At 46.3% G+C, this 128,280-nt stretch overlaps 4 protein-coding genes across 5 annotated transcripts; 1 reads left to right on the top strand and 3 right to left on the bottom strand.

Annotated features, from left to right (window-relative positions):
- The first annotated feature begins 1,902 nt into the window (after positions 1 to 1,902).
- Positions 1,903 to 8,824, top strand: SMDT1 (single-pass membrane protein with aspartate rich tail 1). Its single transcript, XM_006120511.5, has 3 exons — positions 1,903 to 2,155; positions 5,101 to 5,240; positions 8,531 to 8,824. Exons 1-2 carry the CDS (start codon positions 2,000 to 2,002, stop codon positions 5,236 to 5,238), a joined length of 294 nt encoding a protein of 97 aa, XP_006120573.3. The 5' UTR covers positions 1,903 to 1,999; the 3' UTR covers positions 5,239 to 5,240; positions 8,531 to 8,824.
- Positions 8,825 to 11,877: 3,053 nt separating this feature from the next.
- NDUFA6 (NADH:ubiquinone oxidoreductase subunit A6) lies at positions 11,878 to 15,945 on the bottom strand. The gene is made up of 3 exons (XM_075935882.2): positions 15,764 to 15,945; positions 13,138 to 13,253; positions 11,878 to 12,136 (listed from the first exon to the last, which is right to left on the bottom strand). The coding sequence occupies exons 1-3, from the start codon at positions 15,900 to 15,902 to the stop codon at positions 12,005 to 12,007; spliced, it is 387 nt and encodes a 128-aa protein (XP_075791997.1). The 5' UTR covers positions 15,903 to 15,945; the 3' UTR covers positions 11,878 to 12,004.
- Positions 15,946 to 53,015: 37,070 nt separating this feature from the next.
- Positions 53,016 to 86,808, bottom strand: LOC102462423 (cytochrome P450 2D15-like). Of its 2 annotated transcripts, XM_075935760.2 has the most exons (10): positions 78,223 to 86,808; positions 76,633 to 76,804; positions 75,111 to 75,263; positions 74,349 to 74,509; positions 71,034 to 71,207; positions 65,638 to 65,779; positions 61,391 to 61,513; positions 57,574 to 57,761; positions 56,729 to 56,870; positions 53,016 to 54,227 (listed from the first exon to the last, which is right to left on the bottom strand). In XM_075935760.2, the coding sequence occupies exons 1-10, from the start codon at positions 78,430 to 78,432 to the stop codon at positions 54,049 to 54,051; spliced, it is 1,644 nt and encodes a 547-aa protein (XP_075791875.2). In that variant the 5' UTR covers positions 78,433 to 86,808; the 3' UTR covers positions 53,016 to 54,048. The 2 variants fall into 2 exon arrangements, with proteins under 2 accessions (XP_075791875.2, XP_006120572.3); XM_006120510.5 differs by lacking the exon at positions 61,391 to 61,513 and having other exon boundaries at positions 78,223 to 86,786.
- A 537-nt stretch (positions 86,809 to 87,345) lies between these two features.
- On the bottom strand, positions 87,346 to 108,877 carry CYP2D6 (cytochrome P450 family 2 subfamily D member 6). Its single transcript, XM_006120509.5, has 9 exons — positions 108,515 to 108,877; positions 99,950 to 100,121; positions 98,382 to 98,534; positions 97,008 to 97,168; positions 96,709 to 96,882; positions 94,937 to 95,078; positions 93,378 to 93,565; positions 92,190 to 92,331; positions 87,346 to 90,313 (listed from the first exon to the last, which is right to left on the bottom strand). Exons 1-9 carry the CDS (start codon positions 108,725 to 108,727, stop codon positions 90,135 to 90,137), a joined length of 1,524 nt encoding a protein of 507 aa, XP_006120571.3. The 5' UTR covers positions 108,728 to 108,877; the 3' UTR covers positions 87,346 to 90,134.
- Between the last annotated feature and the right edge of the window lie 19,403 nt (positions 108,878 to 128,280).

The raw sequence follows: 128,280 nt of genomic DNA, 5'->3' as shown, positions 1-128,280 counted from the left end.
CAAGCAATAAGGGCCTTAGTTTTATCTGAAAGGTGGCAACACAGCATCCTTTCACAAGAGGCTGGGGTACTGATACAGTGCTGACTCAGAGAAGCATGCCCTGTGATGCTTCAACACTTCCTGCTGCACACAGGTTCCTGTTTAAAGGTCTTCCCTCCAAACTCTGACCTAGGCTAGTCTATGTCATCTGATGAGAGTGCCACAGCCATGGAGAAACAGCCTGTCTGGTCAGGCTTTTTCTGTTCATTAAAGAATCCCTAGTCCATCTTGCTGTGTCAGCGGTTGCCTCTTCAGGAGTGTGGCTCAGGAGATGTGACAGAAATTCCAGCAGAAGCATAGGGTCCTTACAGAGCCCACTGTGACTCAAGAATTCCTTAATGCCCACTGGGTCATAGGAATGTCCAGACATTGGTGCGTGCATTCTTATTCACCAAAGAATGTTGTGTGAAGTTTCAAGTGAAAGCTGGATTCCCACTGGTCATTAATATAGTTGCAAACATGTTTATATGCTCAAACTAAGTTTGTAGATTCTGGTAGAGAAACAGGTTTTCTGTTAGACAAGAGATGATTATTCACCAGTTTCTCAGGACACAGAGATCTGCACTAACATCTCTGGATATGGATGCAGATATCCACAGCTCATTTGTGTGGATATGGATGTGAATACAAATAATGTATCTAGACTAGAACCCTGCAGATGTCCAACGGATATCCACTTTATATCCATGGATGTTAATGCAGCTATCTATGGCTCATTTTTGTGGATAAAAAATTTGTAACCACATAGGGCTCTATCCATTTATATATGAAGTCAACAGATAAATGTGAAGTAAGCAACAGTACCCAGAAAAATTAAGCCATGGGTGGTTACCCTATAGCTTAACTGAGTAAACTTTGATATAAGTAGAAGGCAAAGACAGCACACCCTTTGTTCTGCACCTTGGAAATAAATGAGCAGTGTATTTACATAAATTTAAATGGATCTCAGCCAACTGTGGCTCAAATGCTGGTGAGGACTTTGAGGTTGGGAGACACTTCTTTAGCGAAGCAGATAACTTGTTAGTCTCTAAAAAGAATGTTACATCTATTGGGCTGTGTCTACATTGGCAAGATTTTGCTCAAAAGCAGCTGCTTTTGCACAAAATCTTGCCGCCTGTGTCCTCTGGCTGCTAGTATTTGTGCAAGAACACTGATGTTATACTGTATAAAATCTGTGCTTCTTGCGCAAATTCTCTGATGCTCCTGCTCAGGGATAAGTCAGTGTAGACAGGAAACATCAATTTCTTGCGCAAGAAAGCCCGATGGCTAAAATGGCCATTGGCGCTTTCTTGCACAAGAGAGTGTCTACACTGGCATGGATGCTTTTGCACAAAGGCACATGCCAATATAGATGCTCTCTTGTGCAAATACTTTTAACGGAAAAACTTTTCCATTAAAAGTATTTGCGCAAAATCATGCCAGTGTAGATGCAGCCTTGTTGTATAGTTTGTGTAACTTTCACTTGGCTTTTGAATGGATAATCTGATTCCTGATTTTACTACAGGCTAGCTGAATGCTGTGCAGTTAAGTAAAGTGCTGACCCTGAGTTAAATCATACAAGTTCCTATCCCCAGTGTTTCCCCCGGAGGGCAGCAGCGTTGGTATCCCGGGAGCGTTGAGAGAGGGAAGGAGCTGGACGCTGTGCAGGGCTGTGGCGAAGGGACCGGCGCCCCCAGTGTTACACGGAGAGGCAGTAACAGCAGGCACAGCGCTGGGGTGGGGCAGCGCCCCCAGTGACTGACTGGGAGGGGGGCACTGACACAGCCGCTGGAGGCGGGGTGCAGGTGACTCACAGTGCAGCAGCCCCTCCCTAGCCGTCATGCCCTCCGCATGCGCACTGCAGCCAGCACCCGCCTCAGCCCGCCGCCTCCCCCGTCCTCGCGAGATTTGAGGAGGCACCGCCGCTCTGGGCGCGTCGCTATAGTGCCGCCGGCGGGGCAGGGCGGCCGAAGACAGGAAGATGGCGGGTTTGGCAGGACGCTTGTTGGCGGCAGCGGCCGGTTCCCGGGGGCGGGCGGGGCCCGGCGGGCTCCGCAGCGGCCCCGCGGTGACCGTTGTACCCTGGCGGAGCGAGATCGCCACCCGTAGCGGCGCCATTTTGCCCAAGCCGGTCAAAGTGAGTGAGGGGCGCGGGGCGTGGTCAGGCGCGCTGGGTGCGTGTGTGGGTGGGTGGATGGAGAGAACAGCCAATCACAGATCGTGGTCAACCGCCGGTTAGTGTGAGTGACAGGAATGTTGGCCAATCGGGACACAAGCCGCTGTCTTGTGGGCGGGATTAAAGTTGAGGGTTATACCCAATGGGAATGGCCCTGCAGAGGTGCTTGGAATGCGGAGCCGCTCTCAGGATGACAGCGCCTCCTCGCGGGGCCGGGGCCAGGGCTGGGCCACAGCGCAGCCGCCGTTGGGGCGGGGAAAGAGCCAGGAACCGGGGGCGGGGCTGGGTGCTGGGGGCGAGTCCCTCGGCCCGTGGCGGGGCCCTGTTGCGGGGGGTCACCCTGTTCCCGGCCTCAGACCTCGCGTGAGAAAGTCTTTGCTGAGCCCTAGCCGGTCCCTAGAAGAGACGCGGGGCTGGTGGGGCCGGGGAACGAGGGTGCCAGATTGCACCGGGCCAGTTCAGCCCTGTGAGCTCAGGCTGAGACCCAGCCACCTCTCCTACACCGACTAGAGCGGGGCTGGGATCACTACTCGCCTAAGACACGGCCTAGGTGGCAATGCTGGAAATGGTATCGCCGATCACTTAGGTGTTCACCTGCCCAGTATGGTACTGGGGGCACGGAGGTGCAGTTGTTCAGCTACGCTATAAACCTAAACCCCTGATGCCTCTTAGCTGCAAATGCTAATTGTGAGAATAAGACTATTAAAGCCAACTTCAAACTCTGTGTCAAGTAGTAAATCAGCCATCCTAAAACTTCTTACAGTTTATAATACAGAAGGCCTTCACTTTCCTATTTTTGATGCAACAGAACTCTCCTTTTCTAGATGCAGTTCAGTGGTCCCTGTGTATTTAATCCATAAAATATCTTAGAATCCTGTAGGATGAAGGCTGCTGTAGACTAATCAAGTTGTTTCATATAACAAAACTCAGTGGATGAACATTAATTATGTCAACATTCTGTTGAACAGAATTCAATGTTGTTTTTAAATGACTACTTATTGGGTTTAATATCACCATTTCCTTAGGACAGGGGTTCCCAAACTTTTTGACACGGGGACCAGTACATTCATTCATGAGTTTTTGGAGGACTGATAACATTCATTTGCATATTTGCATATTCATTAAGCAAATGATGAATATTCAAATAAGTTGTTTCTGGTCCTCCCAAAGTCCCCAGTGCCAGTGTTAGCAAAGCTTTGGATACAGTCACCCACAATATTCTTGCCAACAAGTTAAGGGAATACGGATTGGATAAATGGACTCTAAGATGGATTGAAAGCTGGCTAGACCAGGGTTTCCCAAACTTTTTACTTTAGTTGGAACCCATTTCTTTTCAGTACTGTTTTTTGCAGCCCAAAAATATAAACGCATATACCAAAAAAAAAAAAAGAATAAATTTTCAGTGTTTCACCCCCTGCCCTGCACCAATCTCCCCCGGTCAGCCCTGCTCCTCTGACAATCCCTCTGACCAGCCCCACTGCCCCCCGTCCAGCCCTGCTTCCGGCAGCTGATTCTCCCGTCCTCCTCCTCCTGATCTCCCCCAGCCAGCCCCCCCGGCTCCTGTCCAGCACTGGTTCCGCCGCCTGCCCTCCCCGATCTCCGCCGGACAGCCCCACTACCTCCAACCCTGCTTCTGCCGGCCGCCCGCCCAGATCTCCACGGGACAGCCCCACTGCTCGGTTCTCCGCGGAACAGTCTCGCTGCCCCCCAGCCCTGCTTTCGCCGGCCACCTGCCCGGATCTCCGCGGGACAGCCTCGCTGCCCCCAGCCCTGCTTCCGCCGCCTGCCTGCCCTGATCTCCATGGGACAGCCCCGCTGCCCCCAACTCTACTTCCCAGTGGCCGGTTCCCCCCAGCCACCCCATCTGCCTCCCCCCGCTCTGCTCCTCTCCCAACAGCCACACTGAGGCCCGGTATTTTTTTCCCATGGCCCGGTACTGGTACCAGGCCGCAGCCCATAATTTGGGAAACATTGCCTTAGGAGATTGTTCTAGCTACTAAAGTCCCCTCTGCCCTAGGGATGTTGAATTGCCTGTAATCGGCTAATCGAGTAGTCAATGGAATTTCCATCAACTACTAGATAAGGGGGAAAACTGCAGAGTTGAAGCTGGTCTGCTTTTGAAATGTATTAAGAGCTACCTGGCTCTTAATACATTTAAAAAGCAGAGGTGCAGCATCTGGGACCCGGCAGAAGCTGGGAATCAGCTGATTCCCAACTACACCTTTGCCTCCCCCGCCATCCCAGATGGAGCTGGGGAGGAACCATTTTTTAAGCTGCTTCCTGCCCTTCCCCCTTGCTGCCTCTCTCTGATAGAGGCAGCAAGTGCAGGGGGGAAGCAACTAGTTGCTTATATCCCTGTTTTCTGCCCAATAAAACATGTCTTGGGAGACCTTATGATATGCAGTGGAAATGTTAGAAGGCACGTTATATCCATGTTTCCAAAAGGTACTACAGCTTTGCAAAAACTAATAGCACAGTTTGGAAATATGGGTAAAATACAGCATGATCTCATATATGCTACAAGATTGTACTATATGTTTGTTTAGGAACAGAGTTGCTGTAGCTGGATATCATAATATAAAATATATTTACATTAAAGAGGAAAGATGTTTTAGTCCTATGACTCTTAATTTTATCTCTTTATCACCAAAACAATTCTTCTGATTCCTTATATGCTTAATTTTTGTTCATTGTCATCTTTAATCAGTTTTGTTTCTTTTCTCTGAATTCCTTCTAGGTTATTAATATCTTTCTGAATGCTCAAAACAGAACAGTGGTGGTCTCAGCAGTTTAGTGTTTCCTCCTTAACTCTGTCTGGTTAGTCCACTATTAGATTAATGCACATCAGTTGATTCAAAATGGAACTTGCTGATAGAGATTACTTTGTTTTGACTGAATATGTATAGATGCCCTTTGGCCTTCTACGAGTATTTACCATTGTGATCCCTTTCCTGTACGTCGGGACTCAGATCAGTAAGAATTTTGCAGCCTTGCTCGAGGAACATGATATCTTTGTCCCAGAGGATGATGATGATGATGATTAAAGGTATGATAGCAGTACTGTACCACTAACAGTTCAATTACTTGTATTACCTGTTTGGCTTGGGAGAGGGAGGGGATTATGTGATGCATAGTGCTCCTGCTTTGGAAAACTGCTGCACATTCAGTGCTGATGGTTGATCCTATAATAACCTGCAGGTGCACTCTTTCTTTGATCTTGAGGTTAATCCGTGGTCACCAACAGGTCTATTGCGATCAACTGGTTGATCGCCACGCCTCGACCAGTCGATTGAGAGGCGTTCGTGCCCCCTCCGCCCCATTTTCCACCCACCCTCGAGAAGCCCCACTACCTACCTCCTGCAAAACTGGAGGTAGTTTCTGTTTCCCGTGGGTGGACAGAAGTCCTGCAGCTTAGCACCACTTCCGGGGATTCCGGAAGTGCGCTGGCTGCTCTGCCAGGCGTGCTGTGGGAGGGGACGTTGGCTCTGGAGGAGGAGAATAAGGACTTCCCTGCACCAGCGCAGGAGGAGTGAGTTGACCCCTGGGCAGGCACCAGGCACACACAGGCTTTCCCTGTGCCGCGGGGGGGGAGGCCCCACAGCAGGCATGTGCAGGGTTTCCCTGTGCCACGGGAAGCGGGGAGTTGGGCCTGGAGGAGGCATGCGCTGGCTTCCCTCTGGGGAGGGAGGGGGGGAATCCTGGGAGGAGGTGGATGCAGGGGACTCTCTGCCTCCACTGGTACTCCGCCCCCTCTCCCCACTGCCCACTCCCCTGTCCCCAGCCGCAGAACTCTGTCCCCCTAGCACCTTGTCCCCAGCTGCAGAACCCTGTCCTCTGCTCTCCCAGCACCCTGTTCCCTCTCCCCTGTCCCCAGCCGCAGAACTCTGTCCCCACTGGCACCCTGGCCCCTGCCAAAGCACCCACTAGCACCCTTCCTCAGTACTATGTCCCCTGATCCCACCAACACAGTTGGGGCCACATTAGTGAAGCTTGCGGGGGGGGGGGCGGAGGGTGGAGTTGGAAGAGGGTTTTTTTGCATCTCACTTGTGTGGCCCCAACTGACTCTTCTTGGGTCAGTGACCCCTGACTCAAAACAGGTTCCCTGCCCTTCTCAGACATAAAGACAATGCAGACATTTTTTGTTTGACACACAGTATTTTATTTAAAAATGAAGCCTGGCCAGCAAACCCCCAATTGGGGCCAAGTCCCCATCTAGCCACAGCAGCATAACAGTCCTGCACTTCCCTTTCCCCCAGACTCTACATCTGAACCTATCATACACTGGAACCCCCTGTCCTGAGCCCCTCACATACCCCAACCCAAATTCCTGAACCCTCACATCCAGAAGTCTGTGGCTTGCTTAGTACCCTAACCCTACATCTGACCCCAACACTGCCCAGCGTGGCGCCCCCTTCCTGAGCCAGTATCCCTTTATCGACCACCTTCTGCATCCAGATTTCCTCCCAGAGCTTGCACCTCTCACTCCTTCCCACACCCACATCCCTCATTCCCACCCCAGAGCCTACACATCCTGTCTCAACCCAGTGAAGGTCCGGCTAGACCGCAGGAGTTTTTCAGGATTCCGGAGATATCCCAGAAAAACACTTCTGCATCCAGGGATGCATTTGTTCTTCCGCTTCTTTTAGTGGAAGAGCAAACATGCTCTTTCAGTCACCCCTATATTCCTCTTTCCACGAGGAATAAGGGGGCTTCCAAAAGAAGGGGTTTTTCTCACATTTGGTCCAGTCTAGACAGGCCAAATGTTGGACAAACCTCTTCCTACAGAAGAATTGGGGGGAAAAAAGCAGCAGAATAAGGGTTGGGGATAGCAAGTGATGGAGAGGAGGAGAATAAAGAGGGCGGGGCTTCAAGGAAGGGGCGAGGCAGTAGATCTTGGCTTGTTCTGTCATTTAAAAAGTGATCTTGGATGTAAAAAGGTTGGAGACCACTGGGTTAACCTAACATTTAACTAGTTAATTAAGTGGGATCTCACTGTTCCAGCCTCCCAGCCTGCAGGTCTCCTGATCCCAGACCTGTGCTGGGGTTCAGCCTACTTGCCAGCTTTCAGCCCCAGCCTCTTGGGGGTGGCTGCCAGGAGCATCCCGCTGCCCATGGTAGGCCACAGGCAAGGGGCTGCTCCCAGGGAATCAGTTAACCATATTTTAGTAAGTATCACCTGGGAAAGGTGATGCTTACTGGGTAACTGCTTGCTAGGGATGTTAGTGTATAGCTGTTCAAAGATTAACTGATAAGCCTAGGTTTGTCACTAATCCAAATGACATGCATTCTCCTCTCCCCCCCCCTGCTACCTCTGTATCAGAGGCAGCAGGGAGGTGGGGGTGGCGGGGGGGGGGGAACAATGCCAGAGTAGCCTCTGTCCACAGTGGGCCCAGGCTCGCTGCCGACAGAGGCTGCTCTGTGGGATACTGGCGCAGCCTCTGTCCATGGGGAGCTTGGACCCTCTGCAGATAGGGGCAGCAGTGTGGGGTGGCAGGGGGCGCCGAGAGTGGAGCCAGGAGTGCACTGGCTGCCAGCCATGTCCCATGGGAACACTGAATAATTGTGTAATCACTAAGATTTGTTGTGGTTACATGATTATTAAACTAAACAATATCTAACATCCCTTCCGCTTACCCATTTGCATACCATTCAGTGAGCACCAGGAAAGTGGCATAAAATGAAATGAGGGTAATATTTTATGTGGAATGCATGTGTTTCCTTCAGCGGTTCAACAGCATAAATATTCTATACTTTTTCTGTATCAGTTTAGTTCAATACATGCCCTTTGCTAACCCTCTTTTCCATGGTCCATCAACCATGTTTTCCCCTTAAAAAGTTTACAGTTTATATCAAATTGTGTGGCTGAAAACAGGGAATGCACCACTCAGCTTGAATTGTGTAGAGTTATCAGCAAAGGAAACTTGTTTCACATTACCTTGCTTATGGGCTTTGCCCTTGTTCATTATGTACTGGAACTAGTATTATCTAGTTCAGTGTTTCTCAACCAGTGGTACGAGTACCCTTAGGGGTACTTGAGAGAAACATCACCACAACTGAAATTTGGAGAAAAATGAATTAGTTTTACAGCGCTTTATTATTTTTTGTACTTTTTACACCCAAAAATGTCATTGCCCACCCGGCTACGATTAAGTTGTTTAAACAAATGTGTTGCAATGGTAGAAAAAAAAATTGTCTGAAAACTATAGGTAACTTTTTTTTTTTTTAAAGGGGGTACTTTATATTAAAAAAAAAAAGTTGAGAAACACTGGTCTAGCTGAAGGAGAGCATAGGGCTGTTCTATAGTGCTGGCTAACATTCCTTTGTACTTCTTTGCAGGACTATAATAAAAGAACAAGAGGGAAAGCCACAGACAAAGATCTGGTTTGATATCTGTCTCCTCATGCCACCTGCCTCATTTTAAAGAGGAAAGGAGGCACAGTTGGACCTCCCTCTGTACCAACGAATGTTCTCTTCATATCTGTGTGGCAATTGGAAAGGGATGTATATACACAATAGGTCCAGCAACCCTTGCCTGCTGTACCTTTCACCTCATGAGAGACTACTTGGGCTGATATAATGAGTATGGACAGTACAAATGATTAGATTACAAATAAAGAATGACAGACTGAACTATTTGTTTATTTTCGTGCTTGCAGCTCAGTTCCTGTTTATTAGCATTGATGCTTCAGACTTCATATGTTCTTATTTCTTTTTGGCTAAGGAAGGACTATAGTAGGCTGAAACTTAATGCATTGCTTAAAAACCTGTCAGTATATTATAGAAAAATAATTGTAATATGCCTGGACATTGCAGGCAGATTGTCATTTAAAGCAGGCCAATCATTGCAAAATGTCTCCGGACTTAAAGAGTTACTAGACTGCTCCCATGCAACCTGCTGTAGCATTAAGTACTATCAACTTCATCTCATCCTAATAACATGCAACTTTAAGGTTGCACAGTTAAAATTCTTAAGTCATCTAATGCAAATGAAAAAACTCTAAATGCCAAGTGTCAGTGCAGCATGATGTGCACAATGTATGGTTTTATGGTATTTCATGAACAACAAAATATTCAGCTAGAATCTACCAGAAATTACTTCATGTCTGCACTGAGGTTACATGAAAATGCCTATCAGGCACCTTTATAGTTTCAATATGTGCTATAAATTTAGTTTCCAAGACTTCGTTTTTAAAAGTAACTTACTATTAAATTGGCACAAAGACTCTGAAGATCTTACCTTTGCTACTTGTCTCAGAGGGGTAGCCATGTTAGTCTAACTTTAAAGAAAAGAGTAGTCCTGTAGCACCTTAGAAACTAACAAATATATAGTATCATGAGCTTTTGTAAAACCCACTGTCTCAGATAAGCCAAGACTGGACTACTTGTGTGTGGTTGGAATATTTTCTGCTAAGTTGTGCTAACAAGACAGCTTATTTATTGTTCTGATATCACAGAATGTGTTGGATGCCAGAGTTATGTGGTGATGTGGCTGCCGGAAAGCATCTCTTCTGTATAATGAATTTTATTTTCTTTCTCCGGAAGCCATACCTTGATGCTAGAAATCTCCCCTTATCATACCCTTTGTATCTCTTAATTCCCGAAAGGGTTGAGCTGAGGCCTCACCAAGAAATCTTAAATTTCATTGCTCCTTTTTAATCCTGAAATAGGCATAAAGACACCATTAATTTAATTTGCCTTCTGGCAGTGAATAAGTACCCACACTCATTCTTTCGGATCGGTCACTAGTCTGATTTGCCAAATAGTAACCCATCATGTTAATTGTCTTGTCTTGCAGAACTGTATCTAATATTCTATTGCTTTAGCTTCTAGTTCAGAGTATTTCAGGCTGTCTAGACTACGGGGTTTTTCAAGGATGCCAAAACTCTGCCACATCCAGGGAGTGTCTCTGCTCTTCTGTGTGTTTTGTTTTTTTGTAGAAGAGCAGATGTGCTCTTTCCAAAGCCCTGTCTTCCTTCTCCCACAAGAAAGGGCTCTTCTGAAAGGGGGAGGTTCCGAAATTTGGCCCAGTGTAGACAGAAAAGCCTCTTTCAAAAAAATTATCAGAAAAAGTATGCAAATTGCGCTCTGCAATTTCCGTACCTTTTTCTGATAAAGCCCCGTAGTGTAGACCACCTCAGAATGCTTGATTTGTGCTGCACTCTTGCCTACTGGAAGTTTACAGGTGATAGTGCAGCTTCTTAAATCCTAGCAGACACACAGTCCAACTGCCACAGTGGCTTGCTAGTTTCTATTTGGTGGAACTGATTCCTTTGCAATATGATCTATAAAAGGTTTACTACTACATACACCACTTTCTCTTTGTGATCTACCAAAATCAGCTAAGACAGTTCAGCTAATAATTCCCCATTTAAACATGAAGGTGTTGGTAGTAGATTGTTTTTAGAGGGAAGGATTTAGCCTCTGCCATGTACTTCTGTAAGTTCTCCGCTACTCAGTTTGACCTTGTAGTAACAATGCAGGCCACCTAGCTCTCTTCAGGCACTTGCCTACTGGGGTGGGCACTGATTGTTATAGGATTATTTTTTCAAAGGGGAGCAGATCTGTATGAAAGTGTTTATAATTTTAATATTTAGTTTCCCCTACAGCACCAGTCCCTATGCCTATGACACTGAGCAGAAAATATCAAAGGGGAAAGCCGCTGTTAGTTCAGAGAAGGGATAAGTGATGTGAAGAAAATGGGGGGGGGGGGGAGAGAAAATAGAGGCACAATCTGCAAAAAAAGGTGAGCCATAGACATAAAATGGGTATCTGAATTTGCAGGGTTCTAGCTATCATCTAGAGAGCTAGTTGCACTCTGCTACCGCCAGCTCAGTGATGAGGTATTGGTTGTATGCATCTTCAATGGTCCTTAATCTCAGAGCTGCTTGAAGACCTGTATTCAGAAAAGATTCCTCTTGCCATGCTTAGTTGGAATATAGACAGGACTATAGAAAAAACTTGGGAGACATGTTAACCTACCTTATCAAAGTTTGGGAGAATATTAATTCATGCAGCTATAGAAAAGGAGCTGTTTTGGTACCATTAAATTTGTCTTCAGAGTGCTGAATAAATATTAGTTTAATTCTGTACCACCACAGCATTCAATCATGGCTAATTCCATCACTAAAGACTGTTTGAGAAATTCCCTCCAGCACAATAAGTAGCTGAGTTAGCTACTGCTATTAGAGTTTTCAAAAAGTTGAATACACCAGCTTTAATAGGCTGTAGTCAGTTGCATAGGCAAGTGTTCAATAAATATTGCCGGGGGGCAGGAATCCAAGGCTGAGAGGGTTTTTTTTTTTTTAGACTTGACTTGAATAGCATACGCAGAATTAACAGCTAAGTAAAGTTAGCACTTTTTTTGGGGGGAAAGGGGGGCCGGGGGAACAGACACACTCACTGATCAACAGCTACCTCCAATTCAGTAACACACAGCCCCACTATAGAATTTCAGTACTGGCCAGTTCCATAAAGTTTTCTAATATCCTTCTGAGGTAGCTTCTCTTAATATCCTATACCCACATCAGGGAGAGTCTTACTTCACTAGAGGCTGAATCTAACTCAAGCTCCCAAATCTACTTTAGATCATTGTATTCTTGAGGATTGTTCTTTCATGCTACAAGATATTCCAGAGCAAGGACAATACTTGAAAGAGGGACAGGAACAGAAGACAGGATCCTTGCTGCACACAGCCCATTTTATTGGTAAGATGGATACTTTCCTTATGAATAATTTCAAAAGCTGTTCTCTACTATCAGAGCTTTATTTGCAGTCAGAGTGAAATACAGAATTAGTTTCAGTCCGTTTGTCTCAAGGGTCATGGCCCACATAAAACTTGGACAGAAAGTCCTTGGGTCGTGGGGTTTCTGTCTCATGGAAAAACCTCATGACGTGTGTCCGCTGCTTCCACACATTAATGGTTTCTTCCAATTCCAATTTCCCCTGCATTTGTACAAAAAGGAGCCACAGTTCATAGATCAGTTCCCAGTTAGAGATCTTAAATAGTCTAATCCGATAAGAACAGAATACATAGTTTTCCATCTCTTAAAAAAACCTTCTGAATGCAAAGAGACACTTCCACCGGTTAGTTCAGTTATGCAGGCTTTTTAAAAGTTCTCTGTCCTCACCCATACAGCCTTCTAACTCTGTCCCATGAACAAGTACACTCAGCATTACCCTCCCCAGCTTTACTGATTTTTGCTATCCACCCCCACATACAGAGCAGGTGACTCAAACTGCTGGTTGTCGTCTCACAATCTGCACTCCTAGCTACCCACCTGCCTTTCAAATATCCACTCCAGCCTGGCAACAAGTGTCAAGCTACATAAGAGTGAAAGGCCAAGAACTCTTCATAGAAGTATTGTGACTTAGAACATAAGAACGGCTATACTGGGTCAGATCAAAGGTCCATGTAGCCCAATATTCTGTCTGCCAACATGGCCAATATCAGATGCCACAGAGGGAGGGAACACAACAGGTAATAAATGATCCCTCTCCTGTCACCCATTTCCTCTACTAGAAACTCAACACAAGATGAAACAAATACAAAATGTGGCAAATGGAAATGTTACTGTTGATGGAGTATTAGCATCTTTTATAGACACAGGAATCCTTAACTATTTCATCTGATGGACCATTTCTGTTTACAAATGCAGAACAAGAGACGTCTTATTAACTAAAGAATGCCTTTGTAATGTTTTGAATCTATTTTAAAGACCAACCTGTTCTAGTAGAGGATATAGGCAAGGAGCTTTTTCTCCTCTAGTATCTATGGCTGAAATACATATGCTTATTATATTACCCTGATATTAAAGGCTCCAATATCAAAAGTTCAGTAGAACAAGCTGAGATAATCAAAGAAATGCTTTCTCCACTACTACTTCTGTATGCTAATCTATACTTTGTGTATGTATAAAAAAAAAAAGTATGTATGTTTGTTTTACCTTTATAACCAGCATGTCAATCAGTCTGGGGTCTGTGACATGGGCATTCTTCATGAACATCTCCCGCAGTTTATCACGCCCCTGTCTCACTGTGATATCAATCTGGTATACTTGTACTAGACAAAGAGCAGAGAATATTCAGAGGAGTCATCACCGATACTCTAAAGTTTTTTGCCACAGAAAGTCTCAATTTTGAATGTACAGAACACTGCAAAGAAAAAATTCTTATTTTTTTAAGATTACAATTTTAATAATTTCTATCAGAAATTGATCGGCCCAGTTTTGCAGACTTTTGCAGTTATAATACACATCCTGGCTGTGTCTACATTGGCACCCTTTTCCGGAAAAGGGATGCTAATGAGACACTTCGGAATTGCAAATGCCGCGGGGATTTAAATTTCCCCCGCGGCATTTGCATGAACATGGCTGCCGCTTTTTTCCAGCTCAGGGCTTAGCCAGAAAAAAGTGCCAGTGTAGACAGGGATCTTTCGGAAAATAAAGCCTTTTCCGGAAGATCCCTTAATCCTGATACAGAGGCAGCAGCTGTTGGTTGGCAACCCGCTCTCCGGGATCTGGCTTTTAAACCTGCAGTCCCACTCCTGAAGAGCCAGCTGCTGCCCTGCGCTGCTGAGTCATGAAAGGTGATCTGTCAGGCTAGAGGGAGGTTAGTAGTGGAGTTCCTCATGAATTGGTGTTGGGACTAATCTTATTTAATATTTTCATTAATGAAAATGTCACAAAGGGGAAGTATGCTAATCAAGCTTGCAAATGATACAAAGTTGGGAAGTATAACCAATACAGAGGAGGACTGGAATGTCATAAGATCTGGATGACCTTGAAAACTGGAGTATTATAAAAATAGGATGCAATTTAATAGCGCGAAATCATGTATTTAGGAACTAACACCAAGAATTTTTGCTATAAGCTGGGGACTTAATAGTTGGAAACGACAGAGGAGGAAAGATCTGAGTATTATTTGTTCATAGGATGACTCTGAACCGGTGATATCGTTTGGAAAATGATATGGAAAATGTTATGGAAAATTCCCAAGCCGTCCTAGAATACATCAAGTGAGACATTACAAGTAGAGACAGGGAAGTGATAGTACCATTATACAAAGCTGGGGGTGAGACCTCATCTGAAAGAGTATGTCTACACTGCCACCCTAGTTCGAACTAGGGTGGCTAATGTAGGCATTCGAACTTGCAGATGAAGCCCGAGATTTAAAAATCCCAGGCTTCATTTGCATGTTCCCGGGCGGGCGCCAATTTTAAATGCCCATAGTTCCAACTACCTGCCCATGGCTACACGCGGCACGGACCAGGTAGTTTGAATTAAAGCTCCTAATTCGAACTACCATTACACCTCCAAGGAGCTTTAATTCAAACTACCTGGTCCATACTGCATGTAGCCATGGGCAGGTAGTTCGAACTATGGGCATTTAAAAATGGCACCCGCCCGGGAACATGCAAATGAAACCCAGGATATTTAAATCCCGGGCTTCATTTGCAAGTTCGAATACCTACATTAGCCACCCTAGTTCAAACTAGGGTGGCAATGTAGACATACCCAAATAGTGTGTGCAATTTTAGTCTCCCACATTTAAAACAGGTGAATTCAAACTGGAACAGGTGTCAAGAAAGGCAACTATGGTGATCAGAGGATGGAAAACCTACTTTATGAAAGGAAACTCAAAGATCTTGGCTTGTTTAGCCAATCGAAAACAAGACTGAGGGAAGAGAGGACTGCTCTCCACCAGAGGGCAGGAAGAGGAATCATTTCACTTAAGTGGCAATGTGGACAGAAGAAAAAGTGGATATATATCCACAACCAACAAATTTAGATTTGAAATTAGGCAAAAGTTTCTAGCCATCAGAGCAGGGAAGTTTTTTTTGGGGGGGGAGGGGGAGAAGAACCCCTCTCCAAGACTGAGCTCAATAAGCTTACAGAGGGGAGGGTATAAAATTGACAAGTGCCCGTGATCACTTGCATGTTTAAACTAATGCAAATAGTGAATTCTCTGTAACTTGAACTGTAGCAGGTCAGACTAGAAACTGATGATGATGGTCCCGCCTGACTAACTTAATGTGACTAGACTTTAAAGACTCCAAGGTTCTGATCCCAGATTGGACAGAAGTGGTTCAGTAAAATAAAAATTTACTTTGTAACATGTCAATGGTATATGCACCCTGTTGGATAATTTCTCCACTGCTGAATGGGGAAGGCAACCCATACAAAGTATTTAGTATCCAAAGCCATCAGGATTACAGGGGGGAAGGCAGCTGTATGAATAAATAACCTCTTTAGAGCTACCCCTAGCCCCATTTGAATTTTCAGGTGCTTCACAAAGAGAAGAGCCTATCACCATTCCGGTTGCACAGACGGTGGGAGGAGGCAGCCAGGCAGAGGGACATGCCCAAGGTCACACGGCAGGCCAGTGGCAGAGCCGGGGCCTGGGCGAGCTCCAGCCTCGCACCCCCGAGACACTGCACGGCTCGGTAGCAGAGCCCCGCCCCCGCACTTGTACCCCAAGGTCTGCTCGGCCAGGCGCCCGGCAGGGCAACGGAGGGGCCCGAGGCGCTGTCCCGGGGAGGGGGGCCGGGTCTGCTCACGGGGCCGCCCTCACCGGTATGCGGCACCTCCCGGTACCAGGCGCGGTACAGCTCCCGCACCCGCCGCTTCGCTTCGCCCAGGTCCCGGCTGAAGATCGGCTTCACCGCCGCGCCCGCCGCCTTCCCCACCTGCCCCGCCCCGGCCGCCGCCATCTTCTTGCTGAACAACGGCGGCCACGCTCCTTTGCTCCGGCCAGTGGGCGGGGTCTTATGGAGCGCGGGCATCTGACTGGTTTGCACAGCTGCCATTCCCCACCTCCTCACAGCGTCCACCCACGCCGGCAAGCGATTGGGCGATGTCCGAGGACCTGAGCTCTGATTGGACGGGAGTGGCTGCTACTCAGCCTCGCCGCTGCTGGTTGCCGGGGTTACCCTCGCGGCGGGCCGGTCCCGAGGAAGAGCTGAGGCGGGTGGGATTTGCTTTCTCGCCCCCCAGTGGCTGGGGTGGGCGCCGCAGGCCTGCGGGGTCCCCAGGCCTAGGTCTTCCCCCAGCCCCTGTTAACCCTCCCCGTGCTGGAGGCGCCCAGGCCCGGCGGCGAGTGGAGCGCGCTCCGCCTTGTGTGTCACTAGCAGCGCTATGGAGCCGCTGCGCTGAGCTGCCCTCATGCTCCTAATCCTGGAGGCCAGGGCGGGGGCGCTGGGGCTCAACGGGCTGCCGCAGGGGTTGCAAAGCGCCATTTAAAGCGGGACTCTCCAACGCTGCCTCCTGCCAGACTCTCCCCTTTTCAGGTGCCCCCTAAACCGGCAGCCTGACCCCTGGGTCCCTAGTTTCATGGACTCTCAGAAGCCTCTGCCCTGCAGGGCGTCCCCCCGTTTTCCCCGTCCAGGAGCCTCTGCCTGCCCCATCTAGTTCCTTGCCGCATCCTTCCCAGCTAGCAGCCTTCGCCTAGGAAGGTAGCGCTCAGAATGCTCCAGTGGGAGTGCATCTTCCCTTCTGAGGGGTAGCCCTGGCTCCCACATTGGGTGGTTTTGACTAGAGATCCTGCAGCTCCCACCTCCTCTCCTAGCCAAGCTCAAGTCAGCATCCTCTCTGCTCCCTTGCTGCCTTGTCTGGGAAAGGGCTGGGACCTTCAGTCTCCTAATCTTCAGTGGAGCATTCTGGCAGGGGTTTCACTCTTGTGTTGAGAGGGGGAAATGGACTCCCAGCCTGTTATCTCCTATGTGGACAGTATCCTTAGCTGTGGGGCCACCCCATATAGCGGTCTCAGGCATTGCCAGGACAGGAAGTGGCAGTCATTAGGCCTCCACTCACAGCTGGCCTAGGGGGTTCTAGCATCTAAGCCTTCATTATGCCCATATATCTGCCTCCCTATAGTCAATGCCTCAGGGACCCCCTTTCCGCCCCCCCCCCCCAAGGAGCATGGTAATAACCCTTTACTGTGGCTCTGGCTGAAGGGCTCTGGTAGTAGAATAGTGACACTACTGCCCCCCCCCCACTTGCTTGGCTCTTTGTTGCCCGTGAACAAGTCAACCTGGACTATTGCCAACAGAAATCCAACAGAAAAGTGAGTTATACAGCACTTTTTTTTTAAGAAGGCAAGCACAGGGTGACAGGTCCATCTCGTTTCCTGGCTAGTCCCTAGTGGAGAAAGGAGCTGCTGTGTTGTTCTCAGTGTACTCTCAGTCATTAGGTGCACAACAGAACATGCACACAACAACAACAAACAGGAAAAAAATATCTCTTGACCAGCAACCAGGGCAAGAGTTGGCAAACTGTCCAGACCTGTCAAAAAGCAACCAAGTGACAATCTTATTTTCCATGTACTTTCTTAAAAGTGGTTGGGCCCAGGCCAGGGTGGCCTCCCTGGCCTAAATACTGCCCCCCTGATAGTGCATATGAGCATATTCCTTTTTAACAGGGTTGGGCTATGCATCTCAAATTGCTAAAGCTAAGAAGGAGCTCAAGAGGTATTTAACCAAGCAGCCTCGCAAGTGTCTTTTTTGAAGTGCTGTGTAGGCTGATAGCACTTCATTATTTTAAGAAATGATATGAGTAGGAGATAAAAACAGATGAACATAGAGAGAAAGGAACAGAGGGAGCCCGGAAAAGAAAAAGGTTAAGAGGTAGGAAACGGAAATAGAAAGATTTAGAAGTGATTCTGGCAATTAACAGTCCAGCAAAACTAGCTTCAGTACCAGACAAACTGGTTTAAATTCTAGTTAAAACAGAATGATCAGACACATAGATGAACATAATATGTTGGGGAATAATCAACACAGCTTTCATTAAAGGGAAATCATGCCTAGATAATCTATTACAATTCTTTGAGAGGGTCAGAAAACATGGACAAGGTAAGGATAGTTTTTTGACTAGTCTATAGGCATTTCCGCAATCCTCCTTTGAAATGTACATTTCAAAGGAGGAATGTGGAACTCTGCGTTCAGCCTGGAGTCAGCGGGACTTCAGGATGCAGGCAGGTGCCTTCTTTGAAATGCACAAGAGTCCCCAGCAGGGGCTGTTGTGCATTTCAAAGCCATGGAGCCCAGGATCAGGGGAGTCCTCAGCTGACCCTGGGCTCCTAGCAGCATGCAACATAGCATGGAGCCCGGGGTTGGTGGGGGACTCTGAATCCCCCACTGATCCCGGGCTCCATGGCCAGTGCCTCGCAACCAAAGGGGGGGCGGAATCTTGCTAGCCAGGTGAACTCTGGTTCAATGCCTTGCAGGAGAAAACAGTGGAAGCCAGGTGAACTCTGGTTCGGTGCCTCACAGAGTCTTCAAAGCGCGCAGAGAAAATGGGGGTAGGTCAGTCTACAAGAATTCCAGTGCCTACTAGGGGCAGTCCGGCTTTCCTTATGTATACTCATTATGGGAAAAATACTTGCAAGTTTTTAGACAAGTGGAATTTTTATACCCAAAATTATCCTAAACTGCAGTTCCCATTGCTGGGGACTTTTGATAGGGACAAAATCCTACACTTAAGGGGTGCTCTTGAGGGTCGTGGAGCAAAAACTCCCAATCTGCAATGGTCTGCCTATTTACCGTGGTATGAAGAAACTTTTAAAAGACAAAAAGAATCTCAATTGAGAAGTTTTAAAGATACTCAGGAAAAGCTACAGGCACAAATTAAACAGCTGAAAGAAACAGGTGCCCAACATAAAACAGTAAAAACATAGCCTAGTGCACCACCTATGTAGCGAATGTATCCTTGTCTCCCAAACCCTGATTCACAGGAGGAAGTAGGAATAAGAGATCCTCCGGAAAAGGGCTTTATTCCGAAGGATCGGGCCAGTCTAGACGCTTTTTTCCGGCTTTTCCCCAAGCCGGAAAAAAGCGGCAGCCATCTTTATTTAAATCCCCCGCGGATTTCCCTACTACGAAGTTTAAAATTAGCATGCCCCTTTCGTAAAAGGGGCCAGTGTAGACGTAGCCAAGATGTTCTTATTCCCTGTTCAAGTCCTTGTAACACCCCTATACTGCCTCTAAAGAAACCAGGAAGGGACACCTATTGTTTCGTCCAGGATCTTTGAGCTATCAACTCTATTATTATCTCTCAATTTCCTGTTGTGCCTAACCCGGCCACTATTCTTTCCTCTATCCCACCTGATTCCACCCATTTTACCATTGTTGACCTCTCCTCTTCCTTTTTCAGTGTTCACCTCTATCCTGACTGCCAATACCTCACTGCTTTTACTTATAAAGGACAGCAATACTGCTGGACTGTCCTGCCACAAGGTTTTAGAGATTCTCCCACCTATTTTTCGCAAATTCTACAGCGGGACCTCTCTGACATTACATTCCCTTCTGGCTCTGCTCTTATTCAGTATGTAGATGATTTGCTTCTTTGCAGCCCGTCCCTTGAGGCCTGCAGGTCAGATTCTGTTGTACTTCTCACTGCTCTAGCCAAAAAGGGTCATAAGGTGTCTAAGCAAAAACTTCAGATCTGCCAGCCTACAGTTCGGTATTTAGGCCACAACCTCTCGGCAGTGAGCCGTCACCTCTCTACTGACAGAATCCAGGCAATCCTTTCTGCCCGTAAGCCTATTACTCCTTCTCAAGTCCGTTCTTTCCTAGGTATGGCTGGCTATTGTAGACAGTGGATTCCTAACTTTTCTCAGTTAGCCAAACTACTCCAGGATCTCACTCACAATGCTACCCCTTTTGCTGTACTGTGGGGCCCTCAGCAAGATGCTGCTTTCACTTCCCTAAAACAGGCTTTAGTGTGTGCTCTGGTTTTGGGTTTACCTGATTACTCCCATCCTTTCACTTTGTTCTGTCATGAAAAAGAAGGATGTGCTTTGGGAGAATTGGTGCAGAAACATGGTGATAAATATCGCCCTCTTGCTTATTATAGTACTTATCTTGACCCTGTGGCAGCTTCTTTCCCTCCCTGCCTGCATGCGGTTACAACTGCAGCACGAATTTTAGAGCAAGTGGAGCCTTTGGTTTTACAATCTCCCTTAACATTGGCTGTTCCTCATTCAGTGTCAGCGTTGCTCTTAAAAGGGAAAACCCAGCATCTTTCTAATGCCCGTCTTGTTAAATATGAATGCCTCCTTTTCGCCTCTCCAAATGTTTCTGTGGTTTGTTATGCCTCTCTAAATTCTGCTACACTGCTCCCTGCACCCCACAAGGGGGAGCTTCATGGCTGTTTGCAAGTTGTTCAGGCAGTCACTTCCCCTCGACCTGATCTTTCTGAAACCCCCTTGGATAACCCTGACTTTGTGCTTTACACAGATGGTTCTTGCTTTTATAACTCTAGTGGAGTTTTAGTAGCAGGCTATGCAGTTTGTACTGTTTGGGATATAGTGGAATCTGCGCTTCTACCTGCTGTTTCTTCCACACAGGTGGCAGAGCTTATGGCTCTTACTCGCGCCTGCCATATTGCTGCGGGAGCTTCTGCTACTATTTACACAGACTCCCGGTATGCCTTTGGTGTAGTTCATGATTTTGGCACACGATGGAAGCAGCAAGGTTTTCTTACCTCCTCTGGCCACTCTATAAAGAATGGACCTTATGTAGCTGCTTTGCTTGATGCTATATTGTTACCCACTGCTCTTGCTATTGTTAAGTGTGAAGCTCATTCCTCTTCTTCTGATGAAGTTGCAATAAGGAACGATATGGCCGATCGAGCTGCTAAGGCAGCTGCCTTACGTCCTCCTCGGGCTGAAGCATTATACCCTTCTCTCCTAACGTCGCCATCTCCTATGCCATCCCTTTCAGAACTGGCCCTCCTGCAAGACCAAGCCCCAGAATCGGAAAAGCAGGAGTGGAGACTGGCAGGGTGCACCTTGCACCCAGACCACTTGTGGCGCAGCTCTGACGGCCGCATTGTTGCCCCAGTGGATTGTCGCACATAGGCAAAGGGGGGATGGTAGCAACCCTAAAACAAAATTGGTTTGCTCCCAAATTCTCCCAAGCAGCCCAAGATTATTGTCTGGCTTGCCCTGTTTGCCAAGCCCTCAAAGTGAGTAAACCTGTAAAGACAGTTCTGGCAACCAGACCTCCGCCTTTAGGACCATTCCTGAATTTACAAATGAACTTTATTCATTTGCCCAAATGTCAATCTATTGAATACGTGCTGGTTATTGTTTGCTTGTTTTCGGGATGGGTAGAAGCTTATACCTGTAGGAAAGCCGATGCCATCGCAGTGGCAAAGAGACTTCTAAACCACTACATTCCATCATGGAGAATACCCCTCGTGATCTCCAGTGATAGAGGCACACACTTTACTGGACAAATTATTCAAAATCTGGCAAAGTACTACTCTATCCGACAAGCGCTGCACTGCCCGTGACACCCGGAGAGCACGGGATCAGTAGAGAGACGAAATGGGATTTTAAAGAATAAACTCGCAAAAATATGTGAGGACTTTGGCTTAACATGGGTAGAAGCATTCTCGATTGCCCTAATGAGCATGAGAGCCACTCCTAATAGGAAAACTGGACTCAGTCCCTATGAGATAGCATGTGGCCGGCCTATGAGACTGTTGAGCAGCCCAGAAATTGACCTGGCTGATGCCTCGCTTGTTAAAGGAAGCATAGTTAAGTATTGTCAGGAACTTATGAAGTGTGTACAATCCTATCATTCACAGGTCAAGGACGCCTTCCAGGAAGCCCCAACTGAGCCGTGCCATAAACTACAACAAGGAGACTGGGTTTGTGTGAAGATTCACCAGCAAAAGACTGCCCTGGAACCCAGGTGGAAGGGTCCCTATCAAGTCCTTTTGACCACGCATACTCCTGTAAAGTGTGAAGGATTGCCCACCTGGATCCACAGCTCCCACTGCAAACCAGTTCCAGCCCTCACAGAGTTTGGCCTCAACAAGAAGCACTGCAGACCTGGTACTAGGAACCCAGGTCCAGAAGTAAACAGGGATCAGCGCAGGCCTGGTACCGGCAATCCAGGCCCAGAAGCAGACGAACCTGAGAGACCAAGGCTAAGGTACCAGCTGCAGCCCAGAAAAACCTGCCAGCTATAGGTGAAGCAAGCTACGAAGTCCTGAGGAACAGCCGGCATGAGGCTGGACAAACAATTCATGCTAAACTTAGGCTTAATTTTGTTTTTAATACCTACCAGTTACAACCTGTATGGTTCAAATGTGTTTATGCTTCTAATGAACCAAGTTTCCCAATAATTTAATACCACAGATTGTTGGATATGTGCTCACAGTCCTGTACATTCAGAAGGAGGTATCCCAATGATTCCAGTCCCACTAAACAACACTCAAATGAATGGCACATTGTTTAGTGAATTGAGCCAAAATGCTACTCGGCATGATAAAGGGTTCACTAATCTAGGGTATATCCGTTTATCCCTAACCCCAGTTGGAGAATACTGTTGGACATGTAATGGTTCAGGAGCCAGGGTGGGAAAAAGCAGGTATGAGGTAAGTGTTGTCCGGAACGGGGTTTGGTATAGAAATAATACCTGGGAGAAAAACAAAGGCCCTTATGACTTCGGAATCCATGGGTACTATTTGTAGTGGATGATGGAGCCCCAATGCCATAAATCCTTAACAGCAAAGGTTGGCCATTACTTCATATGTGGCCGTAGGGCATATAAAACATTGCCCAAAGATTGGAGTGGAACCTGCTGTATTGGGGCAGCCTTCCCAGCCATTTGAATCATTGACCACCTCCCCGGTAGTAGAATCCGAAAATACCAAGAGATAACAGAAATACAGTGGTTTTGGGGAATTACAATCTCCGGGTTGGGTGTGGCCTACGCAGTAAAGGAAATTCGGAGGCTGGAAGTAGCTTTCGAGAAAGTAGACAATGCCACAACCAAAGCTCTCCGAGCCATTAATAAGGAGTTAGGAGAAGTAAGACAAATGGTTCTCCAAAACCAGATGGCCCTAGACTGCGTCCTAGCAAGTAAGGGCGGGGTTTGTGCCTTAGTGGGAAGAGAATGCTGTGTGTATATTACAGACACCAGCAAGGAAGTAGAGGAAGATGCCTCAGAAATTGAAAAAACTGTGGTGAGCCTAAGACGGGAGGAAAGTTGGACCTTCTGGGGTTGGTTAGGAGGTTCGGTTGGACATTTGGGAACTTGGATTTTGCAAGGAATAGTTTTAATATTAGGTATATTCTTTTGTGTTTATTTTTGTTTCTTGTTAATCAAACGCTGTTTTTCTTGTACAGGCAGTCCCCGGGTTACATGGATCCAACTTACATCGGATCCCTACTTACAAACGGGATGAGGCAACCCCGCACTAGCTGCTTCCCCCCAGCAGACCAGGGAGACGCGAAGCTAGCGCCCCCCCCTCTCGCCCCCTCCAGCAGACCAGGGAGACGCGGAGCGGCTTTTCTCAGCAGACACCTCAGCTTGAGAATAAAGGACTGAGGGAAGTGAGGTGTGGGAGAATAAAACTGAACTCTGGAGAAATGTTTGGCTAGAGTTTCCCCTACAACATGTACCAGTGCCGACTTACATACAAATTCAACTTAAGAACAAACCTACAGTCCCTATCTTGTACGTAACCCGGGGACTGCCTGTATTCTGAAAAACACAGGACAGGCCCTTACCAAAAGGAATGTGGAACTAATGATGTTAAAATAAGATGAGCAAAGAAAGGAACAAGAGAGGTACGTAAATACTTTGATGGAAATGGATGCATGCAATGGCTTTAAAATTAGCCTTTAAAAGGCTAAAAGGGGGGAGTTGTGGAAGCCATTTCATATTTAGCTAGAAGCCACTTTGTATAACAGAAGCCATTTAAGTTTCTTGCTTCTGCATGTGCACTAGAGATTGAACTGACCTTCACCGATGTGAGAAAGGCCAGAAGGATGAGCTGTTGGAGTGCGTTGTTTTGCGTTGGAGCTCTCACTCTCTGATACCTGTTTCTTTCTTGCTGATAATAGTTTCTCCTTGAAGTTTGCTTTGATTGAATGCCCTGACGTCAGACTTGTTTGGTTAAGGGTATAAAATACTAGGATTGAGTGTGTTGAGCAGCCTTACTGGGCCCGGTTCTACCGAGGTCACGTTTGGCTCACTTTGTGCCTTATTGATCAATAAAGCTTTTTGTTAGCTGCCTAAACACAGAGAAGTCTTTTGCTTCGACACAAGGTCCCTCACCAAAGGCTCTTAAGTAAAGGGATAAGAGGGAAGATCCTTTCATGGATTGATAACTGCTTAAAAGACAGGAAACAGTGGAGAGTTTTCAGAGTGAAGAGAGGTAGCTAGTGGGATCTCCCAAGGGTCTGTCCTGGGACCAATCCTATTCAACTTATTCATAAATGATCTGGAGAAAGGGGCAAACAGTGAGATGGCAAAATTTGCAGATGATACCAAACTGCTCAAGATAGTTAAGACCAAAGCACTGTGAAGAGCTTCAGAAATGTCTCACCAAACTAAAACAAAAGACAGAACTATGCAGCACTTTAAAAACTAACAAGATGTTTGATGCATATTCCTGTCTTTTGTTTCAGCTAGACCAGACTAACACGGCTGAATCTCTATCTCTATTCACCGAACTAAGTGATTGGGCAACACAATGGCAAATGAAATTTAATGTTGATAAATGTAAAGTAATGCACATTGGAAAACATAATCCCAACTATACATACAATATTATGGGGACTAATTTAGCTACAACCACTCAAGAGGGAGATCTTGGAGTCATCGTGGATAGTTCCCTGAAAACATCCACTCAGTGTGCAGTGGCCGTCAAAAAAGCAAATAGAATGTTATGAATAATTTAAAAAGAGATAGAGAATAAGACAAGAGAATAGCTTATTGCCTCTATATAAAACTATGGTATGCCCACATCTTGAATACTATGTATAGATGTGATCGCCTCATCTCAAAAAGTTATATTGGCATTGGAAAAGGTTCAGAGAAGGGCAACAAAAATGATTAGGGGTTTGGAACGAGTCCCATATAAAGAGAAATTAAAAAGACTTGGAATTTTTAGTTTACAAAAAGGAGACTAAGGGTGCATCACACTGCATGACTTAACTCAAAATAAGCTATGCAAATTGAGCTACATCAATTACGTATCTTATTTTGAAATAGCTTATTTCGAAATAGGGAGCATTTACACAGCACTTATTTTGAAATAGAGCATTCTTCCTCCGACTTCCCTTATTCCTCGTACAATGAGGGTTACTGGAGTTGGAGTAAGAAGTCCTCTAGCTTGACAGTATTTTGACACTATTTCAAAATAACTGCCTGCTGTGTAGACACAGACTAAGTTATTTCAGAATAGCGCTAGTTATTTCGAAATAGTGTTGCAATGTAGACGTACTCTAAGGGAGGTTATAATAGAGATCTATAAAATCATGACTGGTGTGGAAAAAGTGAACGAGGAAAAGTTATTTATTTAGTCCCACAATATAAGAACTAGGAGTCACAAAATTAAATTAATAGGCAGCAGGTGTAAAACAAACAAAAGAAAGTTTTTCTTCACTCAGAGCACAGTGAACCTTTGGAACTCCTTTCCAGAAGATGTTGTGAAGACTAGGACTTTAATAGGGTTCAAAAAAGAGCTAGATAGACTGATGGAGATTAGGTACATCAGTGGCTATTAGCCAGGATGGGTAGGAATGTTTGTTTGGAAATGAATGATAGGAGTAGGAATGATTACCCGTTGTGTTCCCTTCCTCTGGGTCATCTGGTATTGACCAGTGTTGGCAGACGGGATACTGGGCTGGATGGACCTTTGGTCTGACCCAGTATGGCCATTCTTATGTTGTTAATACCACAGGGGATAAAACCCAGAAACCAAACTGTTAGAAATGGGATGCCAAAATAACAGAGAAGGACCATATTGTGTCCTGTGTACCCTGGAATGACACAGATGGGCTACGTCTACACTGGCCCCTTTTCCGGAAGGGGCATGTAAATTTCACTAGTCGTCGTAGGGAAATCCGCGGGGGATTTAAATATCCCCCGCAGCATTTAAATAAAAATGTCCGCCGCTTTTTTCCGGCTTTTAAAAAAGCCGGAAAAGAGCGTCTAGACTGGCCCCGATCCTCCGGAAAAAGTGCCCTTTTCCGGAGGCTCTTATTCCTACTTCAAAGTCTGGATGCTCTCTTTCGAAGATGGCCTCTTTACATTGAAGAACGCCTTCTTTCGAAAGAGGAACTTTCGAAAGAAGGCGTTCTTCCTCATGAAATGAGGTTTCCCGCCATCGAAAGAAAAGCCGCGTTCTTTCGAAATAATTTCAAAAGAACGCGGCTTGAGTCTGGACGCAGGGGAAGTTTTTTCGGGAAAAGGCTACTTTTCCCGAAAAAACCCCTGAGTCTGGACACGGCCCTTGTGATCTACTTTTCCAAGCATATAGAAATCGTGTACTTGAAAGATATAACGTCACAATGTTTTTGAGAAATTGAAGTGCACTTTTGCTCACTTTGATATTCCAGAACAGTGTTTCTCAACCAGTAGTACGAGTACCCTTGGGGTACACGAGAGAAGTCTGGAGGAAAAATTTCAGTTTTCAACACAACTGAAATTGGAGAAAACTGAATTTTTGTTTTACATTTTACAGCACTTTATTATTTTTGTACTTTTTACACTCCAAAATGTCATCACCCGCCCAGCTACAATTAAGTTGTTTAAACAAATGTGTTGCAATGGTAGAAAAAAATTGTGTGTGTCTGAAAACTGTAGGTACTGGGGGTACTTATATTTTTTTTGAAAAAGGATACTTTATAAAAAAAGGTTGAGAAACACTGTTCCAGAACAACTAGTGATGGACAAGAGAACAAACCATAATTTACGGCAGCAGATTTTAAGTAATTCTGAATGAAATATGATTTTGATCATATTACTTATTACACTGCTCACATTATGCACAAGCAAGTGAAGAGGCTGAGAGAGATATGCGGGTAACCAACAAAATCCTACATTAGAAATATTCATTTATTGCTCCTCTGAATTACCAAACACTACCACCATAAACTACTGGTTATAGTCCTGCAGAACTTCTGAGAGGAAAAAAACTTAGAAGTACTGCTCTAAATTTGGAAAATAATCTATTTCCAAAGTGGCCAGACATGAAGAATGTAGCCAAATTACATTAAAAGAGTTTCTGAACACTTTTACAAGAGAAGTGCCTCAGTAAGGGTGTGTCTAGACTACATGCCTCCTTCGACGGAGGCATGTAGATTAGCCAGATCGGAAGAGGGAAATGAAGCCGCGATTAAAATAATCGCGGCTTCATTTAAATTTAAATGGCTGCCCCGATCTGCCGATCAGCTGTTTGTCGGCAGATCGGGGGAGTCTGGACGCGATGCCCCGACAAAGAAGCCTTTCTTCATCGACACAGGTAAGCCTCGTGAAACCAGGCTTACCTGTGTCGATGAAGAAAGGCTTCTTTGTCGGGGCATCGCGTCCAGACTCCCCCGATCTGCCGACAAACAGCTGATCGGCAGATCGGGGCAGCCATTTAAATTTAAATGAAGCCGCGATTATTTTAATCGCGGCTTCATTTCCCTCTTCCGATCTGGCTAATCTACATGCCTCCGTCGAAGGAGGCATGTAGTCTAGACACACCCTAAGAGAACTGCTGGGTCTAGAATCTGGTAACTGTGTTTCATGTCAAATTGGATGAAGAAAAAGGAAAGGCAACTCCAGCTGTCATAAAGAAAAACAATTCAGTGCCCAGAACATATGAGCTTGAGATTAACAGGGAGGATTTCAACAGAAACCATCAAGATCCATAGTTTATGCCTCAGCCTAAGAGCAGGCTCTATAGGTAAGTGATACAGAACAAGAAGAAGGTGGCCCAAAGATTCTAAACTAACCAGAGCTAGCTGTTGTGTAAGCATGATCTGAAGGAATGCTTCCCTTACAGCTAGCTTCCCTTACAGTCCAGATATGGGAATATGGACACTCCTTGTCTGCGTAGTTGAGCGGCCACTGCTAGTACCTTTGAGAACACCCTTGGGGCTGTAGAAAGTGCAAAGGGGAGGATAGTGTACTAGTAGTGCTTTCTGGCAACTGTGAACCTGAGGTATGTGCAATGTGCCAGATGTATGTGAAAATAGGTGTCCTGAAGGTCGAGAGTCAATAACCAATCGTCTTTGTTCAGGGTGGGAATTATTGTGGATAGAATAACCATTTTGAATCATTGAGATCATATGTGTTTGTTTAGTCCCCTGAGATCGAGAATAGGGGTGTGTCTAGACTACAGGGTTTTGTCGACAAAAGTGGACTTTTGTTGACAAAACTATACCCGCGTCTACACTGCCACTGAGTTCTGTCTACATAACGTTGACAGAACTCAGCAGTTTGTCGATGGCTGTAAACCTCATTCTACGAGGAATAACGCCTTTTGTCGACAGAGTTCTGTCGACAGAATGCGTTATTGCATCTACACTGTCCTTTGTGTCTACACTCTCATGTCGACAAAGCGGCTTGCTTTGTCGACAGAACTGGATGTAGTCTAGACGCTCTTTGTCAACAGAAGCGTTGTTGACAGTATCTGTTGACAAAATTTCTGTCAACAAAAGCCTGTAGTCTAGATGTACTCTTGGTCTCCATCCTCCTGACTTCTTTTAGGACAGGAAATAGTGCGAGTAAAATCCCTTTCCCTGGTATTGTCATGGCAGCTGTTCTACTGCCCCAAGATGGAATTAGCATTCGACCTCTTGTATGAGGATGATATTGTGAGATGGGTCCCTGAAGAGGGACAGGGAAGGTGGGTGGAGCAGGGGGATAGAGGAGAAAGGGATACAGTACGATTCTTTATAATGCCGAAGACCCATCTGTTGGTTGTGATGGTTGACCATTGTAGAAAGAAGGGTGCTAGGTGTTGCCAGAATAGGCAGAAAAGTTGCCTTGAACAAGGAGATGTTACCAAACTCTCAGCATAAGGGTCCAAAGGTTTGCCTCGAGGTAGTCGATTGAGAGGTGGAGGGTTGGCCCGAATTTTGTCTCCTCCTAGTCTGTCATCTCCTTCTATTGTTGAACAGTCTCTGAGGCTGGGAGAATGAAGTTGATCTATATCTTTGAAGTTTCTGTTCTGCTTACACTTTACTGCAGGAACATGGATGCCCAGCATTTTCAAGGTGTGACGGGCCGGGTCTGGGCACCGCTGAGGGCGTCCGCTCAGGGCAAATTGCTCAAAACCAGGGCTACTTAGAACCCTCGACTGGAGACCTTTCCCAGATAGGCCACAAACCAGTGACACCAAGCACTTCAGCTGCCAGTCTGGCTAGCAGGAAGCCTCATGAGCAAAACCCCTCAGACACTCCAGCTCTCCCTGTGCCACAATGAGCCCCAGGTCTTACACACAGGTGAGAGGTTAAAAAATCCGATCTCACCAACTGTGAACAGATCCTCCTAGTCCCAGAGAATAAGCCACAATCCCCAGTCAATTTACACTTTAGAACTTACTCACAAGAGCATGCTGAGCCAGTCCTTTAGAACCTAAAATCTAAAGGTTTATTAATAAAAGAAAGAAGAAGTTGAGAGTAAGATTGTTAAGGAGATTACATTACATACATCAATTGCCAAGTTCTTGATGCAGGCTCTTAGCAGAGATGTTCCAAACTGCTAGCTTAAAAGTCTCTGGTGTACATCCTATATTATGATGGGTCAGCAATCCTTCACAGTTCTCTGTCCCTAGTAAGGATGCATCTGGAATCAGTAACAAGCTTGAAGCCAGTATGTAGACTTTTATACTCCTGGAGCTGGTCACATGATCAAATGACTTATCTGTGTTTCACATGCCAGCAGCCATGAAGTGCTGGCTAGTCTGCAGGTGAGAGGCTTGGTACTCTCCAGCACCCTGAAGAGATGTCCCATGCACTTTCGCTTCAAGGTCCCAGCACTGCTTCTCATTGGGATGAGAACCCCCACCGTTCACAAACACCACAGTCCCCTAGGGCTGTCCTGGTACCAGGTACTGTTTCAAGATTGGGCAGCAGGCACAGGTCCTTGCCTCCACCAGTCCTGCTCCTCTTTGTCTTAGCACTGGGCTCCTGCTCAGGGCTCTTTGGCACCGCTATGGTCTTCTCCTTCAGCTTTGTCATTGTCCAAAAGAGAATTCTCCCACTCTAGGGGCAGCGGACATGCCTCTAGGCACCAGGGTGACCACTACATGAGCTGGCAACTCCAATGGCCTCCACCATCTCAATGGCTGTTCTGGATTGCATGGGCATATCACCAGTCCCAAGCCATGGCCTTGCTGTCTGCAGCGTCAGGCCCTTGGCACACCAGTTAGACTTTCTAAAGACAGAGGCTGCGTCTAGACTGGCAAGTTTTTCCTCAAAAACAGCTGCTTTTGCGGAAAAATTTGCCAGCTGTCTACACTGGCCGCTTGAATTTCCTCAAGAATACCGAAGATCTCATGTAAGATTGTCAGTGTTCTTGTGGAAATACTATGCTGCTCCCATTCGGGCAAAAGCCCTCTTGCGCAAATGCTTTTGCGCAAGAGGGCCAGTGTAGACAACGCGGTATTGTTTTGCGCAAAAAAGCCCTGATTGCGAAAATGGTGATCGGGGCTTTCTTGCTCAAAACCACGTCTAGATTGGCACGGACGCTTTTCCGCAAAAAGTGCTTTTGTGGAAAAGCGTCCGTGCCAATCTAGACACTCTTTTCCGCAAATGCTTTTAACATAAAAAATTTTCCCGTAAAAGCATTTGCGGAAAATCATGCCAGTCTAGACGTAGCCTAGAGTTTTACAAAACAGTTGTTCTTCTGTCCAGGGAGACCTTACACAATGGTGTATGTGAGCTCATGCTATGCAGAGCAAAAGGGCGTCCCCTGCACACAAGGGATCACTATGATCCCATCTGCTGATAGCATGGCCCCGTTGGGGTTGTGACCCACACATTGGGAACCGCTGCTCTAGGGAGAGTGAGAGGCAGGCACTGAGAGTGCTGGGGAAACTCTGACTGCACTGCAGTTTGGCACAAATGGAGGGTGGTTGCTTAGTTACCTGTTTATGGCCTAAAATAAAATTATAAAACCAAACTAAATTTGGCTTTTAACCAAGGGTATGCCCCGACTTGGAGCTAGTGAAATCTCCAGTTCAAGGAGATAGCCCCCCGCCAACTCTGTGCCAGTAAGTGTGCTAACAACCAAAGTGTAGCCATAGGGATGCAAAGAGTGGGAGTTGCTAGTAGCTTGAGCAGGTATGTACTGACTTGGACTGAAGCAGCCTCATGGCAGCCAGCTCCTGCCACTGCTCATGCTGCTGTGGCTACACTAGTGCATACTAGCTCCATGTTGGTGGGGGAGGGAGCTCCCGAGCTGAAACATACACCCTCAGTTGGAAGCATACATATGCCCACTGAAATCACACCTAGCAAAGCTTAGTGCCCAGACACAGAGAAACCTCCCAGCTCTGTGGAGTATCCCAGAAAGGTGTTGGAAGCTGCTGAACTAAGTTTGTGACTCTTTGATGGGACCTCGGCCCCACACTGTAACTGAATCAGCTGGTTGCATTGAAACAAACCTAGAAAACATCGCCCCCCCTTCTAAGTGTTTGTGGATCTTGGGGGCTGATCTGGTCACTGGGAAAGGCTCTGTGGCAATGCTATAATACTGCTCAGTGTATAGACCCTTCTGTCTAAGCCAGGGATCTGCAACCTATAGCTCTAGAGCCAAATACGGCTCAGTATGGAACCAAATATGGCTCTTTCGTTATCCCAAAATACACACAACTTTTTAAATTATAATGAAAAATTAATTCAAAATTTAAAAAAATGTGTAATTACTCAAGTAAAGGTGAAGTAGACAAAAAAAACCTTGAACTGTTCATTTTAACAACCATCCCTTCTCTCCACTCGTACACTTCAAAGAAACGTGCGAAAAGATGGGCAGCAGAAGTCCCATTAAATAAAGTCCTTGAGTTCAATGTTTCATTTATGCTTTTATTAGTCACCATATCAATTATTAGTAATATTCAGTTGTATATTTTCAGACATGCAAATGGGCATTCTTATATGGCTCTTTGTTGACCACTTGTTCTGAATTTTGATGTAGTTTGGCTCTTTGGTTTGAAAAGGATGCAGACCCCAGGTCTATGCCCTCACTGTGCCCACAGCAGGAACTCCTGGGCTACACTGGTACAAGCCTGGGAGAGGCAATACTGTACCAGTTCAGGCACCCCGCTGCTGCTGTTGTGGTGACCAGAGAGGTTAGGATAGAGCCTAGAACCCCTCCACGAGCCAGAACTAGCCTCCTTTGGTGTGTAGCAGAGAATCAATACTTCCCTCTTCCCATGTCTCTGGTGTGGTGGGAGCGTATGGGAGACTGGGAACATCCATCTCCCCTTACACCCTACTGTCATGAACAAGTGCTAACCAGTACCTGGTAAATAAGGGGTTAACTCAGGTACCTGGCAAAGATGTTGGCCACAGGGTGGGAGAGCCAATCAAGATAGAGGGTTGAAATTTGAATTGGATATAGATTCCTTGCCTGCTTTCTTTTTATGGGAGAGTTAAACCAGGAGTTGAGAGACATAATGATTTAAACCCAAGCAGGACTATCATGTGTCCCTCCTGTCCCCGTCCCCCCATGGAATTCAGGGCATGGGAGCAGACTGAGCAAAGAGAAAATTAGAAGTGAGTAACAGGGAAATGCAAGTCCGGTCATGTTCAGGGTAAGTTTTCTTTATTTTGTGGTTTGTGTGTGAACTACTCTGTGTGAATCTGTGCCTCCCCTCCCCATTTACTACCATCTAAGCATTGTGCGTAGGCTTTTCTCTGTTTTTTAAATTTGTTTTCCTTGGTTGCTCTCTAACATCTAATAACCAACTATGCTTTATCAAGTTTATCTTTTGTTTTGTTACAAAAAATCACTTATTTTAAGGTGATGATTTGATTTTGTGTCCGGGAAGGTCTGTCTGTGTATATCTGCATGCATCCAACTGAGGGGTCAGCTACCAGAGAGTGCAGCTTGTTTTTCTCTTTTCTTTTTCAAGCTCTTTTGGGGCAAAGGAGCTTGGGGTATCCCTGGGGCTGGTTTCAAGGGTTCACACCTGGGTTTTTTAGAAATCAAAAAGCACTTGATGATGGCAGCAAATTCCCCAAAATCTGTGCATTAAGATTCTGGGGAGAAGTTTTTGTAACCAGTGCCTGTGGAGACAATTGTTTTGAAGCTCTTTTGCACTCAGAGTGCCAGAGTGGGGAACAGTCTTTGACACTTACTGATCCATGCCTCCAGTCAGAGCCGTCCTTAGGATTTATGGTGCCTGTAAATGTGCCCCCTGCCACCCTCGGGGGTCTGTCCGTTATCCCCCCTTCTGTTACCCTTGTCCCGTGATCCCAACACCCTCAAGATCGCCTTCCGGCGTCCAAGTTAATCGTACTGTCACTCCCCCGGGTCTCCTTCGAAACGCCGGAGGCTTCGCTTCCCGCAATGGGGAGAGGGGGGCCCAGGCCCACCCCCTCTCACGGACCCCAACCCAGGGCCCTAAGGACTCGGACGTGATTCTCGTCCGGTCCGACTGGCGAGGCCGTAGCCGAAACACGCCAGTCCGCAGGCTCCCTTCGCCCGCCCTGGGCTGCTTCCTCTCCCCACGCAGGTCTGGCCTGCCGAGTCGGGGCTTACCTCCTTGGCTTGGGGCCCATCCGTCAGCTGCTCTAGGGGGAGGACGCTCTCGGCACTCCCCCCGCGGTCTTACTATCCCCTGCCGGCGTGGCCCCGCCCAGCGTGGCGTGGGCGCGTTTCCGGTCCGGCGCCGCGCCTCGCCGGTGACGTCACCGGCCAGTGATGTCCCGGGGGATCCCTGGCGTTCCTGGCCGGCGCGCCGCCGCCGCCAAACAACTGGGGCAGCGGCTTGCGTGGGCGCCACATGGGCGGCCGTTCGCGGCTTGCTCCGCTCAGGGCTCCCCGGCTTTCCCCCAAGAGCCGCCAAACAGGCGGTTAACCTGGGGCTCTTAGTTCGGGGCGCCTCTGCCCCGTCACTGCCCTAGGCGGGATTGTTAAATTGGTGCCCCTATGCCTGACTTGCTCTTCCACCCCCTTCCCTCAGACTGTGCTGCAGGCAGTGCATTTGGCTCTCTCTAGGACCCAGCCCTGCTGTTACATGCTCCACTGCTTCCCAGTTCTGAACAATCTAGTGCCCATCATTTTGTTGCCCAATCACTTAGGGTATGTCTACACTACAGCGCTAATTCGAACTAACTTAGTTCGAATTAGTTAATTCGAACTAAGCTAATTCGAACTAACGCATCCAGACTAAAAAACTAGTTCTAATTAGCGTTTTGCTAATTCGAACTAGCATGTCCACACAGAGTGGACCCTGAACTGGGGTTAAGGATGGCCGGAAGCAGTGCCGGCAGGGCATCAGATGAGAACTTAGAGTGTGGAGCTGCTGTCTCAGGCTAGCCGAGGGCTGTGCTTAAAGGGACCCGACCCCCACCCCAGACAGACAGTTCTCAGGGTTCCCCGCTTGCTAAGCAGTCCTGGCTTGGATTGCCCGGAGTACCCACACTGGGCACATCACAGCACTCGGCCATCAGCCCGGCTGCACTTGCCGCAGGCTGCCATCTGGGGAGAGGGGGCAATTGGGGGGCTGCAGGAGAGCTTCCACCCCCAGAAGCCCGCAGAGCCAGCCCAGTCCTCCCCATCGGGGGCTCGTACCCCATTCCTCCCTCACCTCCTTCCACTTACCCCTCCCTAGCCCCCCTTCCTGATGTACAAAATAAAGGATAATTGTGTTCAAAAGTAGAATCTCTCTTTATTGAACAAAACTGGGGGAGACTAGGAAAAGGAGGTGGGAGAGGGGAAGAGAGAGGGTGGGAGAGGAGAGGGCAACTACAATGATGAGGGGTTTGGAACAGGTCTCATATGAAGAGAGGCTAAAGAGACTGGGACTTTTCAGCTTAGAAAAGAGAAGATGGAGGGGGGACATGATAGAGGTCTATAAAAGCATGAGTGGGGTGGAGAGGGTGCATACAGAAAAGTTCTTCATTAGTTCCCATAATAGAAGGACTAGAGGACACCAAATGAAATGAATGGGTAGCAGGCTTCAAACTAATAACAGAAAGTTCTTCTTCACAAAGCAAAGAGTCAACCTGTGGAACTCCTTGCTGCAGGAGGCTGTGAAGGCTAGCACTAGAACAGAGTTTAAAGAGAAGTGAGATCAATTCATGGAGGTTGGGTCCATGGAGTGGTATTAGCCAGGGGGTAGGAGTGGTGTCCCTGCCCGAAGTTTGTGGAAGGCTGGAGAGGGATGGCACGAGACAAATGGCTTGGTCACTGTCTTTGGTCCATCCCCTCCAGGGTCCCTAGGGTTGGCCGCTGTCGGCAGACAGGCTACTGGGCTAGATGGACCTTTGGTCTGACCCAGTACGGCCAGTCTAAGCTCAGGGCTCAGGGTCGGGGGTCTCAGTGGACCACCTTGATTTTCATACAAATCTGCTCCTGGGTGGCCAGGCTGGCAGCTCTCCTGCCCTAGACGGCCGCTTTCCTGTGCCTAGTGCGGAGGTCGTGGACGGTGGCACTTTTTTGGTTCTTGTACTGTGGGGGTTTTTTTTATTTGGGATATGCATTTAAGTTGAGCCTGTATTATGGTGTCTTTGAAAAGTTTCCATGCAACTTGCAGGAATTTTACTTTTGTCACTACACTTTTTAATTTCTGTTTAATTAACCTCCTCATTTTTGTGTAGTTTCCCTTTATGAAATCAAATGCCACAGTGCTGAGCTGCTGAGGTGTTTTTCCCACCACAAGGATTTACATTTTATTGCATTATGGTCATTATTTCCAAGTGGTCCAGTTATATTTGCCTCTTGGATCAGTTCCTGCACTCCACTTACAACTAAATCAAAAATTGCCTTTCCCCTCGTGTGTTCCAGAACCAGATGCTCCAGGAAAAAGTCATTTAAGGTGTTAAGAAATTTTATCTCTGCATCTCGTCCTGAGGTGACATGTATCCAGTCAATATGGGGACAATTCAAATTCCCCACTATTATTGAGTTTTTTTATTTTGATAGCCTCTCTAATCTCCCTTAGTATTTCATAGTTACTATCACTATCCTGATCAGGAGGTCGATAATATATCCCTACTGCTATATTCTAATTCTCCATGGAATTACTATCCATAGACAGTCTATGGAATATTTTGGTTCATTTAAGATTTTTACTTCATTTGATTCTACATTTTCTTTCATGGATAGTGCCACTCCCGCAACCAGCATAACCTGTTTTATCCTTCCGATATATTTTGTACTCTGTATGATGTCCCATTGATTGCTCTCATTCCACCAAGTTTCTGTGATGCCTTTTATATCAATACCCTCTTTTAATATGAGGCACTCTAGTTCCAAACGTTTCCCCAGTTCCTAATAAATCTAAAGCCCTCCTCTCTACACCATCGTCTCATCCACGCATTGAGACTCTGAAGCTCTGCCTGCCTACCTGACCCTGTGCGTGGAACTGGAAGCATTTCAGAGAACGCTACCATAGAGGTCCTGGATTTCAATCTCTTTCCTACTAACCTAAATTTGGCCTCCAGAATCTCTCTTCTTCCCTTCCCTATGTCACTGGTACCTACACGTACCACGGTCACTAGCTCCTCCCCAACACTACACATAAGTCTATCTAGATGGCTCGAGAGATCCACAAACTTCACAACAAGCAGGTAAATCACCATACGGTTCTCCCAATCACAAGCCCAGCTGTCTATGTTTCTTATGAGCAAATCTCCCATTATGAATACCTGCCTTTTTGTAATGACTGGAGTTCCTTCCCCCTGGAGAGGTATCCTTAGTGCGACAGGAGTGGGAAAGGTTAAGGAGAGGATGCAGCCAAAGCTCTGGAGCAAAAAGGAGTTACTCTGGATTGGAAAGAGGTGCCTATCTCCTCTTGGAGACCAGACTATTAGATGTTCAGGGCTCCTTTGATACCTCTTATGGTTCCCAACCCTGTAGGATTGTCCTGGAGTCTCCAGGAATTAAAGATTAGTGTTTAATTAAGGACTTGTGATGAAACCTCCAGGACTATGTCCAGTCAAAATTAGCAACCCTAATGTCTCCTGTTGAAACTATTCAACTTGGTGTAAGCTTTGCATGTGGCCATTAGAGCAGGGGCGTGAACTTGAGCCTCCCACAGTGAGCCCTAAATACCAGGCTACTGAGTGAGTCGCTGTTCTTGGCTCTGGGCCAATGAATATTGCACCATTGATATAAAGTGGAGCAGCTTCAACTGGATAGATGGAGAGTCTGCATTACAAGGCGTGGCCTCATTCCCACCATCATCCCCACAGAAACTGCACAGACTCCAGTGGTGGAGCCTTCACCAAACCCTTTTATTTTAAGTTCCCTCCACCATTTCCACAGCAATCCCCATGCAACAGTCTGTCTACAGCACCACTGGGCTTTTCGGTCTTCTCCCCAGGACCTAAGGGAAACAGAGGTAGGTAGGTTCATCCCCATCCATCCTTCCCTCTCTCCTGCCTTCTGTTTATCCTTAGGCCTCCATGTAACTTGTCCTAGTCCCCTCTCTGACTTCACACTTTGGTACATTTTTTCAACCTCTTTATCAGCCTTGGGCTGATGGAATAATTGACTCCTTAGGTCAGCCAGCCTGACTGTGTAATTATCCCCTCCCTAGATGTCTCTGGGGAACTAATTAACACGAGTAATCAAAGTGCAGGCTAACCTGTTCACTGCCTGCACGCTGTCACCCCACCTCAATACGCCCAGTGGTTCAGGCTCTTGTGCTGGGTGTGGGTGTGTGGTAGTTCTCTGGGTACCTAGGACTGTGAATTACTCTAGTACCCCCTGTCTCTTGCACAGGAGAGTCTTTACTGCAGTAGCTGACTGCCCACTCCTTAGTACCACCAATCTTTCAGCTACCTGAGGACTTTCATCTAGACTGTACCAGCCCTTCCTTTGCCTTGCAGGTTAATAACAGGTGCACCCCTAGCCCAGAGACCCTTTGAGTTATTCCCTGTGACATTCAATCCCTGACACAAGCTGCTCATAGAAATTCCAGATCTTCTGCGGCCAAAGGTGCAGTGTATCCCCAGGAACTAGTTTTACCACCGCTCCTGTAACCATACAGCACTAACAATGAGGAGTCCTGTGACACCTTAAAGACTAATTGATATATTTGGGCATAAGCTTTTGTGGACAAAAACCCATTTTGTGAGATGCATGGGAGTGGAAATTACAGAGGCAAGCACAAATATATTAACATGAAAACAAGGGATTTTCCATATCAAGTGGAGGACTAGTACTCACTAGGCCAATTCAGTGAGGGTGGCTGTAGCCCACTCTCAACAGTTGATAAGGAGGTGTGAATACCATGAGAGTGAAAAATTGCTTTTGTAGTGAGCCAGCCATTCTCAGTCCCTGCTCAAATTCAGATTAATACTGTCAAGTTAGCAACTGAGTTGCAGCTCTGCAGTTTCTCTTTGAAGTCTGTTTTTGAAGTTTTTTTGTTGAAGGGGGGCCACTTTTAAATCTGTTAGGCTGTGTCCAGACTCAGGGGTTTTTTCGAAAAAAGTAGCCTTTTTTCGAAAAAACTTCACCTGCGTCTAGATAACAGCCGCGTTCTTTCTAAATTATATCGAAAGAACGCGGCTTTTCTTTCGACGGCGGTAAACCTAATTTCACGAGGAAGAACGCCTTTTTTCGAAAGTGCTCTTTTGAAAAAAGGCATTCTTGAATGCCAACAGGGCTTTTTAGAAAGAGAGCATCCAGACTCACTCGCTGCTTTCTTTCGAAAAAGCGGCTTGCTTTTTCGAAAGTTCCGCTTGCAGTCTAGATGCTCTTTTTCGAAAGAGGCTTGCAGTCTAGACATAGTCTTACTGAGCATCCAGGAAGATTGCAGTGTTCTGCTATTGGTTTTTGTATGTTACCATTCTTGATGTCTGGCTTGTGCCCATTTATTCTTTTGTGCAGAGACTGTCTGGTTTAGACAATGTACGTGGCAAAGGGGCATTGCCATCACATGATGGCAAATAGCACATTAGGGGATGTGCATGTGTATGAGCCCTGAATGGTGTAGCTGATATGGTTAGGTCCTGTGATGGTATCACTTGAGTAGATATGTGGGCACAGTTGGCAATGGAGTTTGTTGCAGGGATTGGTTCCCAGGTTAGTGTTTCTGTGGAGTGGTGTGTAGTTGCTGGTGAGTATTTGCTTCAGGATAGGGGGCTGTCTGTTAGCGAGGACTGGCCTGTCTCCCAAGGTCTGTGAGAGTGAGGGATCGTTTTCCAGGATAGGTTGTAGACCCTTGATGAGGTGCTGGAGCGGTTTTAGCTGTGTATTATAGATGTTCTGTTTTTTTCCTTGCTGGGCCTGTCTTCCAGTAGGTGACTTCTGGGTACCCGTCTGGCTCAGTCACTCTGTTTCCTCACTTCCCCGGGTGAGTACTTTAGTTTAAAGAATGCTTAATAAAGATCTTGTAGTTGTTTGTCTCTGTTTGAGTGTATAAGCAAATGTGGTTGTATCTTAGGGCTTCACTATAGAGAATGCTTTGTGTGATGTGTTTTGAATGGAAGCTGGAGGCATGTAGGTAAGTATAGTGGTCAGTAGGTTTCTGGTATGGGGACCTGTTTATGTAACCATCAGTTATTTGTATTCTATTGTCAAGGAAGTGGATCTATTGTTTGGACTGATCTAGGCTAAGTTTGATAGTGGGGTGGATATTGTTGAAATCCCTGTGGAATTCAATGGACTCCTTCCCATGGGTCTAGGGTTATGTCTAGACTACATGCCTCTGTCGGCATATCTAGACTACATGCCTCTGTCGGCAGAGACATGTAAAATAGGCTACCCAACATAGTCAATGAAGCAGGGATTTAAATATCCCCGGCTTCATTAAAATAAAAATGGCCACCGCACTGTGCTGGATCAGCTGATTGTCAGCACAGCACGCGAGTCAAGACGCCTGATGAACCAGAGGCTCAAAAGGTTGTCTAGGGGTGGCGTTTGTGGCAAGGGACTGGGAGCCGCGAAGGAGGAAAGCTCGAACTCAAATGTACATAACCAATTCTGAACTTTATTGACTACAATCTGATTATATTAAATCACTGTCTCTGATTTGTTTAAGACAAGGTAGCATGCAAATAAAACATACATTAAACAAAGTCAATACAACAATAATAAAAACTCCTCCTACAGCCAATCCCTCTATGGTTATCTTGGAACAGCCGGTAGAGTTAGTTATTAGTCTGCCTATTCACTTAACAACCCCTCAATTCTAATCCTCGTTCTTATTTAGACCTAGGTGTGGTACCATTATACAATATGGTTAATACAATACAACTAACTATTGCTAAGCTGATAAATAATATATTAAGCAATACTTACAAACCCAGTGACAATTACGATACACAGACAAAAAACAACGCGTAGCATGCTCCGGATTCGTACACCCCTTTCGTGATTCGGTGGGTGGGAGGAAGCTTTGGATGATCAACCCCTTAGCCAGGCTGGACGATACATGCCTTCTATCTTGATACGGAATCTCCCCGAACTTAGGGCTCAGGGTGTTTTATACTATAATTTGATATCCAGTACCATATTAGGGTTCCTTCCTTTTGACATGACGTCTGCCTCAGGGCCTTGTGGTCAGTGCCTGATACAGACATGACTGGCCCACGTGAGAGCTAGCTATGCTTTTTCTTTCCCTGTTCCAGGTGCTTGTTAACTGGTGTATATGACAGCTAATTTCTCTTATTCCTATCTTGTCCTGTTTTTCAGTACTCATTAATTTAGTGTATGTGACAGCTCGTTTCCCTACTCTTATCTTCCTGGCCCGGGTGCTTGCTAAGTTAAGTTCTGTTTGCTGAGAACTATGCTGAGCACCCGAGGGACTTTAAGTTCTGTCTCTGGATCCACCTCAGCGGCCTGTGTTTTTCTTGTGAGGGGCCTTCGTGTGGCAGTATGGGCAACACACACGAGGCCGTGGTCAAAAGGACCTGCTCCACGACAATGTGGATCGGTTGAGAAGGGAAGCCTTTGTCAACCACTCCTCTAAACCTCGTTCCACAAGGCATAAGGGAGCGACGACAAAGTCTTCCCTTGTCGCTGATCTGCATCTTGACTTGTGCGCTATGCCGACAATCAGCTGATCCAGCACAGTTTCTCACCTCACTTCCTGTATCTAGTAACCCTCTATTTAAGCATAAGTCAGGATTCCCTGTGGAACCCACCACTGCTGCTCTTTCACTGACATTTTAGTAAGTAATAAGGCCCCTTCTGCCCCCATGGGCTGAACAGGTTGCCTTCACACAACACTGCTTCCTTCCTGCACCAACCTAAAGTTTAACTGCCCTTTCTGATGTCAGCTGTGGCAATATGAGGGTATTACTGTGGGAAACAACACGACCTGGCAAAGGAGAAGTACCCCATACTGGGATTACATTGAAAGAAATGAAGACAGTTGACCCATTTTAGCAATGTGAGCAAGAGCAGAGGAAAATCTCAGAAAGATCAAGTCAGTTGGGTAATGGGGGGGGGGGACGACCTGGGCTTGCTCTCTACTCTGGGTTCTAGCCCAGGGATCCTGTGATAGCAGCAGTTTGGAATGTCCCCAGTATCAGCAGCATGACAACTATAATTCCCTGGGTCACTACTCCACAATTCTCCCCAGCACCTTCCTTACCGCAGGCTCTTCTTCCTGGTACCTAATAGCGTTAGTCCCTCCCAGACGTTCCTCATGGAACGAGGTGTACCGGTAGTTCGGATTAGAGAGCCTAATCCGAACTACCTACTCCGTGCTGCGTGTAGCCACGGGCACAGAGTCTGAACTACTGGGGCTTTAAAAATGGCGGCGCCCGGCAAGATGCAAATGAAGCCCAGGATATTTAAATCCTGGGCTTCATTTGCAACTTCGGTTGCCTACATTAACCACCCTAGTTTGAACTAAGGTAGTAGTGTAGACATACCCAACAAGACTGGACTCCATTGTGTGGTCAGGGCTTTCACTGGCTGCACTATTTCTGCACTGATTATTCCAAGGATTGCAACAATCTGAGATTGTTCACCTCCCAGGCCCACTTTGACAGTAGGGCCGTGTCCACACTCAGGGGTTCTTTCGAAAAAAGTACCCTTTTTTCGAAAGAACTTCCCCTGCATCCAGACTCAAGCCGCGTTCTTTCGAAATTATTTCGAAAGAACGCGGCTTTTCTTTTGATGGCGGTAAACCTCGTTTCACGAGGAAGAACGCCTTCCTTCGAAAGTTCCTCTTTCGAAGGAAGGCGTTCTTCAATGTAAAGAGGCCGTCTTCGAAAGAGAGCATCCAGACTCGCTGGGTGCTCTCTTTCGAAAAAGCGGATTTCCTCTATCGAAAGATCTGCCTGCAGTCTAGACGCGATCTTTCGAAAGAGGCTCTTTCGAAAGATGCTTTCGAAAGAGCCTCTTTCGAAAGAAGCCTGTAGTCTAGACACAGCCTAGGATAACAGAACAGTTGAAACATCTGTGTAAATAGATGAAAATCATCAGAAGGTCATGGATACCTGTCAGACAAGTACTACCCCAGCTCTGGTGGCATTCCTCTTCACCATCCATGCATGATGTGTTAAATGTCAGGCTCTTTTAAACCACAATGTCTTTTGAGGGTCATGCATGCACCTTCTACATGCTCGTGCTACCTTCTCTGGGGGCATAAAGGGGTGATCAGCACTCGACCCTTTGTTTCCCATTGTAATGAGACAAAAGAGAGACGCTCTGCACAGGGCCAGCTGTAGGCACCAGCAAATCAAGCACGTGCTTGGGGCGGCACATTTCCAGGGGTGGCATTTCCAGGTAAGCAGCCGCCCCCGGCAATGCCTGGTCCCACCTTGCCGATTTTAAATGGCCGTGGGAGCTCGGCTCTGGCTGCGTGTTCCGGGAGCTCACTGTGGAGCGCAGCACTGTTAGGGTCCACCCCGCCCCACCAGCTCCAGTCCTTTTGCAGCCCCAGCCCCCTTTGCCGGCAAGAGACTGTTCCCTGCCGGCCACCCAGATCACTGTGCCCGCCCCACCCCACGCCCCTCTGCCTCCACGCCGCCCATTCCCCGTGCCGCCCCTGCACCCCGCTCACCTGCTCTCTCTGTTCCCTGCGACTCTCTGGCTCTGCACTCCTCCTGCACCCCTCTGGCTCTGTGCTGCCCCTGCACCCCGGTCCCCTCTGGCTCTGTGCCCTGCAGTTTCTTTTCCCTGACCCCTCTGGGTCTGTGCCCCCCATTCCCCACACTGCCCCTGGACCCTGATCCCTCTACCCCTCCCGTTCCCTGTGTCCCATTCCCTGTGCCTCCCCTGCACCCCACACCCTACTCCCCCCAATCCCTGCATCCCTCTGGCTCTGCGCCTCCCATTCCCCATGGTGAACTCTGCTCCCCCTGTTCCCCATGCCCCTCTGGCTCTGGGCTGTCCCTGCACCTTGCTCCCCCTGTGGGTCGGGAGTGAGGGGTGCTTGTCCATAGGGAGGGCCTGGATAGGGCAGGGAAAAGGCTGTTGTGACCCGGCAGCGAGTGAAAGGGGAGGGGGAGTTTACTTGAAGTGCCTTTGCCTTTATGGAAAAAAAACTAATTAAAATTATATTTGCTATTTATAGAGCTAAAATGTCGGGACAAAAACAAAAAAAATTGCAAAGTGCAAACATGTGTAAAAGCCACCAAAAAAAGGGGGGCAGGTGGCCAAAAATGTTTTTGCTTGGGGCGGCAAAAAACCTAGAGCCGACCCTGTCTCTGCAGCTCGATTAGAAGACAATGACTGCTCACATTCACAACGCCGAACTAAAATCCCATATCCTCCAAAGAAGGATGTGGTATGCTTCTTGTATTCAGCTTGGATGTTGTCCCTGCCCTCTGAAACATATGTGAGGAAGTCTGTGAGGAGGAAATACTTCTCCGATCCCAAGTAACAAAATATATTCAAAGGGACATGTTTCTCATGAAAACAGTTTACTGGATTTCTTGACCCAGGCTGTGGAGCAAAGTCTGTGTCTGAGTCATGATTGGCAATGATGCCCCTGATATTGGATGATCCAAACATTAAAGCTCAATCAGTTAAAGCCCTGGGACAGTAAAGTATTTGCCGTGGGGGGTGGGGGGTGTTAAATCTCTCCTGCTGCCTGAATGATTATTCATGTGATCTCCAGTTGACCAGTAAAGCCATAACTCTGGTGTTCGTATCATTGAGGATCTTCTGTATTGCTATATTTTTTTGCATAAGCTATGTCTTGTAAGGAATCATTTGACAATGTATAATTTGAAGTAGGAATAAGACCCTCCGGAAAAGGGCACTTTTTCCGGAGGATCGGGGCCAGTGTAGACGCTCTTTTCCGGCTTTTTTAAAAGCTGGAAAAAAGCGGCGGACATTTTTATTTAAATGCCGCGGGGGATATTTAAATCCCCCGCGGATTTCCCTACGACGACTGGTGAAATTTACATGCCCCTTCCGGAAAAGGGGCCAGTGTAGACGTAGCCGTGGGGTTTACATGCGGGAAGGCCACCTGTGAATAGCCTAGGTGGGAGTTAATTCAGCAAGGCACTATAAGGCACCCAAGGTTGCAGGGCCAGGGTGATACAGTGGCTCATGAGTCTGGATTGTACTCTGGTAGGTCACAATGGGGTTTGACACATCACGGGATAAGCAAAAACTAGAAAACCCCAAAATGATCTAGTTCTGACATAGCACACTTCATCTGGAGCTTCTTTATTGACCCCATATTATCAATCTGCGAGGCCTAGTTTGGTCTCTATATTGAGTGCCTTAGAAAGCTGTGACTCTGTTCCTTTGCCTTAGATTAGACTAATTTCACTTGTTAGGTGAGGGTTTACCTCTCAATTAAAGTAAGCTTTCACACACTGCATTCCGACACAGCCAGAAAGTCCCAAAAGGGGAACATCACAATTTGTCAGACATAGCACACTTTCTCTGCAACCATGCTTTCCAAAGCTCATGAGCAAAATAATGCCATAATCAAAGAGGATCGTGGCACTGTTGGTCTATCACAATATCCAGAGGATGAAAGCAAGACCAGAGGTGGGCAGATTGAAAAGAGAGTTTGAAGCTGTTGCAAAGCAAGGGTCTAACACAAAACAGGTGAAAGGTGGTCCAGGCTTCCTTAGCACAACATGTCAAAGTGCTGGTTGAGGCCGTAGAAGACTTAAGCAACCCCCTTCTCTGAAAAGAGCATAGACTTAGTTAAACTAGACACCAAAGATATTGCAGACCCTTCTATAACTGTCTCATTGTTATACCACGTGTGTAGAAGAGATTGCAAGATAAAACCAAGCCATTAACAGAGCCTACCAAGCAAAATAAACTCCCCTTGTTCAGCAAACTTCCTGCAAGGGAGCTCTCCAAAGCCAAATTGCAGCTGTCCTTGAAAAAAAACACAGTGCACAATTTGTGATTTCAATATATTGAAGTCTGTGGAAAACTTTCATAATTCATTTTCAGCTGCATATTTATCTAAGCTGCTCATTCAGTCTTTTTGAGGCACAGCATTTTATACATTTAAAATGTAATTTTGTGTTTGTCGAGGGGCACATACCCCCTTGACACTATGACCACCTCTGCAGCTAATGGCCCTACATATCTGCCCCTCTAGTAGGGTATTTACGGCCATCTGGCTACGTTCAAAAGTACTAGGCCCCCTATCAGGGAATTACGACCGTGAGGTGAGTCCTTGTCTGTAAGCCAAGTCCCTATCTTGGGGTGATTACGTCCCTCTGGCCATATCCAAAAGTATTTGCCCCTCTACCAGGGGAGTTACGGCCCTGAGGCCTAGTCACCAATCCAGGCCCCTCTATTAGGGTAATTATGGCCTTTTGGCCACGTTCAAAAGTATCTGTCCCGCTACCCTACCGGGGACTTACAGCCCTGAGGCCTAGTTGCAGGGAAGCCTCTCCTAGCTAGGGAGCGGTTTGGCCAGGGTAGGGAAAAGGGGGGTAGGGGACCCAGGCCCTCCCGCTCCATCAGGTCCCAGCCCAGAGCCCTGTAGGCAGAGACAATAGCTACTGCCTGTGGGTGGGGATTCCTGCCAATACACACCGAGCCGGGAAGCTAATCCTCCGCCCTGGGCTGCTTCCTACGACTCTGGCGTCTACGTAGTCTGCTCGCCTACTGGGTACGGCCCTTGGTCGAGGCTGTGGCTGCAGCTGTGGACGCTACTCCCCGAGCGTCTACGGGCATTGCTCCTGGGGCGGCGGCTGCAGGTGCTGCCCCACGGACAGCTGCGGCTGTGCATGCTGCTCCGGGGGCAGCTGCGGCTCTGGCAACAGCTGCTGAAGGAACCCTTCCGGAGCCGCAGCTTGAGCTCCTGCTCTCCCAGCTGTCCGCCCCAACTGCAGGGTTCCCTGAATTCTTATACCCTGGCTCCGCTGGGAGCATGCCCAGCAGGGCTGAAAGGGAGGGGCCTTTTCAGCCAGCTGAGCGCAGGCTACTCGCTGCCCTTCAGTGCAGAGCAGATATGCCCTGTCACACTGTTTAATGGCCCTCTATTTGAAAAATCTTTATTAGGTCATGCCCTAAGATTCTGGCAACATTCATGTTTTTTCACGAAAACCACCATTTTTTTCACAAATCTGACCAGCTATATTACATTGAACCAATGCATATCACTGCAAATAAATAAATTTGGATGACAGGACAAATGAAGAACAAAAGGAAAGGTTTACAGGCTGAAGCAAACGGCAGGATTACCATACCTCACTCAATGACAGCTGCCATGTATTTGTAAAACAGTGAGTGTCCTGTAATAAGAATAATTATTACATTTAATTGTGTCAGCACAAAAAGGCCCCAATTAAAGTCCCAGTTCCGATTCCTGTGTTGGGCGTTCTACAGAGACAGACAGGGTCCCCACCCCTAAAAAGACCGAATTAATAACATGAAGCAAGCTATAAGTGCTTGTGATAAACAGTTGCACTGCAGCTAGGACTTGAGTCATAACAAAGAAGTCTCATAGTTACACAGGTTAGCTCTTGCACAGCTTGGGTGCATCTACACTGCAGCATTTTTCTGGAAAACCAGCCGCTTTTCTGGAAAAAAATACTTGTTTGCTATTGTGTTATTTCAACAGAAAGCCAAAAGAATGGAGGAATTTTTCCCACAGCAGTAAACCTCTTTCTATGAGGAAGAAGACTTTTTCTGAAAATACTTTTTCAGAAAAAGGAGTATATGGACACGGAAGAGGGAGGTTTTTTGAAAGAAGAGGCCTCCAGGAAATAACACAGGTGCCTGGGTGGCCACTCCGTCCAGACTATTCAGAACTCTATGGCTACATCTACACTGCAGGCTTCTTGCACAAGAACTGTTTTATGCAAAAGTTCTTGTGCAAAAGGTCTTCCACAAGAGCGTGTCCTCACTGCCATGTGCTTTTGTGGAAGAGATGTGCTTTTGCGCAAGAGCATCCATGGCAGAGTGGATGCTCTCTTGAGCAAGAAAGCTTTGATGGCCATTTTAACCATAGGGGTTTCTTGCACAAGAAATTCATGTTGCCTGTCTACACTGCCTTCTTTTGGAAGAGCTCTTGCGCAAGAGGGCTTATTCCTCGTGGGGAGAGGAATAATTCTTCTGGAAGAAGCCCTGTTTTCCGACGCTGTACGGTAAATTTACTTGCGCAAGAATACGCATGCAGTGTAGACACAAGAACGCACATGCAGTGTAGACGCAAGAACGCACATGCAGTGTAGATGAATAGGTGTGCACATGGGGTGTGCCGGGTGTGCCCAGGCACACCCTAATGTCTCGGGTCGGTGTGATGGCGCCTTGGGGTTTTCCCGTCTCCTGCACCCCCGTAATGGCACGAACAGACTCCACCAGCCACTAGAATAGAGGGAGTTTATTGCTTCTCCAGGATATAGCACAGCACAGATGTAATCTGGTTACAGGGCAGGCCTAGGATGCCTCAGCCCCCCCTTGAGATGGGGGAGGCTGGGCCCCTAAATTCCAGCCCCTTTCCCTAGGCTGTCTCCTCCATGCTCCCAGACAGAAACTAACTCTCTTCCAGCCCTGCCCTCCAGCCAGAGCTCCACTCCCCTTCTACCCATTGTTCCGCTCCCTCGGAGATCACTGGTCAGACAGGTTTGAAACCCCCTTGCATAATGACTCATCCCCTGCCCTGCTGGGCTGTGCTGCAGCCAGCAGCCAGTGGAGGTCACTCACAACGCAAGCCTAGCAACCAGCAAGGTACCCACACTATGTCACAGCTGGCTAGCCCGAGCCATTTTTGCACCCTGGGCCCGGTCCGGCCCGGCAGCACGACGCGGCCCAGCAGCACGGCGCAGCGCTCCTGAGGCGCCTGGGATCACCCCTGCCCAGGACGGCAGCACGGCGCGGTGCCCCTGAGGCACACAGGAGCGCCCCCGCCTGGCCCGGCAGCACGGCGTGGTGCCCGTGAGGTGCCCCAGGCTAGGGCCCGGCCGGCCTGTAGCTTGGGCCGGCTCTGACTCCAGCCCCGCAAATAGGAAGGCAGAAGCCGAAGGTAAGGTAACGGATGGGATGGGAGGGGAAGGGGGAAAAAAGAGGAAGGGGTGGGAGAGGAAGGGGCTTGTGCTGAGGGGAGGGGACAGGTCAGGATAAGAAAGGGGAAGGCACCAACAGACAGGGTAGAGGAGAGACAAATGCCAGGGGGCCAAGTGGAGACAATGAGGAAAAGGGCAGGAGGGGAGGTGTCAGTGGGAGGGGGGACAGGGTGATGCTGGGAGAGGAGAGGGTAAGGGGGCTAGATGTGGAAGAGAGAGGTGCTGGGAGAAGGCTTGAAAGAAGGGGTGGGCATGAGGAAGGCAGGGATGGAGCAAGGCATCGGTGAGGACACGCGTATGAGGAGAATGGGGGCAGAGGGTGGTGAGGGGGTGGGCACCAGGGAAAAAGGGGGCAGGGGTGGTGACGGAAGGGGGAGGCACCAGGAGCACGCAGGGCTAAGGGAAGGTGCAGGTGCCAGGGGATTCTGGGGGTGAAGCAGAAGGGCAGACACCTGCAGGGGAGGGACCAGCACCAGAGGAGAGAGGCAGGGCAGGTGTGTAGCGGGAGGTGTTAGGAGAGGGGATGAGAAGGGGTATTTCACATGATCAGAGTGGGGCTACTGGAAGAGTGGGCACAGGGGGCAGAGAAGGGCTGATGGAGGGGGGCAGGCCTCAGGAAGGCTGAGGGCAGTGAGAAGGGCAGGAGTCAGGACAGCAGAGGCAGGTGAGGGGTTGGAGGGCAGCAGGCACCAGAGGAGATGATGGAGCAAGGGGAGGAGACATGGCAGCAGAGGGAAAAGGTAGAGGTTTATGAGATATTTATTAATAACTTGGGTGCCACAGTGGCACATGCAAACAAGCCATATGAACTCAGTACTGGTGCACAACACAAAATTAATTCTGCTCATGGGAGGAAACTCTGAGGGAACACTCCCCCCAGCCTCTCTGCCGCCGAGTTAATGTCACACACATTGGGTTAATGCAACTGCAGGATAGTTGCATGAGGGGAGTTTGGTGAGAGCCAAATTAATCCCTGTTGGTAGGAGGATGGTGGGAAAAATCCTTAGAGGGGGTCACATGACACCTTTTACTTCTGGTTATGTGCCCATCTTGCCCCCAGAGTGTTACCTCCAGAGGTGTGGCTAATGGGAGTCAGGGGGTGTGGCCAATTGGGGGTCAGGGGTGCGGCTAATGGGGGTCAAAATACATTTAAAAAAAATTCTTTGGGTGCACACCCTAATGAAATGTGCTGTGCATGCCTATGTGTAGATGGCTGTTCTTGTGCAAAAAGCCTGCAGTGTAGACGTAGCCATATATGTCCTGTCTCCTGGCAGCTCTTAAAGCTGCAGGCACCTGAGACAAACCTTGTGTCAAGAAGTCAGGCCTGGGAGCTGCGCCTCAGCACACAGCTCTGACTGCCACCCACATTTGGGCCCATGGGCCAGGGGCACCTAATGGCATGCACCCTCCTGGTCCAGGGTAGGGATACTGTCCCTCCTGGCGCTCTGGGATGAGGAGGAGACCCTGCAGAAGCTCCACTCCCAGAGGCAAAACCCTGACATCTACAGACGAATGGCTGAGGCTCTGGGCGTGAGGGGATACCTCCTTCCCCTTCCCCCTGTGCATTAGAAGAGGGCTACCCCAGGGCCAAGGAGCGCAGTTCTTGCTCCGGGGCAGAACCCCTCTTCTACCCCTACTACCAGGAGCTCCACCAAATCCTGGGGAGTGGAGAAGCCCTTTCTCCACCCGTGGTGGTGGACTCCGGCTAGAGATGCCCATCGTCACCCACCCAGAGCTCCCTACACAAGAAGAGGAGGAGGAGGACAATGAGCAGCTGCAGGAGGAGGAACTGGCCAGCACGGTCACCCTTACCTTGCAGCCAGTACCCTAGGCCCTGGATATCTCACAGACATCCTCTGAGGGTGGGGAGGGATCATGAGGCGAGTGCTCTCAGTTTGTCACACACACACGGGGCAGGGGAGGTGGGCGCAGAGGGGATGGGATGCTATTGTCACTCAGACTGGACATTGTGCTGCACTGTGTGCACATGGAACTACGTGCAGTGCTAGTCTGTGCCACGCAGCCTCAGGAGGCAGCCCTGGAGCACCCCCAGGCTTCTGCTCACAGGCTCAGGGGAGGCCACACACAAGTCTGACCCCTGGGTGGGGGGACACCCTCCCACAACCAGCCACCGTTGGAAGGAGGCTGGGCACAAGGGAGCAGGCAGACTGAGGTGTATATATGGTATGTATATATGGTTGTGACTATTTTCTTCCACTATTTGATCTGAGGAAGTGGGTCTGGCCCACGAAAGCTCATCACCTAATAAACCATCTTGTTAGTCTTTAAAGTGCTACATTGTCCTGCATTTTGCTTCAGCTACCCCAGACTAACACGGCTACATTTCTATCACTATTCTGAGGTGTGCCGCACACAGTACATGGGCATGCCTGCCTGTGCGAGGCACCACCTGTTCCCGTGGACAGCACTGCCAGGTGCAGGTGTGCGTGTGGGCCTCATGGAAGGCCAGGTTGCTCCAGGTCCCTCTCCCACCAATGAGATCCCACTGTGTCTGGACACTGCCCTTGCCTGCTTGTCCATGGGATGGGGGGGGGGGAGTGGGAAGCATGGTCCCCTGGGCACCTCAAGGCCCCTGGGAGGCAGGGCCCACTGCGCAGGCTACACATGGCCTTGCTCCTGGGACCTTCCCATCTTCTGGACCGAGGACTGTTGCTCGCAGCTAACAGAGGAGGGCTCGGCCTCAGGGACAGTGTCTGCACTAATGACTGACCACCTCTCCCTCTTTATTCTCTATAGCCGGACCAGCTGTCGCTTTGGGGTGATCCCATAGCGCCCAATCCCGGGGGAGCCGCAAGCGCACAAGGGTCCACGAGGACCTCATGAGGGAGCACCTGGCCATCCTACATGACATGCAGCAAACCCTGGCCCAGAAGGTCTGGAATGACACTAGTGGTGGGACCACACGTGGGACCAGCTTGTGTGGTTTCCTACACTAGTTATACTACAGGGCTACGTCTAGACTGGCATGATTTTCTGGAAATGCTTTTAACGGAAAAGTTTTCCGTTAAAAGCATTTTCAGAAAAGCGCGTCTAGATTGGCAGGATGCTTTTCCGCAAAAGCACTTTTTGCGGAAAAGCATCCCTGGCCAATCTAGACGCGCTTTTGCGCAAAAAAGCCCCGATCACCATTTTCGCGATTGGGGTTTTTTTGCGGAAAACAAATCTGAGCTGTCTACACTGGCCCTTTTGCACAAAAGTTTTGCGCAAAAGGGACTTTTGCCCGAAGGGGAGCAGCATAGTATTTCCGCAAGAAGCACTGATTTCAAACAGTAGAAAGTCAGTGCTTGTGTGGAAATTCAAGCGGCCAGTGTAGACAGCTGGCAAGTTTTTCCGGAAAAGCAGCTGATTTTCCGGAAAAACTGGCCAGTCTAGACACAGCCCAGTTGTTACTGGGTGTGCACGTACCTGGCTCAATGCCATTCTTATCACGCTTATGGGCTGAGACCAAGGTCAAACTTGTTTAACCGCTTCGTAGTTTCCCAGCTCAAGGCCCGGGTTAGAGCTGATAAAGTCCAGCTGCTGTTTGTGCTTGCAGTGTCCCACACTATGCTAAGCTAGGTACAGCAGGGATGGAAGCTTCCATCCTAGGCCTGCTAAGCTGCAGGCCCCACATATGACTTTCATGTGACAACTCCCTTCTGTTCCTCTCTGTCAACCTGCCTTTTCCTTTTATTATTCTTATGAGGACAAACACTTCTTTACATACCTAATTCCCCACTGAAAAAAGTCAGGCACCTCTCTTCCTGCTCTTAGAATGCGTGGGGCGCTAAACCGTCTCCTTACAACATAGGCAGGGGCATTCCTTTTTCAGATGTTCCCTCCTCCCACAGGCAGAACACTCTCTTGGCCAGGTTTCTCATCTCCTAACTATGAAAACACTTTTCTGTTCCTGCAGCCTTTGCAAATTTCCGCCCGGAGGACCCTATGCAAACGTTGTTGCTGTCCGGTCAACTTTGCCAAATAACCTTGCAGGCACAACTACATTTTTCATTGTCTCTGCTGGTTCTCTAGGGATGCATCTACACTGCAGTTAAAAACTGATGGCTGGCCAGTGCCAGCTGAGTTGGGATTTTGGGGGCTATTTAACTGTGCTATGGACATTTGAGGTTGATCTCAAGCCTAGGCTCTAAGATCCTTCCCCATCACAGGGTCCCAGAGCTCAAGCTTTGGCATTGTAGAATCCCTCACACTTCTCAGGAATAACTGTCACGCCCATTTCTCCACTGAGTTGTAAGGGGGTTGCACTCACTGCTAGGGTACAACTTGACACGTGCACAACTCTACATAGTACTTTCATTATACTAATATAACTGTCCAAGCTGCCCTGTGTAGACAACATCTTGGTTTGTTATTAATGCATCCAATGTTAGCTATTCTTCTTGAGACAAGTGCCCACTCAAGACTACAATGAGGAACTGAGAAGGAAGAAGAGGAATATTGTTTCCAGTTTCTCTGTCTTTTATGTATGACACAGATCCGATAGGGAGCGCTATCTATTTTTTTAAAGTATTTTCATAGTTTATGTTTTTGAGTCACAAGAAAAAGGAAAGAGTGCCAGGGAAGTATTGACTTTAAGTAGATAACAGGAAAAACTTAAAAAACAACAAATGGTCTAGCAGCACTCTAAAGACTAACAAAACATGTAGACCGGTGGTCACCAACCAGTAGATGGGGATCTACCAGTAGATCCTGGAGCTTCTGAAAGGTGATCCTGACTGTTTTGGCCAGGAAGCTATCAAGCACAGTACTTCAATTGCCCCTTCACCCACTGTCATGCTGCTTCTGCTCTCTGACTTGGAGCTGCCCCCTGGGAGCCTCCTGCTTGTTGTGCACGGTGTGGGAGGGAAAAGAGGGGAGGCGCTGATGTCAGGGTGTCCCCCCTTCCCTCACTTCTGTACCCCATTTCCACACAGAGTGAAGGGGATGGAGGGAGCCTGACAATGCAAATCTCTGTCATTCTCACAAACGCACTGTCTTTTACTCTCATCTCCTGACCCAACACACACGTGGGGGGTTGTTCTTTTTTTTTACTGCTTGCCCCTGCAGCCCCTGAGAGAGGCAGAGCACATGCTGTCCTTGCCTGCAGACACCATTCCTGCAGCTCCCATTGATCAGTAATGGTGAACATTGGCCAGTAGAAGATGTGGGCTCAGTACTGTAGATGAAGGGCAGCACATGGAGTCATTGTTGTACATGCCAGCTGCTTTCAGGCGTGGTGCAAGGCCAGGGCAGAAGTGTTGGGCTTGTTTCTTACGTAATATAGCAAAGATTGTAATAACCGAGTAGTTTGGTTGGCATTTTGAATCCAAAGTTTATGTGCCATTCAGGCTCTGCCATAAAATCTTTACAAACGTCAAAAAACTTAAGTACAATTATTTCAGTCTAAAAGAAGCATTTCCTAACTGGCTCCCCTGTGAAAGCTTTCTCTCAGATCAGTCCAGATCTGGCAGCACAAGGTCTGGAACACTTTATCTGGGGATGGCACACAGCTTGTAGGGCTCTGGAGAATGTATGAGGACATAAGTTCCATCTTCCTTTGGCCTGGGGTGAACTTCTGGGATTTGGAAAGTGAAATGCTGCAAGAGAGTTGTGAAGAAGAGAAACAGCTCCTTCCTGGCCAGCTGCTCCCCCAGACACATACGGCGACCTATAAAAGAAAGAGTAAGGAAGGAGAAAGACGGAGACCCCAAAACAAAATAAGTATCTTCAATATCTGGAAAGATACTGGAGCAAATTATTAAACCATTAATTTATAAGCACCTGGTGGATAATAGAGGTATAAGGAATACACAGCACAGATTTATTAAGAACAAATCATCCCGAGCCAACTTAATTTCCTTCTTTGATTGGATTACTGGGTTAATGGATGGGAACAAGCAGAAGAAGTGATATACCTTGGTTTTAGTAAGGCTTTGGACACAGTGCTGCATGACATTCTTATAAGCAAACTACAAAAATGTGGTCTAGGTGGGTGCACAACAGGTTGAAAGACCACACTCAAAGGCTATGTCTACATTAGGTTTTTTTTGTGGAAAGAGGCAATGCAAATGAAGCGCTCATTAGCATTTTCTCATGCTTCATTTGCATTATCTCGTCCGATGCTTTTTGCGCAAGAGGTTTTTGCGCAAAAACTAGCAGTGTAGATGGATCTGTTTTGCACAAAAAAAATCTTTTGCGCAAGATCTGTATCCCTCCTTTATTGCGGCATAAGGATCTTGTGCAAAAGGGTTTTTTTGCGCAAAATGGATCCGTCTACACTGCTAGCTTTTGTGCAAAAACCTCTTGCGCAAAAAGCATTGGAAGAGATAATGCAAATGAAGTGCAAGAAAATGCTAATGAGTTTTTCATTTGCATTGCCTCTTCTTCAAAAAACCTAGTGTAGACATAGCCAAACTGTAGTTACCAATGGCTTGCTGTCATTACTGTGAGGGTATATCGAGTGGGGTCCTGCAGGGGTCAGTCCTGGGTCTTTTGCTATTCAATATTTTCCTTACTGACTTGGAAAACAGACTAGAGAGTCCGCTTATAAAACCTGCAGGTGACACCAAGCTGAAATAAATTGCAAGCACCTGTTGAAGAGCAGATTTAATTCAAAATGCCCTTGACAATTTGGAGAACTGAATTCAACAAGATGAGATTCAATAGAGACTAATTCAAAGTGTTTCACTTAGGAAGGAAAACTCAAATGCACAACAAACAAGTGGAGGAATCACTGTCAAGGTGGTAACACTGGTGAAAAGAATCTATGGCTCATAGTTGACCACAAACTACATATGAATTATCAGTGTGATGCAGCTGCAAAAAAAGCTAATGTGGTTCTGGGGTGTATTAACAGGCATGTTGTATGTAAGACACAGGAGGCCATGCCCTGCTCTGCTTGGCACTGGTGAGGTCTCAGTTGGAGAACTGTGTCCAATTCTGGGCACCACAGTTTAGGAGAGATGTGAACAAACTGGAAAGAGGCCAGAGGAGATCAACCAAAACGACCAAAGGTTTGGAAAACCTGAGCTGGGAGGAAAAGTTGACAAATGTGGGCTTGTATAGTCTTGAGAATAGGAGACTGAGGGCTGACCTGAAAACAGACTTCCACTATGTTAAAAGGTGTTCTAAAGAGGGTGGTGATCAATGGTGTTCTATGTGAAGGCAGGACAATAAGTCATGGCTTTAAGCTGCAGCAAGGGACATTTAGGTTAGATGCAAGGAAAACCTTTCTAAGTACAAGGGTAGTTAAACTCTGCAGTAGGATTCCAAGAGAGGTCATGGAGTCCCCATCAGGAATGGCAAGGGGGAGGTACAGCAGGAGGTGTTGGGGGAGGAGGGAGAGCAGGGCAGGAAGAGGTAGAGCAAGATCAGGCACAGTTGGGGGAGGAGGTGGAACGGGGCAGGAGCAAGGTGGAGTTTAGCGGAAGTGGAAAGAGGAGGGTGGGTGGAGTTCACTGAGGGATGGATTAAGGGCAGGCCCTGGGGCAGAGCAGAGGTCAAGCACCCCAAAGGAAATCAGAAAGTCAGCACCATTGGTCTCTTCCCCCCAGAACCCTGTCCCCCATTCACTCTCCTCCTCCTCCTCTTCCTCCCTCCTGCTTACCTTTACATCTGATAAAAAGTGATGGAACCATGGCTCCCCTGTTCTGGGGCCCCGGTCCCCACCACTGGAAGTGTTTAAAAACAAGTTGGGCAAACACCGGTCAGAGAGGGTCTAGATTTACTTGGTCCTGCCACAGGGCAGGGGCCTGGACATGACGACTTCTTGACGTCCCTTCCAGACCTACTTTTTTATGATTCTAAGTCACTGAAGAAGCAGGACTCCCACCCAGGAACAATGAATTACATCAAAGGATCTTCTCCTTTTCCCCTTCAGCAATATAGCATTGGTGGCCACAAACACCTAACTCTGGATAGCCAGAAATGCACGTATTGCCTCACTGGAACAGGCCTCTGGTCCATCTACTCCAGTATCCTCTCCCTGACAGTGATCAGTGCCAGATATTTCTAGGGAAAGTTCAAGAGACCCCGTAACGAGCAGTTAATATTTGGCTTATGCCCTTCAGCATGAGAACTGCTGCACTTTATTCATTTTAAAGAGAAAGACATCTGCGACTCCTTTCCACAGGGATGGCCTTTCCCAGCTGCTCCTCCCCTGGGACTTACCTGCAGAGAAAGGCAAGAAGGCCTCTCGCTTCACAAACTGCCCATCTGCATCCAGGAAGTGCTCTGGGTAGAACTGGTGAGGCTTCTCCCAAACCGTTTCATCCTTCAGCACCAAGGTCAAAGCCGTGATAATGATGGTGCCCTAAACATTGCCATTAACATCCCATAAAACAAACAAGCTAAATGTCAACTTTACCTTAGGCTTCCTTTTACTATAATCTACAGTGAACACAAAGCCAGGCAGTTCTCTGTTGCCTATCAATAAGGTTTGTGTATGTAAATGAAATTTCTACTTCTGTGACGGGGTGTGACTCACTACTGCAGCACCTCCTGTTGGCTGTCCTGGGTATTAACGATGTTTGATGGCTGTCTGGAGTACTTTCTGCCCTCCATCTACAAGGCAGTCAGACTTCCTCCCTCCTCAAGCTCAAGGGAATGACTCCAGCTGCTCTGTACTGTAGCTCTGATTATAGGGGTCTGCCTGGCCCCAACTGACTTCTCCTATCAGCTCTTCTGTGATTGGCTGCTTCCTGCACAGCCTCTCTAAGGCGCCCTGAGATCCCAGTGTGGGGCAGGCAGCCCATCACAACTTCCTTTAATATATTAGCAGAACAAAATTTCCTCCTACTCCAGAGATCTCCCTACACTTTCAAGCAAATGAATTATGTATAATGAGACTGAGTTGAATCTGTACAGCTGGATCTATTGGCAGAAATACAGCTGGCTGTGAGGTCCGAGTCCATTAGAATAGCACACTTCATAACCGGCCAGGCACGAAGTAATTAAGTATGCTAACAATCTACAGATGGGCTGCATGCATTTTCCAGGGGTCACAAGTGCTGTACCTTAGGGATGAAAAAGCCTTGAACTTCGGTGTCCCGGCATGTTGTGCGAGGCACTCCAGCAAAAACCGTATCACAATAACGCTGAATTTCATGGATCACAGCATTGGTGTAAGGCAAGTTCACTCGATCCTCTATCTCAGGAGACCTATCCCTGCCAATCACCGTATCAATTTCCTCATGGACTTTTCCTGGAAACACAGAAACATTGGGTGCGTCTAGACTGGCAAGATTTTGTGCAAACGCAGCTGCTTTTGTGCAAAAACTTGGCAGCTGTCTACACTGACCGCTTGAATTTGCGCAAGAGCACTGACTTTGTAATGTACAAAATCAGTGCTTCTTGCACAAATACTTTCATGCTCCCGCTCGGGAAAAAGCCCTCTTGTGCAAGAATTCTTGCACAAGCGGGCCTGTGTAGACAGGGAAGAACTGTTTTGCACAAAAACCCCCAATGGCTAAAATGGCGATTGGGGCTTTCTTGTGCAAAATCGCATCTAGACTGGCCACAGATGCTTTTGTGCAAAAGCACTTTTTGTGCAAAAGCATCCTTGCCAATCTAGACACTCTTTTGTGGAAATACTTTTAACGGAAAAACTTTTCCGTTAAAAGTATTTCCGCAAAATCATGCCAGTCTAGACGCAGCCATTATGTATAGCAGGGAGTATAACAAGAGTAGATGTAATAGACTACGAAGGACCTGATCCACTAAAATCAACTGAAACATTCTTTTAGTTTCATGTCTAAAGAGATCCTCAACCAACAGTGGGGAATAAGCAGGAGCGAGTTAGCTTGAGGAGGACGCTGGCCTTTGTGTGGGGGACAGTGAAGGAGGAAGAGGACCAGGAGAACATGCAGATGGTCCCCCGCCAGAGGAGTGGCTGACAAGTGTGTGTGGAGGGATGTGGCTCTGTTTTGGCAGAGGCAGCAAAGAAGGGTGGGAAAGCGAGTAGTCGAGAAGTTAACTCGACTACCTGATTAGCTTAGGGTTATAGGGTAGTTGACTACTCGCTTATATCCCCACTCTCTGTGCCACATGGTGTGAGGGAGCAGTGGATCTCTGTATGCAGAGATCCACTGCTCCCCTCCCCTCAAGAAGCTCACAGAGACACATTTGCCAGCAGCAGCCAGATGCTTTGAGTGGTGTGGGGCACCATGGCATTGAGCCTGCCTCCCTGAGTGACCTGCTGCCTTGCCAGACAGGAGCCACTTCTGGTAAGTGCCTCCCAGCCAGGGCCAAAGCCTTCATCTCGCACCCCCTCCTGTACTCCATTCCCTACCTCAGGTCAGAACCCCCTCCTGGACCCAAACTCCCTCCCAGACCCCACATCACCTTGTGCACCCCAACCCCCTGCCTGGAGCTCCCTCCTGTACCCAAATCCATCCCAAACTCCACACCTCCTCCATTAACATCATAGAAAAGTGAGGCCCATGATCACTGGACAAAATTCTTGGAGTAGCTCCTGGCAAAAATTATAGCCCACTCCTGCTACAAATGTATGGGTACGTCTACACTACAATGTTAATTCGAACTAAGCTAATTCGAACTAATGCATCTAGAACTAAAAACTAGTTCGAATTAGCGTTTTGCTAATTCGAACTAGCGCGTCCACATTAAGTGGACCCTGAACCGGGCTTAAGGATGGCCGGAAGCAGTGCCGGCAGGGCATCAGAGGAGGACTTAGAGCGTGGAGATGCTGTCTCAGGCTAGCCGAGGGCTGTGCTTAAAGGGTCCCGAGCCCCACCCCGGACAGACAGTTCTCAGGGGTGCCCCGCTTGCAAAGCAGTCCTGGCTTGGAGTGCCCTGAGTGCCCACACTGGGCACATCACAGCACTCGGCCATCAGCCCGGCTGCACTTGCCGCAGGCTGCCATCTGCGGAGAGGGGGCAATTGGGGGGATGCAGGAGAGCTTCCACCCCCAGAAGCCCGCAGAGCCAGCCCAGTCCTCCCCATCGGGGGCTCGTGCCCCATTCCTCCCTCACCTCCTTCCACTTACCCTTCCCTAGCCCCTCTTCTTGATGTACAAAATAAAGATAACGTGTCTTCCAAAATGGAATCTGTCTTTCTTGAACAAAACTGGGGGAGACTGGGAAAAGGAGGTGGGAGAGGGGAGGGCAACTAAAATGATCAGGGGTTGGGAACAGGTCCCATATGAAGAGAGGCTAAAGAGACTAGGACTTTTCAGCTTAGAAAAGAGGAGACGGAGGGGGGACAGGATAGAGGTCTCTAAAAGCAGGAGTTGGGTGGAGAGGGTGCATACAGAAATGTTCTTCATTAGTTCCCATAAAGAAGGACTAGAGGACACCAAAGGAAAGGAATGGGTAGCAGGCTTCAAACTAGTAACAGAAAGTTCTTCTTCACAAAGCAAAGAGTCAACCCATGGAACTCCTTGCTGCAGGAAGCTGTGAAGGCTAGAACTGGAACAGAGTTTAGAGGGAAGTGAGATCAAGTCATGGAGGTTGGGTCCATGGTGTGCTATTAGCCAGGGGGTAGGAGTGGTGTCCCTGCCCAAGGTTTGTGGAAGGCTGGAGAGGGATGGCAGGAGACAAATGGCTTGGTCACTGTCTTCGGTCCATCCCCTCCAGGGTCCCTAGGGTTGGTCGCTGTTGGCAGACAGGCTACTGGGCTAGATGGACCTTTGGTCTGACCCAGGACGGCCATTGTAAGCTCAGGGCTCAGGGTCGGGGGTCTCAGTGGACCCCCTTGATTCTCTTGCACACCTGCTCCTGGGTGGCCAGGCTGGCAGCTATCGTGCCCAAGCCGGCCACTTTCCTGTGCTTAGTGCGGAGATCATGGACAAGGTCCACGATGTCCGCACTAGCCCAGGCGGGTGCCCGCCTCTTGCGGTCCCGGGCAAGCTCCCGGGAGCCGCCAGCCTGGTCCCGGGAAGAGGGGGAGGGCTGGGGGGCATCGGGCGGGTGGCTCTATCCATGCCAGGTGCAGGGTCTGCTGGCTGGGTGCTGGCAGGCTTGCACCTGGCACGGGCACCGTAGCCAGCCCGTGCCCCTTTAAGGAGTCCGGGGCCGGGAGGGTGGCAGACGAGTTTCCCTGGTGTTGGCCAGAGTGGCCACCAGGGAAACCTGGGGAGGGCTAGCCTCCCACTAGTTCGAATTAAGGGGCTACACACCCCTTAATTCGAACTAGCTAGTTCGAACTAGGCTTAATCCTCGTAAAATGAGGATTACCTAGTTCGAACTAAGCGCTCCGCTAGTTCGAATTAAATTCGAACTAACGGAGCGCTAGTGTAGCGCCTATGAAAGTTAGTTCGAACTAACATCCGTTAGTTTGAACTAACTTTGTAGTGTAGACATACCCTATTTCAGTGTAACAATATAGGTCAGGGGTATGAAAAATCCACCCCTATGAGTGATTAGCTTTACCAAATTAAGCTGCTATGTAGGTGTCTATGGAGTGAAATAAAGCAGCCTGCATGGAGGTATGTGTGTGAATGGAGTAATTAGGCCAAGAGCCAGACTGCATGAGCGGGGGGAGTGTGTGTGACTTGGTTTGCTCTGATTGGTGTTTATGGTGTGTGTGGGGGAGTGTTGGAAGTGGAAAGCAGCTGAGCCAGGCAATGAACTTTGGAGGGAGGAGGGGTGAGAGAGAGGTTTGGGAGAGGAAAGTTCCTGTGGCTGAGGAAGGATGACGTGAGGGGTTTGGTGGGGGCTGCAGGAAGACATGAGATTGACCACTTGAGGGAAGGAGGAAGGGAATACAACTTAGGAAAGAAGAGGAAGGCAGATGGGATGGAGAAGAAAGGGAAAGAGAGGCAACAATAAGTGCACAATGTCAAAAAAATGTCTAAAGTGAGTAAACAATCACCTGGGCTGGGCCATAAGGGAAGACACTGGGGCTTTGAAGATGCTGATCTCTCATTAACCTGGTGGTCCTTCCTGTGGATAGGATTGCCAGATGGTTGAAACAAAAATACTGAACTCCCTCCCCCTGCAAAAAAAAAAAAAAACCAACCACACTGGGGAAAAAATTCTGTTGAAGGAAAAAAAAAAGGTGGCGGGGAGACCAAGGTTGTTGAGAAGAAAAAAAAAGGACTCCAAGACTTAAGCAAAAATAAAATAAAACAGCATGTCTTCTTGAAGAGTGAGGGCAGGGATAGGAACAGGGGAGCGGTTGAGCACTAAGACCCAGGGGAGTCATTACTTCCCCTTGGTTGGCAGCCATTTTGTGCCGGCAGCCTTGCGGAACCAGGTAAGCATGGGGGCTGTGGCCAGGGGCCTAGGGGTGTTGGGAGCCAGGAGGGGGCTCAGGGGAGTGGTAGGGGAGGCTGGGTGCTGAGCGTTTGTAGGGTTGCCAGGTGTCCGGCATTTTCACCTCCTGTCCGGGGAAAAAAATCAGAAAATACCAGACATCTCAGGTGTCCAATAGTCTCTGAATTTTTTGTACCGGGCAGGAGGCGAAAACACCGGACTGTCCGGGTGAATACCAGACACCTGGCAACCCTACTTGTGGACATTAAAAATGAGCATTGCCTTATGGTTGCTTTAACATTGCAAGGTCATGTGGTAATGTCATCAGGTATGCAATTCCACCTTGGACAGTGCCAGGACTTTTTCCACTGAAAGTGTGGGGAAGGGGGATGATCAAACAGGGAAACAAAAGATTCCCACCATTTATGTCAATCCTATTTAAGACCAGAGAGTGAGTAATCCTGGTCACCAGTTCTTCATTGAATCCCTGCCCAGAATGACTGCTGTAAACACCTAAGACTGAAAAGACCTAAGTCCCAACCTGATTCTGGCGTCCAGCCTGTGAAGAGAAATACCTGGAACTATAAGCTGCAGAAACTCTCCAACCTGCTTAAAACAACAGCTCAGTGGAGAAATTACTATTGGTAACCAGTTTATTTAGTGAATTAAGTGGTTGCCTGTTTGTTTATTTTGCTCAGAGATCTATTTTGTTCTGTTTGGTATCCCATATATTTGCTTAAAATTTACCTTTTGTAGTTAAACTTGTTTACGGTTTATACTAAAACCCAGTTTGTGCAATTCATAACTAGGAAAGGTAAAAAGCTGTGCATATCTTTCTCCACATTGAAGGAGGGGTCAAATTTCATGAGCGTACATTATCTAGATCTCTGTATAATGCAAGACAATATAATGTTGGGTTTACACTCTACAGGGTGTGTGTATTTGAGTGCTGGGCAATCCCTGACCTGAATTTTCCCACACAGAACTGTTTGCAGACTCTGTGTGATTCTACAGCTGGGTCTATCCCTACCTGTGTGTGTGTGTGCTATAGGACAGCTTGAGAGGCAGGCCCAGCAGGACAGGGTGAGGGAGCCCAAGCTAGTGGAACAGGTAGGTTCAGTGGGAACACAGTACATCAAGTGGCCCCCTGAAAGGAGGGTTCAACCTGTCACAGAGATGACAGCATGAAGGAAATGGAAAAGGGGAAAGAACAAATGTGAGGGAGACCAAGGATATTGTGTGAAAGTTTTGTTGTTAAAAAATGTGATAAAACGAGCTATGCAGGAAGGGACAATACTTTGTCTTCGGCCAGCCTTAGCTCCCTAGCAAACCCCTCTCCCATCACTTTGTCTTCTTTATGTTCATCAAAATTATCCTATCTGGACTCCCTCCATTTTGTTTTCCTGTTGTTGCACCAATGAGAAGTGGTACAAGTGTGTCAGTTATTTGAGGTGTTTTGCGGCTACCTCTGTTTATTGTATCAACCAATTTGCCTGGTACTGAAGGAAGGTTCATGGGTCTGAATTTCTCCAGACCAGCTTTAGAGCCTTCATAGTTACAATATTTACTACCTCCCATTCCTCTGGTGCGGTATTTGATCTTGTGACAGCATAATTTTGTTAGCAGCTCAGCCACTTAATTCTTAAAGTCCTTTGAATCTCTTGGAGGTAAGCCACCTGGTCTTGGTGGCATTTAAATGTATCCATTTATTCTAGGACCTTTTCTTTTGGTAATTCTATCTCTGGCCTTGTGCTCACTACCTGAAAATATAGAGCAAGGGTAGATATCTCCCCAGTTGGTCTCTGTTGTAATAATGACTGATATAAAACAATAATTTAATTTCTTATTAATGTCCTTATCTTCCTTGGTTATTCCCTTTCTTCCCTGGTAGTTCTGTGGACCAACTAATTGTCCCAGTCATCCTGCTTCTGATATACTGAAATATCATCTTTGGTTATGTATTCTTTACATTTCCTCTTACCTCTCCTAATGCCCACGTTATATTTTACCTCTTTACATTCCTTTCTAGTGACATCACTTGGGCTGGATTTCCATTTTATTTTTCACAGAAACCTTGGACTTGAACAACCCTGCCCCATCCTCACTTCTGACTTCAGTGTCTTTTTGATGGTTTTGTTCATTTTTTAAATCCCCCTTGTAAAGTTGTAAAGTGGCCCAGGGCTAGTTTTTGGTATAATTTCTTCTCTTCAGCGGTCAATCTTAATTATATAGTGGGGTCACTTAGGGTACGTCTACACAGCAGCGTTATTTTGGAATAACTGATATTCCGAAATAACAAAGAGTGCGTCTACACAGCAAGTTGTTATTTCAAAATAACGTTGAGCTGGAGGACTTCTTACTCTGGCTCCTGTTACCTTCATTTCATGAGGAGTAAGGGAAGTCAAATGAAGAGTGTTCTTCCTTCGGCTTCCTGCTGTGTAGACAGTGCCAAAAACTGAATTAAGCATTTCAACGCAGCACAATCGACTTTTGCCCTACTGTGTAGATGTGTCCTTAGTGTTTGGTGTATGCTTAACATTTTCAATTAAATCTTACGCAGTATTAGGACTAAATTGAGTGGAACCTTGAAATAGTTGTTTCAAGAAGAAATTGCGTAAAGAGCTGGGAAAAGGCTTCTTTTCATATATCTATATCTCTATGAAGTTAGATCAGGCTTGTTGTGAGTCATCTGATAAGTGATCCCAGATGCCTCACAACAAGTCTGATCTAACTTCACAGAGATATCGATATCAATATAGATCTTTAAGGTCAGAAGAGACCATTATGATCATCTAGTCTGACCCCCTGCACAATGCAGGCATTGTGTAATCTCACCCACCCACAAATCTCTAAACACTGGTATTCAGGAGTGGCAGCCTGGCTATGCAATAGAAGCAAATGTTAATTGAGAGCAGAGGTGAAAGGGTCTGACATTTTCAAAAGTGACTAGTGCTTATGGGTGAGAGTGTCCATTTTGACATAGCTTAAAGGGGCCCGATTTCCAAAAAGTGCTTTGTAGCCACCCTCTGAAAATCAGCCTTTTTAAGGGATCTCAAATGGAGCACCCACAATCTGAGGAGCCCCAAATCACTAGTCACTTACAGAAATCTTGGCTAGAGCTTTTGCAGCCAGCACTGAGGCTATGTCTAGACTGCAGGCTTCTTTCGAAAGAGGCTCTTTCGAAAGCATCTTTCGAAAGAGCCTCTTTCGAAAGATCGCGTCTAGACTGCAGGCGGATCTTTCGAAAGAGAAATCCGCTTTTTCGAAAGAGAGCACCCAGCGAGTCTGGATGCTCTCTTTCGAAGACGGCCTCTTTACATTGAAGAACGCCTTCTTTCGAAAGAGGAACTTTCGAAAGAAGGCGTTCTTCCTCATAAATTGAGGTTTACCGCCATCGAAAGAAAAGCCGCGTTCTTTCGAAATAATTTCGAAAGAACGCGGCTTGAGTCTGGACGCAGGGGAAGTTCTTTCGAAAAAAGGCTACTTTTTTCGAAAGAACCCCTGAGTCTGGACACAGCCTGAGAGAAAACTTAGCAAGGAGTTGTTGGGGCCAGAAGGTGCGCTTACCACCAGGAACCGTGGTGACCATAGCAGCGGTTTTCTATGCATCTACTGAGTAAGATCTTTAACAGGTGCTTTCCCTATCCTCATGAGTTTTTGCTTTCCCTCTAAGCACAGCTGTGCAGAATTACACACATCCCTCCCTCAATTACTGTAGTCCAGTCCAATAACAAATGCTATTGTACTCCAGGAGGCCCCTTCCAAAAGATGAAAACATCTATAAACAGAAAAATACTGGAAACTTGTCAATGGGAAGTGCAGGGTCGAGAGGAAGCCCCGACCCCTCTGACCTGCATCACTTACTTTGCACATCAGGATACAGAAGCATGTACAGCAGTGCCCAGCACAGGGTTACAGTGGTTGTTTCAGTGGCAGCACCAAACAGATCAAAAACAGTAAAGATAAGGTTGTCCTCATTGAAACTGCTCTCTGGGTCCATTTTAGCCTGCAGGAAATAAAAATAGGCTTGTAATACAACATAAGGTTGTTGTTGTTTTTAATTTGACTTAATAACTAGAAGCATTGTGTATAAGATTTGGATGTATAGTGCATTTTCCAGGCATAAGGGTCTGATTCCTTGTTGCCCTACACCAGGGCTACTCAACTTTGGAAGCCCTGGAGGCCACAATGATACTCACAGCACATGCTGACGGCCGCAACTTAAGTGTGGTTGCATATATATGCAACTATATATGCAAATAGTTTCTTTCATACTGACAGGCATGAATACAAAGATTAAGGCAAGACTACACAACACGCAGACCCCATTTAAGTTGGTTCTGCTGATATTAATAAAATGCAATATTGACACGATTTCTACCCATATGACAGTACTTTTAATGAGCAATGACAATCCAGGAATTTAACTACTAAAATACCTATCAACAGAAGACCATTATATTGACTCCCAGTGGAGGCCATATTCAAAGGATCCCACAAACAGACCGTAAACCCAAACCACACCATAGGCCACAAACAAACAGGCCGCTTGTTGAGTAGCTCTGTCCTACAGCTTGTGCAATCACCAACACCTGTGCAGAAGGGAGGCTGATGCCTGAATGGAACAGTAGCATTTCATGGTCCCTCTTTGAACTGGTGCACATGTTTCTACAAGGCATGGGGCATCAGGGATTCATGCTCACAATACTGAAAGTCTTCCTAGTAGGGACTAGAATTCCAAATATGAATGAGCTACAAGATTGTTCCATGACCTAGAAGAGCTAAACAAGCTGGGATTTCATTCACTACCAAAAGGTAGAGTCATTAAGGCTTCAGGGAATTAAATTTGAAATATCTTTGCATTACTTTCAATGCTCATAATTCTATACTTCACAGAAGCACAAAAATGGTTTTAAAAGACTGTACTATGGAGCCATTTCAGTGTAGTAGGTATAGCAGATACATGGTTTTAGATACTGTAATAATACTGTTCAAGGTTCCATTGTTCTAGGTTAATTCAATTTCCAGGTATTCGTTGTTGGCAGGAGCTGACAACGTGCTGGCACTGAACAAGATAAAATAAAGACAGATCCACCCTTTCAAGGTTTTACAATCTAAGCAAGAGATACAGAATTGACAGGACACAATGGTAAGGTCAAAGGAAATTATAATAAGGATAGTGTAATAGCTTAAAATCATTGACCTTACTTTTTGTGGGCAAGAAGAAAGTAGTGAATCTTTAGAAGAGGTTAGCATGAAGAGACGGCAATGGCTTACTGGACCAGAATATGGGGGGGGGGAGGAGAGGTTCAGAGGTAGGAGGAGGTATGAAAGAAGATACAGACAAAACGGTGGGAGAATTAGATGAGCAAGGCAGAACAGAATGTGTGTTCAGTGGTACTAAAAGCAGCGGAGATGTCAAAGAAAATAATAATGGGTTTATAAGCCATGAGACCTGGCCAGGAGACGGCTACTAGCAACTCTTCGATATTAGTACAGGCAGTCCCCAGGTTACATGGATCCGACTTACATCGGATCCCTACTTACAAACGGGGAGAGGCAACCCTGCACTAGCTGCTTCTCCCCAGCAGACCAGGGAGACGCGGAGCGGCTTTTCTCAGCAGACACCTCAGTTTGAGAATAAAGGACTGAGGGAAGTGAGGTGTGGGAGAATAAAACTGAACTCTGGAGAAATGTTTGGCTAGAGTTTCCCCTACAATACGTACCAGTTCCAACTTACATACAAATTCAACTTAAGAACAAACCTACAGTCCCTATCTTGTACGTAACCCGGGGACTGCCTGTACATGTCCTATCATTAGTGATGTAGGCTTTTGTCTCTTTTCATGGTGTCACTGATGCTCACTTGGCATCATCGCCACTGCTAGACTTGGTCCCCGCACTGAGCATCACAGCTTCATGCTTGCCTTCCCTCCATGTATCTGCAGGTGGGTGATGAGTGCATGTTGACAGGAAACTCCTCCCCTCCATCCCCAGGGCAGATGAGATTGTAAAACTTCACTAGTATTGCTAGTACTGCTGGGGCTGCTTTGCCACACATAGGCAAGTAACGAATACGTGAAGGACCACACCGAATAAAGCAAAATGCACTCTCGAGCCTGCAGGACTGTGTCTGCTCAGGTATTTATACAGCACTCAGTATAATGGGGCCTTGGTCCCAACTTGGATCTTAGGGGCAACCTCAGTGTGAATAATTACCTCTCACTGCATTTTTCCTACATGTACCACTCCACTGTGAGTGAAGTGCTATTGTAACAGGGATTACTAATAGGTGGGGAAGATAAAGTGACATGTTACATAACTAAGCACCCCATTTGTACGCTGAGGTTGCACTTCAGCCCAGGTCTCCTTAGATATCCTCAACCTTTCTTTTCCATGCGCCCTGGAGTGTAAGGGGGCAGGTATACAAGGATTTCAAGATCTAAAGCCAATCACCTAGCTTCCAAATGTGTGTGTTCACATAGAATCATAGAATACTAGGACTGGAAGGGACCTCGAGAGGTCATTGAGTCCAGTCCCCTGCCCTCATGGCAGGACCAAATAATGTCTAGACCATCCCTGACAGACATTTATCTAACCTACTCTTAAATATCTCCAGAGATGGAGATTCCACAACCTCCCGGGGCAATTTATTCTAGTGTTTGACCACCCTGACAGTTAGGAACTTTTTCCTAATGTCCAACCTAAACCTCTCTTGCTGCAGTTTAAGCCCATTGCTTCTTGTTCTATCCTCAGAGGCCAAGATGAACAAGTTTTCTCCCTCCTCCTTATGACACCCTTTTAGATACCTGAAAATGGCTATCATGTCCCCCTTCAATCTTCTCTTTTCTAAACTAAACAAACCCAATTCTTTCAGCCTTCCTTCACAGGTCATGTTCTCTAGCCTTTTGATAATTCTTATTGCTCTTCTCTGAACCCTCTTCAATTTCTCCAAATCCTTCTTGAAATGCGGTGCCCAGACCTGGACACAATACTCCAACTGAAGCCTAACCAGCGCAGAGTAGAGCGGAAGAATGACTTCTCACGTCTTGCTCACAACACACCTGTTAATGCATCCCAGAATCATGTTTGCTTTTTTTGCAACAGCATCACACTGCTGACTCATATTCAGCTTGTGGTCCACTATAACCCCTAGATCACTTTCTGCCATACTCCTTCCTAGATAGTTACTTCCCATTCTGTACGTGTGAAACTGATTGTTCCTTCCTAAGTGGAGCACTTTGCATTTGTCTTTATTAAACTTCATTCTGTTTACCTCAGACCATTTCTCCAATTTGTCCAGATCATTTTGAATTATGACCCTATCCTCCAGATTAGTTGCAACCCCTCCCACCTTGGTGGTATCTGCAAACTTAATAAGCGTACTTTCTATGCCAATATCTAAATTGTTGATGAAGATATTGAAGAGAGCCGGTCCCAAAACAGACCCCTGCAGAACCCCACTTGTTAAGCCTTTCCAGTAGGATTGTGAACCATTAATAACTACTCTCTGAGTGCAGTTATCCAGCCAGTTATGCACCCACCTTATAGTAGCCCCATCTAAGTTGCATTTGCCTAGTTTATTGATAAGAATATCATGCGAGACTGTATCAAACGCCTTACTAAAGTCTAGGTATACTGCATCCACTGCTTCTCCCTTATCCACAAGACTCGTCATCCTATCAAAGAAAGCTATCAGATTGGTTTGACATGATTTGTTCTTTACTAATCCATGCTGGCTGTTCCCTATCACCTTGCCACCTTCCAAGTGTTTACAGATGATTTCCTTAATTACCTGCTCCATTATCTTCCCTAGCACAGAAGTTAAACTAATTGGTCTGTAGTTTCCTGGGTTGTTCTTATTTCCCTTTTTATAAATGGGCACTATATTTGCCCCTTTCCAGTCTTCTGGAATCTCTCCTGTCTCCCATGATTTTCCAAAGATGATAGCTAGAGGCTCAGATACCTCCTCTATCAGTTCCTTGAGTATTCTAGGATGCATTTCATCAGGCCCTGGTGACTTGCAGGCCTCTAACTTTTCTAGGTGATTTTTAACTTGTTCTTTTTTTATTTTATCTTCTAAACCTACCCCCTTCCCACTAGCATTCACTATGTTAGGCATTCCTTCAGACTTCTCGGTGAAGACCGAAACAAAGAAGTCATTGAGCATCTCTGCCATTTCCAAGTTTCCTGTTAACTGTTTCTCCCTCCTCACTGACCAGTGGGCCTACCTTGTCTTTGGTCTTCCTCTTGCTTCTAATGTTGCCCCTACTTGCTCTGGAGAGCAATCGTCTTGCTCTCAGGGCTAAAAGGAAGCTGGTGCGCTTGGCTGCAGGAGGAGACATGGCATGCTCCCAGCTGGGTTTCCAGGGCTTCTAGCAGGCTGCCACATTAAGCAGCAGGCAGGAAGGCAGGTGAAATAAGCCAGCTGGGGCCTCCCTGCCCCATTGATGCAAGATTGTCCCAAGCCTGAGGCCCCTCCAAGACACCATTTAGGGAGGGCAAAATTCCCCGCCCCCAAAATTCACACGGGGACGCTGCTTGCTGTTCCTCTTCCGGTCAGGGAGTGAAAGGAAAGCGCACAGCCTGCCTGCATTTCTCTCCCTCCTAACTGAGGAGGGCAGGGGGCAGAGCAGTGAGTGGCCCATGCTGTGAGCTTTTCTCTTGCTCCCTGAGAGCGATGAAGGGGAACAGCAAACAGCTTCTTGGTACAAATCAGAGCAGGGAGACGGAGGCTTCAGCGCCCCTCACCTCCCTAAAGAGCATCCTTGCCTGCCTGCACACTCCCCATCCACACATACCCTAGCCCCTGCCCTGAGCCCCCCTACACTGCCAGCCCCCTGCCCTGAGCTCCTCCTCACACCCCTAGCCCTCTGCCCTGAACCCCACCCCTTGTACCTCCAGCCTCCTACCCGGTACCCCTCCTCACAATCCCCAGTCCTAGCTCCTGCACTCCCCCCACATCAACCCTCTGTCCTGAGCCCCTCTTCTCACACTCCAACCCTGACTTCTGCACCCACCACACCTCCATGCACCTGCCCTGACTCCTGCAGCCCCCACATCCTCCCCTGCCATGAGCCCCCCACATTCCAATCCACACCTAAATTTCTTACAGATACTGTCATATCGCAACACCTCCACCCCTCCCTGCCCTGAGAAAGAAATTACTTTCATCTCGGCTTCCTCTTTCGGCTGCATGCACTCGGGTGAAAGGACTTGCAGAATCCAAGTCTCAGAGTCACAGGCTCACAAATCCAAACCTTTTCTGTCTCCTCTAGAAAAGCATCAATGAAGTCTCTGGTAAAGGCTGGGTCCCGTGTTTCCTTGTGCTCCTTCACAATCTCCCTTAGTATTTTGAAGCTCTCAATATAGGGCTGGAAGACGTTGTTATGAGGCCCAGGAATACGTATCAACCAAGGCATCATGTTCAGAATCTAAGGTGGAAGAAACAGGAGAAGAAAAGCATTAGACCAGATGGGCAGTTCTCAGATATTCAGTGTGGAAAGAGATGGAACTGCGATGGAATGTTCCCAACAGGCCAGCTCCCCAACTTCACACTGGGCAGACTTTTTGGGGCTCTCTATCTTACTCCCTCCACCATGCAACACATTGTGACCAACATTGTCTGCATATAAAGATAACTATCTAACTAACCCGCCTCTGGGAGTAACCACCCTCCTCGATTCATACCCATTCTATAAAGGTACGTCTACACTGCAGTGCTATTTCGGGATACTTCTGGTATCCCAAAATAGCTATTCCGTGTCTTGACAGCACACCCATTATTTCAAAATATCTTTCAAAACAATGGGTGTGCTATTCTGACGTCCCTGTAAACCTCGTTCCACGAGGAGTAAGGGACATTTCGGAATAGAGCTTTATTTTGAAATTTGGCGCTGTGTAAACAGCGCCAAATTACAAAATAAGCTATTTTGAAATACATTCAAAATAAGCTATGCAATTTGTGTAGCTCATATTGCATAGCCTATTTTGAGCTAAAGGTGCAGTGTAGACGTGACCTTACCCAGCTGGTACTCAGCCTCCCCTCTGCATGGCTCTAATGCTGCAGTCCTTACTCAGGATAAATGTTGCTGACTCTTATAGGCTGGGCTCAGGCTGATTTTCTATTAGGACTGTGAAGCAATTTAAAAAATTAATCGTGATTAATCTCGAGATTAAAACAAATCAATCATGATTAATTGTAGTTTTAATTGCCATTTATTTTAAAATGCTGGATGTTTTCTACACTTTCAGGTCTATTGATTAGAATTACAACACAGATTACCAAGTGCAAGTACTCATTTTATATTATTTTTATTACAAATATTTGCATGGTAAAAAAGATAGAATATTTCAGTTCACCTTCTACAGGCCCTATAATGCAATCTCTCCATCATGAAAGTACAATGTACAAATATAGAATTTTTTAACATAACTGCACTCAAAAACAAAGTAATGTGAAACTTAGGAGCAAAAGTATTTCTCACATACTTTGTGATGGTGACTCCATTTGGACTTTAAAAAAAGTGTGACCACTAGAAAAATTTGTTATCCCCCACTTTCAGCTCCGGGGGGCTTGGGGCCTCAGCCCTCCTTGGGGCTCTCCCACAATGCCTCTGGAGCTCCAGGACTCAGGTCTTCAGCCCCTCTCAGGTTTCCGACTTCAGCCCTCATCAGGGTATGGAACTGCAACTTTCAGTCTCCCCTCCAGGGCTCCAGACCCCTCCCCCCGTTGCCTGTGGAGCTCCAAGGCTCAGGGCTCCAGCCCCCCACTGCCTGTGAAGTGAAATTAATGCATTAATCGTGCTGTGAATTAATCCTCAATTGACAGTCCTAATGCAAAGTGAAAGGTCATGGGGTGCTACCTGTTGGCAGTGACAGAAGGAGAGTAAGTCCGAGGCGTATTGGTCAATGCCTGTGAGCTGCCAATGTGATGCAGCAGTGAAAAAAGTTAATTTAGTCAATCCTCAAATGCATCAGTTGAGGTGTTTCCAGTAGAGATGGAGAAGTGTTGTTACCATTGTACAAGGCCCTGGTGAGACCTCATCTTATGTTCTTATCATGAACACAGAGCCTGTATCACAATGCGAAGACTACAAGGTTAGAGCTTCTGAAAAATGCACCAGTGGTTGGTTTGACTGGTGATCCCGGAACAATCACAGTTACCTTGGAATCACAGCACACTTGATTGATGCTGCATGGATACTGCAGTGGTTTGCTTTTAACAGGGATGCACACTGCAGAGAGAGACTATGCTGAAACGTGGAGAGTGACCGTTGAGAAAGAATAGAATATGCAAACAAAAGTGACAACAGTTAGTACTAACAGTGCAATCAAAACTGGGATTAACCACGATTACCTTTTCAATCATGGTTAATTTGTTTTGTGTTAATCACTGAGTTAATTGAGATTAACGGAGAGCCCAATTTGTTATTTTTTTCTTCTCTATAGAGTGTGATGGCCAAGGGTCTGTAAAGGCAGAATTCCCTAGAAGGGCTGGTCTTCTGGAGGAAAGTCAGTTTCTCACTCACCATTCCCTTGTCTTGTTTGTATTCATGGGATGTTTAATGCTTGTGTAAGAATGTGTGTGTGATATAGAAGATGGTAGTAAGATGCAGTCTACTGTCCAGATTCTTGCAAAAATCACAGAGAGTAAAGTCACTCGTGGTGGGAGGTTTTGGATGTCTTCCTTCCCTGAAATCTCAGCAGGGTAGACGTGTTAGTCTGTAACTTTAAAAACCAAAGTGGGTTTTGCCCACAAAAGCTCATGATATAATATATTTCTTAGTCTCTAAGGTGCCACAGGACTACTCATTGTTCCTTCCCCGAAGAAATTCTCAAAGTTCTATTCCTGAATTGAACAACATTAAAGTCGGTTTCTTTCTCTCTCCCTCTCTCTCTTATAAAGTTTTTGATAGTCTGTTCAGAAAAACACTTACAAATAAGAAAGCATCTCTAAATTATCCCAGACCCCCAGTTCATCAAAAATGGGCTAGAAATTGCCCAGTAATGAGCCATCGTTAGAAGAAGGTCCACCCTTATGCGTTGTCCAGGAAATATGGAGAGAACAGCTGATGCATTTCAGCAGTCCCATGTCCTGTCCCAACTGAATCTAGAAAGTGCAGAGGCATATGAGGGAAATAGCCAGACACAAAGCTTAGCTAGACAGTATTTGGTGGATTTCAGGAGTTTTCTGTTTTACCCAAAATGGTTCATTATCCCTGCATCAAGCACCCTTGCACCTGTGTCTAAAAACAGTGGCTCACAAACCGTGGGTTGCCAGGGCAGGCACTTGGAACTTGGGCCTGAAGCCAAAGTCCAAGCTCCACTACCGATGGCTAAAACTCTTAAACTTCTGTGCCCCCCAGGGTGACAGAGGTTGGGCTTTAGCTCTGCCCACCCATTCCCCGTTGGGCGTGGGGCCTCCCGGGATCATACAGCAATTGTTGTTGTCAGAAGAGGTTCGTGGTACAGTGAAGTTTGGAACCCCTGGTCTGATCTCTTCATATCCCTCAAGCCCACCCAGGCAACCAAGAGGCTCCATTTCTACTAACAATCAGATAATTGTGGGCTACCTGAGGCAAGATTCCAGCTCCTATATTGAAAGCCTCCTCTATCAGGTGTAGCATCCTCAGGAATTTCTCATTGTTGTACTCAAAGCGTTTGCCAAAAGTGAGGGAGCACATCACATTACCTACGGCACTGTTTAAGAGGCAGCGGGGATCAAAAGGATGGCCTGAAAGAGACACGGGAACCAATCCGAAAGATTAGGAGACACACTGTGATCATAGCCTGTATGACATGAATTGTATTCAGTGAGACCCTCTAACACAGTGTTTCTCAACCTTTTTTTATAAAGTATCCCTTTAAAAAAATTGTAAGTACTCCCCACTACCTACAGTTTTCAGATACACAATTTTTTTTCTACCATTGAAACACATTTGTTTAACAACTTAATTGTAGCCAGGAGGGCGATGACATTTTGGGGTGTAAAAAGTACAAAAATAATAAAGTGCTGTAAAACTTAAAACAAAAAATCAGTTTTCTCCAAATTTCAGTTGTGTTGACGTACCCCCCAGACTTCTCTCGAGTACCCCTACGGGTACTTGTACCACTGGTTGAGAAACACTTCTCTAACAGCACAGAAAGAGGGGAATGCCCTGTATCTTGCTACGAGGTAAATCCCCTCCAAAATGGCTGGATCACCACCACATGCAAACTTCTCCTCCTCCACCTCTAGAAGCACTTTTCCCTCTAACACCATGTACAGCACCAATATGAACCAACTACCCCCTTCCCTTCTTTATGACTAGAGATATGAGTTTCCAATCTCATACCATCTTTATGTCTGAACGCAGAGCATAGACATCCAGCTTCCTGGGTCACCCACTGCTCCAGAGATTTCTTCCCCAGCCCAAAATTCCTCAAGGTGGAGAATGCGAACCTCCTTTGCTCCTTCCAGCCACGGCCATATCTTGCCATCATTATCCCTGCAGAGTTTCAAAGAAATATAAATCAATTAGCAGCCTGTTCTCCTTAGCCTCTGCTTGCTGCAATAAATGGAACAGGTTTGGTTTGGTTGCATTGGTTTACTCTTTTTAGTTAATTTATTTCCCCCTTTAACTGTGCCAGGCTCACAAAGGGGATAGTTGTGGGGAGAAATGGGCTTGGATCCCTTAGGAATCCACGTGCACTAGAGCTATAGGTGACACTTTCCCCTGTTGCTGGGAGTGCTTGACCCTCCCCCTTCACCTCAGATCCCATTCCCATTCCACCCAGCTGCTCCCAAGTTCTGCCCCTGCTCAGCCCCAAGCCCCATCCCTGCCCTGCTCCCAAACACTCACCATTCCCCCATCTCTTCCCTGCCTCCTCCCCTGAGCACACCCTGTCCCCACGCCACCTCCTCCCTTCCGGAGCTTCCTGAACAGCAGAGCTGTTTGTGGTGCTTGGGAAGCAGTGGGAGGGCTGGGGAGGAGTTGGTCAGCAGAGCCTCCAGTGAGCAAGAGGCAGAGGGGAGAGAAGCAGAGGGGGAGCTTGGCCACCAGTGGGTACTCCAGCCCATGGAGTCGGTGCCTCTGGCGACAGAAGTAGCTCCCAACACTGCTCCACAGACCAGACCTGATATATCAGGTTTTTGCACTGTTTGTGAAACAGGTTTTCACATTGAGCTTATAATGCCTTTGAGTCTCTTGCTGGTGGCAGCCATTTTGCTGAAAAGGAACACTGGGACACCAGCAGATGGAGGCAGCTGAACAGAAGCCCCATGTCAGGCTGTAAACCACTTTCTACTCACTTGTAACAACCAGATTAGCAAGCAGATTTAACACTGTCCATCCAGCGGGCAATGGTGTCTGTTTGTGCACACGGTGTGTGTATCCACATGCACACGTAGTACAGTCCACTGTCATTAGGCTACGATTGTGCCATGGAGGTGGCAGAAGTCACAGAATCATGACTTCCAGAGACCTCTGTGACTGCAATCTAGGGCAGCTAGTGCCCCCTCACCTGACCAAGTTCCCAGCTGACATGGTCAGGCAGATAACCCCACACCTCCTACCCAGGGGAAACCTGGAGCACGGCTGTGTGGGGATCCTGCACCTCCCCATTTTCTCATGCCTATTTTTAGTAAATGTCACGGACAGGTCATGGACTTCCATGAATTTTTCTTTATTGCCACTGTCTGTGGCTTTACTAAAAATAGGCATGACAAAAATCTTAGCCTTAATCATATTGCACACTATCCATAATGTACCCTGAAGGTAGAGTCATGTTCTTTCTATTCCACAAGAACTGACGTGCACAGAGATGGGAAATTTGCCCTGGATAATGAGAAACTTTGACTACTTGAGGGACACTTGCCTTCGCAGGTTTTTTTAAAGCCCAAATGGTCAAATAAAGAAAAGGGGGGTCGATCAGCAAAATCCTCTGATTTCTGGACCAATGCTTCCTTTACAACTTCTAACCCATTCAGCACAACCACGTTTGTCCATCCAACCTGAAAAGAGAAGATCTTTCCAAACTTCTTACTGAGCTGTCACGTAAGAGTGAAAGACAAAAAAAAAAAAAAAAGAAACATAGGATTAAAGAGAGAAAAAACAACTAGAGAGGCTTAAAATGAGAGATACTGTACCATGGCCTGTGGAGCAGGGAGCACAGGGGCTTTGACTACAAAGTGCTTAATCCCAGCATAACCTGGAAGCACTGTCCCTTGTCAGTGGTCACAGTGTCTCTGGATTATACTTGCAAACCTGCCCCCCACCAAGAGGGAATATCCCCAAAGCTGACAGGGGGGATCTAGAGCAGCACCTTGTTTTATATAATGATTTGTGGGGATGTGGCTGGGAAGGAAATCAGTGTCCCTTTCCCCTGTCACCTTACTTTCCCAACTGTTTTTTGTTCATAAAGAACACTTTTGGGTTTCTAAGTACAGTACTGGCTCGCTGCACAACATGCTCCATTAATGCTGGCCAAAGCTCAATTTCCAGTGAATGGGAAATTTTGTCATTTTAAAATTTGTTTCCAATTAGAGTCGGAAAGAAAAAAAAATCCCCCAGACCCTGACATTTCCAAAACCATTCTGTTTTGAAAAGTTTTTATTTCAGATTTTCAGTTTGAAATATTGATGTTTGGATCCTAATGTTGTTTGGGGATTTTTTTTTATTTCTCAATTATTACATTTTATCTATTACATGGCAGTGGTAATCATACTATAAATGCCTATGCATTGGTACTACTGATGTGTCATGAAATAATACACAGAGAATTAAAAATAAAGGACTCAAACAAATATTCTCCAAAGTGAATAAATGTTCACTTCAAAAGCACTACCCCATGGGAATACTAATCACAAACAGCATTAGTTGTCTTACCAAAAATTCAATGAAAGCACTCCCATCAGCTCTACTGTACAGCTGAGTCAAGGAGCCTTTGCTAAAACGGTATAATTCTACACACACACACACAGTGGGGGAGGAGGGAGAAGAAGGTGAAGAAGTGTTCAACTCCTAGTTTAAGGGCCCAAATGATGAATAGTAGCACTTACATTGCCATTTGCTCAGTCATTAGTGTAAACTAGCATCAGTGCTTTTTTTATATTAACATTTACTTTAACAAGTATAGTGAAAGATACAATTACAAACTGATTTACAGTCTTGATGTACACACGGTTCTATAGTGTGTTACTGATCAACAACCAACCATTTACACTAAGTACAGGGAGAGTGGCATGTCACATGTGCACACAATATAAATTAGACGCGCTTTTCTACTTTGTTTTTATTCTGTTTAGCTTTTTCTCCTTTTGCATATTGAAATCTTCCTGCAGTGCAGCCCCTGAATAAATACACTTCAGCGCTGCCACTCGAGAACCGGACACTGATCTGGAGTGGGTGCCATTCACTAACCCTCTCTGCAGGTCAGCGAAAGGCATCTTTTTTCTCTGGCACTTACCGTAATTAGGGTAAGGTGAGGACACTTGAAATTGATCTGCAGCAAGTTCCCAAAGAAGGGGAAGGAGACAGGACCTGGGGGGTAGTTCCATCTTTTTCTGCGCTTCAAGTGATCGAAAAGAAAAATAAAGACAGCAAAAGCGACGCCAAGTGTTGTGAAGATGTTCTGGAAGGATGGGAGTTGGAACCCAAGCCAGGAGAGTGATTCCATTGTGTCTCTGTCTATCCCCCAATAATTTTTCCCTTTTCCCGCCAACACTTTTCCTCTTCTTGTTTCACCTTCTCTCAGTATCTGTCTTTGTTTTTCTCCTATTTGCCCTCTGTCTCTCTTCAGCTCCTCCCTAATTCATGTAGAAGTGGTGATGAAAGTGTTCCTGTCCCAATTGTACACAAGACATAATATATACTATCAGACATTGCTCATAGACTAATCAGTGTTCTCATGGAGCAGTTTTGGCATGTCTCACACACTTAATCATGGCCAGAGTGCTGGCAATGGTTCTCCAAGCAGGATGCTAAATGAACCTTCTGAGAAGTTTAAACAATGGGATGGTCCTACAGCACCTTAGGGTATGTCTAGACTACATGCCTCTGCCGACAGAGACATGTAAAATAGGCTACCCGACATAGTCAATGAAGCGGGGATTTAAATATCCCTGGCTTCATTAAAATAAAAATGGCCACTGCGCTGTGCCGGCTCAGCTGATTGTCGGTACATTACGGCAGTCAAGACACAGATCGGTCGACAGGAGAAGCCTTTGTCGACTGCTCCCTTATGCCTTGTGGAACGGCACCTGATGGCAGCTCTAAGGGGCACTGCTTGGCTAGCCCCCCCCCTTAATTCGGCCCTGCCCTCATCCCCAGGCCAATCAGGGCCTGAGGGCAGGGTGAAAGTGTACTTTTAAGCGCCACTTGCTCCCAGCAGGGCAGGAGGAGACTTTGCGCACTCCTCTGCCCCCAAACCCTGATTGGCCTGGGGGCAGGCGAGTGCATAAAGTTTCCTCTGCCCTGGTCCCACCCTGCAGAGTGTGTGGTGCTTAGAAGTGCCATGCTCTCCTGGCAGGGCGGAAGGAGACTTCACACGCTCCCCCTACCCCTAAGCCCTGATTCGCCTGGGAGCAGAAGGGGGAGTGACGAAGTTTCCTCCCACCACCAGGGCCATGGGTGCCTGGGGGGAATCTTGGGGGCGGGAGGGGGCGAAGACTTCACCTGCTCCCTCACCCCCACACAAGTCATGGTCTGTGGGTGGGGAAAACAGGGAAGTGTCCTGGCCCTGCCCCTAAAAATTTTTGAAGTGGCCTCTGGCAAAAAATTATTGCCCACCCCTGGACTAGGGCCTTTTCCTATTAGATTGTCATCTGCCTCTGAACCAGTCAGAAGCGCTATGCCTGAGTCTACCTCATGTTTCTTCAGTATAATTTTTCAGCACCCAAAAGCGTGGTAGATGATGTACAAAGATGAACGATGACACAAGCTTTGCCCTGCAAAACTTAAAACCATCCATTTAGCATTTAAATCCAGATGTGATACATCTGCCTTTTAGTTAGAGGTTCTGGCATCCTTCAGGGAGGGTGGGAAAGCCGGAAGGAGAAGGGATGGGCAATGCCAGGAAGCGAGTGCAGAGGAACAGCAGCAGGGAAAGGGGAGGACAGCCAGATGTCACCAGGCAGTGAACAATAAGAAACAGTAATCAGCTTGAGCGACACCTGACCAAGGAGAAGGAACAAGAACAGCCACAAAATCTGTAGGAGAAGTCACAGTTGGGGCCCACTCTCCAGAATGTTGTACCCAAAAAAATTACTAATGAGGATTCTTGATAGAGTTCTACTCTCTCAACCACACCACTTCAGCAACAGAATCATAACAGGCAAATTAGCTCAAAAGGAAGGGGGCTGATTAGTTTTGTTACCTCTGTTGTCACTATACAGGTTTTATTTAAAAAAATATATGGCTGCTTGTCCCTGTGATATCTAACCATGACAGTCCATCTGAATTGTCCATGGCTGGACATATAACAATCAGACATCAATCATTAGTAACTTAGCTTAATTGCAACCTAATTTCTTCAAAACTATTTATACATGTTTTCTAGGAGGTCTAACTACATAGAAATGTCTGTCTGACTCCATTATTACAATCATGCAGGCAAATAAAAGGTGAACCAAGCACTGACTTTCTTTAAAGCTCACTTTTAATGGATTTTAATGCTATTTAGCCATTTGACTTGTAAAACCTCAGAACAGTCCTGCCACCTAAAGCCTACACAAGAAGGAAAATAACAGAGTTGACTCTCTGCTGACATCTTCTGGAGAGCAAGGGGAGTGGGCTGAGCCAGTCAGTATCTCATTTGCATATTAACTTCAGATCGCTTGGGGCACAGGGACATAATTTGTCTGAGTTTTGTACTTGCAACACATATTTTGGAGATTACGCTAGTGGGAACCCTTCGGGCAAGGCCTGAACAACGACTGAGTACAGGGTCACCTTGAAGACTGATGTTCACCAAAGTTGGGTAAGAGTCTTCGGACAGAAGGAGCCCAAGTTCCAGAATAAGAGATTGTCCATGCTTGGTTAATTGCTGGAATTGTTTTGTTGAGGGTAGGAGTTCTTATGGGACTATTAGACCATGGAGTCCCCTGGTACCTTGAAAACAAAAACTGAGCTGCAGTGAAGCTCATGAGTGGTTCCAGTCCTAGGGCACATGGAGGACACAACCCCTCGGCAGTTCTGGTCACCTGGCCAGCAGCAATTGGAGCAAAGTGGCAATTGGCCTCCCCTACAACTTGCGAGCAACCTGAGAACTGCTGTGTGGACTGTGGTAGAAGCAGAGAAGTTTACAGCATCAGTCTACACTGGACTAAAGACGTTGGAGAGGTCTCCCTGTTCTCGCTACTGAAACTGTTATGGCAGGACAGGTGGTAAAGCCTCAGAGTTGCCTAAGAAATGGGAACCCTGATTTTCTTGGAACCACAAACTCTGAGTAGGGTGGGAAGTTGGGGACTCATGAACTGTGAGCAGAGATTGAGAGGCAGAGAATTTGCATCGGCCACTCAGAGCTCAGTTGTTTGGGGCTGTGATTCATGCATAAGGCTACATGTCAGTCACAGCGACCTCTGTGACTTACGCAAAATTCCTATAATTCAGCTCCAGATGCAGAAACGTGGGCTTCAACCTTGTGGTGCCAGAGCTCAGGCTACAATACATCTGTGATGTATTGGTTATTGCCTGCATCCTGTCCATGACTTTGAATAAAAATACCCAGGCCAAAATCCTAACCTTACTCATGCACCCTGAGGCAGTCGGTGGTAAAAAGTGTTCAATTCTGAAGTCTTCCCAAGTTCCTTCTGCCGTCCCTTTCCTTTCCTCAGCCAAGTTCTTTTTTTAAACAGCTGGTAAATGCGTTTGTAAGCCTGTACAGATCTGCCTATCAAAGGCACCAAGACTGGCCAAAGGGTCCGAAAGAGGGTGACTTGAGCCAAAATTAAGCAAATTGTAGCAAAACAATTCTAGAAAGAAGACCCTGGCCCATGAAGGCACATTGTACTCCTCGAGCATAGCAAAGAGGTTTAGCTTTAAACTTTTAAACTCAGCTTTAAGCATACAACTCAATTCATTCCTAATTTAAGGTGTTAATGTCTGGGTCTGAAATCCTGACCCTATTGAAGTAAAGGTCAACCCATTGCTGATTTTGTAGATCAGGGATTAACTGCAAACTTCCATAATAAACGTAAGAGTTTCCACATGACTGCGCTGGCGAAGCCTGCATTTTGTGAACTCATGGAGCATCAATCTGGCATGACACCATAACCAGGCCTGGCACAGAAGCCAAGACACAAAAATACTCAAGGTTACAGCAAAGGGTTGGCGTTTGGGAACCTTGCTTGGGTGAATTCTCTTGCAATTATCATATTACGAATACAGGCTGAGTCAAAAGTAATGGGCTGGACACGCAGCAAAGCATCTCAGTCAGACTTCACATGCTTAAGGAACTTCGAAGTGGAAAGGTTTATTATTTATTTTATTACTTAGTGTTCCTGGAATGCTCATGGGGTCATTAAATAAGCAAACAAAAACCCAGCAACAACAGTAAGTGCCCTAGATGTTCACCTACTGTCTCCAGCTCCATGTGGTGCATGAGGATAATAATCAACTTCTTTGGATCCAGACCTTGGCCCCAAGACTGGTGGGACTGAGTTTTGAGACTCTTTGTATCCAGAATTTGTTGCAGAACTTCAAAATGAGGTCTTCAGAGTGAGCTATCCCTGATATCTAATGACCATAGAAAAGCATGGACATTGACCCGTGAGAACTAACCACCCTAGATAATGACTGGGCATTAGGACTGGGAAGTATGTAATGGGTGCTGGTGTTAAGGAGGTTGGAATAGCTATACAGAGGGCACTCACAGGGATGTGATCAGTGGGGCTGAGCTCAAAAAAAGCATGATCATGAACTACTGATAGAACCCATGCTCCCATTGGTCCTGCCATGGGGGCAGGGGACTGGACTCGATGACCTCTCGAGGTCCCTTCCAGTCCTAGTATTCTATGATGATTCAGTGCTGCCTTTTCTGAATCAGGGCTGGATTTAGAGGCAGGTGACTGACATTCTACACCTTGGGGGAGGAAGGCACCCTGTAACTCCCTTATGCCTTATATTGCATATAAAGCATGCCATGTGAGGTATCAGGGGGTAGGTTACAGCTGTCTGAAAGACATTTCTCTAGCTGTAGATTAATATCATTAATGCATATGGAATTATCAGAATTGTGTTGCATGATGGGTGTTAAAATATAGTTGGCTTGGGAGGTGCCCAGATATTACTTTTATGGAGACAATGTCAAGGGAGGTAATTAACACCTGGATGCCTGCTGTTGGTGAGACATCACCAGCCATTGCCTAGCAAGGGAGCTGCAATGCAAATGACTCACCAGCATAAGGCCACACCAGGGCTATGTCTACACTGGTGGGTTCTTTCACAAGTATGGCCGTTCTTGCGCAAGAACCCCCAGAGCGTCCACACTGCCCACCCTCTCTTGCGGAAGAAGATTTACAGTACGGTGTGGTAAGAGAGGGCTTCTTGCGCAAGAGCTACGCTCTTTTCTTACAGTGTAAGCTCTCTTGCACAACAGCTCTTGCACAAGAGGGCAGTGTGGATGTGCCGCAGGGGTTTCTCACGCAAGAAAGCCCTATAGCTAAAATGGCCATCAGAGCTTTCTTGCGCAAGAGAGCGTCCACACTGCCGTGGGTGCTCTTGGGCAAAAACACATCTCGGACATGGCAGTGTGGACGTGTTCTTCCGCAAGACTTCTTGCACAAGAACCCTTGCACAAGATGTTCTTGCACAGGAACCCGCCAGTGTAGACATAGCCCAGGGGAATTGCTCAACTTTGCCTGGACACTCAGCAATGCCCCCCAGACATGCCTGGACTTGTGTTCTTCAAGCACAGGGACTAAGGGTATAAGAACCAAACACAGAGGCTCATGTTTGGCCTTTCTCCTTCACCCTCCTCGGCTGCAAGCAGCCAGGCCAAGAAGACTGAAAGTTCCAACTGAGGGAACTGGCCCAGATTTCAAAGGTGAAATCTGTGTACTATGGACTGCAATAGCCAGAGGGGCAAGAAAAACTGCTAGATGTCTAAAAACTGATAAACTGTGTTGTCCAGTCTAGTAGAGGGAGAGTTTAGATGGCGTGTTTATATTTTATTTTATTTTGTTAACTACTCTGACTTTTTGCCTACCACCTAATAGCACCTAAAATCCATCTTTTATAGCCAATAAACTCATTTTACTGTTTATTTTTACCAGTGAGATTGCCTGAAGCATTTGGTTAATTTACTCAGGGGGTTTACAAAGGTTGGCATATATCCACTTTTCAGTGATGTAGTGGAGAACCAATGAATAAATTAGATGGTATATTCCTGAGGTACAAGGCTGAGAACTGTGGGAGATTTGACTGGTGCCCTTCTCTGTGTGATTTGTGGGTGGCTCTGGGAGCATTCACGCCATCTAGTGGGGTGTGTGGAGCTTCACATGTGGTTGTGCTGAGAGATAACAGCACCTGGAGGGGTTGCTGCCAGTCATTAGCAAGGCATGGTGAGAGCCAGCACAGGCTGGAGAGAGTCCAGGGGGCAAAGTGGTCCCACAGTCCCAGGCTGCACCTCAGGGAAATCCTGTAACAGCAACCCAGGCGATCCTGGCATGCAAATGTATCATCTTATATGGCAGGGATAAAGCGTTCATGCAAACCACACGGCAACATTGTGAAATGGGCTACAAATGCAATACAAATTAAGATATTGAAAAGTTTAACAAATTGGCAGAGGGGCAGTACCAAAGATAATTCTTGCCAGGGACGCCATTTAGCCTAGGGCTGGCCTGGCCTGCAATATTATAAGAAAGACTTATGTACCTTGCACAGAGGTTCCTTAGCCCCCAATTCTTCCTCCTTCAGCTAAATTGGCTCATTGCCTTATTAGGATCCTGGGCCTCCCTAGACAGATCTTGAAATTCTGGCAAGGCTTTGCTTATCTCCTAGTCCCAATTCTCCTTCTAGTGTACCTATGTCTCCTCCTTCACTGCAGCAATTCACAGAGCCTCTGTGCTGCCAGTAACTCTGTATGGTGCATCTATTAATTCCCTTCCACTCTCATTATATCCTATGTCTATTTCAGCTACTATTCCAGCCCTGTGGCTAGTGACCATGCAGCATGCTCTATGGGAGCATTCATGCACACTAGCTGGGTGTGTGGAGCTTCCATGCTCTTGAGGAAATCCCCAGCCCCAAGGCTCACTGGCCAGGCTGTGTTCCGGAGGCAGGATTTGAGACTGTATTCCCATGTCAATCTCATTCTTCATCCTGTGCTCCTGTCCCCAGACACTAACCTGACACTTCATGCCCTGAAGATGCCCCAGCATCTGCTTCCTACTTTAACGAGGATGTTAGACCACCATAACTGCCAGGATCCTTTCTTCCTGTAAACACTCAGCTTCTAATTCATTTAAATGTTTTGTTAAAAATAGGGCTGTCAAACAATTTAAAAATTACAATTAATTGCAAGATTAAAAAAGCATGATATTAATCTCAGTTTTAATCACACTGTTAAACAATGAATGACAGAATGCCTATCTAAATGTATACTACTACTTTTGGGTGTTTTTGTACATTTTCAATTATCTTCATTTCAATTACAATTCTAACTTACAATGCCACCTGCAAGTGAGAACAGGTATTCATATAGCAGTGTTGTAGCAGGTGTTGCAAGGTTTTACATGGCAGATATGCTAAATATTTATATTTCTCTTGATGCTTTTGCTTGTAGACGCTAAAGCTTTACATTGTTTTGTAAAAATATAAATTCCCCTGCCCCCATATATATACACACACATGCAAAAAACTTTTCTGCAGGACGACAGAGTGATGTCGAAGGGACCCGGGGCTGGCGAGAGGGGGGTTGGTGAGTATAGCGAGTAGGGGGTACAGCCACCTACTTTTCTACATTTGTAAGTTGCACTTTAATAATAGAGACTGCACTATGGCACTTGTTTGAACAATGCTGTCTCTTTTGTTTATATTATTGTTTTAATTATAGACATTTGCATTGTAAAAGACACAAAGGAAGCACTGTACACTTTGTATTCTGTGCTGTAATTGAAATGAAAGTATATGAAAATGTAGAAAAACATCCAAAACAGTATTATAAATGTCAATAGGCATTCTATCATTGGTTGCAAGAGTCATGATTAATCACAGTTTTAATCACTATTGTGCTTAAAACACCCAAAAGTAGTATTATACATTTAGATGCTGAGAGAACCATCAGCCTAGAGGGCAGTCACCAGAGGTGGGTGCCACTCCAACAAAGACTGTGATCACAGGCATATCACCCAGAGAAAAGGGGGCATTCATGAGAGGCAGGTGCCAACCCTATTATACCTACTCTAAAATGTTACTGTATGCTGGTAAACTTTACTGCATTGGAGACAATGTGTTCCCTTCGTAGGGCAGGAAGCCCTCTGCATTAGTCAATAGCACCTTAATAAAGGACTAGTCTTAACTGAGTCCAAAGAGAGTCCTCTCATCCATGAGAGGCAAATGTCAGCTGCAATAGAGGGAGCCTTAAGACTCCCAGATGGAAACACACAACTAACAGGAGTAAGGGAATCCACTTCTCCTGCCCAAAAAAGTGTGGGTGGTTTACATTGCCTTTTTAAAAGCAGGATAAAACCTAAATTCTCTTTCCAGCTGAAAGAACTAGTCATTCTTGACAAGTTTCTGTGTATCCACAAAAAACAATAGTTGTCTTTGTGTCTAAGTTTTACTTTAAATGTGGCAATTACTATAGCGATTTCTTGTTTGTAGTATGAGAGTACTGGCGGTTTCTTTGTGCTAGGCACTGTACAGATACCTAGTAAGAGACTATCCTGGTTCTGAAGAGCTTACATTCTAAACCAGTGGTTCCCAAACTTTTTGGCATCACGCCCTCCTTTTTGATTTTTGAAAAACCCTCATGCCCCCCTCCCCAAATATCAGCAAAACTGGTTGAGCAAAAAAAAAAAAAAAGAACTGAACCAGACAGCAAAACTTGATGGGGGGGAGAAGGGGGAAGCTGGGTAGCCTCGCGCCCCCCCCAGTTTGGGAACCCACGTTCTAAACAGACAAGGCAGACACAGTAGGATAAAGGAAATATCATCTCCATTTAACAGTGTCATCACTGTCTATCCCGTTTATCTGGCATGTGTGGTTGGGCAGTCGGAAGGTGGTAGAATAGCATGGCTGAGATGCTGGTGTCTGCTGGCTAATCTCCCTACACCCTATACAGGGCTATGGGAAACAGTGTAAGTTAGCTGCTTTCCTTTTGGGACAAGGGATTTTTAGGTTAAATTTGTTTTGCTGCATACACATAATTCAGCCAAACAGCTAATCTCATCTACTGCCTACCCTACATCTCAATTTACTTTGCAATTCCCTGTAAAATAACCACATCCTCATTCCTTGATTTCTATTCACACCGTCCAAATCTCCATTCTTACAGTAACATAGAGCATGTTGCCTGCCAATGAATGCCATGCAGCACCAGAGGCAAGCAATTTTCAAGAACTAAAGAGTCAGGAAGTAATAAAAATTAAAGAATAAGAGTCTTCTTTTTATTATTTTTACTAATGTGTATAGTGTACACAAGTTATAACAGTCTTTCGCGAGAGCAAATTACAGGGTTAGCATAGACAAAAAAAACCCAACACTTTGAGACAATTTAGTGACAATTCCTCCCAGAAGAGCTTTACCATAAGGGTTTCTATTCCAAAGAAAGCATGCCAACACTTTTCTAGGCTGAATGAGAAAGGAATGTGTATAAAATGGAGGAAGGAATATGTCGTGCACAGGAATAGTGGAATATCCCTTTAAAATTGTAAATAATTTGCTTTTGTGCTTCCTTAGAAGCTGCCAGAGCCCAACCAGATCAGCTTTGAGTACATGGAGGCCTCTCACTAAACACTTGTTTGGATTCCACTGCAGACATGTGGTTCCCTCATGTGTGTGTGTAAAGCAAAGGTGAAAGTTCCTCTAGTCACAGCAGCGCTTGGGCGCTCTGCTGCAGGAGCAGGTGCAGTGTGGGGTGCACTCCCAGCTGGGCCCTGCTGGCTCTCAGGACTCTCCTGCAGGCTGGTGGTGGCCCCACCAGCACTGGCTGGTCATCAGGCAGCTCAGGAACAGGAGCAGCACAGGACAGGGACCTATCCACCACCTCTCACATGCTCCCCTACACAGACACATATCTAACCTCCTGCCCAGAGTCCCCCCTCAGTCCCCTGCCTTGACTCTTGCACTCCCCCTCCACACATATCCCCCAGCTTACTGCTGAGCTCCCTGCACTCCACCCCACACTTAAATTTCTTACAGCCACTGTCATATTGCATACCTCAAACTCGTCCTGAGGTCCCCCCTCCCAAAAGGGAGGTTGCTATGTGACAGTAGCAGTAAGAAATTTATGTTACTTTCACCCCTGATCACTAGAACAAGGACAAGACAAACTCAAAACTGGATTTACATTAAACTATAAAGGCCAGAGGCTCAGCTCTATGGACACAGCTCTATGGAAGTCAGATGACATCCATGGAAGATGTGATGAATTGTCAACACCTAATCTGAAATCTCTGCTAAATCTCCAGGAATAGCATCTGCAGCCAGTGGCAGCCCATCAATACAGGTGAACTAGCCGGTCGCCTAGGGCGCCGAGATAAATGGCTATTGAGGGCTTTGGAGGCGGGGGCGCCGATCATGCGTTTCGCCTAGGGTGCCAGTTGCCGGCAGCTCGTCTAGGGCGGCTGCTGTCTGCAGCATGGACAAGCAAATGGAAAGTGCACATTAGTAACCAATGTATCTAACAGGAAGATCTCTCTTTAAGAGACCCCCTGGGGGGGGGGGGGGAGGAGTAAATTGTGTCTGGGTCACTGTTGCCAGGCGGATTTAGCTCTCCATATCCAGAAGCTTCTGGAATTGGGTGTGGTGGTTTGGGGGTCTGCTCCAATAAGGTCTGCCCCTGTTGCTGGGGTCAGACTCCACCAGGGCAAGCACAGGGGGCTGCTGCTTGTCTAAGGGAGGCTGGTGTGAGCTGGGAGACGCTTTGCTCAGGGGCAGAATGCAAGCTGCTGTCCCTCACTTTGCAGCAGGTTAGTGAGGTTGTTAATCCCCTACCAGGGAGCATGGGCAATGTGAATTATAGCAAGGGTGAACTCGCAGGGAAAAAGAACTTTTGCTTTCATTGTATGATTTGTATGTTGCTTTGATATTAGCCAATGGATTCTAGTTAGCTTTCTTAACTGGGGTGAGGTGTTTAAATAGTAACAGGGAATGAGCCCTTTCTATTTCATTTGTTCTCAGTTTTTGTATTTTCTTGTAACAGGGTTTTCTTTAAATCTGTATCCTTGTGACTCAGAGAACTGAGTGACTGATTAATCAGCTGACTGATTTTATGGATTTAAATAAATAACTTTATGTTGTTAGTTCCTTTTGGGACTTAATGTGAGGAGGTTGACCCTGTGCAATCCTTGCTGAAAATCTTCACAGACTGAACTCTGGATCTCCAGTGACTTTTGTGTGGGAACAAAAGACAGGACTATGCAGCACTTTAAAGACTAACAAGATGGTTTATTAGGTGATGAGCTTTCATGGGCCAGACCCACTTCCTGAGATCAAATTGAGTTAGGTTTTGTAAGGCACTGACGGAGGGTAATGAAGTAAAGTATAGCCCATCTGAGGTTACACTTTGAAATTTCTTCTCAGGGGACCATTGCTCTGGCCCTGAAGAGAATACCCAGGGAAAATTCTAGAAAATCAAATCACACCCTTTAGTCTCAGAGATTGAGTTTTCCATTTGAACAGCTGCAGTAAACTCATTAGATGTTGCAGTGACAAGCCTGGCAGGCTCTTGATATGCTTATGTAATTACATGATCATTACATGCATTCCATTATACATTGACCATGGATACTGACTCACAACTGGAACCTACATTGTGTGCATGGGTAAATAGCCTCCCTTCAGGTAGTCACTGAAACAGCTTCAGAGAGGGATTAAAATGATGATTAATCTCAAAGAGATGCTGCTACAGAATGAAGCATACACAACAGTAAGGCCAGGTCTATGCTGCCGATCTAAATATCCATGTAAGTACATCTCTGTGGAATGTGAAAAATCGATACCTTTGATCAACGTAATTATATGGATCTAACCCTGGTGTAGACAGCACTATGTCAGCAGGAGAGCTTCTCCCATCTCCAGACCTGCTGCCTCTGGGGGAGGTGGATTAACAATGCTGACAGGAGAAGCTGTCCTGTCAGCCTGTGAGGATGTTTCAGTTAAGTGCTATAGCTCTCCTAAGATATATAAGGAGAACATGGCAGAAAACTGCACTTATCTTGGGACAGCCTGGATCTGGTAGGGGTATGGGGCAAGTGTCGCAGCAAAGTGTCCATCCTCTCGAGGTCTGGGCTGGCCTTCAGGGAGACAGAAGGTGAAATGCTGCAGAAGGCAGGTGAAGAAGAGGAAAAGCTCCATCCTGGCCAGCTGCTCCCCTAGGCAAACACGACGACCTGCAAGAGTGGGCGTGAGAAAAGAGGGAGGAGGCAGAGAGAAGGGGGATACAATACCAAATATAAGTGACCAATCACTGTAGGTGTAAGACACTTATTGCGCACCCACAGGTTGGAGGGAACAGAGAATCTGCCTCCATCTGCAGCAGATGGTGAGTCTCCCTGTTCCCAGCCCCGTGTAAACGGAGTACATAGGAAATAATTAATCAGACCAGTCAATGTGCTTTTCATTTCAATTCCCTGTCTCTGATGGTGGCCAGCACCAAAAGCTTCAGAGGAAAGTATAAAACAAAGGACTCTGTCAGTTGATTTGGAGAGAGGAATTACTGACTAATTAGGCTGACTCAAAAGAGTTAGACACACTTAAATACACATTCAAAAGCTTCAGAGGGGTAGCCCAATTAGTCTGTAACAGGAAAACCTTAAAATCAACAAATAGACTAGTAGCATCTTAAAGACTAACAAAACATGTGATGGTATCATGAGCTTTCATGGGCACAGCCCACTTCTTCAGGTAACTTCAGATAAATACACATTGACATTGGGCAACTGTCAGCTCATTAAATTGGCATAACTCTCCTGAAGTAAAAGGATCAATGGTAGTTTACACCAGTTGAAGATCTACCCCTTTTGCTCTTTGTCTTGTAGACTCTAAATGAGCAAATAAATGCCTTTAGATAAAGAAATCTGAGGTGGGACAATATGACTGTGCTACCAGGCAGGAGATTTTGGTTCTAGTATGATTTGGGTTTCCTGGATTCAAGGCAAGTACAAATGATGCACTTCACAGGATAGACTGCTGTAAATCTTTGCAGTTCTCCTACAAACATGGTCACCTCACAGCCAACCTGAAAGACATTACTGGTGTCATATATACTCCCATATCCACTGCAAAATCCTCTCTCTAGTTGTTAGAAAACCTTTATGACCAACCTCCCACATACCTCTTTGGTCTAATCTCTTTGAAGACAGGAAATTTTGAAGTCTCTCACTTGATACCTCTAGTGAACAAGCTATGGGTCAGACTTATGTTATGAGCTGGGTGAAATCTTGTGTGGCACAGAACCAGAATGGCTAATTGTTCCAGATTCAACCTTTAGAAACATATTAGTAGATAATGATCGTGTTTGTGTGTGTATTGGGGGGGAGGGGGACAACGATTATTCTTAGAGGTTGACAATGCAACCAAATGGTTCCTGCCTATGCTGTATTGTTAGTCAGACGGGAAAAGGAGGTGTTAACATATTCACAGGAACTGTGACTGTACTGATATCATGGTCATTTCTCTTTGAAGTGTGTAGTAAGCTACCTGTAAATGGGAAGTTGCTATATGTATGTAGATGTATTACCAATAGGACCTAGAAAATAGGTCAAGGCTGCTATTGTTCACCAAAGGATTGCATGCTGTCAGGGAGGCTGTTAGACAACCATAAAAAAGAACTCTAGAGCCTTGATCCTTTTGTTATCTCAGCCGATTTTTAATACAGAGGCAGCAATGTGAGATGGCAGAGGGTTCCCCAGATGTGGGGCCGAGAGCTCACTGGCTGCCAGCCCTGCGCCCAGGGACCATCGGATAATCATGTAACCACTAAGATTTAGTGCGGTTACTCAACTGTTAAACAATATCTAACATCCCTGTTACATATGCCTCTGGAGCAAGCAGAATTTCAAAGCTAGAGCTTCTGCCTATGAGAAAGGAAGAGGGGGAGCTATTTTGCAGATTGCATATCAGGGTACCACCAGAGCACTGTAGAACTGGCCATGTTCAGCACAAGACTGGGTTGACCTTCCCCTTGGGGGAGCTGCTTTCATGATGGGACACCTTCCATTAGAGGATATCTGCTCCTCTCCCAGCTGCTCCTCCCTTGGGACTTACCTGCAGAGAAAGGCAAGAAGGCCTCTGGCTTCACAAACTGCCCATCTGCATCCAGGAAATGCTCTGGGTAGAACTGATGCGGCTTCTCCCAAACTGTTTCATCCTTCAGTACTGAGGACAAGTTGGTGATGACTGTCGTCCCCTGACCCACCCCAGAGAAGAAAAGGGTTCATAAGAATGTCACATGAGAGCAGGCCAGCACCTGCACTGTCAAGATCCCCATCTCAATAGTGGTTATAGTAGAATGCTTGAGTGGAGGGCACAAAACCCATCTCAAGTACCTAATTGAATGGTATGATCTTATAGTGCAGTGGAGAGGGACTGTTACAAGATCCTAGCCAGTGTGGAGCGTATGCTGTGCAGCCTGACTCCCTTGAACATTGCACACTAGCTAGACTACAAGTATGCAGCTGATGTTTTTATTGGCTAATGAGTTCATGTGATGAAAGTTGCTTCTTTTCTACTCCCCAATTCCTTCAGATATTTTCTAAAGATAATTTTTGCTTTAGTCACAGTGTGCTGATTGAGAGATTCCAGACTACAATTCTCCCTGTCTTTTCAGAGAAAGTTAGAGCTTTTCCCTCTCCCATGCCTCAGCCCTGAGCTACAGAAGCTTCCTCTAAGGAGAAAAGTGTAATTTAGTATTATATGGTTTTGGTCTGTCCATGGGACTGTTACGTAGGACGGCAATGAGCGGCCATCGTTGTGTCTCTTGGAACTGGACTGAGATCCACAGTAGTATCTGAACAACTTCAGATAATAAAGAGTCTTAGTTGACACTGTGCTGGATTTGAAGTGGTGACCTTGTGAGAAGTTTCTAGATCCCATTCCACATTCCTTCCAAACAGTCTATCAGCATTACCTTCCTCCATCTACAAGCAGATGCACTGAATGTTATTAGGTGCCCAAGACAAAATTACAATCTACTTTTGTAATGATTGCAGTGCTTAGTTGCGTTTCTGGTAGAGTCCCTGTTTTATGAGATAACCAAAGACTTATTGAAAATTGAGATAACTATATAAAAAAGGCCCAAGCCCTTTCAAAACAGCACATTTGATAACTCAGCAATGGTTGTATGATTCAGGGCCCGGTGCTCTACCCCACTCTGCAGGGAACCTTGGGGAGATTTGCATATGGAATGTCTGCAAGGGGAGAGGATGTTTGCGCCCCCTGCTTGGCCTGAGATACCTTTGGAATGAAGAAGCCTTGGAGCTCGGTGTCCCGGTATGTCATGTGGGGCACTGCAACAGGAACGATATCCCCATAACGTTGAGTTTCGTGGATCACAGCATTGGTATAAGGCATGTTCACTTGGTCCTCCATCTGGGGTGACCTGTCCCTGCCAATCACCTTATCAATTTCCTCTTGGACTTTAGCTGGAAACAAAACAGTGGAACTGTTACAAGACCCTAGCCAGTGTGGAGCGTATGCTGTGCAGCCTGACTCCCTTGAACATTGCACACTAGCTAGACTGTTGAAGATGATGTAACATATTTAATGATGCACGTCAACACCATAGAGTTGAGGAACCTACAGATTAACCCTTAGGGTATAAATTCTCTGAGGCATGGATTGTCTGTTTATTATTATTTGTACAGTGCTCAGCACAATTAGGAACCAATTTTGACTAGAGTCTGGGTGCTATTATCATATAGAAGAAGAATTAATAATGTGGTTTATATCAGCACTTGTGAGCCACCTTCCTATCAACCACTGAGCAGTTTACAAGTGAAGTATCTCTAGGAAGTGAGTGCTCTAAGTGCCTGGGAGGTGGCTGGTGATGGTGTCTGGGGGACATGTGGATCACAGCATTGGTGCCCCCTTGGGGTCAGGAAGGATACCCAGCTGTGGGATGAGGACATGGCTCTTGTCTAGACAAACTTTGATCCATGTATGGACAAAGGTAAACATGGTTCTTATCTGGACAAAGTAATGTGGAATTAGGAGCAGAAAGAGAATTACACTCATCCTTGGTTACTCAGGCCAATTTACATAGTAATTCTCCATTATATGGGTTAATAAGCTGTCAAGGTTAGAGACATCCTACTTAATCCATACTGTATTTTATCAACTTGTGCATAGGCAACAACTTCTTAATTTCCTCAGAAGTGCTCCACTCCACCCCTTCCCCAAGGCCCAAACTGCACTCTGCCTCTTCCTGCCCCCACTCCACCCAGTCCTCCAAGCATACACTGACTTTGCTCAACTTCCCTGCCCCGCACAGTGCTTCTAGCATGCCGCTGAACAACCATGGGTTGGAGGCTCTGGGAGGGAGGGGAAGGATGTGATGAGCAGACATTCCAGTGAGTTCTGTGTACACACTTTTTTCCCCCATGGATGCTCCAGGGCTGGAGTCAGTAACTGTGCACTTGTACATCTGGCATTAGCACGTTTAAACAGGTTAGCATTTATCCCTAAGGAAGCCCTAAGAGACAGAAGAATTATCAAATAGTTACGAGGATATCAAAGTGCACCTCACAAAGAAAACTAGTGAGTTCTCCTTGTGACGCTGAAATCTTGAACAAGAGTTTTCTCTCTCCTTTCTCCCTCACCACAGATCTTTGCTGTCCCCCACAGAGTATTCCAGTGGGATGATTCCCCCGTTACTTCTGTGACTGCTGCTATAGCAGCTTCGTAACCCCTCCCCTTTCCCCCAACACAAAGATGACAGCAGATGCCAAGCAGTTCTGAGTGGGAGCTGCAGCATTGGTAGAATCAGTCACATCTCCACTCGCCCTCTTCCTTACACTGAACGTCAGGATAGAGAAGTATGTACAGCAACGCCCAGCGCAGGGTGGTGGAGGTCGTCTCAGTGCCAGCAGAAAACAAGTCAACTGTTACCAAACGTTGGTTGTTCTCATTGAAACTGCTCCCCACATGCTCTTTAGCCTAAAAGGAACAAAAGAGAATGCGCTGTTCTTACATCAAAACAGGAGTTTCAACCATATTACAATGTTTCATTTACATTTTTTTCCTAAATGAAATGTCAAAAGTGACATGTTCTCATATTTCATTGAAAATTTTTGCGACCAGTTGTTGTAGAAATATATAAGCACAGATGAGATTTTTGTTTTGGAATGTTTTTCCAAAGTGACGAGTTTTGTTGGGGAGAGAGAAGCACAATTGCAGATCATGGCAGTTCATATTCTCACATTGAAAGGTTTAATTTTTCGCAGAGTGCAGCACAACATGTTCATGACAACACACCATAATGACTCCTTGGCCACACAGATTTCAAGGTGTAATCATTTATCCCCACACTTCATGAACTTCATCAGAGATAAAGCTCAGGACTTTCTGCTCTGAAAACACAGGTTGTGTCTTCGCTGCAATGTAAGCCCAGGGATAGTGGCACCTGAGTCAGCTTACCCTGGGTTAAAGAACCAGGACATGAACATCCACAGTAGGGTGAGTCAATAGGCGGACCATAGAACAAACCTGTACCACCAAAACCCCATTTAAACAGACACTGAAGTGTTTTAATTTCTTCTTTATCATTATTTTTATTATTTTCTCTAGAGTCTGTACTTTGCCAATATCTTGACTGAGAAGTTTGGACCATGCCAAAAAATAATTGACTATCACTGAAAAAGTCTACACAGACTGTCAATCCTGTATTAAGAATTTTCTAATCCAGACATGAACCTCGGGCTCTGGCTTCCACACTGTACCCGACAAAGCTGAATGAAACCAGTCATATCCCAGACTCCCCAGCATCTTCCCAGAATGTGGCTGCTTTCACTGTGACTGTGGGAAAGCTTTCAAGCTAACCCTGAACATTACAAGGTGTTTGACCAGCATACCAGTGTCTTAGGATAATAATTTTTTAAAAATATTATAACAATTAATTTATATATATGTGTACACACACACACAAAATTAAAAGTAGTAATTTCATAATGAAAAATGTAAATGCGCTGTTCTTACATCAGAACAGGAGTCTCAACCATATTACAATGTTTCATTTAAATTTTTTTCTAAATGAAATGTCAAAAGTGACATGTTCTCATACTTCATTGAAAATTTTTGCGGCCAGTTGTTCTAGAACTATATAAGCACAGATGAGATTTTTGTTTTGGAATGTTTTTCCAGCCTGGAATTCCCAACAGCCTGCCTTTGAAGGAAGCTGTGACTTGGAAGGATGACATCTTTACTGTGACCTTTCCCAAAATGATTAAAAGTGTCTCTAAACTGGTTGGCTTACATCAGTGTTGTTCTACAGCAAAGAGTACCCAGGTACAATACCCACTTGAATCAGTGGAAGTCTCACCTTTGACTTAATTGGTTATTGCATCAGATCAGGCCATAAGTGCAATCTCTGTGCAAAGTAAAAGCTCCAAATATCAGCCTATTTAGCTTATTACTGAGCTTGAACTCATTAGATAAAACAGAAGAATGGAACCCTCAGTTGCACACAGAAGTTCTATTAAGGGTAGGAGTTTGCTTGTAATAGGCTAACAGGAAGTGTTCCCATCACAGTTAATAGAGCCAAGAAGAACTACACCTCCTCTTCTCCCACCTTTTCGATCTCATGTAGAAAAACATCAGTGAAGTCTCTCTTTTGGGTAGGATTCCAGGTCGCCTTGTGCTCCTTCACTAGCTCATCTGTGAAGGCCAGGAGCTTCGCTTGTGATTGGAAGACAGTCTGTGGCACTCCGGGTATGTGCAGCAACCAAGGTACTACTATGAGGAACTAAGATAACAGAATCAAAGCAAAAACCATACTCTTTAACTCCCAGAAAAGAATAATTAAAATAAAATCTTACTGATCAATCAAATGGCAGCTTTTTACTGATCAGTTCATATGTGCTGGGTTACCTGGGGCAGGAATCCACTTTCTTCATTCAAGGCTTCTTCAAACACACGGAGCAACCTCTGAAATTTCTTATTGTTATAGTCAAAGCGCTCACCATAGACGAGGAAACAGATCACGTTGCTAACTGCATTGTTTATAAGAAAATGTGGATCAAAAGAACGACCTGAAAAACATACAGAGCCAACCAAAGACATTAGGAGACACATCATCATAACCTGCCCTTCTCTTCATGGAAAGTATTAAGCAAGAAGCTCCCCTTGAGGGCAGGGGACTGGACTTGATGACCTTTCGAGGTCCCTTCCATCCTAGTATTCTATGATTTCAAGACTGCAAATGGAGCAAACATGTTAGAAGTCCCTGTCATTCAGGGAAATTAAGATCTTGCCACCTCTCACATACTAATAAAGATGTCCTGGTCAATATTTGGAAGAGAGACCACCATGGAAAATGTAAAAATTACAGGTTTGTGCTGTGGATTCAGTTATTGGCTCTCATCTCTTTGCCTCAGTACTGAACTAGTGCCTCCTGTGTAAAGACCAATATTACTGTGCTGCTTAAGATCTTGTTTTTAAGACTTCATGGCTTGTTCTGGAAGGGTACGTCTAAACTACATGCCTCCGTCGACGGAGGCATGTAGATTAGCCAGATCGGTAGAGGGAAATGAAGCCGCGATTAAAATAATCGCGGCTTCATTTAAATTTAAATGGCTACCCCGCTCTGCTGATCAGCTGTTTGTCGGCAGATCGGGGCAGTCTGGACGCGACGCGCCGACAAAGAAGCCTTTCTTGATCGGCACAGGTAAACCTGGTTTCACGAGGCATACCTGTGCCGATCAAGAAAGGCTTCTTTGTTGGCGCGTCGCGTCCAGACTGCCCCGATCTGCCGACAAACAGCTGATCGGCAGAGCGGGGCAGCCATTTAAATTTAAATGAAGCCGCGATTATTTTAATCGCGGCTTCATTTCCCTCTGCCGATCTGGCTAATCTACATGCCTCCGTCGACGGAGGCATGTAGTCTAGACACACCCGAAGAGTGTTAGTATTGAAGCCGTCACCACATTCCAGTGGAGGTATTTACATTCTATCAACATAGTTCCCCTTTCACTTTCAGTTGGAGATGTTGGGCTTTTTTAAAAAAAAAATCCCATCACAAACTGTCATGTTAAAATAGCTGTCAGGTTCAATCTGATAGGAGGCTTTATGATGGTACTGCATGAAAGATCATTGTGTGTCTGGTCTCCAGAGCACTTTAGTTTCCTTATGAAATTTGAGCTATTGTGTTATTTCTTCCTTCCTAATCTGTTGTATTATCCTTTTGTTTCCTTGTGTATGGGAGTTAGACTGGTCCCTCTGCCCCTTCTTTTGGGTGCCACAAACCTTTTTCAGAACAGATCGCAGAGCATAGAAATCCAGTTTCCTCAATCACACGCTGTTCCAGGGATTTTTTTCCCATCCCAAAGTTCCTCAAGGTGGAGAGTGTAAATCTCCTTTGCTCCTTCCAGGCGTGTCCATATCTTGCAACCACCAACCCTGGAAAGTATTAATAAAGAAAAGACACAATAAACTATAGGAGCACAGCATGCAAAATTCACTGGACAGGAACAAAACAGGGCTGACTTGGAGGGGCTGGTTTGTGAGGAAATACAAAAGGAACTGAGTATAGCTTGCCTAACTGGCAGCTAATGAGAAAAGTTATTGATCCTTCTTAGGTGTAGCTGGTTAATGGAGAAGGGGAGGGGATTATTCAGGGAGGTTCAAGATGTAGGAAGAAGCAATTAGATGAAATTCAGGGCCAGATTCACAGCTAATAAACTTGATTTGTAAGCCACGCTATATTCAGAGGGTGAGAGCCTGAGATTGGGTGCCAGAAACATTTCCCAATGATTAGATTGACTAAACTACTCGATAGTCTCTCACAGTAATGGATGCCCCATCACAAATTATTTAAAATTGGATTGTACAAAGCACTGGAGAACATAGTATACAGAGCAACCTTGCATTGGCCAGAGTATGAGACAGGACAAGGCTGAGAAAATAGGCAACACATAATGGGAGCCTAGCGGTAGGCTAAGCTTCTCCAAACCATCTTTGATAATCCTCTTTACCATGGTCTGAGGCAGTGGGTGGACTTGAAGCCCCTCCAAACAGGCAGGATTTGGGGCAGCTCTGGCAGGTGGGTAAATGGCTCAGGGGAGTGGACTAGGGCTCAGGGTGGCTCAGGCAGGCAAAGGTGTGGGCAGGGCTCTTCCAGCTGTGACGGGGGCTCAGGGCTCCTCTGGCCCAAATGGACAAGAATGGGGAGGGGGAACAGCATAGGGGCAGGGCCACAGGTGAAAGTGACAGGTCAGGAGAGAAGCCTCCTCAATGAGAAGAGGGAGGTTCATGCACTGCCCCTGGTTGATAAGATATGACTCTATAGATATTTTTCAGCTCTTCTCTTTGTTATGAAAGTGCTTTCAGATAATAGAGAACTCCAGCCCAACCAACCTCCTTTTTAGGAGACATTTGTTTCTACCCTCCCCCACTTTCACTCTTGAGTCCTGAAAGTTCCCCAGCAGAAAGCTCCGTTTTTGTTTGTTTTGACAAGTCAAGGGAGGTACCCGCTTAGTGTGAGGGAGTTAATGAGACAAGAATATGCCAGTTCTGGCAATGGCAGCCAATTGGTATTCATTATCATCTACGTTCTACTGAATGTTTCATAATGGCCAAGTCAGTATTTGTAGCAATGCTGCAGTCGGGAGTGAGAATCCCCATTTTCATCTAGTCTGACTTCCTCCTCATGAAAGGTCGCACCAGAGGCTGACTCCAGCAAAAGCGATCTCTGCAGAGACAGGAGAGGGAAGCAGCTCGCTACCTAAGCCCCTTCAACCTCTCCAGTTTCTGAAATGATAAGGCCAGTCCCTCTGCAATGTTGCCAGAGAACTGCTGGGTACCAAGGTACTTGCCTTCGGAGTTCTTTCCATAGCCCAAGTGTTTATATATAGGAAGGGGTGGTCGGTCAGCAAAGTCCTCTGCTTTCTGGACCAATGCTTCCCTTATTGCCTGGAATCCATTCACTACCACCAGATTGTTCCAGCAGTTCTGAAGACTGTAGACGTTTCCAAATTTTTTACTCAGCTTCCAAGAAAAGAAAGAAGGGAAAATACATTGTTAGAAGCTCAATGATGCTTAATTTTGCTGGAACTCAAAGCCTGAAAAAGCGTTATTGTGTACACTCTAACTTTGATGGATCTCAGAGCACTCTTGGGCTTGTTAGTTAATCACTGATGTGCAGCTACTTCTGGAGTGGAATAATTCACAGCAGTATTATGAAGGGAGTGAAGAATACCACCACTACAGCTGAATGTTCAGGAAGATTGGATGTCAGCAGAACGTAACTAGCCAAGTTGAAATTTGGCCAAGGATTTTGTCAAAGTGTCAAAAGGTTTTTAACAACTACAAGAGGTCAGGACCTCTCTGTGTCATAAGTATGGATTCTTCTTAAAAATTATGTGGTGGTGCTGGTTTAAGCACTGACACAGGGAGCTTTCTACAACACTTCCTACAGCATGTGTCTTTGCACAGGAGTTATCCCATTCTAGCACTGACCAGCCCCATCTTGCTTAGTTTATGAAATCTAATGTTATCACAGAAGGTACTGCAGTGCTGGCTAGATACATGTGAAATATACATTACCAACATAATGGTTGGCGGCATGGTGTTCACTGCCATGCTGGCAAAAAGGTGTCAGCTCATGCCCAGGCTGCAGGCACTAGCTAAGAATTAACAAACTCATACCTGGAGACCAGACCAGTTCACTTGCATGTTTGTAATATCTGCTCAGAACTTGTGATCCTAGGCATGGTACTCCCCTCTGTCCCCCTCCGTCGGTCCCCCCCCCCATCCCGTTCCGAAAAGCTATCAAATCAGCTGGGTCATCAGGGAACATCACAGTACAAAGAGTTAATTAATGACCCAGTTGCACCTTGGAAATGCTGTGTTTCAGGAAGCTTGTCCTGTGCACTTGGAAGCTGAAAGAAGGGAATAAAACAAATATACAGGAAATGTTTCTGTCTTTGCCTGTCTGATAGGGGGATGTGAATGACTAGTTGACTAGTCGATTTGCTTATCAGACAGTTGACACACTAGCCGATTAGTCACTCCCCCCCCTTGCTGCCTCTATCAGAAAGAGGCAGTAGGGCGGGGCAGGGAGACGAGGGGGTGCTTCATAGCTGCAGTACCACGTGGAGCCCGGGACCCAGAGTTCCCATCTGGCCCTGGACTGCATGCGGTGTTTCAAAGTGGCAGTGCCGCATGGAGCCTGGAATCAGCTGGGGACTCCCCCACTGATGCTGGGCTCCATGCGGCACTGCCACTTTGAAAGGCTGTGGGGAGCACGGGTCTAGCGTGGGACTGCTTGAGTCCCCCACTGGTCCCGGGCTCTCTGCAGCGCTTTCGCCTTTGAAGTGTAGCAACAGCCCTGGGGCTGTTGCTACACTTCAAAGGAGGAAGCGCCCTTACGAGTAATCAAATAGTCGATGCAAATTGCATTGACTATTTAATTAGCCAATTAATCTAAATTTAACAACCCTAGTCTGCTCTCTGACAGGGCAAGAGAATCCCAGGGCTGCCAGCGGGATCTGCCAAAAAAAAAACCCCACTTTGAATAGACCGATCACTAGAACTCTGCCACTCTTATATTTAGATAACACATTTATAAGTATATGTTTGCTTGTTTGAACTGCCACATCTTTCTTATTTCTTTCCTACTATACCAACCTTTAGAGCATCTATAATAGGACTGGCTACAGTAGTTGTCAGTGGTGTAAGATCTAGGGTACCAACCAGATTGGCATAAGCTTGGGACGGGTAGCAATCTGAATTTTTTTTGGTGTGATTTTTTTTTGGTGAACATTTATCGGTAAGTCCAGCTTGTGTGGTTGGCAAGATAGACTGGAGAGACCAAGGGGACTGTCTGTGACCCTGTGGTAAGATTGTTTTAGTGATCCAGAGGTGCTAGAACATGGGTAGGGAAAGGAGAGGGAAGGGTGCTCCCCACAGTGGCCTGGGAGGCTCTTACCACAGCCAGGTTTGGGCTTCCAGGCTGGCCAGGGAGCAAGGCCTCAGAAGGAGGAAGAGAAGGAGAGAGAGTGGGGTCACAGAGAGGGCCAGGCCTCAGGGGAACAGGAGAGGTAAGGCCACAGAGGGGTGGAGCCTCATGCCCTCCTATTCCGGCACTCCTGTCTAAGGGTACGTCTAAACTACATGGCTCCGTCGACAGAGCCATGTAGATTTGTTTGTTTGGCAAAGGGAAATGAAGCCGCGATTTAAATAATCGCAGCTTCATTTAAATTTACATGGCTGCTGCGCTGAGCCAACAAACAGCTGATCAGCTGTTTGTCGGCTCAGCGCATTAGTCTGGACGCTCCCCTGTCGAAATGAAAGCCTTTTATCAACATCCTCGGTAAACCTCATCCTACGAGGCATAATGGGGATGTCGATAAAAGGCTTTCAGGTCGGCGCGGAGCGTCCAGACTAGCGCACTGAGCCGACAAACAGCTGATCAGCTGTTTGTTGGCTCAGCGCGGCAGCCGTGTAAATTTAAATGAAGCCGCGATTATTTAAATCGCGGCTTCATTTCCCTTTGCCAAACAAACAAATCTACATGGCTCTGTCGAAGGAGCCATGTAATCTAGACACACCCTAAGAGTTCACATTAGTTACACAGGTTTGGTGAACTCTACTTATAGAACACACCCCCAGTTCGGGGTGTGTGCTGTGTTTTTGATCTTCTGCCCTGATATTGACACTCTGCTCTGAGACAAGCCCTGACAGTCATGAGCTACTCCAGACAGTGTGATCGGGGGAAAAAAACTCTCTCTTAACCTATGTGTGATATATAAGCGCCCCCTCCCCCAACATAGGCTAGAAGATGACTTATTACCTCTGTGATGGGCTGTACCAACCCCGCACTGGGGCTGAGAGGGTTAACCTGGCTCATCTGACCAGGGAAGCCCCACCCACACAGCTCTGCTGGGCATGTTCCAACTGGAAGCCAGTTATAAAGTCCTATGGAGATGCTCAGCTGGGTCTGACTGCCGATGGGGAAGGAGATGCTGCTGTAGCTCCAGAAGAGGAACTGCTGACAGACCAACCCATGGAGGCCCATCCACAGAGGATGTCGGGAGAGGCCCCCCCATCTGGAAGGAAGAGCTAGAAAGGATTACTGGAAGAGACTGGTAGGAAGTTGCTCAGGACGGGGAATTGTACTCCGGGAGGTTGGCATGTTTTGGCTGGATTCCCTACTGAACTAGTGGTGGTCCACTCTACTGCTGAGAGGGCTGTGGGACCCAGTGGAGAGGATGGGCCCAGGTTCCCTTACCCTCTCCTTCTCAACCCCCACAAAGGGACTGACAGCCATTGTTACAGACGCCAGCTGTTAAGCCACACTGCCCTGATAGGGGGGCATTGTTATGGACTTTGGCTGCTAGGCCACATGGGCCTGAGAAAGAGGGGTGTTAGCATTAACTAGAGAGAGACCAGGCTAGGAGCTTGGCCCAACAGCTCTGCTGGTTGGAGAAGACAGTGGGCGGAACAGTGACATGTGGGGTTGAACACTATTTAAGGGGCATGCTTCCCTCTCCCCTTTGGGAGGAGGATAAAACACCCTACGACAGAGGCTGTCACCTCTGTGAAATGAAATTTAATGATGATGGAATCCTACCTAATTCTGTTCTGAGCATCACAGCAGATGGCAGTGACCCTCAGAGACCGGGAAATGTTATTGTAGTGATTAGTGCCCTGGGGCAGCTCTGATTCAATTATTTTGGTAGGGAAAAATATTACACCCATACCCGAAATCCTTAAATCGATACAAAAACGGTGTGTAAACCGAGAATGTGATAGTATACGCATTTAAAGGGTTAACAGATGAGCCTGGCCTGTATCAGAAGTAGCAGCATGGGGATGGAGGGCAGCAGGTAGGACCCAGTGCTTGCAGGGAGATACCTTTTAAGCGGGCTCCCCACAAGCACTGGCTCCTGGGGAGCCATCCCTTCCCCCCCTATGCTGCTGCCTCTGCTGCTGCTGGCGGGGGGGAGGGCAAGCAGGAGCTGGCCTATTCTTATCCATCCCTCTACCTTCTAGTGCCCCCCCCCCCCAATGCTGCTGCCTCTGTATCATAAGTAGCAGCACTGCAGAGATGGGAGGCAGCTCTCCCATGTTTACAAAAAATGCATTTCAACATGCCTCGTGAAGACAACTCATACCTGGAAAAGGGAAGGGTAAAGGTACAGACCTTTTCCTACACTCAAGGGAAACCTGAAGAGGGGGACGTCTATGGAATTGCAAGTGTTCAACTAGCACCCAGCAACTTTCAGGTTTTAAACCAAAGCAAACCAAGTAACTTCACTGAGATCCATTGTGCTTCTAAGTTCATGGCAAATCTGAGTTTTATTCTTAACTAACTTGAGTTCTTTCCTGTAGCCAACAATTGTGTGATTCAGTTCAGGAGGGATAGTGCAAAGTTCTTTAAGATACCTTTGGACTTTCCTGATGTGTGTCAGTCCAGGCCTGTTCCCTTGGAGTGATTTAAATTAGCCTGAAGGCCTCTCTCAATTGTGGCAGTTTTTAATGGCCATGAGACACAATTACAGTACCTGGGATTCTGCAGAACAGACACCCTAACCCATGCCCACCCAGCATTGGCTTATCCATACTCTGCTGTGGCTAAATATGCTGTGACTGGCTACACCAGCTCTCAGGTTATTTTGCACAGTGTGTCTAATGGAAGCAAGACCGTGGGCCACTGTACTCTGGTGACCGGCATTGGAGAATAGGCTTAACATGTAACCCAGTTTTGGCTATTATTTGTGGGATTTCTTGAGGATTGTACACTTCTGAGCCAAGAATTTAGGGACAGAAAAACCACAAGGCGTTGTTTTGTGTGTGCATGAAAAATACAAAACCCCACACTGCTTTGTGTTCCTGCTTTCCTCAAAGCCACATGGCCATCAGTCAGTGATTCTGATGCCCACACAACGAGGCATTGTGGAAAAGCACTGACAAACAGTGCCAGGCATTCTGGGCACTCACCTCATTACCAGAAAGATACTGATAAAGGAGGAGAAAATTCAGAGAAAAGCTACAAGAGAGATTAGGTAGTTGGATGGGCTGATTCATGAAGAAAGGTAAAACAGTCTAAATATATAGACTTGTGCCTGGTTGAATAGCTAAGGTGGTGGACTATGCTTCCTGCCTGCCAGTATTTGATAGGTGCAAATGACAGATGGAAATTGGGTTGGGTGAAGGAGTAATGGAATGAGTCTTAAATAATGGAAATTTTTCTCTGGACATCAAGAAATAAATCCTCAGTGAGAGATGTATCAGACTGGGGGATAGTTTCCTTGGGGTGACATTGAGATGAGGGCTAAGGGAGTCTGTAGCCCCCCTGATGCTTGAACCCCTGTATTTCATATTTGAGGTTTGCTTAAAGCACACGCCCTTGCCTCAGACCTAGCTCTTAACTGCAATAGAGCGTGTACTGCTCCCAGTTTTGCCTTTTGGGCAGGAATTTGTTTATAAACAGATGGAAGTAGGGTAATTAATTCAAGTAATTGTAGGGTTGTAATTGAAGTAATTGAAGGATCATTATATAATCATGAAGACATTGCCAGGTACTCCACTTAAAAGATGTGAAGCAAAGGGTAGAAATAAATGGTGGTGTGCTCCAAGGGTCTGTGTTGGGACCAGTGCTGTTCATCTTATTATTCAAGGCAACAGAAATGATTGGAGGTAAGGTGCTGCTTCCATGTGAGGAGAGATTAACAAGACTGGGACTTTTCAGCTTCGAAAAGAAATTACTAAAGGGTGAAGTGATACATTAAGAGATCTAGAAAATCATGAATGGTTGGTGAAATAGAATAAGGAAATGTTATTTATTCCTTCACTAACAACACAAGAAGGTCACCCAATGAAATGTATAAGCAGCGGATTTAAAACAAATAAAAGAAATTATTTCTTCATGGTCAACCTGTGGAACCTCTTTCCCAGGGGATGGTGGAAAAGCCCAAACAATAACAGGGTTCCAATAAGAAAAAAATAGTTCAAAGAGCATAGTTCCATCAGTGGCTCCTAGCTACTAGGGATGGTGTCCCTAATTAATATCTGTTTGCCTAAAGCTGAGAATGGGCTACAGGGGATGGATCATTTGAGGATTGCCTCGTCTGTTCTTTTTGTTCATTCCTTCTGAAGCACCTGACGTTGACCACTCTTGGAAGACAGGATGTTGGGGTAGATGGACCATTGATCTGACCCAGTGTGGCCATTCTAATGTTTTTACATAGAACACAGATGTATCTTTTCCCCCATTCCTCTCCCAAAACTGAGATAGAGCCCAGGAGTCCTGACAGTGTCTCTTTTTCTCTCCGCAGAATTAATAACGTACTAAGAATATACATTACTATTTTAAGGCTAACCAGGGGCCTGTAAGTGACTTGCAACAAGATGTCAGAATACGTTACTATTAGAGCTGAGTGGCTATAATGTTTATTATCAGAGGGGTAGCCATGTTACTGTGAATCTTGTTATCTCTTGTCTTACTCTTGATTGGTACTCTTTTTTTATGCCTGTATATTTATACCTGCTTCTGGAATTTCCACTACATGCATCTGACGAACTGGATCTTTGCCCACTAAAGCTTATGCTCCAATAAATCTGTTAGTCTATAAGATGCCACAGGACTTCTTGTCGCTTTTATGTTTATTTTATTCTTTTTTATACAGGAATTTAGATACAGTGCTCCTGTTAGCTAATTGCTAAGTTATCTCCTTAAAAAGTAGAGTTTTCAATTGCCTTAATAGTCCCTGAAAAGAGGAAATGCGTGTGTGGTGGGGGAAAGAAGGATGGATGGGGTTGATTCCCCCTTTCACACACACACCCTTGATTTGCTGCTTGGCTTGTACTGAGCATGCTCAGTAACAGGCTGAAGCTTCTGTCCTCAGTCTGCTCCCCCACCCCCATCTTGGCATACAAAGGTCACACCCTGTAACAAAATCTGAAATGGCACGCCTGCCTAAGGAAAGTAATGAAAACCTCAGTGCTGTTTCTTAAAACTGGATAAAGCTCTCAGAGGCAAACCACTAGAAGTTAGAGGAGTGGGTAAGAATAGGCCATTTCTATCTTTAATTTCCATGACTCTGTACGTAAAAAGAGCTGGGTTGCTTTCCATTTGGTGAGAAACACAAGAAAGCGAGATGAAATTGTTCCTAAAAACGTGGAGTCAAAAGCACCAACGGGTCAATAGTGCTGCTTTGTTCCACTTTTGCAGAGAGTCTTAATCATCTGTGGTGATTTACAAGGAAGGCTGTCGTCTGTGCCTGCACCTGCCCAAGCCAGAGAAACTTTTGAATTAATGGATCTGAGCAGAGACATTTTCACATCCAATGAATCTGTCACTAGCACTTTTCATCCCAATGGCTATTGCTGATACCTAAAGGAACCACTTCACCCGCCACTGAAGTGCAGCCATCCCTGCGATGGATTCAGCATCTGTTTAATAGGCCTAATGCTGTGCAACAGCCCTGCACACTACAATGTCTCCAACTGAACTTACAGGGAGAATGTGCATACTGTGTCTGCCTGTACTCGTGGAGCTGTGCACAGTGAGTATCCCTCTCCTCCAGCGCTGTCCCTCTGTCCCTACAGTTGCAGAGAATTCTGCTGGACTTTGGAGTGGTACATTGTACTCTGGTAATAGAGATGTAGCCGCGTTAGTCTAGTCTAGCTGAAACAAAAAACAGGACTATGTAGCACTTTAAAGACTAACAAGATGGTTTATTAGGTTAGTCTTTAAAGTGCTACATAGTCCTGTTTTTTGTTTAATTGTACTCTGGATTCTAGAGCAAGAGCAAAACTAGAGCAGCTAATCAGAGCATTAAAGCCCCTTCTCCCCCAGGGCCATCATTAAGGAATACACAGAATACGCAGCTGCCTAGGGCACCACTAAATTTGGGGCACCAGCTGCCTCAAACAGGTGTGCCCTAGGCAGCTGCATATGCAGGCCCCCAGGCACAGAGGCAGCAGTGGAGGCCTGGACAATAGCAGGAACCCTGGGTGTGGGCCAGCGGCAGAGCCCTGGGTGGCAGCCAGGACCTTGGGTGTGGGGCCGGTTTTGGAGTCCCAGGGGGTAGCCAGATCCTAGCGCTGGTGACAGCTGGGAACCCACGTAAAATGTGTGGGTGTTGCAGCACCTCTCTTGTTCTCATATCTATACCTTCTTGCACTGCTCCTGTCCCCTCCCCCTCCACAGCCCTGAGTGCAGCCCTCACCCTGTGGAGCAGCTGTTCCTCCGCTACACACACACACGCCTCTGCCTAGGGCACTATAAACCCTAAGGACAGCCCTTGTTACTGGGCTGGAAAAGTCCTGTACTTGTGAGAGAACCCCCTTCATTTCCCCTGCATTACTGAACCTCTACCCACTGCCAGCTCCGCTCACCAGCATGTTGTACTCTCCAGCCCTCTGGCACTGACCTGGGTAAAGGAGAGGTGCGGGTTGTGGTAGTCGATCTGCAGCATCGTCCCAATGAAAGGCAGCGAGGTTGGCCCTGGTGGGTAGCGGCTCCAGCTCTTCCTGCGTTTCACAAAATCAGTTAGCAGGGCAAAAACGATGAGGGCTATGCCCAGTGCTGGGAGAATTTTCCTGCAGGATAGAACCTGGGACCAGAACTGCAGGAGCAGTTCCATGATCTGTCTCCTCTGTGCCCCTTGTGCTTTTAACTCTCAGTCCCTGCCTCTTTTTACTGCTCCAGTTCTCTCACTCTTTGCTGTTGCTGTCTCTGTCCGTAGTTTCCTCCCCTCCCCAACCGCTCTCCCGCCCTCCTTCCCTTTCTTTATTTCTCAACATCCCTCTCCCCCCTCCCCCTCCCCCTCCCCTGGCTAATGTCACAGCTTGAGGTTGCTGGGCCAGAATTTCTCCTCAGCCCATTAGCCCCTCCTCTGCATAGAGCACAAACCCACGTGGTAGTGGTACTGGAGCATGGCCCAGCCTCTGTGAAAGGGGAGGGCATAGGTCCATTGCCAGCACTTATAGTATCGCACAGGAAGGAGAAAAGAATCTGTGAGAGCTGTTAGGCTGGGCCATGTGCCAGGATCAGTCTCTCCTAGGGCTTGAATCACCCTTGTATTCAGAAATAGCAAACCTTCACCTTCAGTGACCAGACGTCCCCATTCTAGAGGGACAGATATTCCCTCTGGATATTTGGTACCTTTTCTTACATAGGGTCCTATTACCTCCCTTCCTCCACACCTTCCTGATTTTTCACATTTGCCATCCGGTCACCCTGTCTTCACCATTTCTCCTCCCTTGGTTGGCAACTAGAAACCAGTTTTTGCTGAGCCCTTGAGAGGTTGCTTAAAATAAGTTTAACTAAATCCGAGTCCTTCTCTTTTTTTAAGGGACAACCAGCTACAGAACGCGGAGGCTTTGTCTACGCCTATTGGCAAATCGGAGCTGCGGGGATTGATCTCCCATGATTTAGCACCATGGTGTCCAAACAGTTCTGAAACAGTAAGTGCTATAGTGGCTATTGCTATAGCAAACTAGTCACATTCAACTGGCCAAATAGCCACATGTGGCTAGCGTGTTGGACATCACGGGTTTAGTGCATCTATTAAAGACCTGCTAAATCAACCACTGATCACATGCCTGTCGATTCCAGTACTCCACTGGGTCAAGAAGAGGAAGGGAGTCAGTGGGAGAGTTTCTCCTGTTGACTGCATGCAGGGGGGGATGCTGTGGTAACTTGATCTAAGGCAGGGAGAGCAATGATTTTTAATGGGAGGGCCACTCCAAGATATTGGCAAGTGGTCAAGGGCCACAATTCTACTAGCTCAGCCTCCAGAACCCTCCAGTACTGGCCCCACCCCTGGAGGCCCCAGTGCCTTCCTCGCCCCCTCACCTAGCCCTGCACTGCCGCCCGTGTTGCAGTGGTTCTGGTACCCCAGCTCCAGACCCACCACCCAGAGCCTCCCCTCCCACTGCAGCTGTTGGAGAGGCGTGTCCTGCCCAGCCTCTCAGCCATCCAGCACTGGTCAGGAGCAGGGTCTCTTCAGGCCACGGAAGAGTGGTTCCCTGCACAGCGGGAGGGCCACACAGAACGGGATCTCCTCCCTGCCATGGAAGAGTGCTTCCCTGTGCAGTGGGAGGGCTGTGCAGCACCGCTCCACATAGCCCTCCTGCTGGGCAGAGAAGCGCTCTTCTGCAGCCAGAAGTAGACCCCGCCCCTGCCCAGTGCTGGTTGGCTCAGAGGTGGGGAAGGCACGCCTCTCCCAACAGCCATAATGAGAGCAATGTACCTCAGCTCTGGTCCGCAGAGCCGCTGGGGCCTGGCAGCTAGTGGGCAGCGGCCGGTGGTTGGGAACCGCTGGATTAGGTGACTGGGGTGCAGAAGAGGGTATGGGGTCTGAGTTTGGGTGGAGGAAGTGGCTGTGATCTGGGGCAGAGGCTTGGGGTGTAGGGTCAGGATGGTGGTATGGGCGCAGGAGAGGATTCTGGCTTGGGAGAGGGGTTCTAGGAGGGGGTGCAGGGTCTGGAAGGGAGTTGTGACCTTGGAGAATGGGGCAAAGGGGTACAGAGGGGTTGGGTTGTAGCCTGGGGGTGGATAGTTGCGGGGAAAAGGGGATGGGAATGGGGTGGCAGAGCCAGGCTCTGGCTGGGAGGCATTTACTTAGGCACCTCCCAGCCAGCAGCCCTGCAGGAACTAGAGGCAGGCTGTCGACGTCTCCGTTGGCAGGTTGCTTCATGTGGATGAAGGGGAGGAAGGGAGGCCTCACATACTGCCCCTGCTCCCCAGTAAAATTTCTCAGCTGCCATTGGCCAAAAATTGGCCAATGGGAGCAGAGAGATTTTCCTGGGAGACGGAGGCAGTGGCAAAGCCTCCCTTCTCTGTCCCCAGCCTTTCAGAGTGGAGAGGAGCCAGTTGTTCAAAGCATAAGCTGCTCTTTGCCTAAGGTCCCGGGGAGGTGGCCACGGGCCGGATGTGGTGGCTTGGTGGGCCAGATCCAGCCCGCTAGCAGCCTCTTGCCCACTCCTGATCTAAGGTATGCCGACTCCAGTTACACTACTCATAACTGGCGTTACATACCTTAGTTCGACATTGCCTCCTCGTGCAGTCCTAGCCAAGTGGTCCAAGGTATTCCAAAAGAACTAGGGACATTGCATACCACCTTTCTGGCTGCCTAGTCTGTGCCCACCTTACAGCGGGCTGGTTTCCACCTGTGAGTACTCAGTCAAGCCTCTTCAAGGGTCTCAGTCAAGCTGAGTGCCCCTCAGATAGGGGCTGAAACACTAGCCATGTCTGAAACCCTTACCCAAAATATTATGAAGTCAGGTCCTGCTTTCCCTAAATTCAGAAGGAAAATGATTCATTTGCAGAGGCAGAAAAATTATCCACCAGCCTTTGGCCAGAAGGTGAAATCCACTTCCTGCTCACTTCACTGTCTGAGCATCTTCTGTGTGGAGAGAAGAGCCCCTTACACCTTCTTTAAAAACATATTAGCTCTAGGGGTGGTTATTTGCTATGCTATAGCAGGCAACACTTCTGTTAACACAGCAGTAGGGTGTGACGCAGGCACCTCCTGCTGCCAATTAGCAGAGGACTTAGGGCTGCATAGAGTGGGACAGGAATCCCCCTGGATCAGATAAGATGTATAGTAATTCACTAACAGGTGGTATGTGAGGTCTCTATCAGCAACCAGTAACAGTCTGGTGGGTGTAATCACTTCAGGATACATGGATGATATTTAAGGAGTTATGTATCTATACTGAAAAACTATGTTCTTAAACTCTGTAAGTTAAGGCTTGTCACCAAAAGGTGAGAAACATGCTCCTGTCAGGCTGGAGGGAATAGACGTCTCTTTCTCTTCAGCTGGTCACATGTAAGGTGTCTGTGTTACACTGGAACCATAGCTGCAGAGAGAGCCAAATGCTAATCCAGAAATTGTGAAGTCTACAAGAAAGGAGTACACGGAAAACCCAGCCATGGATAGTGAGTAGCATCCCGTTTACACATAGGGACAATAGACTGCAGGGTATAACTGAGGGTGAGAGAAACACCCTACACATCTTTCCACAGAGGAGACAAGCTGACAGCCCGGCTAGTCTCATGAATGGCAGATTGCAGCAGTCTATAACAAGACTCTCAATTGAGTCTAAATTAGCCACATTATACCATGAAGGCTGCGTCTAGACTGGCAAGTTTTTCCACAAAAGCATCTGCTTTTGCGGAAAAACTTGCCAGCTGTCTACACTGGCCGCTTGAATTTCCGTAAGAACACTGATCTCATGTAAGATTGTCAGTGTTCTTGTGGAAATACTATGCTGCTCCCGTTTGGGCAAAAAACCTCTTGCACGAATTCTTTTGCGCAAGAGGGCCAGTGTAGACAACGCGGTATTGTTTTGCGCAAAAAAGCCCCAATTGCGAAAATGGCGATCGGGGCTTTCTTGCGCAAAACTGCGTCTAGATTGGCATGGACGCTTTTCCGCAAAAAGTGCTTTTGCGGAAAAGCATCCATGCCAATCTAGACGCTCTTTTCCGCAAATGCTTTTAACGGAAAAACTTTTCCATTAAACACATTTGCGGAAAATCATGCCAGTCTAGACGTAGCCAAAGAGAATAAGGGACAAATGCTATTTAGGACCTTAAACAGGACTGACACCACAATACATACAGTCCACTGGGCTTTGGAACCCATATCCTCCGCCTAGTGGATGCCATTATTTGAGGGTGTCCCCCATCACTGGGGTATGCCATATACAGTTCTGCTGCCCTGGATTTATATGACAAGGATAACAACCCTGTATTACTCCTGCCCTAATAATAGGACGACTGGGCACCCAACTCCAGCCAATAGTGATCATTTGGGCAAGCATTCCCATCATGCTGAGCACCTTGGCAAGGTGCCCATGCACATGAGATTATCTCCTGAAGTCCTCTTCCACAGCTCACCACTAGATGACAGGGGAGAGCACATTCCGCCTCTGCTTATATAAGTGAAGGAATTTTGTTTCTCTGGGATATAAAAACATCCACAGCATTTGCAATAAATGTAATTTAGAAGGAACCTATGGGTTTTTTAGGTAATATGGCTGTAGCAGCGAACACAAGCCTTTTGGGAAAAGTCATAGTCACAGTTAGGGAGATAATGGAGACTGTTCTTATAACACCACTTGTATGTGTACTTGGCACTGTTGCCACACTGACATTTTACTAAATGTCAATTTCCCTGTAAGCTGAGCACTTGGGCGGCTGCCCAAACTGGCAGCAGAGTGCTCACAGCTGGCAGCATGAGTTCTTACTAGTGGTGCATATCTGCACGTACTTCCATGCACATAACATTTATTCCATGCATGGATGGAAAAAATTAGAGGGAACATCGCTAAATGCATATGAGCTCTCTCTACTTTGTAACCCAGGCCAGAAATGCAATGCAAGCTGCATGATGATATGCCACTGGGGCTACAGCAGTCCAGGACTGGGGCTTTTTATACAAAAAAAAACACAAGCTGCATTACTTACCCTGATGACTGTGAAGCTCATAATAAAGCCAGTCCCAGCAACACAGATCTCAGTCCAATTTGAAAAGAAATGGCGAACCATGAGGGATCAGTGTGAAAAGCCTCCTACTGCACAGTTTTATATCCTTTCGATGTTATTGCCTGGCTAGAGAGCCACCTCCTTAGATTCTTTTAGAAATAAAACATTTTGAGAGAATAAAATTACAGCAAACGTATGTGCATTGCTGGAAGCATCAAGAAACAACAACACTACACAAGTGTGTGTGAGAGACTGTGTATAGTACATGTGTGAGAGCAACATGGAGCACCCATTTAGGGATATTGCCCTTTTTACTAGAACAGCACTCACCAGTTTGAAGCCTGTTTGTTTAGACACAGCAGCAACGGCTGGCAAACTCCAGCCCATGTCCCGCACCTAAGCCCTGATGTGTCTCCCCACACACATGCTGGAGATCAGGTGCTGGGGCAGAGGGAACAGAGAAGGGAATACCCTGACATCAGACTCCTCTGAACATTCTGCGTAGCCAGAAGGAGGCTCTGGGGAGCAACTGGCCAGGGGCTCCAAGGCAGAGGGTAGGAGCATGTGACGTGCGTGCACACAATAGACTGCTGGGAGGCCGCACAACTTAGAGGGAACATAGATCCTGTGAACCTTTTTGAATGTTCTTTGATGTGTATCCCCAGATACAGTTTTTCTCCCATTCAGCTTGTGCTCAGGGATGCTGACGCAGTTCGGTCTTCCTCACCACTCTCACCATTTGGAAATGAGCCTCCATTATCTCTTGCTTCATCTTGCTCAACTTATAGTGGAGACCCCAACAGGCAAAGCAACATTCTTTTATCTAGATCACCACACTGATTGATCAGCTTTCCCCACCGCAGATTTTAAGACTTTATTACAGCACACATACGTAACTCTCTAGACACACCCTCAACACAAAGCTATCCATGACCCACGTCTCACCAGTTTTAGATCTTACGCTGTTTGGCTAAATATTTAAACATCAGTGAGTTGAGTGCACCCTTTGCCAGTTAGCACAAAGGAGGTCTGCAGGAGGGTCAGTCATTGGCACAATTTCCAGGTCCTATTCTTGGCAATGCATGCACCATCTCAGCAGTTTGGAATTGGCAGCTTAGGGCCTATGTATCCCAATTAATGGGGAGTGGCCAGTGAAAACCCTGAACTCTCGGTTAGAGTTTGTCTGATTGTTTGATTGCCTTCCCAACAGCATAACATCCTGTTCCTAGGACCGACTAATTCTGTTCCACAGGGGTCAGTTCTTTGCTCAATAAAGCAAGAAGTTGATTTTCTATTCTCCCCTGATTGCACTGCTACTGCCCCTGAACCAACAGGTGGCACATCAGCCCACAGCTCAAATGGGTTATCAAAACCAAGCCTGGCCAGAACAGGCTTTTCTGACAATTTTCATTTGCTCTGTCAAAACTCTGAGGATAAGCCTTTCCCACAGAATCGTGTTTAGTTTTGTCTTCTTGCCCCAGCCGGTGATAGCAGACACAGGGTCACTGGACCCCCGGCTCACGTTGGCAGTAACAGCTAAAGACTGGAGCTCAGTTTCAATCTGGTATATAAGCCAGTTAACATTGGCTTCGACTTGCAATGGGCTAGGAAAGCTTTGCCTGCTCTCAACCCAGTGTCCTAAATTAGGAACGTTGGCTTCTCCGATTTTATACTAACTATACCACCTGCCTTTCTGAGTTTGGGCAATGCACTTCACAAGTGTTCCTCTGCTCTGACCAAGAACTGCTCAACTTCGCTATGGGATTAATGACATAAGCTTGTTCAAAGTCATGGACTGTGAGTATCATAGCAGAGAAAGGCTCTGCCTGACGTGTTCCTTCCCCTTCTCATGAGCTCACTGGTCAAGCAATCATCATGGGGAAGCTCACTGAGGCTACCCTGGTGGGAGTGCTGACCCACTTGCCAGGCCTCAGCACTCTGCCCCATTTCCTACATCAAACTCTAGAACCCTGATGTGACAGAAGATATTATGTAAGCAGAGTCTCAGTGGAGTAAAGTGCAAACCCTGGGTAAACAGCATCAGTGGAGAAAAGTAAACAGAGAGCTTTGAAACACTCATTTTTAATAATTGGAAATGCTCTTGGAAACATGTTGAATACATTGGAGGCCCTTATTCCTACTTATGAACACTTGCCCATGTGACGAGTCTCATTGGCCCTATATAGCTGACTGAAAGAAAGGTAGAATCATTATTCCCAAAGGTTGACTGTTTTTGTATAGGGCCTAGTATATTCAAGGGGGATTAAATAGTATCTAGTGTATTGAAAGACTAGTGTATTCAAGGGGGCTTCTGTATTTTTGCTGCCGTTTCAGAGGAAATATGACAAAATGAGAAAAAAGAAGAGTCTGCTCTGTCCTCATTTCTAAAAAACAAAAGATGCATCAGGATGCATTTCATTCCTGTGTCGATTCACAGCATACAAGGCTATTAGCAACCATTTTGATCATCTACTCTGACCTCCCATATACCATAGGACTCCCCAGGATTAATTTCTGTTCGAACAAGATTTCTGTTCCAGGCAATCCAGGAAGTTTTTGGAGAATGTTGGGGATAACTTCTTGACACAGGTGCTGAAGGATCCGACCAGGGGCCGTGCGCAGCTTGACCTTCTGCTCACAAACAGGGAGGAACTAATAGGGGAAGTGGAGGTGGGTGACAACCTGGAAAGCAGTGATCATGAGATGATAGATTTCAGGATCCTGACCAAAGGAAGAAAAGAGAGTAGTAAAATACACACCTTGGACTTCAAAAAAGCAGATTTTGACTCCCTCCGAGATCTGATGGGCAGAATCCCCTGGGATGTTAACATGAAGGGGAAAGGAGTCCAGGACAGCTGGCAGTATTTTAAAGAAGCCTTATTGAAGGCACAGAAAGAAACCATCCCGACGCGTAGCAAGAGAGGCAAACATGGTAGGAGACCGGACTGGCTTATAGGGGAAATCCTTGGTGAACTTAAGCACAAAAAGGAAGCTTACAAAGAGTGGAAACTTGGACAAATGACCAGGGAGGATTTTAAAGGTATAGCTCGAGAATGCCAGGGGGTTATCAGGAAGGTGAAAGCGCAAATGGAATTGCAACTGGCTAAGGATGTGAAGGATAACAAGAAAGGTTTCTACAGGCATGTTAACAAGAAGGTGGTGATCAGAGAGGGTGTGCGGCCCCTAATGGATGAAGGAGGTAACCTAGTGGCAGATGATGTGGGGAAAGCTGAAGTACTCAATGCTTTCTTTGCCTCTGTATTCACGGACAAGGTCGGCTCCTGGACTTCTGCACCAAGTGACGCAAGATGGGATGAAGATGGACAGCCCGTGGTGGGTAAAGAACAGGTTAGGAACTATTTAGAAAAGCTAAACGTACATAAATCCATGGGTCCGGACTTAGTGCATCCGAGGGTACTGAGGGAGTTGGAAAATGTCATTGTGGAGCCTTTGGCTATTATCTTTGAAAAGTCATGGAGATTGGGAGAAATCCCGGATGACTGGAAAAAGGCAAATGTAGTGCCCATCTTCAAAAAAGGGAAGAAGGATGATCCAGGGAACTATAGGCCGGTCAGTCTTACCTCGGTTCCTGGAAAAATCATAGAAGGGATCCTTAAGGAATCCATATTGAGGCACTTGGATGAGAGGAAAGTGATTAGGAATAGTCAGCATGGATTCACAAAGGGCAAGTCGTGCCTGACCAATCTGATTAGCTTCTATGATGAGGTAACTGGCTCGGTGGACATGGGAAAGTCAGTGGATGTGATATACCTTGACTTTAGCAAGGCTTTTGATACGGTATCCCACAATATTCTTGCCAGCAAGTTAAGGGATTGTGGATTGGATAAATGGATGGTAAGATGGATAGGAAGATGGCTAGAAGGCCGGGCCCAGTGGGTAGTGATCAATGGCTCGATGTCAGGATGGCGGTCGGTTTCTAGCAGTGCCCCAAGGTTCGGTTGTAGGACCGGTTTTGTTCAATATCTTTATTAATGATCTGGATGAGGGGATGGATTGCACCCTCAGCAAGTTTGCGGATGACACTAAGCTGGGGGGAGAGGTAGATACGCTTAAGGGCAGAGATAGGGTACAGAATGACAAACAAATTGGAGGATTGTGCCACAAGAAATCTGATGAGGTTCAACAAGGACAAGTGTAGAGTCCTGCACTTGGGACGGAAGAATCCCAAGCATAGTTACAAGCTGGGGACCAACCAGTTAAGTAGTAGTTCTGCAGAAAAGGACCTGGGGGTTACAGTGGATGAGAAGCTAGATATGAGTCAACAGTGTGCCCTTGTAGCCAAGAAGGCTAATGGCATATTAGGTTGCATTAAGAGGAGCATGGGGGCTGTGCGGGCATTCAGCACCTGAGTGTAAACTAAAGGCTTTACAATTTTCTGACCCAATGCTTTTAAAGCTTCTTTTTTGTTACAAAGTAACTCAGATATGGAGCCTGAAAGCCACATCATGCATAACACATATAAACCTCTTCCCAAAATATATATCCAATTTCCCTAGTCCTGTATGGGCTAACTGCATTCTGCCTCTCAGTTTGCTGGTATTTGTAATGTCCCAGCACATCAGAGGCCTACAGCAGCTTAGTTTATACTTATTTATGATTTGGTCCAGAGCTTGTGGATATCAAAGGAAATCTTTCCATCTGCCTTCAGCGTGTCTGGAATTAGGCCCTTATGTCCTACCTGCACTTCATAATCTGAGTTCATTCAGCACCTTCTTAAGTGAGAAATTTTTCATCTAGTGCCTTAAATCACACTGTAGAGGGTACAGCACCATCTTGTGTGCACCAGTGGTATTGCAGAAATATCTCACATTGGTGAAAGGCTTGCAAGGCCCAGCCTGTGTGGCCTGTATGATCCTTAGGTTATGTTACTTCCAGTTGAAGCTTAATTATACTGAGGGCTTCTGGAAATGTGACGCCTGAGCCTACAGTTTGCTACCGGGTCAATATTGTACATATGGGTACCACTGATCCTCCTTTCTCCCTTCCCCAAAGCAATGCACTGCAGCACTCGCAAAGCCCCAGTCTGCAGGGGGAGAGGAATCTGTAACTACAGATACCCTAAAAGAAAACCAACTGGCCTTTCATTTTTGAGAAATCCAGTGCTTCTGTTTTGTGGAAAGGGAGCAGCAGCAGGATGGAAATTCTAGCTATGCTACAGTGTATGAAAAATGGGTCAGGGATTTAGCTGGGGAAAATCGCCCAAAGGAGCCATGTAATTAAGTGAACTACAGAACAGATCGATAAACTATGCGCATATTGTTAGGCGCATTCAGCAAAATGCATCTAGGGCAATAGGAAGGAAATGATTTATTCATTCATATTTCATTAATATTATATCTTCGCTATTTAGAGTGAATGAAAAGGTGCCACACTGGGAGCCTTTGTGTCTTCAGCCCTTTATTTATCCCCATAATAAGTACAGCCCAGGTGGTAACAATGCAACCCTTCCTTAGATCTCCCCCTCCTCTCCTTCCCTCCCTCCCCCATCATTGCCACAACTAGCTTTAGACTTGAGAAGGGAGTTTAGTCCTCAGGGCTTGATTAATCCCATCTCTCCAGCACTCAGAATGCCCAAAATGGGGCAATTAATCCCAGGTTGTGATGAGGATGCCTATAGACCAGGGTTGAGATGGATCCACTCATTGTGTAAAGCCTGTTGATTAGCTGTCACATAGTGATAACTTAAGCAGTTGAACCATCCCCCAGGAGGGTAACAGCTATGAAACCCAATCACCTTGCCCTCAACCATTAACTTAATGTGTAGTCTCAGAGGGATGGCCGCGTTTGTCTGCGTCTGCATCTGTGTCTGCAAAAGCGACAAGGAGTCGTGTAGGACCTTAGAGACTAACCGATTTATTAGGGCACAAGCTTGTGGGTAAAACCCACTTCATCAGATGAATTGGAGTGGAGGGAGGGATAGCTCAGTGGTTTGAGCATTGGCCCGTTAAACCCAGGGTTGTGAGTTCAATCCTTGTGGAAGCCATTAGGGATTTGGGGCAAAAATTCATCAGGCGTGGTACTTGGTCCTGCTGCGAAGGCAGGGGACTGGACTCCATGACCTTTGGGTCCCTTGCAGTTCTAGGAGATAGGCAATCTCCATTAATTAATTAATAAGTTAGAGGCAGGAATGTGTATGTATATGAAAGAAAATGTACTTATCAAGTGTTAATGAGGCTAATCAAGTCAGGGTAGATGTGGCTTTTCATTGCAGCTCATGTGAATATCAAAGAGAAGTTGCATTTGTAGTGTGTGAACCAATTCAAATCTTTATTTAGGCCTAATTGGATTGTATTGAATTTGCAAATGAATTGCAGTTTTAGCTGTTTCCCTTTGTAATTGACTTTTGAAGCTTTTTTTGTAGAAGGATGGCTACTTTAAAATTCATTACTGAATGTCCAGAGAGATTAAAGTGTCCCCTATACGTTTATGTATGATACCTTTCTTGGTGTCTGATTTGTATTTTTATCCTTTGGTGAAGAGACTGTCCAGTTTGGCCAATATACATGACAGAGGGGCATTGCTGACACTTGATGGCATATCACATTAGAGGCTGTGCAGCTGGTATGAGCACCTGATGGTGGGGCTTAAGTGGCACTTGTATAGATATGTGGACAGAATTGGCAGTGAGGTTTATTGCAGGGATAGATTCCTGGGTGTTTCTGTGGTGTGGTGTGTAGCTGCTGGTATTGGCTTCAGGTTGGGTAGCTGTGTGTAGGCGCATACTAGTCTGTCTCCCAAAGTCTGAGAGCGACGGATCATTTTCCAGGATAGGTTGTAGATTGTCAATGATGCGCTGAAGGGGATTTAGCTGAGGACCATTGATGATAACCAGTAACTGATAACCAGTAGCGTTCTGTTATTTTCTTTTTTGGGCCTGTCCTGAAGTAGGTGACTTCTAGGTATTCATCTAGCTCTGTCACTCTGTTTCTTCACTTGCCCAGGTGAGTAATTAAGTTTTAAGAATGCTTTATAAAGCTAGTCTCAGAAATTGGAGTAGTTAGGACTGTACCTTAGGGCTTGGCTGTAGACAATGGATCTTGTGATATGTCCTGGATGGAAGCTAGAGGCATGTAAGAAAGAATAGCGTTCAATAGGTTTCTGGTATAGGATGCTGTTTATGTTTATTTGTACCTAAGAGTACATCTACACTGTGGTGCTATTTCGGGATACTTCTGGTATCCTGAAATAGCTATTCCATGTCTTGACAGCCTGCCCATTATTTAGAAATATCTTTTGACATAATGGGCACACTATTCCAATGTCCTTGTAAACCTCATTCCACGAGGAGTAAGGGACATGTTGGAATAGTGGTTTAATTCAAAATTTGGCGCTGTGTAGATAGCGCCAAATTACAAAATAAGCTATTGTGAAATAAACTTGAAATAAGCTACGCAATTTGCGTTGCTAAAATTGTGTAGCTTATTTTGAGCTAAGGTGCACTATAGAGGCATCCTTAGTGTCCAGGAAGTGGCTCTCTTGTGTGGTCTGGTCCAGGCTGAAATTGATGGAGTAGAATTTGTTGAAATCGCTGTGGAATTCTTCACGGGCCTCCTTTCCATGGGTCCATATGATATCATCATCAACATAGTGCAAATACAGGAGTGGTGCTATGGGATGGGAGCTGAGGAAATGTTCTAGATCAGCCATAAAAACGTTGGCATACTGAGAGGCCATGTGGGTACCCATAGTAATGCTGCTGACTTGCAGGTGTAAATTGTCCACAAATTGGAAATGGTTGTGAGTGAGGACAAAGTCACATGGCTCACCCACAACCATGGGCAGAAAGCCGTTGCTGCCATGAAGCTCTTTAATGGCCTGTATGAAGTGGTCACTGCCATGGACTGTCATTACATAATGCCGCATCCTGTCAGCATGCTACCATCTTGGCATAAATATGGCATCTCCAGGTAGCATGGAGAAGCTGCAGGTGTGATGTGTGCCTGGGACTCCCAAATGCAGATGCGATTTGGGTTCCCACTTGACTGCTGGTGCGAAAAGAGGAAGCGGAGACAAGATTTTGGTGAATTTAGGAAGAGAAAAAGCAAAATTGAAGAATTTTGGAAGCAGTTTCCTATTTCTGCACAAATAGTGCAAACCTTGAAGCACTAAAGGGTTGACTGTGGGCCAAAAGGCCCCTGGGAGATTTGGAAAAGCATTTTTGGAGCAGAAAAGTCCTGAAAATATCAAGGAAGAAAAAGGGAAAAATAAAAACTCCAGGAGTGTGTCAGCAGGCTGTACGCGATGCATCTACCACTATAAAAATGGCTTTCCATTCTTGGGAAAGTGACTGTCAGATAGCAAGGTGACAAGCCAGAAGTTACAGAATTGTCAGAACCTAAGTGAACCTGACAGCTGAGACTCCTGGAATTACATCAGGGAGCTTGGGAAAGCTCTCCCAGATTCTTCCTCTTGTGCTGCTAAAAAGAGACAGTGGGGACACTGATTAATTCTGAAGTGCGAAAAGTAGCCTGAATTGGCTGAAAAGAACTTATAGTGCAAAAGAAATACAGGAATGACCCAATGAGGAACATAATTACTTGGAAAAATATGAAGATGTTCACAAAACATTATAAGAGATCATAGGATCATTGAAAAGGAGAGATAGGAATGACCTATTAAGTCATCTTATCCAGGCTCCTTTCACTCCCCTCTTTTCCAACACCAGTGTACAACATTGCTTTCTACTTCTGATAGTCTGTGAGTCGGATGGCTTTTCAAAGTCACCAGGTACAGTTACCTCCATGACCAATGGTGAGAGGAATAAAGGCTGCTGTACACCATCTTAAAACTGCTAGTAATTATACAAATATGTATATACAAAGAGGCATTTCCCTTTATTGCCATTTTCTTGATTCTGCTTAAACTGTACATGTACTGTATACAGGCTTTTAACATCTAATGGACATTGAAGCACTTCACCCATTGCTGGCTACAGAAGGCTTTTAATAAAAGAGATAGCTGCATATGGGTATTTATGGGAATGCAAGGAACAGTCCATTATATGAAATTGTGCAATGTGAAATCTAAATTGGCTATAAATCCCCAGCGCAGGGTATGGGATTTGGTATGGGATTATTTATATTTTTATTCATCTTGCCAATGAAGAGAGATTAGTTTGACCAGTCTGCTTCATACTTTTGATGCATGTATGCATGCATTCAAAGAACTGGGTATCATTTTGCAATTAATCCACTGCTAGAAATCAAAAGGTACTCATAGGGTGTGTCTAAACTACATGGCTCCATCCATGGAGCCATGTAGATTAGGCTGATCGGCAGAGGGAAATGAAACCACGATTTAAATAATCGCGGCTTCATTTAAATTTAAATGGCAGCCGCACTGAGCCGACAAACAGCTGATCAGCTGTTTGTCGGCTCAGCGTGCTAGTCTGGACGCTCCCGTGCCGACCTGAAAGCCCTTTATCGACCTCCCCGTTATGCCTCGTAGGATGAGGTTTACTGGGGAGGTCGATAAAGGGCTTTCATGTCCACAGGGGAGCATCCAGACTGCCCCGATCTGCTGACAAATAGCTGAGCGGCAGAGTGGGGCAGCCATTTAAATTTAAATGAAGCCACGATTATTTAAATCGTGGTTTCATTTCCCTCTGCCGAACAAACTCCGTCGACGGAGCCATGTAGTCTAGACGTACCCATAGTGTCTTGAGAACAGACCCCAAAAGCAGAATTCCTTCACACATTTGGAGAAGAAAGAGGCAGGCAGAGATTGCATACTATAAAACAGTCCAGACTACTCACATAAGCCTGGACTGGTTTCATCCTTTGTCTTGCAACGGGTGTCCAAAACATGCATGATACAGAGACCAAAGAATAGCTCTACAAGATACATTTGCAGTTACAAACGAGATTTTTGAAGCAAAACAACATTGAGGTAGGAAAGCAACAGCTACTCTTGAATCCAAAGTAGGCTCAACAAACACTGAAGAGGAAAAGAAGGAACTTCTTTCTTTTGGGGGGTTTGGAAGGAAGATTGATAAGATTTCAAGACTCCTAACATCTCCCCCTCCTAATAGAATCCTTCAAAGCAAGTAAAAGACAAAAGGAACAACCCTAAAAGATTGCAGTCTTCTGTCCTAGGGCAGGCAGAGATTACATGGTACTCACGCTCCTCTCCTTGGCTCCCTGTGTGCCCCAGTTTTCTCCTGGATGGTCTTCTTCTAGGGCAAGAGATCAATCTCCTGAGGTCACTTAGTCCTTGGCCTCTGCTGAGAGAGTGCCAAATAGGGATGCTAAGTTGTGCTAATTGCAGTGGTGGTGTGATATGCACAGCAATTTCCATATTCGGTATCCAAATAATTCTTGTACTCTTTGGTTTAAGCCATAGTGTAAGTTTTGAAAAACCCTTTGCCACAGATGTAAAGTTCAGGAACCTTGGAAATAATCTACAGATTAGCCCATGATAAAGCCATTTAAGGTTTAGGAAACCCAATCACTGCCTATCACTTCAGATACAATAAATATTACAAAGACAATGACTACCCTCCATACAAATCCCTTCTAAGATCCATTTCTTCCACAGTGCTGACAACGCAAAAGAACCAATAAAAATATTTTCCACGTCTACGGTCCTGATACAATCTAAGAAGACTGAGAATAGGCAGGAACTAAATATTTATAGAGCTGTCTGTATTATTTTGTGTTGTACAGAGCAGAGGCTACAGTCAGTGTATTTTTAGAATAAAAAACCTGGGCTATGTCTACATTGGCAACTTCTTGCACAAAAACTTGCCTGCTGTCTACACTGCACGAGCGTTCTTGCACAAGTAAATTTACAGTATAGTGTTGTAAAACAGGGCTTCTTTCGAAAGAGTTATTCCTCTCCCCACGAGAAATAAGCCCTCTTGTGAAAGAGCTCTTCCACAAGAGGGCAGTGTAGACAGGCAATATGAATTTCTTGCGCAAGAAATGGTTAAAATGGCCATCAGAGCTTTCTTGCGCAAGAGAGAGTCTAAACTGCCATGGATGCTCTTGCCCAAAAGCACATGGCAGTGTGGATGCACTCTTGTGGAAGATTTTTTGCACAAGAACTCTTCGGCAAAAGAGTTCTTGTGCAAGAAGCCGCCAGTGTAGACATAGCCCTGGAGTGTTCCACCATTCCACTATACCCTCCCAATTTGGGGTATTCCAGGATGTCCCAAATCAGACCCTTTATATGATCTGATCACTAAGTGCAGGTTATTCAGTCTGCTGGAGTTCTAGAAGTGTTTAGTACAGGGGCTGATGACAACTTTTAAAACGTTGCCCCTTGAAAAATTTTGTCATGATGTATAACTTATATGCAGTGTTTATGATCTCCGAACTTTTACAAAGCCTGGAAGAGAAGCCATTCAGTAGACTGGTGTATATGGTAAATTTTTCCTTGTCTTTTGATGGAGACATTAAAGGCTTCCGTCTTTACATTTTCTGGTGGCTACTATATGGGTGGATTTAAAAGAAACTGGCAGGTTCCCAAACATGGGGGAAAAAAAAAAAAGGCAGCATGCATGTTGACAGAATATGGGTGCAGAAAAAGTACAACACCCCAAAACAGGCCTGGCAGTGTTCTCTCCATCCATAAAAGTGTCTATCATACACTGCATGAGCTATTGCTGAATGCATACTGGCAGTCACATTTATCAATATATTGTGCCTAGGTTGGGCTGTGGCTGATTTAGACACTAAGACACTAGCCCTCCCCCAGCTGCTTCCTCCACTCTCTTCCTGTCCTCCCCATGTGTGGAGGGGTGTCAACAGGCCACTTCACTTTGATCCCATTTTGTTGTCTTAACTACTTAACACATCTGTTGTATCTTGTATTTAGTAGTGACAGTTTTCTACACCTGAAGGTGAGCTCTGTGAAAGCTCAAAAGCTCATCTATTGCAACAATAAAAGTCCAGTAAAAGATATTACCCCACCCACCATGTTACCTCTAATGGAGGCTGAAATATTCACACATCTAGATACGGCTACACTTAAATGCTGCATCAGCACCAGCTCCACCATTCTAAGCCAATGGGAGAGAGCTCTGTTGTCATCTTAGTTAATCCACCTCCCTGAATGGCAGTAGCAATGTCAGTCTTGCTGTCATAGGACTGTCTACACAAGGGGGCTAGATCGGTATAACACATTTGCTTAGAGGGGTGGATTTTTCATAGCCCTAAGGGAAGTACTTATGCCAGTATAGGACTGTAGCATAGATCAGACATTATAGACACCGGCTCAAATGTAATGGTTATCACACCAGACATGCTAAAAATACAAGGGGATAGGATCCAAAAATCAAACAATCAAATAGGGCTAAAGTAGCGATAGTAACTGGGGAGCCACACACCTGTCCAAAAATGGGTAAATCGGGTTTAAAACATCACATATCTAGAACTGGAGCAAGATGTTTGGATAGATGAGAATGGATGAGCTTGGTTACTGACGTCGATCTTACCATAGCCACAAATGATGTCCTTCATCGGCCATCTTACAATTCCTTTTCAGTTATGGTGTGTGTGTGTGGGGGGGGATGACTACAGAAGCAATCATAGCTCCCTAGGAAAGGAAAATGGGGAATGATTGAGAACTGCTTTGAGAAACAGCATCCAGAAAAGAAAAGCTGTACAGCACTGACAGCAGAAAACTGATATTGGAGGAAGCCAGCTCATCAAAGAGGTGCTTCCCCACTTGCTGATTTCATAAAGAGGAAGGAGTCATTACAGATGTCTAAGAAAATATATCAGGAAGAGTAAATTGAAATTTCTAGTAGATCTTGGACCAGATCTGTCTTTCTAGTTAGGAAAAAAAATATGGTAGGACTAGATTTTGTGTGGCCCATAGAAAAGTAAGGATATATCTACACAGGTGTTTCCCAGTGCAGTTAAGCAGACACACCATAGCTGTAGTTGGGCTAGGGTGCTAAAAAGAATGGGACTATGGCTGCATGCGTGCCAACTTGGGGTATACACCCGACACCATACGCAAATAGTCAGGCAGTTGTACTGAGGCAGTTAGCCCATGCCACTGCAGCCCAACTGCTCTCGAGTGTGCTCACTTGGGCAGAGCTAGCATGTATGAGTTTTTCAGAGGTGAGAAGCACCCTCCTAGCTGCTGTGTAGACTTACTGTATCTAAAAGAATTTGCATCTATTGCCATGAATGGAATAAAATCCTGGATGATGCAATAATAGTACCTAGATCTTATGTATCAGAGGGGTAGCTGTGTTAGTCTGAATCTGCAAAAGAGACGAGAAATTCTGTGGCACCTTATAGACTAACAGATTTATTGGAGCATAAGCTTTCGTGGGCAAAGACCCACTTTGTCAGATACATGTAGTGGAAATTCCAGAGGCAGTATAAATATACAGGCATAAGAAAAGAGTTCCAATCAAGAGTAAGGCAAGAGACAAGGAGGTCAATTCAGTCAGGGAGGATGAGGCCCACTTCTAGCAGCTGATGTGGAGATGCATCTGACGAAGCGGGTCTTTGCCCACGAAAGCTTATGCTCCAATAAATCTGTTAGTCTATACGGTGCCACAGGACTCCTCGTCAAATTTAACACTGTTTCAAATCATTCAAAACTACCATGCATGCAGTCTTGATCTCCCTTTTCCCATTACAGATCTGTACCTATAGGGCTTGTACCAGATGGCTACAACTTTGTATACACCCATGGTTGCCTTCTGCATAGCATAACGGAACATACACACTCCACAACCTCACACAGCATCTTCAGTTTTATTTTGAAATCCTTAATATGCAAGTCCCCATACTGCGGAGTATCACTGTCTTACTTGTTGCCTGATTTGCTCATTTCCTTATCCAAGCAGCTGACTTTAAAGCATTGGATTTTCTTCTCTGGACAGGTATTCATGTTCCCTAAGTCTTTGCTGAAGCTCATCTTTGTTAAGCAAGTTCTAAGCTGACCAAAGCCTTTTGGAGTTTTTCTGTTTCTTTTAACAGAATTTTGGATTATGGCAATCAAGCTGCTGTTCACCTCTTCAGTCAGGGCTGGCAAAAACAAACTGTACATTTCATACGTAGGTTCCAAAATCCCTCAAAGACTTTGTAGTTTCTGATTCAACATAGTTTTTATTTCCAAATGTCTGGATTTGATCTCTTCTGTCAGGACATCTCAATCCTTCCTGAGACATCTCCAGAGAATTTTAATTCTTCCTGGCCTGTTCTTAGTGCTTCTGGGATAGCTTTGATTTCTGTAAGCACCTCACTTTTTCCATCTGTATTGAAAAGGAACACCAGCTCATTTTCTCTTCTTAGAAATTTAACCCTGCCGTTGATACCAATATCGACCTTTGGCCAACCGATGGCAGAATTTGGGGTTTTGTAGCAGTTTCTGACATTGGAAAGAAATCCATGTCTCAAAAGTCAGGTCAATTATAATTTTTTATTTACATAATGTACACAGTTCCTGTTACTCTGAAATCAATGACCCATCTGCATACAGGCAATGCTGGAATCCTCAGCTCAGTTGCCTTGGGCAGCCACCAGGATCAGCTGCTTCCGATGCTTTTCTCAGGGTTTCCAACCATCCTCCCAACTGCCATGAAGCCTTCCTCTCCTGGCTGCCCTTGAGCCCCACATTCAGCAGCCAGAAAAGCAGCACGAGTGTCACCCTCAAGAAGATTAATCAGACTCCAGTCTGCTGACCTACTCTTGCTCAAAAAATTCATCAAAGTTATAC

Source organism: Pelodiscus sinensis, chromosome 1, assembly GCF_052426305.1.
Source record: "Pelodiscus sinensis isolate ZL-2025 chromosome 1, ASM5242630v1, whole genome shotgun sequence".
Lineage (NCBI taxonomy): Eukaryota > Metazoa > Chordata > Testudines > Trionychidae > Pelodiscus > Pelodiscus sinensis.
This window is presented reverse-complemented; position numbering and strand designations above follow the sequence as displayed.

Excerpts from the sequence above, each read along its gene's own strand:
- SMDT1 (XM_006120511.5), top strand. The coding sequence starts at position 2,000 with ATGGCGGGTTTGGCAGGACGCTTGTTGGCGGCAGCGGCCGGTTCCCGG. Across the intron at positions 2,156-5,100 it reads TTTTGCCCAAGCCGGTCAAA|ATGCCCTTTGGCCTTCTACG; the intron begins GTGAGTGAGGGG and ends GAATATGTATAG.
- NDUFA6 (XM_075935882.2), bottom strand. The coding sequence starts at position 15,902 with ATGGCGGCGGCCGGGGCGGGGCAGGTGGGGAAGGCGGCGGGCGCGGCG. Across the intron at positions 13,254-15,763 it reads CCGGGAGGTGCCGCATACCG|TACAAGTATACCAGATTGAT; the intron begins GTGAGGGCGGCC and ends CTCTTTGTCTAG. Across the intron at positions 12,137-13,137 it reads TTGACATGCTGGTTATAAAG|GGGAAATTGGAATTGGAAGA; the intron begins GTAAAACAAACA and ends GTACAAATGCAG.
- LOC102462423 (XM_075935760.2), bottom strand. The coding sequence starts at position 78,432 with ATGGAATCACTCTCCTGGCTTGGGTTCCAACTCCCATCCTTCCAGAAC. Across the intron at positions 71,208-74,348 it reads GAGCTGGAATCTTGCCTCAG|ATTCTGAACATGATGCCTTG; the intron begins GTAGCCCACAAT and ends CTTCCACCTTAG. Across the intron at positions 57,762-61,390 it reads TCCCTTATGGCCCAGCCCAG|GAAAAGTCCATGAGGAAATT; the intron begins GTGATTGTTTAC and ends CTGTGTTTCCAG.
- CYP2D6 (XM_006120509.5), bottom strand. The coding sequence starts at position 108,727 with ATGGAACTGCTCCTGCAGTTCTGGTCCCAGGTTCTATCCTGCAGGAAA. Across the intron at positions 100,122-108,514 it reads CGCACCTCTCCTTTACCCAG|CTGAGTAAAAAATTTGGAAA; the intron begins GTCAGTGCCAGA and ends TTTTCTTGGAAG. Across the intron at positions 92,332-93,377 it reads AAGGCTTCTTCATTCCAAAG|GGGACGACAGTCATCACCAA; the intron begins GTATCTCAGGCC and ends GGGGTGGGTCAG.